General features: G+C 40.5%; 1 protein-coding gene across 6 annotated transcripts; it reads right to left on the bottom strand.

The window, feature by feature from the left end:
- Window positions 1–58,444: 58,444 nt before the first annotated feature.
- On the bottom strand, window positions 58,445–104,008 carry FCRL3 (Fc receptor like 3). 6 transcript variants are annotated; one of them, XM_025287582.2, is made up of 15 exons: window positions 103,939–104,008; window positions 102,427–102,560; window positions 92,586–92,606; window positions 91,263–91,505; window positions 90,546–90,785; window positions 90,023–90,307; window positions 88,908–89,195; window positions 88,099–88,374; window positions 76,857–77,135; window positions 76,077–76,196; window positions 66,465–66,528; window positions 63,911–64,008; window positions 63,654–63,722; window positions 59,760–59,791; window positions 58,445–59,669 (listed from the first exon to the last, which is right to left on the bottom strand). In XM_025287582.2, exons 2-15 carry the CDS (start codon window positions 102,521–102,523, stop codon window positions 59,526–59,528), a joined length of 2,256 nt encoding a protein of 751 aa, XP_025143367.2. In that variant the 5' UTR covers window positions 102,524–102,560; window positions 103,939–104,008; the 3' UTR covers window positions 58,445–59,525. The 6 variants fall into 6 exon arrangements, with proteins under 6 accessions (XP_025143367.2, XP_044800108.1, XP_044800110.1 ...); XM_044944173.1 differs by lacking the exon at window positions 103,939–104,008 and adding an exon at window positions 102,633–102,820; XM_044944175.1 differs by lacking the exon at window positions 103,939–104,008 and adding an exon at window positions 102,633–102,817 and having other exon boundaries at window positions 66,465–66,492.
- Window positions 104,009–110,688: the final 6,680 nt, after the last annotated feature.

Genomic DNA, 110,688 nt, shown 5'->3' with positions numbered 1-110,688 from the left:
AGGCAAGGGTACTAGAGTGGGGTGTCATTGCCTTCTCCACAATAAAGTATTATGTGATGTATATACACAAGGAAGTATTATGCATATGTATATATGTTCATATAGATAGATAGATAGATAGATACATAAAGGCACAAGGAAATACTACTCAGACATAAAGAAGAATCAAATCTTGCCATTTGTGACAATATGGGAGGATCCAGAGGGTATTATGCTTAGTGAAGTAAGTCAGACAGGGAAAGATGAATATTGTTTTATTCACTTATATGTGAAATCTAAAAAACAAATGAACAAATGTAACTAAACATAAATAGTCATAGATAGAGAGAACAAAAAGTGGTTCACAGAGGGAAGAGGGGTGAGGGGGTGGGGAAGAGAAATAGATGAGGAAGAGTAAGAAACAAACTTCCAGTTTCAAAATAAATGAGTCATGGGTATGAAATGAACAGTGTGGAGAATATAGTCAATAATTATGTAATATCTTTGTATGGTAACAGATGGTAACTAGATTTATCACGATGATCATTTTGAAATGTATGGAAACATCAAATCACTATGTTCTATGACAGGGACTAATTGTATTTTAGGTCAATTACACTTCAAAAACATACAAATGCATAGAAATGTGATCAAATTTGTAGTTACCTGAGATGGGGGGGGATTTGTGAGGGGGAATTGGATAAAGGTAGTCAAAAGATACAAACTCTCATCAAAAGGAAGCACATTTTTTTTCAACTAAGATCACAACACAGCATGTGGGATCTTAGTTCCCCAACCAGGAGTCAAACCCACATCCCCAGTGTTGAAAGCACAGAATCTTAACCACTAGACCACCACAGAAGTCCCTCTATTTCTTTAATTTTGCAGTTAAATCAGATAATAAATGTTTACTAACCTTATAATCATTATTTCATGATATATGTAAGTTAAATCATTATGCTGTACACCTTAAACTCATGATGTGTGCATGCATGCTCAGTCACTCAGTGAGGTCTGACTCTTTAGGTGACCCCATGGACTGTAGCCTACAGGCTCCTCTGTCTATGGGATTTCTCAGGCAAGAATATTGGAGTGGATTGTCATTTCTTCCTCCAGGGGATCATCCCAACCCAGGGGTCAAATCTGTGTATTTGCATTTCCTGCATTGGCAGGGAGATTCTTTACCACTGTGCCACCTGAGAAGCCCTAAACTTATACAGTGCTGCATGTCAGTTATATCTTCATAAAACTAGAAGAAAAAAAGGCAAATGGTCACAATATTTAGTTTTGTTGTTTTATAAGGATAAACAGCTATTTGCAAATGTAAGCATCTCTGATCACAGGTAAAAAGTTCACACAGTGGTTTTCATATTCAGGAGAATGACTTAGATGTTTGGAATTCTGGCATTCCTACATTGCCATATTTGTTTTTCACTGTTACATTGCCTTACTGTTTAGTTATTTCTATTTGAAACTCTTGAGCTCAACTATCATGTTCATTGGAAAAGGACAATTTAACCATGGTAGTTTATTTTCAGACATTTTTTTCTAAATTTACTTTTCAACTCCATAATTAGAGTTATATAGTTTGGGTCATCACTTTTATTTCTAGAAACTGATTTCAGTGAATGGGATCACAATTTTGGGTAATTATAATACTAATGGGGCTTCCCAGGTGGCTCAGTTGGTAAAGAATCTGCCTGCAATGCAGGAGACCCCAGTTCAATTCCTGGGTCAGGAAGTTCCCCTGGAGAAGAGATAGGCTACCCAGTCCAGTATTCTTGGACTTCCGTGGTGGCTCAGATGGGAGTGAATTTGCCTGCAATGCAGGAGACCCAAGTTCAATCCCTGGGTTTTGAAGATCCCCTAGAGGAAGGCCACTCCAGCATTCTTGCCTGGAGAATCCCTATGGACGAGGAGGCTGGCAGCTACATGGGGTCGCCAAGAGTCAGACATGACTGAGCGACTAAGCACAGCATATCACATAATACTAATGAATGTTTCCCTGAGAAATAGTGTTTAAATGTATTGAATCATCCACTAAAAAACCAAGTATTTGACCTAATCTTTGGTGGGGCGCCAAGGTCGATGACATGAATGAGTTTCTTTCAGTTCTCTATGGTATCATGTCACAAGTAAGTCACCTAAAATTCAGGTACGAATGACTATACTCTGCCTCTTATTCATCAAGTAACATGGCTAGTCTTTCTGTAATCCCAGGAATATAGCTGGCTTATGGTTTTAATTATTGAGTTTGAGATGTGTTCTGTTTCAGCATAGAGTGATTTCTTATGAATGGTGCAATGATCAAATTTAGTTCCTTTTCATTGCAAATCATAAGTTCAGTATTAGCACTGACCACTGTAAGAGCACATTTATGTTTTTCTTACTAATTTTGACCAGGCTATATTCAACTTTGGGTTTCCCAGGTGGCTCAGTGGTAAAGAATCCACCTGTAAATGCAGGAGACACAGGGTATGCAGGTTCCATTCCTGGGATGGGAAAAGCCTCTGGAGAAGATGAGGGCAACCCACTCCAGTATTCTTGCCTGGGAAATCCCACGGACAGAGAAACCTGGTGGACTACAGTCCACAGGGTGACAAAAGAGCCAGATACGACTGAGTGACTGAGCACATATTAACTTTTCAAGACTTGTGGTAGATGCAAAAATAGCCACAAACTCTTCCCCAACCTGCATCTGTGACCTTATAATGTGACTTGGTAGCTTCTCTCATAAAAGAAGGGAATCTGTTTCTTTATCTCTTGAATACAGTCTGGCCTAATGTCTTGCTTTGGCCAATAAAAAGTTGCAGAAGCAATGATATGAAAATCATGAATGTCTCAAGAGGTTTTGCATGCTTCTGCCTTCACTACTTAAACCAGATAGCCCAAACCCAATCATCAGGTGACAGCAGAAATGCATAAGAGAAACCAGCCAATAACTGTTGAGCACTGCCTAGGCCGAAACAGCTGTCAAGATAAACCCAAGCCAAGTAACTGTATTGCCAAATCATAAGATAAATAAATGTATGTTAATTTAAACCATTAGGTTTTAAGGTGATTTGTTACACAGATTTACTATCTGATGGCTTTCCCTGGTGGTTCAGTGGTAAAGAATCTGCCTACAATGCAGGAGACACAGGAGATGTGGGTTCGATCCCTGGGTTGGGAAGATCCCCTGGAAGAGGGCTTGGTAACATACTGCAATATTCTTGTCTGAGGAATCCCATGGACAGAGTAGCCTGGTGGGCTACAGTCCAGTGAGTCACAAAGAGTCAGACATGACTGAATCGACTGAGCATACGTGCACGCACTATCTGATGTGATTTATCTCAATACACTATTAGCATCAGGACCAAACCTTTTAGTTCCACCTTAATTCTTAAAGATATTGAAGTAAATAGTTATTCCAGGTGGTGGTAGTATTTATCTTTATACTTTTATAAACTGCTGTAAAAATGGCATGCATTGGTTAAAAATTTCACACACTTATCCTTTCAACTCTTAAATCATATCTTCAACTTCCTGAACATCAGCCAATGCTCAATAATCTTCAGGAAACACAATATTTTTGCCCTCAAGAAACATTCTTTTATAGATTTACCCTCTGTGAAAGTTATTGTACTTAGAAAACTTTTTGTTTCTTATTGAGCATGTAGCTGCATTTCATAGTGGTAATATTTAATTTATGAACACTAAAAAGAGGCCCTCTTTAAATTTCAGCCTTTTATTTTTTAGTTCATTAAGTTCTTCAATGTGCATCTTTCTCTAGCCTGTCATAATTCTTGCTATCGTCTGTTTTACAGTAGTAACTTTATTTGTATCTAATCAAAAAAGACACATTTTGGAAGTTCCCTGGTGGTCTAGTGGTTAGGATTTGGCACTTTCACTGCCAAGGCCTGGGTTCGATCCCTGATCAGAGAACTGAGATCCTGCAAGTCATAGGGCTTAGCCAAAAGAAAAAAAAAAGATACTTTATTTGCATGGATATATAGGACATATATATGGGTCAATTAGTCATATTTTAAGGTGACTGAGTTAGTGGTGCTAGCAGACTCTTGTCATTTGCTTTATTTGATGTCTTGAGTACAACACACCGTTCTTATCATCACTTTGATTTCTGTTTAGGTGGACTCACCTGATGCATGGTGGAATAGTGCAATGTATCCTTTTAAAAGCCTAATGAACAAGACTATTCCATCCCCCATTCCTGTGCTGTCAAGAGATAGATGTGCAACCCATGCTCAGCCTGTTAGTCCTCTACCCCAGGACTTTGCAGTTTGAGCTGGTGGTATTAGGGTATGGGGTTGCTACAGTGGACAGATCAGGGGTAGACCACATTTCTGTAGCATGACATTTGCTGTGGGCTCTACTGCTTGGGCTGCTTACTTTCTTGTTCCTATCCATTTCCTAAGCCTAGTCATTCCACTTTTGGAGTTGCTAATACACTTTCATTTAAATATCCCCATTTTGAAAAGTGAGCCAGAACTGATTTCTGTTCTAGAACAAAAAACCCTGACTAAAATATTATCTGAAGACTGGAGAAGAGAAATGGGCTTTCTGTAGTCTACTCCATTGATTAGACTATATGAGTGTATGTAGGGTTCTTTGCATTTGCCTGTGTTTGGAAAAAGGTGGTAGCAGTAACATGGGTAAAACTCACTAAAGACCTCTTGATAAATTGTATTTTGGAATGTCTGTAAGGAACAGTGCTTTCCATAACAATGATGATAATAGCAATCCAAATATTAAAATTACCACTTATTATATGCCTTCTTTACAATAAGCATTTATTTCTTAGAAGGTCTCAATCTTATAACAGCCCTATAAGAACAATTACTCCCACTTTATAGATAAGATAACTGAGGTTCAGAGAGGATAATAATTTCCCAAAGTTAGACAAGTGGTAAAAAATCAATCAGCATTTCCATCCAGTCCAAATCTTGTCTTTTTGTCCTGCCATGTCACTTCTCTTCCAAAAACACAGAGGATTCTAGCCCAGAATACCTTGTTAAGTCTCTGCAGTTACCTTTTAACCAGTAGAACATGCATAGATATAACCAAAGGGACTGACACATGATTGAGAAGACTAAGTCTCATGATGTGTTGTCTGCAAGTTGAAGGCTCAAGGCAGCCAGTAGTATTGTCCTAGTCCAAACCTGAAAGCCCGAGAGCCAGAGGAGCCAACGGTATAACACTCTGAGTCTGAAGGCCCAAGAACCAGGAGTGCTGATATCTGAAGTTAGGAGAAGATGGATGTCCTGGCTCAAGATTTTTCTTCACCTTTGTGTTTTAATCCGGTCCTCAACAGATTAGGTGATGCTCACCTGCATTGATGAGGCTAGGTCTTTACTCAGCCTATGATTCAAATGCAATTCTCTTCTACAAACACCTTCACAGATACACCCAGAAATAATGTTCTACTAGCAACATTGGCATCTCTGAGCCTAGTCCTGTTGACAATTTACCATTGTATGCCTCAACCTAAAGTTGTTTGTCAGATTTTTATTTTTTCTTTTCTTTTTTTCACCTTCCTTTTGTCTATGATATATTAGTTCTGCAGACACCAGGGACTGTTTTGACCCACCATTCCTCTTTTTAGAATTTATTTTCTTTCCTTTATTTTCCTGAAATATATGTCTTGCATACTTTGCCTAAAGTTTCTGGAAATGTTTCAAAGATTTAAATTTTTTCCTTCAATGAGCAAAGAGTCTGATGGTGGTATATGGCAGGAAGTGAAGGTGGAGACAAGGAGGACAGGACAAACTGTGGTTTTTGGGGGACCATGGACTCTGAAAATTTTGGTATAAAAGGAGAGAGGCAGGTTTGTGCTTCAGAGACCGTGTAATAAACTTTCTATAATGGTGGAGTTATATTGGCCTCAATTATTTTGTATTTCATGTTATGGAAACCTCATTTGATAACTCTTTAAAATACCTAGGACTAAGGATTAAATGGATTCTGGAAAGAATCAGATAAGATCAGTCACTCAGTCGTGTCCGACTCTTTGGGACCCCATGAATCACAGCACGCCAGGCCTCCCTGTCCATCACCAACTCCCAGAGTTCACTGAGACTCACGTCCATCGAGTCAGTGATGCCATCCAGCCATCTCATCCTCTGTCGTCCCCTTCTCCTCCTGCCCCCAATACCTCCCAGCATCAGAGTCTTTTCCAGTGAGTCAACTCTTTGCATGAGGTGGCCAAAGTACTGGAGTTTCAGCTTTAGCATCAGTCCTTCCAAAGAAATCCCAGGGCCGATCTCCTTCAGAATGGACTGGTTGGATCTCCTTGCAGTCCAAGGGACTCTCAAGAGTCTTCTCCAACACCACAGTTCAAAAGCATCAATTCTTCAGCGCTCAGCCTTCATCACAGTCCAACTCTCACATCCATACATGACCACAGGAAAAACCATAGCCTTGACTAGATGGACCTTAGTTGGCAAAGTAATGTCTCTGCTTTTCAATATGCTATCTAGGTTGGTCATAACTTTCCTTCCAAGGAGTAAGCGTCTCCTAATTTCATGGCTGCAGTCACCATCTGTAGTGATTTTGGAGCCCAGAAAAATAAAGTCTGACACTGTTTCCACTGTTTCCCCATCTATTTTCCATGAAGTGGTGGGATTGGATGCCATGATCTTCGTTTTCTGAATGTTGAGCTTTAAGCCAACTTTTTCACTCTCCTCTTTCATTTTCATCGAGAGGCTTTTGAGTTCCTCTTCACTTTCTGCCATAAGGGTGGTGTCATCTGCATATCTGAGGTTATTGAGATTTCTCCCGGCAATCTTGATTCCAGCTTGTGTTTCTTCCAGTCCAGCGTTTCTCATGATGTACTCTGCATTAAGTTAAATAAACAGGGTGACAATATACAGCCTTGACGTACTCCTTTTCCTATTTGGAACCAGTCTGTTGTTCCATGTCCAGTTCTCACTGTTGCTTCCTAACCTGCATACAAATTTCTCAAGAGGCAGGTCAGGTGGTCTGGTATTCCCATCTCTTTCAGAATTTTCCACAGATTCTTGTGATCCACACAGTCAAAGGCTTTGGCATAGTCAATAAAGCAGAAATAGATGTTTTTCTGGAACTCTCTTACTTTTTCCATGATCCAGCGGATGTTGGCAATTTGATCTCTGGTTCCTCTGCCTTTTCTAAAACGAGCTTGAACATCAGGAAGCTCACGGTTCACATATTGCTGAAGCCTGGCTTGGAGAATTTTGAGCATTACTTTACTAGCGTGTGAGATGAGTGCAATTGTGTGGTAGTTTGAGCATTCTTTGGCATTGCCTTTCTTTGGGATTGGAATGAAAACTGACCTTTTCCAGTCCTGTGGCCACTGCTGAGTTTTCCAAATTTGCTGGTATATTGAGTGCAGCACTTTCACAGCATCATCTTTCAGGATTTGGAATAGCTCAACTGGAATTCCATCACTTCCACTAGCTTTGTTCATAGTGATGCTTTCTAAGGCCCACTTGACTTCACATTCCAGGATGTCTGGCTCTAGGTCAGTGATCACACCATCGTGATTATCTGGGTCATGAAGATCTTTTTTGTACAGTTCTTCTGTGTATTCTTGCCATCTCTTCTTAATATCTTCTGCTTCTGTTAGGTCCATACCATTTCTGTCCTTTATCAAGCTCATCTTTGCATGAAATGTTCCTTTGGTATCTCTGATTTTCTTGAAGAGATCCCTAGTCTTTCCCATTCTGTTGTTTTCCTCTATTTCTTTGCATTGATTGCTAAAGAAGGCTTTCTTATCTCTTCTTGCTATTCTTTGGAACTCTGCATTCAGATGTTTATATCTTTCCTTTTCTCCTTTGCTTTTCACTTCTCTTCTTTTCACAGCTATTTGTAAGGCCTCCCCAGACAGCCATTTTGCTTTTTTACATTTCTTTTCCATGGGAACAGTCTTGATCCCTGTCTCCTGTACAGTGTCACGAACCTCCATCCCTAGTTCATCAGGCACTCTATCAGATCTAGGCCCTTAAATCTATTTCTCACTTCCACTGTATAATCATAAGGGATTTGATTTAGGTCATACCTGAATGGTCTAGTGGTTTTCCCCACTTTCTTCAATTTCAGTCTGAATTTGGCAATAAGGAGTTCATGGTCTGAGCCATAGTCAGCTCCTGGTCTTGTTCTTGCTGACTGTATAGAGCTTCTCCATCTTTGGCTGCAAAGAATATAATCCATCTGATTTCGGTGTTGACCGTCTGGTGATGTCCACGTACCGAGTCTTCTCTTGTATTGTTGGAAGAGGGTGTTTGCTATGACCAGTGCATTTTCTTGGCAAAACTCTATTAGTCTTTGCCCTGCTTCATTCCATATTCCAAGGCCAAATTTGCCTGTTACTCCAGGTGTTTCTTGACTTCCTACTTTTGCATTCCAGTCCCCTATAATGAAAAGGACGTCTTTTTTGGGTGTTTGTTCTAAAAGGTCTTGTAGGTCTTCATAGAACCGTTCAACTTCAGCTTCTTCAGCGTTACTGGTTGGGGCATAGACTTGGATTACTGTGATAGTGAATGGTTTGCCTTGGAAACGAACAGAGATATTCCCACTCAAATTGCCAAAGGAAGTCTTTTTTATTCTTTTTTTTTTTTCCAATTTTTAAGTTACTTTTTTTAAATTTTATTTTATTTTTTAACTTTACAATATTGTATTGGTTTTGCCATATATCAAAATGAATCCACCACAGGTATACATGTGTTCCCCATCCTGAGCCCTCCTCCCTCCTCCCTCCCCATACCATCCCTCTGGGTCATCCCATTGCACCAGCCCCAAGTATCCAGTATCGTGCATCGAACCTGGACTGGCGACTCATTTCATATATGATATTATACATATTTCAATGCCATTCTCCCAAATCATCCCACCCTCTCCCTGTCCCACAGAGTCCAAAAGAATGTTCTATACATTAGTGTCTCTTTTGCTGTCTTGTATACAGGGTTATTGTTACCATCTTTCTAAATTCCATATATATGCGTTAGTGTACTGTATTGGTGTTTTTCTTTCTGGCTTACTTCACTCTGTATAATAGGCTCCAGTTTCATCCACCTCATTAGAACTGATTCAAATGTATTCTTTTTAACGGCTGAATAATACTCCATTGTGTATATGTACCACAGCTTTCTTATCCATTCATCTGCTGATGGACATCTAGGTTGCTTCCATGTCCTGGCTATTATAAACAGTGCTGCGATGAACATTGGGGTACATGTGTCTCTTTCAATTCTGGTTTCCTCAGTGTGTATGCTCAGCAGTGGGATTGCTGGATCATATGGCAGTTCTATTTCCAGTTTTTTAAGGAATCTCCAGACTGTTCTCCATAGTGGCTGTACTAGTTTGCCTTCCCACCAACAGTGTAAGAGGGTTCCCTCTTCTCCACACCCTCTCCAGCATTTATTGCTTGTAGACTTTTGGATTGCAGCCATTCTGACTGGCGTGAAATGGTACCTCACTGTGGTTTTGATTTGCATTTCTCTGATAATGAGTGATGTTGAGCATCTTTTCATGTGTTTGTTAGCCATCTGTATGTCTTCTTTGAAGAAATGTCTATTTAGTTCTTTGGCCCATTTTTTGGGTCACTTATTTTTTTTAAATTTATGTAAAGTTGAAAGTTAATCCATTGACAGAAATAGTATCAAGAATTAATTGGGGTTTTGGTCAGGGAGAATGAAAAATAGAAGGTGCAGTGTGAGGAGGGAAACTCTTTATCTAGGAACTTAATGGTTTTAAGGTAGTTTTTCATATAATTAAGCTACATTAATGGAATACAATGTAGCCTGGCTACATAGTTGCAGTAGAGGCAGATGAATATAAAAATATACCATTGACATAGAGTCATTGTAACCATTTGTTTTTCACAACTAGTTTTCTTATGCCAATTAGAACTACTTACACCACATTATTATGTTTAATTTGTTGATTTATTCTAACCTCATGAAGTGGATGATGATATGATGATCATCAGTAATATGATGATCAAGGCTTGAATGCATGTCAAAAGACTAAAAGTGAAGAAATGGGGTAAACTAGTAAAACAAACCATGGGTGAACATGACATGCATGCCAGAAGGTTTGCCTGATGGTAAAAGTGCTTTAAAGGTTATCTCCTCCCACTGCTTGCCACATTGAGGGCCCTCTGTCACAGTTAAACCTAAGAATTGTGGTAAAGTTTCCCCCAGGGGGTCTGTGACTTGCAGCCAACGGCCTGGTGCAAGGCTACTGCTCACTCTGTGTGTGCAGGTGCTGACTGCATAGCCACCCTCAGGGGATTTGGGGGCAGCCCCTACTCACGAAGGTTCCCTCTCCCTCGTGTCCTCTCTGTGACCTGGTTCTTCCAGCTGAGGGCTGTAGACTATACTGGCTTCACTGTAGTATAGTATAGTCTAGGTGAGAGGGTGAAGAGAACTGGAAAGACGGCTCCAACTGCCAACCCTGGTCCCTGAAGGAACACAAGGTCTGGGTCATGAGCAGGTCATGAGGACGATGTTTCCATAACCTTCTCTAGTATCCTCAGAGGGTACTTCTTAGCCCTGACTTTCCTTGCTGTTGTTCAGTTTGTAAGTCGTGTCTGACTCTTTAAGATCCCAAGGACTGCAACATGTCAGTCTTCCAAGTCCTTCACTATGTCTTGGAGTTTGCTCAAATTCATATACACTGAGTTGGTGATGCTATGTAACCATCTTATCCCCTGCCACCCCCTTCTCCTTTTGCCTTCAATCTTTCCCAGCATTACGGTCTTTTCCAATGAGTTGGCTCTTCGCATCAGGTGGCCAAAGCATTGGAGCATCAGCTTCCTACTTCAGCATCAGTCCTTCCAATGAATATTCAGGGTTGATTTCCTTTAGGATTGACTGGTTTGCCCTCATTGCAGTCCAAAGGACTCTCAAGAACCTTCTCCAGCACCACATTTGAAAGCATCAATTCTTTGGCACTCAGCCTTGCTTATGGTCCAACTCTCATATTCATACAGAACTACTGGAAAAGCCATATGAACTATATGGACTTAGTCAGCAAAGTGATGTCTCTGCTTTTTTTTTTTTTTTTTTTTTAGGTTTGAGACAAGGTTTAATTGAAAAGGAAAATCCCACCACCTATTCACTTTTATTTTTTTTTTAATTTTATTTTATTTTTAAACTTTACATAACTGTATTAGATTTGCCAAATATCAAAATGAATCCGCCACAGGTATACATGTGTTCCCCATCCTGAACCCTCCTCCCTCCTCCCTCCCCATTCCATCCCTCTGGGTCGTCCCAGTGCACCAGCCCCAAGCATCCAGTATCGTGCATCGAACCTGGACTGGCATCTCATTTCATACATGATATTTTACATGTTTCAATGCCATTCTCCCAAATCTTCCCACCCTCTCCCTCTCCCACAGAGTCCATAAGACTGTTCTATACATCAGTGTCTCTTTTTGCTGTCTCGTACACAGGGTTATTGTTACCATCTTTCTAAATTCCATATATATGCGTTAGTATACTGTATTGGTGTTTTTCTTTCTGGCTTACTTCACTCTGTATAATAGGCTCCAGTTTCATCCACCTCATTAGAACTGATTCAAATGTATTCTTTTTAACGGCTGAATAATACTCCATTGTGTATATGTACCACAGCTTTCTTATCCATTCATCTGCTGATGGACATCTAGGTTGCTTCCATGTCCTGGCTATTATAAACAGTGCTGCGATGAACATTGGGGGTACTCGTGTCTCTTTCCCTTCTGGTTTTCTCAGTGTGTATGCCCAGCAGTGGGATTGCTGGATCATAAGGCATGTCTATTTCCAGTTTTTTAAGGAATCTCCACACTGTTCTCCATAGTGGCTGTACTAGTTTGCATTCCCACCAACAGTGTAAGAGGGTTCCCTTTTCTCCACACCCTCTCCAGCATTTATTACTTGTAGACTTTTGGATCGCAGCCATTCTGACTGGTGTGAAATGGTACCTCATAGTGGTTTTGATTTGCATTTCTCTGATAATGAGTGATGTTGAGCATCTTTTCATGTGTTTGTTAGCCATCTGGATGTCTTCTTTGGAGAAATGTCTATTTAGTTCTTTGGCCCATTTTTTGATTGGGTCATTTATTTTTCTGGAGTTGAGTTGCAGGAGTTGCTTGTATATTCTCGAGATTAGTTGTTTGTCAGTTGCTTCATTTGCTATTATCTTCTCCCATTCTGAAGGCTGTCTTTTCACCTTGCTAATAGTTTCCTTTGATGTGCAGAAGCTTTTAAGGTTAATTAGGTCCCATTTGTTTATTTTTGCTTTTATTTCCAATATTCTGGGAGGTGGGTCATAGAGGATCCTGCTGTGATGTATGTCGGAGAGTGTTTTGCCTATGTTCTCCTCTAGGAGTTTTATAGTTTCTGGTCTTACATTTAGATCTTTAATCCATTTTGAGTTTATTTTTGTGTATGGTGTTAGAAAGTGTTCTAGTTTCATTCATTTACAAGTGGTTGACCAGAGTTCCCAGCACCACTTGTTAAAGAGATTGTCTTTAATCCATTGTATATTCTTGCCTCCTTTGTCGAAGATAAGTTGTCCATATGTGCGTGGATTTATCTCTGGGCTTTCTATTTTGTTCCATTGATCTATATTTCTGTCTTTGTGCCAGTACCATACTGTCTTGATAACTGTGGCTTTGTAGTAGAGCCTGAAGTCAGGTAGGTTGATTCCTCCAGTTCCATTCTTCTTTCTCAAGATCGCTTTGGCTATTCGAGGTTTTTTGTTTTTCCATACAAATTGTGAAATTATTTGTTCTAGCTCTGTGAAGAATGCTGTTGGTAGCTTGATAGGGATTGCATTGAATCTATAGATTGCTTTGGGTAGTATACTCATTTTCACTATATTGATTCTTCCAATCCATGAACATGGTATATTTCTCCATCTGTTAGTGTCCTCTTTGATTTCTTTCACCAGTGTTTTATAGTTTTCTATATATAGGTCTTTAGATTCTTTAGGTAGATATATTCCTAAGTATTTTATTCTTTCTGTTGCAATGGTGAATGGAATTGGTTCTTAATTTCTCTTTCTGTTTTCTCATTATTAGTGTATAGGAATGCAAGGGATTTCTGTGTGTTGATTTTATATCCTGCAACTTTACTATAGTCATTGATTAGTTCTAGTAATTTTCTGGTGGAGTCTTTAGGGTTTTCTATGTAGAGGATCATGTCATCTGCAAACAGTGAGAGCTTTACTTCTTCTTTTCCAATTTGGATTCCTTTTATTTCTTTTTCTGCTCTGATTGCTGTGGCCAAAACTTCCAAAACTATGTTGAATAGTAATGGTGAAAGTGGGCACCCTTGTCTTGTTCCTGACTTTAGAGGAAATGCTTTCAATTTTTCACCATTGAGGGTAATGTTTGCTGTGGGTTTGTCATATATAGCTTTGATTATGTTGAGGTATGTTCCTTCTATTCCTGCTTTCTGGAGAGTTTTGATCATAAATGGATGTTGAATTTTGTCAAAGGCTTTCTCTGCATCTATTGAGATAATCATATGGTTTTTATTTTTCAATTTGTTAATGTGGTGTATTACATTGATTGATTTGCGGATATTGAAGAATCCTTGCATCCCTGGGATAAAGCCCACTTGGTCATGGTGTATGATCTTTTTAATGTGTTGTTGGATTCTGATTGCTAGAATTTTGTTAAGGATTTTTGCATCTATGTTCATCAGTGATATTGGCCTGTAGTTTTCTTTTTTTGTGGGATCTTTGTCAGGTTTTGGTATTAGGGTGATGGTGGCCTCATAGAATGAGTTTGGAAGTTTACCATCCTCTGCAATTTTCTGGAAGAGTTTGAGCAGGATAGGTGTTAGCTCTTCTCTAAATTTTTGGTAGAATTCAGGTGTGAAGCCGTCTGGACCTGGGCTTTTGTTTGCTGGAAGATTTTTGATTACAGTTTCAATTTCCGTGCTTGTGATGGGTCTGTTAAGATTTTCTATTTCTTCCTGATCAAGTTTTGGAAAGTTGTACTTTTCTAAGAATTTGTCCATTTCTTCCTCGTTGTCCATTTTATTGGCATATAATTGTTGATAGTAGTCTCTTATGATCCTTTGTATTTCTGTGTTGTCTGTTGTGATCTCTCCATTTTCATTTCTAATTTTATTGATTTGATTTTTCTCCCTTTGTTTCTTGATGAGTCTGGCTAATGGTTTGTCAATTTTATTTATCCTTTCAAAGAACCAGCTTTTGGTTTTGTTGATTTTTGCTATGGTCTCTTTTGTTTCTTTTGCATTTATTTCTGCTCTAATTTTTAAGATTTCTTTCCTTCTACTAACCCTGGGGTTCTTCATTTCTTCCTTTTCTAGTTGCTTTAGGTGTAGAGTTAAGTTATTTATTTGACTTTTTTCTTGTTTCTTGAGGTGTGCCTGTATTGCTATGAACTTTCCCCTTAGGACTGCTTTTACCGTGTCCCACAGGTTTTGGGTTGTTGTGTTTTCATTTTCATTCGTTTCTATGCAAATTTTGATTTCTTTTTTGATTTCTTCTGTGATTTGTTGGTTATTCAGCAGTGTGTTGTTCAGCCTCCATATGTTGGATTTTTTAATAGTTTTTCTCCTGTAATTGAGATCTAATCTTACTGCATTGTGGTCAGAAAAGATGCTTGGAATGATTTCTATTTTTTTGAATTTACCAAGGCTAGCTTTATGGCCCAGGATGTGATCTATCCTGGAGAAGGTTCCATGTGCACTTGAGAAGAAGGTGAAATTCATTGTTTTGGGATGAAATGTCCTATAGATATCAATTAGGTCTAACTGGTCTATTGTATCATTTAAAGTTTGTGTTTCCTTGTTAATTTTCTGTTTAGTTGATCTATCCATAGGTGTGAGTGGGGTATTAAAGTCTCCCACTATTATTGTGTTATTGTTAATTTCTTCTTTCATACTTGGTAGCATTTGTCTTACATACTGCGGTGCTCCCGTGTTGGGAGCATATATATTTATAATTGTTATATCTTCTTCTTGGATTGATCCTTTGATCATTATGTAGTGACCATCTTTGTCTCTTTTCACAGTCTTTGTTTTAAAGTCTATTTTATCTGATATGAGTATTGCTACTCCTGCTTTCTTTTGGTCCCTATTTGCATGGAAAATCTTTTTCCAGCCCTTCACTTTCAGTCTGTATGTGTCCCCTGTTTTGAGATGGGTCTCTTGTAGACAACATATGCAGGGGTCTTGTTTTTGTATCCATTCAGCCAGTCTTTGTCTTTTGGTTGGGGCATTCAACCCATTTACGTTTAAGGTAATTACTGATAAGTATGACCCCGTTGCCATTTACTTTATTGTTTTGGGTTCGAATTTATACACAATTTTTGTGTTTCCTGTCTAGAGAATATCCTTTAGTATTTGTTGGAGAGCTGGTTTGGTGGTGCAGAATTCTCTCAGCTTTTGCTTGTCTGAAAAGCTTTTGATTTCTCCTTCATACTTGAATGAGATCCTTGCTGGGTACAATAATCTGGGCTGTAGGTTATTTTCTTTCATCATTTTAAGTATGTCTTGCCATTCCCTCCTGGCTTGAAGAGTTTCTATTGAAAGATCAGCTGTTATCCTTATGGGAATTCCCTTGTGTGTTATTTGTTGTTTTTCCCTTGCTGCTTTTAATATTTGTTCTTTGTGTTTGATCTTTGTTAATTTGATTACTATGTGTCTTGGGGTGTTTCGCCTTGGGTTTATCCTGTTTGGGACTCTCTGGGTTTCTTGGACTTGGGTGATTATTTCCTTCCCCATTTTAGGGAAGTTTTCAACTATTATCTCCTCAAGTATTTTCTCATGGTCTTTCTTTTTGTCTTCTTCTTCTGGGATCCCTATGATTCGAATGTTGTAGCGTTTAATATTGTCCTGGAGGTCTCTGAGATTGTCCTCATTTCTTTTAATTCGTTTTTCTTTTATCCTCTCTGATTCATTTATTTCTACCATTCTATCTTCTAATTCACTAATCCTATCTTCTGCCTCTGTTATTCTACTATTTGTTGCCTCCAGAGTGTTTTTAATTTCACTTATTGCATTATTCATTATATATTGACTCTTTTTTATTTCTTCTAAGTCCTTGTTAAACCTTTCTTGCATCTTCTCAATCCTTGCCTCCAGGCTATTTATCTGTGATTCCATTTTAATTTCAAGATTTTGGATCAATTTCACTATCATTATTCGGAATTCTTTATCAGGTAGATTCCCTATCTCTTCCTCTTTTGTTTGGTTTGGTGGGCATTTATCCTATTCCTTTATCTGCTGGCTATTCCTCTGTCTCTTCATCTTGTTTAAATTGCTGAGTTTGGGGTGTCCTTTCTGTATTCTGGCAGTTTGTGGAGTTCTCTTTATTGTGGCGTTTCCTCGCTGTGTGTGGGTTTGTACAGGTGGCTTGTCAAGGTTTCCTGGTTAGGGAAGCTTGTGTCGATGTTCTGGTGGATGGAACTGTATTTCTTCTCTCTGGAGTGTAATGAAATGTCCAGTAATGAGTTATGAGATGTCTATGGTTTTGGGGTGACTTTGGGCAGCCTGTATCTTGAAGCTCAGGGCTGTGTTCCTTTGTTGCTGGAGAATTTGCTTGTTATGTCTTTCCCTGGAACTTGTTGGCCCTTGTGTGGTGCTTGGTTTCAGTGTCGGTATGGAGGCGTTTGATGAGCTCCTGTCAATTAATGTTCCTTGGAGTCAGGAGTTCCCTGGAGTCAGGGTTTGGACTTAAGCCTCCTACTTCCAGTTATCGGTCTTAATTTTACAGTAGTTTCAAAACTTCTCCTTCTATACAGCACCACTGATAAAACATCTACGTTAAAGATGAAAAGTTTCTCTACTGTGAGGGTCACTCAGAGAGGTTCACAGCGTTACATGGAGAAGAGAAGACGGAGGAGGGAGTTAGAGGTGACCCAAATGAGATGAGGTGGAATCAATAGTGGAGAGAGTGGGCTATCCAGTAGTCACTTCCTTATGTGCACTCCACAACTGGACCACTCAGAGATGTTCTCGGAGTTATACAGGGAAGAGAAGAAGGAGGCAGGAGACAGAGGTGGCCAGAAGGATAAAAGGGGGAAATGAAAAGGAGGGAGACAGATCCAGCCAGTAATCAGTTCCTTAAGTGTTCTCCACCGTCTGGAACACACAGAAATTCACAGAGTTGGGTAGAGTAGAGAGGGGTTAGGGAGGAGATACAGGTGACCTGGTGGAGAAAATGGAGAGTCCAAAGGGAGAGAGAGCAGTCAAGCCAGTAATCTCGTTCTCTAGTGAAAAATGGGTCCTGAAGATTGGGTTCTTAAAGGTACAAAATTGGTAACAAATACATAAAAACAAAAATTAGAAATCTAGCGTAGAGTTTGGAATTTCAAAAATGCAATGTTAATGAAAAGAAGAAGGAAACGAAAGAGAGAAAAAACGAACAAAGAAAAACAAACAAGGTCGTGAAAGTAATAAAGAAACTACAGGTACAAAATTGATAACTAATACCAAAAAGCAAAAATTAAAAATCTAGAGTAGAGTTTGGAATTTCAAAAATACAACGTTAAAAAAAAAAAAGAAGAAGAAGAAAAATAAAGAGAGAAAACAAACAAACCAACAAAAACAATGTCGCAAAAATTATAAAGAAAATACAGGTACAAAATTGATATCAAATACCAAAAAGCATAAATTAAAAATCTTGAGTAGAGTTTGGAATTGCAGATATATGATGTTATATAAAAGAAGAAGAGAAAGAAACAGAGGAAAAAAAAGTCACATAAATTATGAAAAAAACTATAGGTACAAAATTGATAGCATATATCAAAAGGCTAAAATTAAAAATCTAGAGTACAGTTTGGAATTTCAAAAATACAATGTTAAAGAAAAGAAGAAAAATAAAAAAGAAAAAAAAAAAAACCACAGTCAAAAAATTATAAAATATATATATGAAGTTTTCTGAAGAAGAAAAAAAAAAAAAATAGGGTCTTTTTTTTTTTTTTTTTTTTTTTTGCAAAGTAATAGTTATAAAAGTGAAAATTAAAGGACAATAGAGGACTTAAAATTTTTTTTTCTTTTTTAATTAAAAAAAAAAAGAAAGAAAGATTGATCGTAAAAATAGTAAAAATATATCTAGGTCTTTCTCTGGTTTTGTTGTGAGTATTGTGGGTTCAGTTCATTTTTGGCAGTTCCTTAGTCCGACTTATATTTCTCAAGATCTATAGGCCCCTTGCTATGTAATCCGTAGTAACCACAGGGTTTTAATCTATGGCCTGTAGCTTCCAAGGCGTTTCCCTCTGTTACAGCTTCTTCTGTTTGCTGGTCTCTTCAGTGTCTGGTTCCTGCCCTGACACAAAGGGGATGGTTGAGGACACTATTTTTTTTTTTTTTTTTTTAATTTAGGCTCACTTGTTCAGCCGCGCTGTGGGGAGGGAGGGAGGGATGCTGCAAACAGATAACACTGGCGTGCGCTCGCAGTGCCTCAGCCACACTGGGTCTGCCCCCGCTCACGGCGCGTGTAGCCTCCCTGCCCACACTGCTGGGGCTCTAGGTTGTTCCGCCGGGAACAATCAGAGGCCGGCCCTGGGCTGAGCTCCCAGGTCCAAGCCGCTCAGGTTCAGGCACTCGGGTAGTCCTCAGAGGCGCAGACTCGGTTGGGCCTGCGTTTTGTGTTCTTCCCAGGTCGAGCAGCTCAGGTGATGAGGTGTTTGGCGGGCGCCAGTGCTGCGACTTATCGCCTCCCCGCCACTCGGTTATCTGGGTGTAAAACCAGCGCACCTTCTCAGGCAGATGTTGACTGTCCAGACCCCCAAGAAGTTTTAGTTAGCAAAGAAGCCTGCTTACAGTTTTATAGATAGTGTCTCTCTGGGGCTGCGATTGCCCCCTTCCAGCTCTGGCTGCCTGTCACCGGAGGGGGAAGGTCTGCAGCCAGCTATCTCTGCTCAGTCCTTTGTTCCGTGCGTGGGCCTGGCGGTGTCTTAGGTTAGGGCTGGCTTTTCGCGTGGTAGATATCCCACAGTCTGGTTTGCTAGCCCAAATTATTTTGCTCAGATAGCGCTCAGGACATTCGGGCGGATTCTTACTCTAAGGGACACAGCCCGCGCCGCGCTTCCCTGCCCAGCCCCCGCTTTCTAATGCCGTGTGCTGGCGTCTGCGCTGCTTCTCCGCTGGGGGAGTAACCGTAGGGCTCACAATCCGCGATTTTTAATTGTTTATTTTTTTTCCCCTCCCTTTTATGTTGCCCTCTGTGCTTCCAAAGCTCGGCACAGATTCGGCAGTGAGAGGGTTTCCTGGTGTTTGGAAACTTCTCTCTTTTTAAGACTCCCTTCCCGGGACGGAACTCCGTCCCTCCCTCTTTTGTCTCTTTTTTTGTCTTTTATATTTTTTCCTACCTCCTTTCGAAGAGTTGGGCTGCTTTTCTGGGTGCCTGATGTCCTCTGCCGGCATTCAGAAGTTGTTTTGTGGAATTTACTCGACGTTTAAATGCTCTTTTGATGAATTTGTGGGGGAGAAAGTGTTCTCCCCGTCCTACTCCTCCGCCATCTTGGCTCCTCCCCCACCTATTCACTTTTAAAGCGTGAATTGCATTCAACACACAAATCCTTCATTATTCATACATGGAAATATGTGCTTAATGATTAAGTCTGCTTTTTAATACACTGTCTAGGATTGTCATAGTTTTCCTTCCCAAGGAGCAGGCATCTTTTAATTTCATGACTGCAGTCACCATTCACAGTGATTTTGGAGCCTAAGAAAAGAAAATTTGTCACTGCTTCCATTTTTCCCCCAGGTATTGGCCATGAAGTGATGGGACCAGATGCCATGATTTTAGTTTTTCTTCTGTTGAGTTTTCCTTGCTGAGTCCTGACAGATAATTATCCTTATCCTTGAAACAATGACTGAGGATTCCTAGGAGAGAAGCACATGGGTATCCTGGTGAGTACTTCAAGACACCAAGGATCTGAGTCAAGGTCAAGACATGCCTGTAGGACCTGTTCTGACTCACTGCAGGTTCCTCTCAGGCTCCTTTCATGCTCAGACCTGCTCAGTGGGGCTGCTGGGGACTGTCCTTTCTCCACTTCAGAAGAGACAACACAGGAATTTTGAGGAGGAAAAAACTCATAAAGAGAAATGAAGCTAATGCTTTGTTGAGGGACTACTGTGTCTCATACACTGAACTACATGTTTCATTGAGGGAGAATAAATACTGGGACAAGACAAGCCAGGAACATGGAACCACTTTGCTTTCCAGATGTGTTCCTAGGTGCTCTGCTGGAGAAGAAATTAGAAAATTAAAAAGAGGGTTTGTGGTGGAGGGCTCTTTTATCCAGTCCTTAAACTTCATCCCCCAGGATTTCTGTCTTGCTCCCAAGACAGGGAAGAGACACAGAGGCTCTGATAGATATGGCCATCGAGAGAGACCCACAGTCTCTTCCTATGTGCAGAGTGATGGCTGATATCAGTGTCAAGGGGCAGAAGTTACTGCTCTGGAAATCTCTGCTGTGTCCAGCAGCCCACTTAACCCCTGAGCTACAACAAAGACAGAAGCACTGCCCCAAAGCTCACCTTCACCCTTTGGTCCCTGCTGGGTGCTCTAGACCTGGGAATGAACCATGCACGGACACATTAGATTCACTGAAAAAAGGGGACAAGGTTAGAGAGGAGGTGGAGGTCAAGGGCTCACAGAGGCACCTTTTCCCAACCACATGCTTCATACTTCTCTTCACCACTCCAGTTGAGTCTCAGTGGAACCTGGTATGTTAAGGAGGTCCCTGCAAGCCTCACCTCATTGGTCCTTTCCCTATACCTTTCCTTACCTGGAGACCTTACCTAACAGCCCTTACTCATTCACCATTGATATACACAAGCTCCTGGTCCCTGGCTGGGGCAGATGAACTGGAATAGAGGCATTTCTTCAGACCTGAGCTGAAGGATTTCTGAAAGCACAGGAAGAAGTGTCAGTCCTGGGAACAGTCAATTAAGAGGGAAAGAAAGGCTGGCAAGGGGGCTAATATTTAGACAGAGTTTCAGAGGATTCAGTACCCAGAAAGGCGCAGGGTCTTGAAAGGTTGGTAGACTGCAGCCTGATACACCTGTGCATGGGCAATGTCACGGAGGCCCAGCAAGGGCAACCCCTGACGCCTGGTGGGACCAAAACAAGTCTAATCTGGGGACGTCCAGATCAAGTTCAGAGAAAAATAATCAGTTGTTTGGAAATTTTCATCAAAAGTATAGCTCATTATCATTTCCTTCAAAGATACAGATTGTGTAAATATCTTTCTATTATGTTGGGCTAATATCACAGAAAAGATACTTAACTTTCAATAACACATGATTTAATCAGGCGACAAAAATAATCTTGGACTTTAAACAAAGTGTCATTGTCTCTCATGTACCTCACAATGATATTGTCACATCTAAAACAGAGATTCCTGTGCATTGCTGTTGACCAAAGTGGTTCAGAAAAAGTTCAAACTCTGAATGTGATGAAGTCTTAGACAAAAAACGTAGTAATATCCAGGAAGAAAATGGGATGCCATATGTGAATATATATCAATTACCATCACCATGAGGTTTTAGTTTATATTTAAAGAGTGTTTCTTTTTTGTGTTCCAAAATGTGTCATAAAATATTGTCTTAAATCTATAGCATCTTTGTATAGAATTCTGGTGCCAGAATTCTAGTTTCAAAACTAGACTTTATCACTTTTTAGCTGTATGATCTTGACTAACTTACATACCCTCTCTGTGCCTAAGGTAAGGTAAGTCACTTCAGTCGTGTCCAACTCTATGTGACCCCATAGACAGCAGCCCATCAGGTTTCCCCATCCCTGGGATCTCCAGGCAAGAACATTGGAGTGGGCTGCCATTTCCTTCTCCAATGCATGAAAGTGAAAAGTGAAAGTGAAGTCACTCAGTCGTGTCCGACTCCCAGCGACCCCATGGATTGCAGCCTACCAGGCTCCTCCGTCCATGGGATTTTCCAGGCAAGAGTACTGGAGTGGGGTGCCATCGCCTTCTCCTCTCTGTGCCTAATTCCCTCATAAATAAACAATACTCTATATGATCAATTAACATATGTCAAGCATAAGAACAAAGTAAATGCTATAGTAAGAACTGGCTATTATTATCAGCAGGAGTTAGGGTATTTCATTATTATCTCTGAAAGCAGAGTTGGGAGGAGAGTTAGACTTGTCAGATACATTGACACATGAATTGAAATGTGAAGAAGTAGAAATCAGACAGGGATAGAAAGTGAGGGTAGAAGAAGGGCTTGTTCCTGAGGAAATAGCTTGAGCTTAGTCCCAGAAAGGGGGAGGGATGCAGAACATGGCATGTCCAAATTTCCATTTTTGAATCATTTCCCAAATCTTCCATTTTGAGCTTTGAATAAATCAGAAGGAGAATGCCAGCATCTTTAGCATATGGGACATACACACAAGATATTGAACAAATGAACCAACACACGAAGGTGTACTAGACGTAGAGGCCTCACCTGTGGGGACTGACACCAGAACCTGTTCCTGTGAGGCTGAGGAAAGCAAGTGTCCTCCAAGGAGAAGCTCTGTCTCAGATGGATGTGATGTAAGAGGAGTCTACTCATTTCACATATCCATAGATGATGGTCTGGAAGGCCCTGTGCTGGGAAGTTTACACTCAGGATAAGCACCCCACATTCCACATGACCGCTGTATGTGTATTCCTTGGCAATAAACTCCTGGCTCTGTCCCACTGTGTTTCTAGTTCCTGGCACAGTGCCTGGGGTCAAATTAGTGCTTAATATATGTTAGTGGAATGAATGAAAAATATGAAATGCCTGTCTTCCCAGGGGCAGATAATACATGCCTTACACCTGGAAAATTTAGTGATTTGCCTACTGGCTGTGTAACCTAAGTGAATCACTTTCTTCTGGAGACCTTGGTGTGCTCTTTATGAGCTTACTGTAGTGCATTGTGGTTGGGTCACTTTAGGTAAATTACTCACCATTCCTGTATCTCAGTTTCTGTATTTGTGAAATGAGGAAAACAGTAATAATAATAAAAAGTGAAGATTTAATTAGTCACTGCATGGTAAATGATTATAACAGTATTTGCCACATGGTAAGCACTCAATCTTTGTTTCTATTATTTTTATGATCATTTTTTTATTAAATAGCCCAAACTAACCCAACATCTCTATGCATTTGGGTTACTATACAAGAACTATTGCTTGATCCTCATTTCCAGAAATTAGAATCAGCAAGAGAGTTCCAGAAAAACATCTATTTCTGCTTTATTGACTATGCCAAAGCCTTTGATTGTGTGGATCACAAGAAACCGCGGAAAATTCTGAAAGAGATGGGAATACCAGACCACCTGACCTGCCTCTTGAGAAATCTATATGCAGGTCAGGAAGCAACAGTTAGAACTGGACATGGAACAACAAACTGGTTCCAAATAGGAAAAGGAGTACGTGAAGGCTATATATTGTCACCCTGCTTATTTAACTTCTATGCAGAGTACATCATGAGAAACGCTGGACTGGAAGAAGCACAAGCTGGAATCCAGATTGCTGGCAGAAATATCAATAACCTCAGATATGCAGATGACACCCACCCTTGTGGCAGAAAGTGAAGAGGAACTAAAAAGCCTCTTGGTGAAAGTGAAAGAGGAGAGTGAAAAAGTTGGCTTAAAGCTCAACATTCAGAAAACGAAGATCATGGCATCTGGTCCCATCACTTCATGGGAAATAGATGGGGAAACAGTGGAAAAAGTGTCAGATTTTATTTTGGGGGGCTCCAAAATCACTGCAGATGGTGACTGCAGCCATGAAATTAAAAGATGCTTGCTCCTTGGAAGAAAAGTTATGACCAACCTAGATAGCATATTCAAAAGCAGAGACATTCCTTTGCCAACAAAGGTCCATCTAGTCAAGGCTATGGTTTTTTCAGTGGTCATGTATGGATGTGAGAGTTGGACTGTAAAGAAGGCGGAGCGCCGAAGAATTGATGCTTTTGAAGTGTGGTGTTGGAGAAGACTCTTGAGAGTCCCTTGGACTGCAAGGAGATCCAACCAGTCCATTCTGAAGGAGATCGGCCCTGGGATTTCTTTGGAGGGAATGATGCTGAAGCTGAAACTCCAGTACTTTGGCCACCTCATGCGAAGAGTTGACTCATTGGAAAAGACTCTGATGCTGGGAGGGATTGGGGGCAGGAGGAGAAGGGGACGACAGAGGATGAGATGTCTGGATGGCATCACTGACTCAATGGACGTGAGTCTCAGTGAACTCCGGGAGTTGGTGATGGACAGGGAGGCCTGGCGTGCTGCGATTCATGGGGTCACAAAGAGTTGGACATGACTGAGCTACTGAACTGAACTGAACTGAAGTCTGGGTTGGGATGGGATGTTTGTTGATTTTATGGTTGACTCTGCTGTGCAGCCAGATTTATTGGCTCCAGAGCCATGCACAGTGCTATGGGATGCCGTCTCTATAGACTGCAAAGTGAATGACATCCCCACGTGAATACCATGTAGTGACTCTGACCTGGTTTCTTCCGGTCCTAGGTTGTGCTTCTGTTCTGTATCCCAAATAGGCACAGTTAAGAGTAACCCTATGACATAAATTCAGGATATATTTGATTTTGAAATTAAAGCAGCCACAATTTTGAATCCTTGAGGATTTTTAATTATTTGGTCATCACTGATTCGCTTATACAATCTTGCCTGGAAGGTTTAAAAAGTGAATACTTAAATTAAATCCATATGAACTTTAATAGGTACCCTCAGCAGGCACAGTAGTCTTCACCCTGCTGGAGTCTATATTCTCCTTTCCTTTGTCCTACAGGTAAGGCACTTTGAAATTTTCTAGACATCCTTTAGGGACATGAGATCTTCAGCCACTTGTTTGATGTATGCCAAGCTCTCCTTGTCCTTCTGGTTAATGTCTTCATGGAGGTCCTCTGCAGTTTCTTGGCACAGGGCATTTTAACAGGCTCCTTTCATGACTGGGGGACACTTAGTGAGGGCTGGGATCATTTTCCCTCCCTGTGTTAGTTAGGATTTTCCCTAAGTTTATTATTTGTCTTTATGTGAGCTTACTGGGTATCTGGAGGGCTCTTCAGGATGGAAGTGCATCCTTGGCACCAATATGCTGGGCATCCCCAATGCATCTAGTGAGTGCATTATGTCATAATATTACAAGAGCCTTTTTTTAGAAAGGTAAAAGAACTGGAAAGACTTCTCAAAGAGAAACATCAAAAGCCTCTCTTGGGATGAACAGCTCTTCTTATGCCCTAAGAATTGAAAAAAGTAATAGGAGGGACTTCCCTAGTGGCTCAGAGATTAAACCATCTGCCTGCAATGTGGGAGACCTGGGTTCAATCCCTGGGTTGGGAAGATCCCCTGGAGAAGGAAATGGCAACCTACTCCAGTACTCTTGCCTGGAAAATTTCATGGACAGAGGAGCCTTGTAGGCTACAGTCCATGGGGTCCAAAGAGTCGGACACGACTGAGCAACTTCACTCACTCAATGGGAGGGAGGTGAATTGGAAAATAAATGTGATTATTTTATTGTGGGTAAAGACCTAGCCTATAGTAATTTTGGAAAAGTGACTTCTTGGAGTCAAGGTAGTAATGGCTAATTGTCTGTTGTCAAGTTCTTAGCTGGCTTTGTGTGCCCAATGCAACCTTCTTTTGATGGGAGGCATGCATGCCTGCCAAGTTGCTCAGTCATGCCTGACTCTTTATATCCCTAGGGGCTGTAGGGATCCACCAGCCTCCTCTGTCCATGGAATCTCTGTCCAGCCAAGAATACTGGAGTGAGTTGCCATGCCCTCCTCTTGGGGATCTTCCTGACCCAGGGATCCAACTCAAGCCTCCTGCACTGCAGATGGATTCTTTACCACTAGCACCACCTGGGAAGCCCACAGGAGAGGCACCCCTCACCTATTATATGACAATTGTGCTTGGTTCATGAGGTTTTGGTGAACCTGACGACTCCTTCTTCACTCTGGTGAAGGGAAGGTTGTGTGCCATTCATGCCCTAGGCCGGCTCAGCCTAAGTTCTTAAGACTTCTGGAGGAGCAATCTGGAGCCTGAGTATTAAACAAGCAGCAGGCTTGGAGCAGCCAGAACTCTCCTGCTACCAAGAGAGCAGTCTAGGACTAGACTCTCTGTGATTACAAACTGAGGCAAGCAAGCTGTAGCTAACTTCCAACTATTTATGTTTTCCATGGGCTTGATTCTCTATTTGCACCTCATTCTCTGTTGATAGTTTTTTGTCACAAGCTTTCTCATGAAGTGAATTAGGAATATAACTAAATGAAAAAATGGAGTGAGACATTTTATATAAAATGACTCAGAATGCCTCTGTGAAGGCAAGGAGAGGATGCATGAATATCTCCATTTTCAGAGAAAGAAAATGAAACTCGGATCAAATCATTGTCTTAAAAAAAAAAAAATCATTGTCTTGGTAGGTTTTTGATATATCCCACTCAGCAAGTGGCAGAACTGTGGCTAGAACTCATCTCTTTTATTCAAGTCCAAAGCTCTTTCTATATTATATTACACATAGTATGGTATGTTATGTTTTAATTAAATATCAATGATACTATACTTAGTATATCAATTGTATTATAGTCTATTGTTGCTATTCAGTTGCTAAATCATGTCCAACTCTTTGGGACCCTATGGACTGTGCTGCACCAGGCTTCCCCATCCTTCACTATCTCCCGGAGTTTGCTCAAACTCATGTCCATTGAGTCAGTGATGCTATCCAACCATCTCATCCTCTGCTCCCCTCTTCTCCTCCTGCCCCATGAACTGTAGCCTAACAGGTTCCTCTGTCCATGAATTTTCAAAGCAAAAATACTGGAGTGTGCTGCCATTTCCTACCCCAGGGGTCAAACCCACATCTCTTGTGTCTCCTGCACTGGCAGGCAGATTCTTTACCAACTTGCCACCTGGGAAGCCCATTATAGTCTATAGTACTTAGACTACTCAGATTATTTCTTATAAAATATAGCTCCCTGTTGTTTTTCCCATTTATGCATCTTCATGGAAATTGTTTCTCACTGAGAGTTATTTTTTCAGAGTTCTATTGAAGAAACAAATGTAAATGTGCAATTAATACTTACTTGGAGGGCTAAATTGCTTTAATTGACAGTCTCACCCATTGGGTGGCAACTTCCAGGCTACCTGTGTGTCATCTACTCCACCAAAGCAGCATTTCTGAGAGAGCAATAAAGAATAAAAGCAGAAGTTACAAACCTGACTTCCTCTGGAACCTGAGGTTAAAAAAACAAAAAACGGAGCAGCAGTTGCCAGTAAACCAAGCAGAGATCCCCCCAGCCCCCACTGCCATCACTGCAGCCAGAAGGTGGCCCTTGTCCTCTGTAAACCCTGAGGATAGAGGCCTGGGACTCCGGCTGGAATCCTGCGGATATTGTGGGGGAGGGGTGTGAGGTGGGGATGGGGCAGAGGTCTCAGTGAGTTTCGCCTTAGCTAGAAGTGGTGAAGTGGATGTTCAGTTATTTGTCCAATGACCTGAAGTGTAGTCCACTCCTCTCAGGTTAGTGTGAGGCTGGCTGTTAACTTTCACAATCTCTAGTCTCTGCTTCCCGTACAAGTCACTGAGGAATTTCAAACATTTTTTTTTCTTTTTCAGCTGTGCCATGTGGTCTGTGGAATCTCAGTTCCCCAAATAGGGATTGAAAGTGAATCACAGCAGTGAAAACACAGAGCTGGGGCACGAGGGAATTCCCAAGGAACCCTAATCTTCTTCCCTTTTTTTTTTTTTTTTTTTGCACTTCCTTTTTAATTTATTTTTTAATTGGAGGAAAATTGCTTTACAACATTGTGTTGGTTTCTGCAGCATAACATGAATCAGTCACAATTATACTTCTATCCCCTCCCTCTTGAGCCTCCCTCCCTCACCTCCCACCATTCCAGCCCTCTACGTCATCAAAGACCACCAGGCTGCGCTTCCTGCATTATATAACAACTTTTCACTAGCTATGTGTTTTGTACAAGATAGCATATATACGTCAATGCTACTTTCTGAGGGATCCCGATCTTAACCAAATGCCCTTCAGTGGTAAAAAAAAAAAAAAAAAAAAAACAAAAAAAAAACCCGCCTGCCAATGCAGGAGATGTAAGAGATGCGAATGCAATCCCTGAGTCAGAAAGATCCTCTGGAGAAGGAAATGGCAACCCACTCCAGTATTCTTGCCTAGGGAATCCCATGGACAGAGGAGCCTGATGGGTTACAATCCATGGGGTTACAGAGTCGGACATAACTGAAATGACTTAGCACACATTGACTGGCACACTTGTCTTTCCTCTAGAAGGGAATCCCATAGCTCTGGCTCAAGTAACTCACAAATGATATTTAATAGCGGTGCCTCACTCCACTAGGCCCCCAGGCCATTGTCAGTCTCAAATAATAGTTTCCAGAATGTTCTGTGGTCAGAGAAGTTGAAGGACACTCCTCTTCCAAAGGGGCCTGAGCTGCTGCCCAGGGCAACATCCTCATGATAAAACTGATGTGGGATTTGGGGAGAGCCTCTCTGGGTCTCAGAGTGAAGCTCCACCATGTCCCCTCCCACAACACCACCTGGGTCCCTGGAGCTCTGAGGGCGAGGATAGGGCAAGACATTGGACCTGAAGGGGAAAATGGGCTGTCAGAGGGTGTCTCTTCTGCTTGACATCTCACCACCTACCCCTGCCTCTGTCCCCACATTCCAGATTTAATCCTTAGAGCAGGGCTGTCCAACAGAATTTCCTGTGATGGTGGAAATGTTTGACATCTGTGCTGCCCAGCAGAATACCTACATATGGCTGTTGTGAACTTGAAATGTGACTAGTGTGAATAAAAGAATATATTTTATTTTAATTAATTTAAATGCGGGGCTTCCCTGTTGGTTCAGACAGTAGAGAATCTGCCTGCAATGCAGGAGACCTGGGTTCATCTCTGGGTCAGGAAGATTCCCTGGAGGAGGAGATGGGAACCCACTCCAATATTCTTGCCTAGAGAATCCCATGGACAGAGGAGCCTGGAAGGCTACAGCTCAGGGGGTTGCAAAGAATCGGACACGACTGAGCAACTAATAACAATTTAAACGTAAATAGCCATATGTGACAAGCAGCCCCTGTATTGAACAGCACAGGTGTAGAGGCATTTACCCTAGAGCTGAGGATGAATTCTAGGAAGGCTTTCTCTGGCTTACTGACTGCAGCAGTGTTCTTTCACCTTACTATCTCTTCCACCTTAAAGTGAAAAGTGAAGTCCCTCAGTCGTGTCCAACTCTTTGTGACCCCCTGGACTATGGCCTATCAGGTTCCTCTGTCCATGGGATTTTCCAGGCAAGAATACTGGCGTGAGTTGCCGTTTCCTTCTCCAGGAGATTTTCCCAACCCAGGGATTGAACCCGGTTCTCCTGCATGGCAGGCGGATGCTTTACCGTCTGAGCCACCAGGGAAGTCTTCCACCTTACTATCTTCTTTTTCTACCAGATTTATAGCTCCCCTAAGGCAGCTGTTTATTTTGGAAGGTCTGTTTTTGTCAGAAAAGATTTAGCTCTTCATAGCTCTGGTTGCTGTGAGCACCTTAAAGTGTTCTCACGATCCTATAGGATCCCTGAGCCTTATCTGAGAACCTCTGTTTGAACTGTGGGATCTCATCTTTCACAGGGATATTTCCCGCCTCAGTTTGGATGAGGCCATAACTGTTGTCAGCTGTAGAGTAGTACCCTCCAGCCTATCTGCATCCCCCACAACCTGGTGATAACCAGTATTTCCAGCTCTGCTCCCTGGAAATGCCATGTTTTCATCCCCAAACTCTCCTACATGTCCCCTCTGTGCCAGGAAAAGGTGGTTTCCCCTGTGCCTTCAGACACAGAGCAGATAAGGACCAGTGTCTTCCCTTCAATCACCTGCCTTCTGAGGCAGAGTTTCCATGGAGACATAAGACACAGGATCCCTGTGCAAACAGGAGACAGCAGATATGACTTGACTCTGGGGAACATCAAAACTGAAGTAGTTGGTATCTCCCTAAACATGACAGCAGGGAGAATTGGCAATTTTGAGCAAGATTAGAAAACATAGATATTTGCAAACAATTGAGGATGATGATTGTCAATTCTGAGTATATTTCTATGGGAGGCACTTCCCAGCCTTCAGTCACATGAGGTTTCTCATCTCATAAGGTACTCACTTCAGGAGTCTGATTCCTCTAGGGGGCCAGAGTGGGCAGTTCCAGGGAAAAGCCCTTGGGTTTGTGTTTGGTGACAATGAGTTGAAGTCTTGTGTTGAGAACTAGGAAGGAAATGGAAAATATTAGCCTTCCTTTAAGATGACACCACACAAGATGATAAATTACTTTTCTCCCATCTCTTCAGACCTGCTTCAAGACCCCTGCTTCAGTACTGTCTTCTCTGCTGCTGCTGCTAAGTCGCTTCAGTCATGTCCGACTCTGTGTGACCCCATAGATGGCAGCCCACCAGGCTGCCCCATCCCTGAGATTCTCCAGCCAAGAGTACTGGAGTGGGGTGCCATTGCCTTCTCCGACTGTCTTCTCTAATTGCCCCAATATAAAATGAGTCTCTATGTTCTTTCAAATCCTATTGTGTTGGATTTGCTGCTAAGCTATTCTCTGGCTGTCAGCTCCTTTTACAGCCTCTGTAGCATAATTATAGGCACCTAGAATATATCTGCTCAGGAAGAGGAAATGGCAACCCACTCCAGTATTCATGCCTGGAGAATCCTATGAACAGAGGGGTCTAGAGGGCTACAGTCCATAGGGTCACAAAGACTTGGACACGACTAAATGACTGAGCACACACACAGTATCTGACTATTTTACAAGAGGAATATGGTATACCTGCCAAGGTTCTGGGTGGTTCTTGAAGTCTCTTGAGAACCGTTTCAGTTCTAAAGCACTATTATAAATGAGAGGGACACCAGATAGCATCAGTATCTCTCTACAGCAGACCCCCATTCCTACCTTATGGGAAAAGAAGGAACTAAGGTCTGAATTGCGCCCTGCTCTACCTCTCTTTTCCAGACCCAATGACCCTTTTCACCAAAACACTCCACATGTGAATTTGGGACCTCTGACTCTGTTTGCAGACCCAGGAAGCTACTGTCTGTGCCTCGTACCAGACGACCCTGAGTCTTCTCTTCACCTGGCAGTGATCTGGAGCTTTGGGGGCCTGCTCAGCCTGACACCAGGTCCTAGACTTCTCTGAAGAGATGAAATTGAAGTTGGGCGTCTGACTCTGAAAAGAGCAGAGTCTCAGATCAGCGTTATTGGACTCCCTTTGGTGAGCCAGAGGGTGTTGGCTATCAGCACAAGAGTTGGAAACAGTTCTAAAGAGAACAAAATCTCAGGGTAGCAGGGTCATAACACCTGGAGAGACTCATTTGTATCCTCAGCAATATCTAATAGATCCCCCAGAATCAAGTCAATAACATTACCACCCATCTCCCTGACACAACTGAATTATCATAACTTCTACCTCTGGCTTTCTAGAAAAATTTAATAAACATACCCTCTCCTTCCGTACTCTTTGACCAGCCTTGTTTGCACCCAACCCTGCTATACCTGGAGTATAGTCATTACCTTGAACTTTGATCCTTTGGGCTTCCCTGGTGGCTCAGATGGTAAAGGATCTCCCTGCAATGCAGGAGACCCAGGTTCCATCCCTGGGTTGGGAAGATCCCCTGGAGAAGGGAACGACTACCCATTCCAGTATTTTAACATGCAAAATTCCATGGACCAAGGAGCCTGGCGGGCTATCATCCCTGGAGTCACACAGAGTCAGACACAACTGAATGCCTTTCACTTTCACTGCTATACCTGGAGTGTAATCATTACCTTGGACTTTGATCTTTACAAGGTTTGAAATCCTTTCCCATAGAGATACATAACATTCTCCAGAAAACAGTGTAGTTACTAATATATAAGCCACTGTTTCTGGAGACTGGTTTTGGTACACTAAAAAGCTTGATTCCTTGCAAAAGCAGCAAGTTTTTTTCCCATCCTTGTAGTAAAACATTTCATTCAATTCCCCTCCCTCCCTTCCCTAGCATCTCAGAATCACTCTGTCTTCTTCAAAGATAGAGCAAGGGACCTGAAGAATCAGCCGGCCTGCAGCAGACAGCAGACACTCAATTCACTCCTTGATTTTCCATCATCTGTGTGCCTGGTGATACCTTGCACTCACTTTCCTCACAAAACCTATGCATTCACAGTCTATTCAATGACAGTTTTGCTTTTTCCTCATGAATTTGATCCTTTGCCCAGGAACAGGTGATTTCTGAAGTCTGAGCCTCTTCTCCCTCACTTGAAGAGACTCCTGGGTGCACAGGGACTGGGACTCAAGTTCAGGTTATAGCACTTCTAAAGGAAATCAACTCTGAATATTCATTGGAAGCACTGATGCTGAAGCTGAATCTCTAATACTTTGTCCACCCAATGCAAGAGCTGACTCATTGGAAAAGACTCTGATGTTGGGAAAAATTGAGGGCAGGAGGAGAAGGGTGGTGACAGAGAATGAGATGGTTGGATGGCATCATCGACTCAATGGACATGAATTTGAGCAAACTCTGGGAGATACTGAAGGACAGGGAAGCCTGGCACGCTGCAGTTCATGGGGTCACAGAGAGCTGGACATGACTTAGCAACTGAACAACAACTGGTACTTTCCAGCATGTGTCTCCTGAATAGTGTTTGAAAGGAAATTATGAGTCCATCTTTGTTCTTAAGCTCATCATGCTCTCTCTGTTTCAGGATAGACAGATGCTTTGCATGTCATTGTTAGCACTGCGATGGTCCACAGAGAATGGAAGATAGCACAGCTCATGATTGGGCGACTGATGGAAAGAACCTGACATGAATCAAGTTTCCACTACACCTGTTACACTCTTTATATGAAGTCGTTGGGGGGGGGGGGGCTCACAAATACCCATGGGGTCATTATCATCACATCTAATTTGTAAGCATGTAAATGAGTGGAGGTTCAGACCTTTTTGCCGTTGGTCACAGAATTAGAATGCAGGAAGTTCAGACCATTTTGCCCATGGTCACAGAACTAGAATGTAGCAAAGGTAGGATCTGAACTTCATTCATTAAATTTTAGGACCATAGTCTTTCTACTAAACCATGCTCTATGCTTGAGAAGTCTGCCGAAACCCTCATCCTCTGCTCGGTAGTTGCCAAGGAAGTGATGAGCCCACATTGCTCTGGGGTAGTTCTGGGACTTTCTTTCATGAATCTTTATCAGCATCTGAAATGAATCGGCAAATGAATAAGCAGTTTTTTCTGCCACACCCAAAACACTTCTGATTCTTGTTCAGACAAGAAAATAAGAAGTTGAAACAAGGTCAGTATGAAATACTGAGTTTGTAGGTAAAAATGATGGAAAAGACAGGAGTTTGTCCTGAGCCTGGATAAAAGATTTGAGTGAGATTGTGCCTGTGAATATTTCTTTCAGAGCTGCCTTCCTGCTCCTAATAGGGACTTCCAGTTGCGCCCCCTCCCCAGGAGCCTTAGTGCACCTGCAGACAGGTGAAGACGTTGTCTCCTTGCCTGCCTTTCCTTTATCAGGTTTGTCCTCCTCTTCCTGCAGAAGAGGTCAAAGAGCAAGCTTTTGAGCAGAGCAGAGCAGGAAGGTATCAGGAACAGAGAGGTAGAAGGACTAGAATGACTGGAGCTAGAGAAAAGGGGGACCCTTCCCTGCAGCTTTGGGGAGAAGGACTGCAACTTCGCCAGGCTCCTGTGTTGGCCATAACTTCAAGGCCACAAAGAAGAAACAGAGATGAACTTACAGGACTCTCATCAGCCAGAAACTGCGATGAAGAGAGAGAGAGACGTGAGAAATGAGCACAGCACAGGGATCCCTTCCTCACTGCACACTCATATTTCCTCTGCCTCTCTGTGCCTTTTCTATGTCACCCTGTCCCTACCCAAACAACTGATGGACACTTCTCAAGTTCATTATCAGAGCCTTTTGGCTACTCAGCAGTTCTGTTTTTTGTGTGTTGTTGTTGTTGTTGTTTTAGTCTCAGATACTGGTTTAGAATAGCACAGAGGCAGGAAGGACAGTGGAGAAAGACTTGTAGCCCTTCCCTTTCCTCAGCACTGATGTCCCCTACCTGCTTTCTGGTTTGACTTTGGTGTCCAGAGGAGGGTTTAGCAGAAGTCTGATCTCACCAAGTCCTCATATGAGGGATTGGACCTTTGTACTCAGTAGAGGCAACTTCCTTCTTCACTCACCCATTCATTCAACAAGCATTTGGTAAACACTTACTGTGCCAGGAGTGGGTCTAAATATCAGAGTTACCAAGAATAAAACACTGTCCCTACCTTCAAGATAATTACAGTCTAATGGAGGAGATGCTAAATTGATAAAGAATCACAATACAGTGTGATAGGGCCATGCCAGTGGGAAGAGAGAGAATTATTAAGGACACAGAAGTGAGTATAAAACTTCTCTCTTTTACTGAATAAGAAAAGATCATTTAGGTAGTTTTGCAAAATTACAGGAATACATCAGAGTAAAAATGCTAAGCCTATTATCAGAATTGAAACTCATCCTTTTTCAAACATTTAGATACTATTTATATTTAAAAAAATAAAACAGTCCACGTGTACTTTCACTTCCACAGCTCATTAGGTTTCACTATTTCCTTCCAGACATTTTTCTTGTCTGTATATTTGCTTAACCTAATTTTAGCGCTTGTTAAGATATATTTTAGAATTTTGCTCTCATTACTTCAATATTATCATATCATAATAAATACAGTGAAATCATCATTGTATATATTATCTTCTCCATGCTTACCCATTTATTTTAGAGTCCCAGACCTGGGATTACTAGGTCACCATGGATGTCATTTTTTAACTGGCTTTCCAAACATGCTTTACCACTTTTGTTACCAAGAGCAGTGTATGACTACACCTGCTTCACTCAGTCTTCCCACACTGGGAAATTAGCATTTAGCCTTCTGGGGTTGTTGTTGTTGTTGCAACTTTAATGACTATAAACTGTACTGCCATGTTTTAGGCTGTGTTTCCTGAATGGATTTATTCATTCATATAGGAAATATTAACTGAGTGCCAACTATGGGCTAGGGACTCAGCTAGGTTTTAGGGACAGACAGTGCTTTTTGTGATGCTGATGGTCAAGGAAGCAGTTGCTGGAGGAAGTAATTTTTAGCAGATCATCATGATCTTTATCCATTTACCCAAAACATTTTCAAGCTTTCTTTCCAACTTATATGAATACTTTGCATCCTATCTCAACTCCTTGCTTTATTTACTGCAAATATTTTCCAAAGGCTGTACTCACTTTTTTTTATAGTTATACTATTATCATAATACAGAAATATTAAAAGTTTATTTTATAAAATATTATCAGAATTTTCTACTACTTCAATATTTAGAAGAACATAATCTGTATAAAAATCCAATATAGCCTTATCTCATTTTCCATCATGTTTTTGAGAATTAAAAAAATACACTTATCTCAATTATCTGGTTTATTTTAAAATTTACAGTGGAATCTGTAAATATCTCTTGTGTGATGAAATCTCTTTATCATAAATTAAGCTAATGTATAACTAAATGTATTTCTAGATTTCTGTTATTTTCCAGTGACCTATACTTATATCCTATACCCACAATACCATCTTTCTATATTGTTCTACAATCTATTTTTAAAATATTATGAACTAGATTTCCAATGTTATTCTTTTAAAAAAAAAAACTATTCTTTGATATTCTCACCAATAAATTTTTTCAGATAAATTTTTGAATATTTTATTGAGTTATAAGGAAAAATTCTGCAGGTAGCTTGTTTGAAATTATATAGAATCTATAAATCAACTTGTGGAGGACTGACATCTTTATAACATTTCTACTTTAGTGTTCCTATCTAGACTAATGACATGTCTTCATTCATTGAAGTTTTCTTTGTACAGTAAAAAACATTTTTATCACTCCTATTCTTTCACTTTTATGGCTATTTTAGATGGAATTTCTTCACTATAATCTGAAAGTAGTTTTTGATAATTTTCAAGGATGTCACTGTTTTGAATGTTTATCTTGAATCCTCCTAATTAATTAATTCATATGCATGTACTTCTAACTATACCACATAGATGATATAATCAAGAATAGAAGCTGTATAGTTTGTAACACAAGCAAGTGCCAAATAAGTATGGTGGGAATGTATAAAGAATGAATAACATATTTTAAATCTTGCCTTCCAATGAGTACGCCTCTTACTTTTGCTACCAAAGTTAGTGTAGTGGCAGAATTTAAAAACTATAACAAATAACAATGATAGCAAGTATCTTGGTTTAACTCCAATTTGAATGGCAATTTTAGTGCTGTTCTGTTATGTATAATATTGACTTTCAGTCTAGAAAAAGCATTCTTTGTTATGTTAAATAAGTAGTCTTCTGAAATACTTATTTTAGGAATAGATATTGATTTTTTTATATGGGCTTCCATGGTGGCTCAGATAGTAAAGAATCTGCCTGCAAAGCAGGAGACTGAGGTGTGATCCCTGGGGGAGGATCTCCTGGAGTAGGAAATGGCAACCCACTCCAGTATGCTTGCGTAGAGAATTCCATGGACAGAGGAGCCTGGTGGGTTTTGCAAAGAGTTGGACATGCCTGAGCAACTATCACTTTCACTTCATTGATTTTTAATACCTATTCTAATACCCTTGGCACCTGTTGTCACCATTTATTTTTATTTGGCATTTTGGTGTGGATTATTATATAATGACAATAGCTTTACAAATTCTTCAATTCTGACACAAATTCTATTTGGTAGTAGTTAGTGTAAGATGAAAGTACTTAATACAAGCAAATTGCTAGTGAGGAGCCCAGGTGGCACAGTGGTAAAGACGCCACATGCTAATACAGGAGATACAAGAGATGCAATTTCAGTCCCTGTGTTGGGAAGATATCCTGGAGTAGAAAATGTCAATTTGCTCCAGTATTCTTGCCTGGAAAATTCCATGGACAGAGGATCCTGGCAGGCTAGTCTCTAGGGTCACAAAGAGTTGGACATGACTGAGCGAGTGAGCATACACAAGGAGTACACGAATTACTAGTGAACACTCAATAAACATTAGCATTTCTATTGTCATCATTTTTATTTTGACATGCTGCTAAATTCTCATTTAAGAAGATAAGGGCCCACATTCCAAGTAAAGCTCGCCCAGTCCCTTCTAACTCTAGAGAATGTCTGAGTGCAAAGCCCAAGAAAAGTTCTTATGGGCATCTGAGCTGAGAGCTCTGAGGAGGCTGAGCAATCCATCCCATCCAGGTTCTGCTCTGTGGTGCCCACTCACCTAGAACCCACAGCAAGAACCATAGCAGCATGGAGTCCTGTTCCAATAGACTCCAAGGAAGTTTCTCTTGGAAATTGACAGTTGTACTTGGATCTGAGGACAGAGACTGTCCACAGTGGCACCAATAAGCATGGCCCAGAAGATTTTAAAAAGGGGAACCCAAGGACACTGATACTTGCTAATTGCCATTTCCTCTGGGGTGGGTTCTAAGGAAGTGAAATTGTTCTCTTGTTTATAGATTTGCTTAAATATAGATCAACAATGTAGCTAAAGTAGTCGAAAGTCATCCAGAAACGTGAGACTTGGTATCTCATTCACTTCAGTTCAGTTGCTCAGTCATGTCGTACTCTTTGTGACCCCATGAATTGCAGCACGCCAGGCCTCCCTGTCCATCACCAACTCCCGGAGTTCACGCAAACTCACGTCCATCAAGTCAGTGATGCCATCCAGCCATCTTATACTCTGTCATCCCCTTCTCCTCCTGCCCTCAATCTTTCCCAGCATCAGGGTCTTTTCCAATGAGTCAACTCTTTGCATAAAGTGACCAAAGTATTGGAGTTTCAGCTTTAGCATCAGTCCTTCCAATGAACACCCAGGACTGATCTCCTTTAGAATGGACTGGTTGGATCTCCTTGCAGTCCAAGGGACTCTCAAGAGTCTTCTCCAACACCACAATACAAAAGCATCAATTCTTCGGCACTCAGCTTTCTTCACAGTCCAACTCTCACATCCATACATGACCACTGGAAAAACTATAGCCTTGACTAGATGGACCTTTGTTGATAAAGTAATGTCTCTGCTTTTTAATATGCTATCTAGGTTGGTCATAACTTTCCTTCCAAGGAGTAAGCATCTTTTAATATCATGGCTGCAGTCACCATCTGCAGTGACTTTGGAGCCCAAAAAAAAATAAAGTCTGCCACTGTTTCCACTGTTTCCCCATCTATTTCCCATGAAATGATGGGACCAGATGCCATGATCTTTGTTTTCTGAATGTTGAGCTTTAAGCCAACTTTTTCACTATCCTCTTTCATTTTCATCAAGAGGCTTTTTAGTTCCTCTTCACTTTCTGCCATAAGGGTGGTGTCATCTGCATATCTGAGGTTATTGAGATTTCTCTTGGCAATCTTGATTCTAGCTTGTGCTTCTTCCAGCCCAATGTTCCTCATGATGTACTAAGCATATAAGTTAAATAAGCAGGGTGACAATACACAGCCTTGATGCCCTCCTTTTCCTATTTGGAACCAGTCTGTTGTTCCATGTCCAGTTCTAACTGTTGCTTCCTGACCTGCATATAGGTTTCTCAAGAGGCAAGTCAGGTGGTCTGGTATTCCCATCTCTTTCAGAATTTTCCACAGTTTCCTGTGATCCACACAGTCAAAAGCTTTGGCATAGTCAATAAAGCAGAAATAAATGTTTTTCTGGAACTCTCTTGCTTTTTCGATTATAATAATGTTATATAATATTATAATCTCCCTAGTTTCTGCCTTTGGGGGGGGTATCATTTAACTACTGCTTATTTGGGTTTGCCAGGTGGTGCTAGTGGTAAAGAATCCACCTGCCAATGCAGGAGACATAAGACGTGTGGGTTCAGTCCTTGGGTTGGGAAGATCCCTTGGAGGAGGACATGGCAGCCCACTCCAGTACTCATGCCTGGAGAATCTCTGTGGACAGAGGAGCCTGGTGGGCCACAGTCCACAGTGTCTCAAAGAACTGAACGTGATTGAAACGACTTGGCATGCATTGCTTAGGTACAGTGTCATGGACTGTGTTATATAGGTGAGTCATATCTTCCTGGCTGTGTTGTGTGGAATGAAGCTGACGTAAAGAATGACATATCTTCTATTTTCCTGGTAAGATCAAAAACTTACTTGATGTCTCTCAACAGCATGCTTCTCATCTATCACTTGTTTATGCTCCATGTGGTTCCTTATAGGTAGTGTCTACTCTGCCCACAGCCTGCAAACACAGTCATATGCTCTAAGTCTCATTGTCTCTCACCTTGAGCAGAAATCTCAACTTCTCCATTAAATGTTGCTATGTAAAAACACTTAAATTCGTACCCGACACATGTATGAAATAAATGATTGAGAAGGGAATATCTGTCTGTCTGTCCCATACTCAGTGTGTACCAAATTGTTTCCATTCACCTCCAGAGTGTATGCATTACCAAATTAGGTCTGGTTGCTCACTGCCCAAAAAATAAAACCTCAAGAAAGAAAGATGTTGGTAAAAAGGGAAGTTGCTTTTAATCAAAATGCCAGCAATCTGGGAAGATAGGGGACTCAGTGTCCTCCGAAAACCATCTCCAAAGACTCTGTTGGACCATGAAAGTTTTAAAGGAAAAAAGGGAAGTGATCTCAGTTAATCACTGAGATAGGGGATCAGAGTCATCACCATCCCCCACTGCGTACAGGCCCATTGACGTCTTGTGATCTTCCTCTAGATGCTAGTTTGGTCACATAGTTTGCAAGATTACTGAAGAGGAAGCTAGGGAAGAGATCTGGTTTTCTATTAATTACTTAGTCTTCATTTCTACTTTTTGATCTAGGAAAGAACCAACAAAGTATTGTGTGATCAAATGATTTGAAAGGTGTGCTAAGCCTGGAGATGAGTAGAGCCCAGGAAAATCCCATGGACGGAGGAGCCTGGTAGGCTGTAGTCCATGGGGTCGCTAAGAGTCGGATACGACTGAGCGACTTCCCTTTCACTTTTCACTTTCATGCATTGGAGAAGGAAATGGCAACCCACTCCAGTGTTCTTGCCTGGAGAATCCCAGGGACAGAGGAGCCTGGTGGGCTTCTGTCTAAGGGGTCGCACAGAGTCGGACACGACTGAAGCAACTTAGCAGCAGCAGCAGCAGGGCAGGGGGTAGGGTGGGAGGTGGGGCCTTGGCTTAAAAGTTAGTTACAATGTAGCTTTGATAAAAATAACAAGAAAAAGGGTTTCTTGCTGAGGCAGTTTTCTGCAAAGACTTGCTTTCACATGCACTCCAGCTCCTCCACCCCCAAGTTTTCTAGTGATTCCACAGGGCTTGCAAGTTTCCTGGGATATGTCCTGTTCAAGTTCCACAGGTAAGTGGTGTTCAGTGCACTGAAGCCTGTGGGTGACGATGATATCACTCATGTGGCAGGAGTGCTTCCTTGCAAAGAGTACTGCTAGGGTGGGTCCTCTGTTTTAGGATCTGTCCATCACTGCTAGTGTCCATCATTGTCCGTTTAGCAGTGTCTGTCACTGCTGGACACTTTCAAGATGCCCCTCCCGGTAGTGGAGCCTATGGCTGATTAATCTTGGGATGTCCTGGGACACAGACCCTGGAAGCAGTGTGAGAGAGATACTCAGGAGAGCCATCTGTTCAGGGCAGGTGACCACCTCTCTCCTTGACCCAAAGCCTCTATTTCTTTTCCTCCCCCTATTTTCATTCCAGGTCAGCCACTGCCTCTGCCTTGTCAACTAAAAAAATATAGTCACAACCTAAAAGTAGAGAGTTGTTTTCTTTGGTAGGAATGTTTAGTTAGGACTCTGAGCCATCATCTCAGTAGCTCTGAGAAAACTGCTCCAAGGAGGAGGGAGTGGGAATCAGGTTATATACAAGTTTGCAACAAAGGGAGCAGTCTGAACATCCAAGATCAGCTATTAAGTTAAGGAATTCAACATTCTATGTATGGGAAGATGCAAGCCTCTGGGCTCACTGGATTCATTCCTTTCATATGCACTGTATGGGCTGCTGCTGCTAAGTCGCTTCAGTCGTGTCCAACTCTGTAACTATATGGGCTGCTGCTGCTGCTGTCGCTTCAGTCGTGTCTGACTCTGTGCGACCCCATAGACGGCAGCCCACAAGGCTCCCCCATCCCTGGGATTCTCCAGGCAAGAACACTGGAGTGGGTTGCCATTTCCTTCTCCAATGCATGAAAGTGAAAAGTGAAAGTGAAGTCGCTCAGTCATGTCCGACTCTTAGCGACCCCATGGACTGCAGCCCACCAGGCTCCTCTGACCATGGGATTCTACAGGCAACAGTACTGGAGTGGGTTGCCATTGCCTTCTCCAAACTATAAGGGCTATCTGAGGGGGTTGGGCAGGCTGGAAGCAGCCCATCTGCCACAACTGCCACTCTTTAAGGTGAATAAGGAAACAGGATTTGGCCCCAGATACTATCTGGGGCCAAATGATTGGCCAAATGCTTCTACATATGGAAAGGAAGCTGAGAGGGCTAAACAGAGTCCAGGACTTCATTAGCTGCTAAGTCTTGCCAGAACAAAGACTTCCTCCTTCTCTTCCTGGTCAGGCTCCACTACCATCACAGGGTGTGAGAGGCCCCCCTGCTTGTCTCCTGGCTCTAATTGCAATTCCTGTTCATTAACTTTACAGCAGAGATCTAAGCAGGCTTCTTGAACTTAATAGCTGCTCTTTATGAGATACGAATACAATTGTGACTACCTCAGATGTGGTCTCTATTCCTTTCTGTGGTCTCTATTCTTTTCCCCAGATGCTATCTGGGGCCAAATCCTGTTTCCTTATTCACCTTAAAGAGTGGCAGGTATGGCAGATGGGCTGCTTCCGGCCATGCCGAACCCCCCACTCCTCAGCAATCACCACTGGGGATGAGGGTACAGTTTTTGAGCCTTCATTCACTTTTGGAGGCCATAAATCACTTGTTGTGACATTTCTTGTTTCTTGCTTGTTGATATGGCAAGAGATATTTCCATTTCATGGCAAATAGATTCCATTTCATGGCAAATAGATGGAGAAACAATGGAAACAATGAGAGACTTATTTGGGGGGTTTCAAAATCACTTCAGATGGTGACTGCATCCATAACATTAAAAGACGCTTGCTCCTTGGAAGGAAAGCTGTGACCAAACTAGACAGCATGTTAAAAAGCAGAGTCATTACTTTGCCAACAAAGGATCATCTAGTCAAAGCTATGGTTTTTCCAGTGGTCATGTATGGATGTGAGAGTTGGACTATAAAGAAAGGTGAACACCAAAGAATTGATGCTTTTGAACTGTGCTGTTGTAGAAGACTCTTGAGAGTCCCTTGGACTGCAAGGAGATCCAACCAGTCCATCCTTAAGCAAATCAGTCCTGAATATTCATTGGAAGGACTGAAGCTGAAGCTGAAGCTCCGATGCTTTGGCCACCTGATGCAAAGAACTGACTCATTGGAAAAGACCCTGATGCTGGGAAAGATTAAAGGCGGGAGGAGAAGGGGATGGCAGAGGATGAGATGATTGGATGGCATTACCGACTCGATGGACATGAGTTTGAGTAAGCTCTGGGACTTGGTGATGGGCAGGGAACCCTGGTGTGCTGTGGTCCATGGTGTCACAGTGAGTCAGACACGACTGAGAGACTGAATTGAACTAAACTGATTTCCATTTCATACCTTCTAAACTGAAAGTATTCATTCCTTTTTTGAAAGTAACAAATTGAATTGTCTATTAGGAAGGCCTTAGCCCACAGAAACACATAAAGTTGTGTTTATTCTTCCTAGAATTACAGAGGGTTTGGTATTTAGGAACCCAAAGGCCTTTGTCCCCCTGGGGGTGGAGGTGGCAGTTCCCCTGACCGTCCCCACACCCCTGCCCTGCATACACATTCACCCAAATATACTCAGCAAGTATGGACCAAGGACAAACTTCACTTCTTGTCACTTTCTTGCTAAAAAAGAATAGTCTAGGACTCCACTAGAATATAATACATATGAAATGATTTGAACATATAACGGCAGTTTGTACTGTTGACCTGGTACAAATAGGCCACCAGATACTTCTCCAGCAAAGATGGGTTAATTCGGAATCAGGAAAGAATTACAGTTCTTCAGGGTCTGCAACCATGGTGAGTCACATGTAAGTCCCCATACAGCAAGGGAAGGAGAATACTTCTACATATGGAAAGGAAGCTGAGAGGGCTAGAGTAAACAGAGTCCAGGACTTCATTAGCTGCTGAGTCTTGCCAGAACAAAGACTTCTCCTTCTCTTCTTGGTCAGGCTCCACTATCGTCACAGGATGTGAGAGCTCCCCCTGCTGGTCTTCTGGTTCTAATTGCAATTCCTGTTTGTTAACTTCACAGCAGAGATCTAAGAGGGCTTCTTGAATTTGATAGCTGCTCTATATGAGATATGAATACAATTGTGACTACCTCAGATGTGGTCTCTATTCCTTACTGACTCTGTTTATTGTATTGTGCAGTGGTGAGGACACGAATGAGCGACTTCACTTTCACTTTTCACTTTCATGCATTGGAGAAGGCAATGGCAACCCACTCCAGTGTTCTTGCCTGGAGAATCCCAGGGATGGGGGAGCCTTGTGGGCTGCCGTCTATGGGGTCGCACAGAGTTGGACATGACTAAAGTGACTTAGCAGCAGCAGAGGAGTGGGAATAAAGAAAGATTTTAAAGGTCTGAAAAGGCCTTCACTATGCAGTCTTGCTGAAATTTCAAATATAGTAACAATAATAAACAGAATCATCATCACCCCCATCATCATAAGAGCTAATAATTATTAAGCCCCTATTCAATGCCACTCATTGTGCCAAGTAGCTCATGTTCTCCTCCCAGACCTATAAGTTAGATGATATTATCACACCCATTTCAGGACATCACCAGAGTTAAAGCCAAATTATTCCAACTTGCACCTCCCCCCTTATCACCAAAGAAGAGGAAAAATGTTTGGTACATTTTTGTTTTTATTTTTGAGGCACTGTCTTTCACATTTAAGTATGCTCCTCTGACCCAGTCACTGAGTAGCCCAAACGACTGTCAGTTCTGAGGGAGGCCCAGGGCAAGAGGCCACTCTGCAACGAGTCCAAGTTGCCATAGAAGCTGCTCAACTGTGTGAGGGGTATGATCCAGAAGATCTGATGTTGCCTGAAGTGACTGTGGCAAATAAGAATGTTGCATGGGGCATCAGAGGAGCCAGGAAAGGAGAATTACAACACAGGATCCTAAGAGTTTAGAGCAACACTATATACCCTCTTCTGGAGATAGCTCTTCAGGTAACTTTTCTTTTGAGAAGTAGCATCAAAGTTGTTACATGGTCTTACTGGAAATCAAATGCTTAACTTTGGGACATCAAGTGACCACACAATCTGAACTTCTCCTCATGAACTGAAAGTGAAACTGTTAGTCATTCGGTCGTGTCGGACTCTTTGTGACCCCATGGACTGTAGCCCACCAGGCTCCTCTGCCCATGGAGTTTTCCAGGGAACAATGCTAGAGTGAGTTGCCATTTCCTACTCCAGAGGATCTTCCCGACCCAGGGATCAAACCTGCATCTCTGGCATTGCAGGCAGTTTATTTACCATCTGAGCCACCTGATGTTGTATAATCATATTGTGTATCCTTAAGAGGAAAAAAAAAAAAAAAGACTGGATTCAAGCAGACATAAGTAGGATGTATGAGCAGGTAGCTCAGGTTTCTATGGCAGCAACTTTTGCCTCATTTTCTCCTCTCTCTGTCTATACCTACAGCTTCATGTTGAGTTCCTTATAACTAGTTAACTAAAGAAGAAAAACTAGTGCGTGTTTCATGATGACATTGCACAAAATGCTGAAATTAATTGGAAGTGAACCACTATAGTGTTACAACCCCAATTAGGATTGTTCTTGAAAGAAAATGATGAAGGGAATCCTTCCAAGGGGCAGAACTTCAAGCATTATACATGGTCATCTTCTCAGTCAGTCTGACTTTAAACCAAATGAATTCTGATTGATTTATCCTTACAGTTGAGGCTCAAGGAGCTCCCCTCCATGGGGCAGGAAGTGCAGCTTTTAGCTAGGAAGATAGAACCAGCCCTGGAGATGAGACACAGTCAGTTTCCAGAATACAAGTCTGGGTAAGAAGCAAGCTGAGAGTTCTCTGCACCAGCAAACAGGGCACACAGAAAGACTCCCATTGTCCTTGAGGTTGTAAAGAAACTTACATACTATAAGAGAAGGCAGATTCTATACAAATAAATGATATGTAAATAAGATAATTTCAGACTGCGGGGCTTTCTATGAAAGAAACAAAATAGAAATCAAAATATGTGGGCAAATAGACTGAAATCAAAAGCAACAAAAATAGCTGCTATTTGAATGTTTAGTAAATTTCAGACATAGTTCCAAGCCCTTTGAATATGTTAACTCATTTAGTCATCCCAAAATCTTATGAGAAAATAAATTAATCTCATTGTAATATGAGGAAACTGAAGAATAAGAAACTGGAGTGTCTTGTCCAAGGACACAGGTCACTGGTGGAGGCACCTGCCTGGTTTCAGAGGCAGATTAGTGTCGAGGTTCCCACAGCATCCCGATTTCTGATGCCAGTTTGTTTTCTAAAAGTAATTGTTTTTTTAAATTATAATTCCCCATTTCTATTTAAGGTCACATAACTTGGTCCATGCTTCCTGATATCAAAAGAGTGCTGTCAATATTTTATGAATAAAAGAGCAATTTCTACTTTCAGTAGATTGAAACCTGTGTGGAGAACAAGGCTCTTCTCTTTACCATATTACTGTTAGTGTTTGGGGACTTTCTTTCGATCACGGGTTGAAGGACAAAAAATTGTAGGTAGAAATACTTAAGGCACCTGCTTAATCTGAAGCTGAAACTAAATGACAGGGTTGGATATTGAAAGCAGAGGTTGATCACAAGAATACTACTTTATTCTGGACATGATCATGGATTTATCTGTAAGATTCTCTTTGCTTTCAAGACCCATCTCAATTGCCAAACCCCTGGGAGACTAATGGCATAGATGATGTTCCATCAATAGCCCCCTGTATAACCTACCCTTCCCTTTGAAGAGCTCTTACTCCACCCTTATTAGCATTTCTCAGCAGGTAGGGTTACCTTTTAAGGCAGACAGACAGACCCTGGTCGCACAGAATGACAGGCAGGAGATTAGAGTACAGATGGGTATAACCACAGAACTCCCTTGGCCTCAAGTGATGGGAGCCACACTCTTGTAGCATTAGAGAGAAGGGGCTTGGATATCTTGGATAGATATTTATGACTCTTCTTGTTTACTGACAAAGAGAGCTAACTTTGCCTGGAAATCATAAAGCAAGAACAGAAGTTGTAGATTTTTTTTCTTCTTCTTTTTCTTCCTGGAACTGTCAAAGAAAAGAACCAGACACTTGCACAGAATTGCTCATTTTCCAATCTTTTCAATTTGCAAACTTCTGAGAACTTTCTCAGTAACCTACTAACCACTACTTCTTCCTTTTGTGCTTACTTCCCTCTGTTCCTTTTTTTACCCCTCACACCATATGTAAAGCAGTCCTGTCCTAGTTGAAGGGCTGAACAAATAATAGTTGTTAAACATTAATTATTCATCAGTAGAGAAGAGGGAACTTCCTCAGTCTAAGGGAGAGAGAGAGAAGAATTTACAATTGTCAGGGAGGGTAATTTGCAAATATGATTTCATCTATTAAAAGGACAGTACAGGGAGGAAATTAAAATGCCAAAGGGATCTGTGAAAGGCTATTGCATTGTAAGTTATAATCCTTGATATGAATGTGTTTTTATTCATGAACAAGTCACTGCTTTTGGTTTGCGTATTAAGAGTATGTCCCCCTGTAAGTGCATAGCACAGGCTAAAGTGGATGCTTTAATATATATTCCACCATACTTGCTTTTGGAAAAAGGAAGCTGTTCTCTAGATGGAATAACCCAAAGATTATGGTTCTTTTAGGGCTTCCCAGGGGGTGTTAGTGGTAAAAAAAAAAAAAAACAAAAAAAAAAAAAAAAAAAAAAAAACACCTGCCAATGCAGGAGATGTAAGAACTGCGAGTTTGATCCCTCAGTCACAAAGATCTCCTGGAGGAAGGCATGGCAACCCACTCCAGTATTTTTGCCTGGAGAATCCCATGGACAGAGGAACCTGGCAGGCTACAGTCCATCGGTTCCTAAAGAGTCGGATATGACTGAAGCAACTTAGCATGCGTATGGTTCTTTTAAAGAGTAACCTTAGTCCATGATTCTGAAATTGTCCCTTGCTGTTAGGTTGTTTGCAGTTAGGAATCCCTGGCTTTAATTATTTCTGTCTGGAATCTAATTTTCAGATTTTTGAGCATCATGACACTACTCTGCTTAAAGAATGCAACTCAAGAAGTGGCTTGTCCTCTGTATTACACATGGGTATTTCTTCTCCTCAGGCCAGGTTTTGGTTTCATGTTTAGAGAATTTAGAGAAGTTTCAGCAGATGTCCTGTCTCTTTACACATGGCTAGAAGAGACATTTTCATAAATGAATATATCTTTATATTCTACTAGATAACTTTGGCATATTAAAATACCATGGGCAAAAGTATAAGGCAAAAGACACACGATGAATATCTACATCATACATAATAAAGGATTACTATCTATCATTAGTTCATGGGGCCTCCCAGGGGGCTCTAGCGGTAAAGAATCCACATGAAAGTAATCACATGGTTCACTAGAAAAAGAAGATTTCAATTTCTAGAAAGAAATATAAAAATATTATCACAAACTCACTATTGGTTTAAAAAAATAGAATACCCCAAACACATGAAATGATATTCAACTATGTTAATGACTAAATAAACTGTAAGCAATCAAATATAACTTCTACTTTCATATATGTTAAAAAAAAATACACTATCCAAAGTTGGAACTCATGTACATTTCTGGTAAATAAAATATAAATTTGTATTGAATTAAGAACTTTAATATTATTTATACTCTTTTTCTTAATAAGAATGTATTGTGAAAAAATAATCAGAGATGCAGACAGAAGTCATTACATTTGAAAATTTTTATAAGAGTAGAAAAAAAAATCAAATATCCAAAATGGAAGAGTGGTCATTAGAGTATACCTATATGGTGCAATACTATATAACTATTAAACTCATGTTTTAGAAGAGCATAAAAAAATGTTGAAATATGTTAAGTACTGAAGGAAAATGATATCAGAGAGAAACTTGGATCTTCAGGAAAAGTTAATAATATTGAAGTGGCAAATATCTGTATAAAAATAGAAGATTACAATTTTCTACCTATTTAGAATATGTGTGGCTTCTTAAAACATAAATTACAACCATCACTTATGTGATTTTTTACATGTATGTAAATACAGTACCTGTAACGAATATACCACAAAGAATTCAAGAGCCAGAGATATAAAGATATCTATATGGTTTCAAACTTTCTACATTTTATATGGAGAAGTTGAAAACTAATTTCAAGTAGATCAGGAAAGATTAAGAATGTGTATTGTAATCTCTAGATCAGCCTCCAAAAATAATGCAGACATATAGTTAAAAAGATGATAAAATTACCATATTTAACATACTAAAATAAGATACTAAAAATATACAAATAATTCAAAAGAGGGAAAGGGGGAAATAAAGGAACAAAAAACAGTAGAGAAAAATTAGAAACAAAAATAAAATTAATAAATCCAACTATAACAATAATTGTATGAAATATTAGTGGTCTAAACACTAATTAAAGGAAAGAGATTATCTGAATAATTTAAAAAATAAGGCCCAACTATACATTGCTTACAAGAAACACACTTGGAATATAAAGATACAAATAGATCAAAACTATACGGATAGAAAAACATATATTATTCAAACAATCATCATAAGAGAATTGGAGCGGTTACACTAATATTGGATAAAATAGACCTCAAGACAGATTATTATTAGAGATAAAATAGAATTTCATAATGATAAAAGAGATAATTTCAGGAAGCTATAATTATTAATGTGTATAGAGGCTGAAACTCCAATTCTTTGGCCACCTCATGCGAAGAGTTGACTCATTGGAAAAGACCCTGATGCTGGGAGGGATTGGGGGCAGGAGGAAAAGGGGACGACAGAGGATGAGATGGCTGGATGGCATCACTGACTCGATGGACATAAGTCTGGGTGAACCCTGGGAGTTGGTGATGGACAGGGAGGCCTGGCGTGCTGCGATTCATGGGGTTGCAAAGAGTCGGACACGACTGAGCGACTGAACTGAACTGAACTGATACATCTAGTATGAGAGCCTCAAAATACGTGACGCAAAAATTCATGGTAAAAATAGAAAAATTGGTAAATCCACAATGGTAGTAGGAAATTTTAGCACTCTTTTCTCAACTCTTGAAAGAACATTAGACAAAAACTCAATAAAGATGCAGAAAATTTGAATACCACTCTGAACTTCCTCAACTTAATTGATATTTATAGGAGACTTCAAAGTTGCAGAATATATATTATTTTCAAGTGTACCGGGTATATTCACCTAGATAGACTATCTACTGGGTCATAAAACAAGTCCCAGTAGGTCTGAAATGATTGAAATACTAGAATGTTCTCCAATAACAGTGCAATTAAATTAGAAATCAGTATCGAAACCGTGTACAAACCGCTGTGTCCTTGTCTTTTTAAAGTAAAAGGCTGACACAAGAGTTAATGACCAGGGAAAGGGAAACTGGTAAAAATTAGACTATAAATCCACCAAATAGCAGAATCGTGAACTCCCAGTTCCCTGAAAAATAAAGATAAAGGCCTGACAAGCATTCTTAAGTTGTTTTTACAGGAAGCAGATACCCTTCAGATGAAAACTGCTGACCACAAGAACATAGACTGATTGAAACCAGAGGGTTGATGATGCTTGAAACTTCACCTTGATGCCAACCAATCCAAGAATGGTCCATGAACTGATCATGCCCTGCTCCTTGAGCACTAACTCCCCCTCACTATAGGGTGGCTCACACAACCTTGAGGGCATTAGCCCACTGTGGCCCCTTTTGCCTCTCAAAGCAATAAAAGCTACCCTTTTCTACTTCACCCAAAACTCGGTCTCTGTATTTCTGTTTGGCACCAGTGAACAGGGGCCAAGTTTCAGCAACACTAGGACTAGTCAGGCGTGAAGAAAGAAACAAGATAATTGGCCAAAGGTAAACAAAGGCCCGGAAGAACTGTCCTATATAAAGTGATTTAAATCACCTCTTTACTGCACTCTTCATTTCAGGATGCCCACACTCCTCTCCAAGTGTGTGTTTCTGCCTAGCTTCTGACTTAAATCAAGTGCTTCTCTGAGTGCTCTCCCATGCATTCTGCTGTGTCTAATGATAAACTTTGTGCCTGTTTTTACAGTTCTCACCTCCTTGAAACAGTGTTGCTTTCAAGCCAGGCAAAGAATCAGAATCACTTTGTTTCTAGCCTCAAGTCCATGGAGGTCTAGTGGTTAGGTTAGTGGTTTTCATCCAGACTCAGTTCAGTTCAGTTCAGTCACTCAGTCATGTCTGACTCTTTGCGACCCCATGAATCACAGCACGCCAGGCCTCCTTGTCCATCACCAACTCCCGGAGTTCACCCAAACTCATGTCCATTGAGTCAGTGATGCCATCCAGCCATCTCATCCTCTGTCGTCCCCTTCTCCTCCTGCCCCTAATCCCTCCCAGAATCAGAGTCTTTTCCAATGAGTCAACTCTTCGCATGAGGTGGCCAAAGTACTGGAGTTTCAGCTTTAGCATCAGTCCTTCCAATGAACACCCAGATGATCACCTTTAGAATGGACTGGTTGGATCTCCTTGCAGTCCCAGGGACTCTCAAGAGTCTTCTCCAACACCACAGTTCAAAGGCATTAATTCTTTGGCACTCAGCTTTCTTTATAGTCCAACTCTCACATCCATACATTACTACTGGAAAAACCACAGCCTTGACTAGACGGACCTTTGTTGACAAAGTAATGTCTCTGCTTTTTAATATGCTGTCTAGGTTGGTCATAGCTTTTCTTCTAAGAAGTAAGCATCTTTAAATGTCATGGCTACAGTCACCATCTACAGTGATTTTGGAGCCCAAGAAAATAAACTCTGCCACTGTTTCTACTCTTTCCCCATCTATTTGCCATGAAGTGATGGGACCAGATGCCTTGATCTTAGTTTTCTGAATGTTGAGCTTTAAGCCAACTTTTTAACTCTCTTCTTTCACTTTCATCAAGAGGCTCTTCAGTTCTTCTTCCCTTTCTGCCATAAGGGTGGTGCCATCTGTATATCTGAGTTTGTTGATATTTCTCCCAGCAACCTTGATTCCAGCTTGTGCTTCATCCAGCCCAGCATTTCTAATGATGTACTCTGCATGTATGTTAAATAAGCAGGGTGACAATATACAGCCTTGACATACTCCTTCTCCTATTTGGAACCTGTCTGTTGTTCCATGTCTGGTTCTAACTGTTGCTTCCTCACCTGCATACAGATTTCTCAAGAGGCAGGTCAGGTGGTCTGGTATTCCCATCTCTTGAAGAATTTTCCACTGTTTATTGTGATCTACACAGTCAAAAGCTTTGGTGTAGTCAATAAAGCAGAAATAGATGTTTTCTGGAACTCTCTTGCTTTTTCCATGATCCAATGGATGTTGGCAATTTGATCTCTGGTTCCTCTACCTTTTCTAAAACCAGCTTGAGTATCTGGAAGTCCATGGTTCACATATTGTTGAAGTTTGGCTTGGAAAATTTTGAGCATTACTTTACAAGCGTGTGAGATGAGTGCAATTGTGTGGTAGTTTGACCATTCTTTAGCATTGCCTTTCTTTGGGATTGGAATGAAAACTGATCTTTTCCAGTGCTGTGGCCACTGCTAAGTTTTCCAAATTTGCTGGCATATTGAGTGCAGCACTTTCACAGCATCATTTTTAGGATTTGAAATAGCTCAGCTGGAATTCCATCACCTCCACTACCTTTGTTCAAAGTGATACTTCCTGAGGCCCACTTGACTTCACATTCCAGGATGTCTGGCTCTAGGTGAGTGATCACACCATTGTGATTATCAGGGTCATGAAGATCTTTTTTGTACAGTTCTTCTGTGTATTCTTGCCACCTCTTCTTAGTATCTTTTGCTTCTGTTAGGTCCATACCATTTCTGTCCTTTATTGTGCCCATCTTTGCATGAAATGTTCCCTTGCTATCTCTAATTTTCTTGAAGAGATCTCTAGTCTTTCCCATTCTATTGTTTCCCCTATTTCTTTGCACTGATCACTGAGGAAGGCTTTCTTCTCTCCTTTCTATTCTTTGGAACTCTGCATTCAAATGGGTGTATCTTTCCTTTTCTCCTTTGCTTCTCTTCTTTCCACAGCTATTTTTAAGGCCTCCTCTGACTTTTCTGCATTTTTTGCATTTCTTTTTCTTAGGGATGGTCTTGATCCCTGTTTCCTGTTAATGTCACGTACTCTGTCCATAATTCATCAGGCACTCTATCTATCAGATCTAGTCCCTTAAATCTATTTCTCACTTCCACTGTATAATTGTAAGGGATTTGATTTAGGTGATACCTGAATGGTCTAGTGGTTTTCCCTACTTTCTTCAATTTCAGTCTGAATTTGGCAATTTGGCAATGATCTGAGCCACAGTCAGCTCCTGGTCTTGTTTTTGCTGACTGTTTAGAGCTTCTCCATTTTTGGCTGCAAAGAATATAATCAATCTGATTTCAGTGTTGACCGTCTGGTGATCTCCATGTGTAGAGTCTTCTCTTGTGTTGTTGGAAGATGGTATCTGCTATGACCAGTTTGTTCTCTTGGCAAAACCCTATTAGCCTTTGCCCTGCTTCATTCTTGTTCCAAGGCCAAATTTGCCAGTTATTCCAGGTGTTTCTTGACTTCCTACTTTTGCATTCCAGCCCGCTATAATGAAGAGGACATCTTTTTTGGGTGTTAGTTCTAGAAGGTCTTGTAGGTCTTCATTGAACCGTTCAGCTTCTTCAGCATTACTGGTGGGGGCATAGACTTGGATTACCATGATATTGAATGGTTTGCCTTGGAAATGAACAGAGATCATTCTGTTGCTTTTGAGATTGCATCCAAGTACTGCATTTTGGACTGTTCTGTTGACTATGATGGCTACTCCATTTCTTCTAAGGGATTCCTGCCCGAAGTAGTAGATATAATGGTCGTCTGAGTTAAATTCACCCATTCCAGTCCATTTTAGTTCACTGATTCCTAAAATGTCGATGTTCACTCTTGCCATCTCCTGTTTGACCACTTCTAATTTACTTTGATTCATGGACCTAGCATTCCAGGTTCCTATGCAGTATTGTTCTTTATAGCATTGGACTTTACTTCCATCACCAGTCACATCCACAACTGGGTGTTGCTTTTGCTTTGACTGTCTCTTCATTCTTTCTGGAGTTATTTCTCCACTGATCTCCAGTAGCATATTGGGCACCTACAGACCTGGGGAGTTCCTCTTTCAGTGTCCTATCCTTTTGTCTTTTCATATTGTTCATGGGGTTCTCAAGGCAAGAATACTGAGGTGGTTTGCCATTCCCTTCTCCAGTGGACCACATTTTGTCAAAACTCTCCACCATGACCTGTCTGTCTAGGGTGGCCTTACACGGCATGGCTCATAGTTTCATGGAGTTAGACAAGGTGTGGTCCATGTGATTAGATTGGTTAGTTTTCTGTGATTGTGGTTTTCAGTCTGTCTGCCCTTTGATGAAGAAGGATAAAAGGCTTATGGAAGCTTCTTGATGGGAGAGACTGACTGAGGGGAAAATGGGTCTTATTTTGATGGATGGGGCCATGCTCAGTAAATCTTTAATTCAATTTTCTATTTATGGGTGGAGCTGTGTTCCCTCCCTGTTATTTACCTGGGGCCAAACTATGGTGGAGGTAATGAAGATGATGGTGACCTCCTTCAAGAGATCCCATGCATGTACTTCTACACTCAGTGTCCCAACCCTGCAGCAGGCCACCACTGACTCATGCCTCCACTGGAGACTCCCGGACAGTCACAGACAAGTCTAGGTCAGTCTCTTGTGGGGTCATTGCTCCTTTATCCTGGGTACTGGTGCACACAAGGTTCTGTTTGTGCTCTCCAAGAGTCTATTTCCCAGTCCTGTGTAAGTTCTGGCAGCTCTACGGTGGGGTTAATGGTGACCTCCTCCAAGAGGGCTTATGCCATACCCAAGTATGCTGCACCGAGAGCCCCCATCCCTGTGGCAGTCCACTGATGACCTGTACCTCCACATGAGATGTTCAGACACAGTTCTGTCTCAGTCTCTGTGGGGTCCTTAGAGCACACTCCTTAGAGCAACCAAAATTAAAGATGGAAAATGCCAAGTATTGGCAAGGATGTCAAGCAACTGTAACTATCAAGCACTGCTTATGGGGGGTTAAAATGGTACAGCCATTTTGGAAAAGAGTGTTGCACCCTCCTAAAATGTTAAGCATCAATCTACTATGTGATCCTGCAATTACACTCCAAAGTGTTTACAAAGAAGCAGTGGAAACATATGTCCATACAAAGAACTGTACATGAATTTTCATAACAAAGGAAACAATCCAAACGTCCATTAAGAGGTCAATAGATAATCAAAAGTGGTATATCTTGATAATGGAATATTTACTCAGCAATAAAATATATACACTATGAATACATGAAACAATGTGAATGAATCTCAAATTCTTTCTGCTTGGTAAAGGAAGCCAGGCACAAAAGAGTGTGTACTCTCTGATTCTATCTGTAAAAACCTTAGAGAGTACACTGCAATCTACAGTGACAGAAAGCATATCAGTAATTATATAACATAAAGGTGGAGGGAAAGAACTATTGCTTAGGAAATAAGGAAACTCTGGAGGTGATGGAGATATTTGGGATCTTGATTGTGGTAGTGGTTTCACCAATGCATATATTTATCAAAATTCATCAAATTCTACTCTTTAAATAGGTGCAACTTATTGTGCATAAATTATTCAATTATTTACAAACAAATAAAATTAATGTAAAGAAAGAAATTATAATAACGTCTTTAATCCTAATGCCTCAACTGTTACCTTTTGACCAGAAGTGAAAGTGTTAGTTACTCAGTGGTGTCCTACTCTTTATAACCCCATAGACTGTAGCCCGCTAGGCCCCTCTGTCCATGGGATTCTTAGGCAAGAATACTGAAGTGTATAGCCATTCCCTTCTCCAGAAGACCTTCCCAGCCCAAGGTTTGAAATTGGGTCACCTGCATTGCAGGCAGATTCTTTACCAACTAGTTGGAAACAAAATTTCCTCATGAATCTTCTCCCAAATATTCCTTAGACTCTCCCTGACTACTTACAGATACTCTATCTGCCTTCCACTTGAAGACTTGTATAAGGGGAGGAAGGTCTTCCATATACTTGGAACTATTCTATGGGCTTAGATCTCCTCTGGTGTCCCTCTTTCTGGTTGGCATTTCCTGATTCTCTTCATCTTAGATATTGCTGTCCCTGGTGCTGCTTGCACTTCTGGCTTGCATTCCCGGAGAATGACTCTTTACTATCCACGGGAAGCTACTTCAACCATGTCTTTCTCCCTCAGGAATTCTTTTCCCTATTAAGTCAATAGAGAAAACCTGGCTTTTGCCACCACTCTTAACTTAGATGGGCTTCCACATCTGGATCTAGTGGCATGTTCCCTTTTCCCTGTATACTTTTATTCATTCTGGAACTCAGAGTGGGGATACACTTGGAGCAAAATTTAGGCTCAGACACAGACCTGGATTCCCTGCTCTCGCTAAAGGCCAGACATACATTATTATGGATTGCATATTGTACCTATTAACACAGAACAAGACATGTTAAGTCCCTCTTTCATAATAAAAATATTTATTTCCTCTTTAAGAAGGTGATCATTTTTTCTCTCAGCAAATGACTTTGAAGTCAGTCAGTTTAGTTGCTCAGCTGTGTCCGACTCTTTGAGACCCCATGGACTACAGCATGCCAGGCTTCCCTATCCATCACCTACTCCTGGAGCTTACTCAGACTCATGTCCATCAAATCGGTGATGCCATCCAACCATCTTATCCTCTGTCGTCCCCTTCTCCTCTCGCTCTCAATCTTTCCCAGCATCAGGGTCTTTTCAAATGAGTCAGTTCTTCACATCAGGTGGCCCAAGTATTGGAGTTTCAGCTTCAGCATCAGTCCTTCCAATGAGTATTCAGAACTGATTTCCTTTAGGATGGACTTGTTGGATCTCCTTGAAGTCCAAGGGACTCTCAAGAGTCTTCTCCAACACCACAGTTAAAAAGCACCAATTCTTCAGTGCTCAGCTTTCCTTATAGTCCAACTCTCACATCCATACATGACTACTGGAAAAACCATAGCTTTGACTAGACAGACCTTTGTCAGCAAAGTAATGTCTCTGCTTTTTAACATGCTGTCTAGCTGGTCATAGCTTTTCTTCCAAGGAACAAGTGTCTTCTAATTTCATGGCTACAGTCACCATATGCAGTGATTTTGGAGCCCCAAATGAAGTCTCTCACTGTTTCCATTGTTTCCCCATCTATTTGCCCTTAAGTGATAGAACTGGATGCCATGATCTTAGTTTTCTGAACGTTGAGCTTTAAGCCAGGTTTTTATTCTACTCTTTCACTTTCATCAAGAGGCTCTTTAGTTCCTCTTCAGTTTCTGCCATAAAGTTGGAGTCATCTGCATATCTTAGGTTATTGATATTTCTCCCAGCAATCTTGATTCCAGCTTGTGCTTCATCCAGCCTGGCATTTCACATGATGCACTCTGCATGTGTTAATTAAACAGGGTGACAATATACAGCCTTGACATACACCTTTCCCAATTTGGAACCAGTCTGTTGTCCCATGTCCAGTTCTAACTGTTGCTTCTTGACCTTCATACAGATTTCTCAGGAGGCAGGTCAGGTGGTATGGTATTCCCATCTCTTTAAGAATTTTCCACAGTTTGTTGTGATCCACACAGTCAAAGGCTTTGGAATAGTCAATAAAGCAGAAAAAGATGTTTTTCTGGAACTCTCTTGCTTTTTTAATGCACCAGCAGATGTTGGCAATTTGATCTCTGGCTCCTCTGCCTTGTCTAAATCCAGCTTGAACATCTGGAAGTTCACAGCTCATGTACTGTTGAAACCTGGCTTGGAGAATTTTGAGCTTTACTTTACTAGTGTGTGAGATGAGTGCAATTGTGTGGTAGTTTGATCATTCTTTGGCATTGCCTTTCTTTGGGACTGGAATGAAAACTGATCTTTTTCCAGTCCTGTGGCCACTGCTGAGTTTTCCAAATTTGCTGGCATATTGAGTGCAGCACTTTAGCAGCACCATCTTTTAGGATTTGAAATACCTCAGCTGGAATTCCATCACCTCCACTACCTTTGTTCATAGTGATACTTCCTAAGACCCGCTTCACTTTGCATCCTGGATGAATACGAAGATCCCTTTCTCCAGGGGCTCTTCCCAACCCAGGGATCAAACCCAGGTCTCCCAAATTGCAGGTGGATTGTTTACCAGCTGAGTCACAAGGGAAGCCCAATGGTTCTGCTAGTTGAATTCATTAGTTGAGGATAAATCCTCAAGTCAGATTGTATTTTGATATATCTTATACTTTCTGATGTCTAAGCTTCTGACACCGGTGGCGGGTGGGGTGGGTAAATATAAAACTTGAAACACACAATACTTTTATGCTTGAGTTGTTTTCAAGTTTACAAAGTGCAGTTGCATTATTTATTTACAGTTATCAACAATGGCTGGTGTTAAATCAACAATGCCCATAAATTGTATCAGTTGAGGTACATGAGTCCTTAATGACCTTTTAGCTTCTTAAGTTCTAATTTTTTGTTTTCAGAGATAAAAAAAATTCAGTATAACACTAGGTAATAGAGGCTAACAATTTGATTTATTCCTTTTCTGCCTCAGCAGAACTCATGAATAAAAGTGCTTCTGTCATTTTTTTTGACATACTTAAAAAGATGTTTTATTCTTCACTGGTAGACACCCAAAGCCTGTCAGTCAATTGAGGAACTGATTAGGAGTCACAGAGCAATGCAAAGGCTGTCCTCCCTTGAACCTGCTAATTACCTTCCATGTCTACATACACTGCCAGCTCAGCTCAAGGGGGCTCCTGATTGACACTAAGCTTTTTCATCTGAGTCTTGTGAATCACTGGCTCTAATGACTTTCCAAGACTGGTGTTGATGCTTCTATAGACATCAAATAGTGGATGTTGAATAATTAAACAGTAAAATTGAGCTGCTACTGGTAGGAGGAATATTTGGTCTTATGTGAGAAGAAGTATCTTGAAGACTACAAATTCTATGTGGGCTGGGATGTACAAACACTGTCACACACCAGCAACTATCTTATCTATGTATCTAACTAACTATTATCTATCTGTCGATCATGATTATCACCCTCAATCATTTATCATCTATCTATGTATAAATCTGTGCTAGCCTGCTCTGGCTGTCACAACAAAATACCACAGACTTGGTGGCTTAAACATCAAAAATTTATTTGATCATAGTTCTAGAAGCCCAAGATCAAGGTGCTGGCAAACTTGGCTTCTGCTGAGATCCGTCTTCCTGCCACCTCTGGCTTTATAGATGCCTGCCTTCCTGTTTGTCTCCACATGGCCTTTCCTCTGTGTGCATGAAGAACGACAGAGAGGGCTCTGTTGTCTCCTCTTCTTCTTGCAAAGACACCTGTCCACTTCAGTTAGGGGCCACCCTTAAAATCTCATTTAACTGTAATTACCTCCTAAAAGGTCCTATCTCCAAGAATGGTCACATTGAACTTTGAGAGAATAGAATTGGTCCATAATACTGTTTAGTCAGACAGTTCGGAAGTTCTTGCCCATTAAACTGGAGAAGGAAATGGCAACCCACTCCAGTATTCCTGCCTGGAGAATCCCAGGACAGAGGAGCCTGGTGAGCTGCTGTCTATGGGGTTGCACAGAGTTGGACAGGACTAAAGTGACTTAGCAGCAGCAGCCCATTAAACAGAATGGGTTGTTTTTGAAAAATCTTAACACTGATGTATATTTCATGAAGAAATAGTATATTGGTGGACAGAATAAAGCTTTTTGGTCATTTGCAGTGGGTAGCTGGAACAAAGCATGTGCACCAGAACATCATCAATGACACTATCAACAAAATTGGAAAGGGAAACAAGATGTTTAGAACAAGCAAACTGTTTATGTGAGACAGTACCCTAGAAGCTTTTGATCCCTCTCAGATCAACTTTCGATGATTGCATCCTTGTGATCCTGGCTAGACTGCTCTTCCCTCCTCTTTAACAGGCCCAGGAGCTGAAGGCCTACCTGCCTTGCCTTCACAAGTATCCCTACTGTGAAAAGATTGCAGAATTTACTCAAATTCTGCTCACTGTGTTCCTAGAGAACACACAGACTTGGGCACAGAGGAAGTTGGCAGAACTTTCACACAGTCTCACATCCCCCATTGTCCAGTCTTTTGGGATGCTGAGCACTGGAGGGAAAGAAGAAGTATGGCTGGAGATAACCGAGAGAATGACACAGGCTGCTTCACAGAGTCTCTGTGAGCCACTATGGGTACAGAGCTAGCGGTCTAAGGCTGATAATGTGCATGGAACATTCTCATAGTTTTCTGCAGCATCTTCAAGGTCACTATCTCCAATGCTGGCTTGCCCTGTGGAGTCATCTGGATATGCCTTCTTCAAATCTGAATAGATGACTGTGGGTTCCTAGTGGGAAGGGAGAAAGCACAAACAGTTAGTACCAAAATATAAGTAAGGAAGAGCAGAGGGGAAAGAAAGCCAGGAAATGTGACTCACCTTATCTTCCCAATGTTTCCTTGGTGAATTTGCTGTTGAATTGGAAGAGGAAAGAAAACTATTAAACTGTGGGTAATATATTGTAACTTACAAAATACTCACAACGCATTCTAAACCAATTTTTCCTCTGCTGACTCATTTCCTAACTGTCTCCTCTGATGAATTCTTTCAAGCCCTCACAGACCAAGTATCCTGTCCTCACACACACACACAATAAAGCCTTTCCTCTGCCCTTAAAATGTCCAGAATGACTTTCCTGAAAATATCTTTCTTTCTCCACTGCTCATCACAACTATAGCAGTGAAGCCCTGCTATTTCCACCTCCCCACCTCTATTCAGCACCTCTATGGCTTCCAACAACACAAGAGATGACTCTACACATGGACATCACCAGATGATTACTATGGAAATCAGATTGATTATATTCTTTGCAGCTGAAGATGGAGACACACTATACAGTTTTCAAAAATAAGACCTGGAGCTGACTATGGCTCATATCATCAGCTGCTTATTGCAAAATTCAGGCTCAAATTGAAGAAAGTAGGGAAAACCACTCGGAGAAGGCAATGGCACCCCACTCCAGTACTCTTGCCTGATAAACTATGGATGGAGGTTCATAACACTGTACAGGAGACAGTAACCAAAACCACACCCAATAAAAAGAAATGCAAGAGGCAAGGTGGTTGTCTGAGGAGGCCTTAGAAATAGCTAAGAAAAAAAGAGAAATGAAAGCAAAGGAGAAAGGGACAGATATACTCAACTGAATGCAGAGTTTCAGAGAATAGCAAGGAGATAAGAAAGCTGTCTAAAGTGAACAATGTAAAGAAATAGAGGGAAACAAGAGAATGGGGAAGACTAGCAATCTCTTTAAGAAAATTGAAGATACCAAGGGAATATTTCATGCCAAGACAGGCGCGATAAAGGACAAAAATGGCAAGGACTTAACAGAAGCAGAAGAGATTAAGAAGAGGAGGCACTACACAGAATACACAGAACTGTACGAAAAAGCTCTTAATACCCCCAGATAACCAAGATGGTATGATCACTCACCTAGAGCCAGACATTCTGGAGTGCAAAGTCAAGTGAGCCTTAGAAAAAATTGCTACAAACAAGCCTAGTTCAGGTGATGGAATTCCAGTTGAGCTATTTCAAATCCTAAAAGATGATGCTGTTAAAGCACTGCACTCAATATACCAGCAAATTTGGAAAACTTAGTAGTGGCCACAGGCCTGGAAAAGGTGAGTTTTTGTTCCAATGTCAAAGAAAGGCAATGCCAAAGAATGTTCAAATTACTATACTATTGCACTCATTTCACATGCTAGCAAGATTTTGCTCAAAATCCTTCAATCCAGACTTCAGCAGTAAGTGAACCAAGAACTTCCAGATGTACAAGCTGGATTTAGAAAAGGCAGAGGAACCAGACATCAAATTGCCAACATACGCTGGATCATATAAAAAGCAATGTAATTCCAACAAAACATCTACTTCTGTTTCATAGACTATGCTTAAGCCTTTGACTGTGTGCATCACAATAAACTGTGGAATATTCTTAAAAAGATGGGAATACCAGACCACATTACCTGCCTCCTGAGAGACCTGTATGCAGGACAAGAAGCAACAGTTAGAACTGTACATGGAACAGTGGACTGGTTCAAAATTGGAAAAGGAGTACATGAAGTTTGTATATTGTCAGTCTGCTTATTTAACTTACATGCAGAGTACATCATACAAAATGCTGGGCTGGATGACTCACAAGCTGGAATCAAGATTGCTGGGAGAAATATCAACAACCTCAGACATGCAGGTCATACCATTTAGTGGCAGAAAGTGAAGAGGAACTAAAAGCCTCTTAATGATGGTGAAAGAGGAAAGTGAAAAAGCTGGCTTAAAACTCAACATTCAAAAATTGAAGATCATGGCATCTGGTCCCATCACTTCATGGCAAATAGAAAGAGGAAAAGTGGAAGCAGGGACAAATTTCATTTTCTTGGGCTCCAAAATCACTGGGGATGGTGACTGCAGCTATGAAATTAAAAGATGCTTGCTCCCTGGAAGAAAATCTGTGACAAACCTAGATAAGTGTATTAAAAAGCAAAGACTTCACTTTGCCAACAAAGGTCCATTTAGTCAAAGCTATGGTTTTTTTCAGTAGTCATGCATAGATGTGAGAGTTGGACCATAAAGCAATTCTTCTCTGGACACTGAAGAATAGATGCTTTTGAACTGTGGTATTGGAAAAGACTCTTGAGAGTCCTTGGACAGCGAAGAGATCAAATCAGTCAATCCTAAAGGAAATCAGTCCTGAATATTCATTGGAAGGACTGATGCTGAAGATGAAGCTGCAAAACTTTGGCCACCTGATGAGAAGAGCTGACTCATTGGAAAAGACCCCAATGCTGGGAAAAATTGAGGACAAGAGGAGAAGGGGGCAACTGAGGATGAGATGGTTGGATGGCATCACCAACTCAATGGACATGAGTTTGAGCAAACTCAGGGAGATAGTGAAGGGCAGGGAAATCTTGTCTGCCTCAGTCCATGGGGTCGCAAAGAGTTGGACACAACTTAGCAACTAAGCAACAACAACAGTGTCTATATTGGTCATTTGGGAGAAGGAAGTAAGTATGATTCACTTCACTTTGCACAGAGAAATTGGAGGAGGCTTCTCCAATGGCAGCTTGGGATTCTAAGATCACAAAGAAAATTCCCAGTAAGCCAAAGATTTGCAACGTTAACACTAGAAAATTCAGTGTGTGTATTTCTCTTATCCTTCCAAGAGACTATTTGGATTTCTTTTATTTACTTAACCACCCAGTAAGTATTTAGTAAATAAACTATAAGGAGGCAAAAATGACACAAACTCAGTGCATATGATCAGGAATCTTACCATTAAGGAGAAAAATAGAGATGAAGACAAATCAACAAGTATTATAAGCACCAAGATAAAAATGTATATTAAACTATGCTGCTGCCCCAAAGAGTAATCAGTTCCTCTCAGGTTTGGAGATAGGGAGGGCTGGTGGGAATCATTGTGAGTTTGGTAGTGATAACTGAATTATGCCTGGAAATGTGACTAAGGGTTATAGGCCAACTAGAGGCAAGAACATTACAAGACAGATAAGAAACACAAAATAGCTCAGTTTGATCAAGGAAATGCTGACAGTTTAACATGGCTAAAGCAAGGACATAAGGCAGAGCTTAGAGGAAGGACAAAAGCATGGAGGAGGCAAAGGTCGTGCTTTAAAATGAAGAATCATTGAGGACAGTTAATCTAGACAATGATGTGATCAATTGTGCATCTCAGAGGGATCATGCTGGAAACAGATTGTTAGAAGGTTGGAAAGTTAAAGTCACTCAGTCATGTCTGACTCTTTGCAAGCCCATGAACTATACATTCCATGAAATTCTCCAGGCCAGAATACTGTAGTGGGTAGCCTTTCCCTTCTCCAGGGAATCTTCCCAATCCAGGAACTCAGGGATCAAACCCAAGGTTGGAAGGAGAACAATATTGGAAATAAAGAGACCAGTTAAAAGAATTACAATTCTTTACTCATTAGATAATAAAAGGCTTAATTTAGTAATTATGTTCATTCATTTACTAAAAAAAAACTATTTGAGGGGGCCTACAGTTTTCTAAGCATAACACCAGATGCTATTGACATATTAGCAAAGAAATACAGTGTCTGTATTTAATGAATTTAATGAATTTTGGGGGTAATGATGGCAGTGTACACAAGTAAGAAGGAATAGATATGATTATAGGATTTGTAATATAAGAGAATAGTTAATGCCTTTCATGTTGGATTCATATTTGAGATGACTCTTTGATCAAAACCCCCTTGCTGGATCTGATAAAACACTGCCACATTACCTCTACTTATTTCAAATTTGTCTTACCTGAATTTTCGTTTGTATGTTGGGTGCTCCAGATCTCGGAATAAACCAGGTCGCTATCTCCAGGATTCCCTGTGAAAGAACAGATTACAGTTGGCTGTAGTCAAGAAGTCACCAAGTTTATAACCACCTACTATCCCTGACATAGGGCCAGAAATGTCATTTTAAAATTGAATACGACTGAACCATGGACCATTGCTCAATCTCTCTTCCCTCCCTGATTCATTCCTGGAGCTCTCTGTCCCTTAGGAAATCCTTACCATTGTTGTACACTGGCTGCGGTTCCACTGGGTCCGGTGGCTCTTGGGGATTTGTGTTGGAGGTTCTGGAAGGTTCCTTAAACTCCCTGGGACTGTAACTATGACAAGGGGATGAGAGAAAAAAAGAGAAATGTATTTGTGGATTATATCAAATTTCAGGAAAATCAATATGCAGGAAGAGCCCAGCATGGTTATGTAAAATATCATGGCTGCTTACTTTAAGAGTCTGCATGGCTCTTTTGAGAAAATGTCAGAAGTATGGTGCAAGATATAGCCAGGGCAACATTAAAGAGAAGACCAGCTGAGACAAGGTCAGAGGGCAAAGACTACACAGTTCAAGATCCCTTTGATAGAATAAACACTTGTATTTACATATTTTTTAAATTATTTTCAAAAGTTGAAATGCTTCAGCATCAATTAACAGAGGCTTCTACATTCCCTCAGAAATTGGCCTTTGTCTTTTTTTAAGGTCCCTTTCAGTTTTCGACCTCATATTATAATGATCTACCTTTCCTGTAAAATACTATGAAAGCTCTTCAGGAAAAGTATTTTTTTCCAGTTTTCATTTCGTTCCACAGTTAACATTGTGAGTTGAACACTGCCAGCATTCAATCATAGTCTGCTGAACAAGTGTATGAGTGGGAAAATGAACAATAAGGGAATAAATAAATAAAGCCTTAAGAAAGATGATGTCATTAAGTGGTCAGTTCTCTGCGGGAGCACACATAAGGAAGAAGATAAATTAAGATGGGTGGATAGTAAATAACATTAACTCCATGTATAAGTAAGTATTTTTCTTATTTTCTTATTGTTCAGTCGCTCAGTCATGTCTGACTCTTTGCAACCCCATGGACTGCAGCCTGCCAGGCTTCCCTGCCCTTCACCATCTACTGGAATTTGCTCAAACTCATATATATTGAGTCGGTGATGCTGTCCAACCATTTCATCCTCTGTCATTCCTTTCTCCTCCTGCCTTCAGTCTTTCCCAGCATCAGGTATTTTCTAATGAGTCAGCTCTTCACATCAGGTAGCCAAAGTATTGGAGCTTCAGCTTCAGCTTCAGCACCAGTCCTCCGAATGGATACTTAGGGTTGATTTCCTTTAGGATTTACTGGTTTGATCTCCTTGTAGTCCAAGGGACTCTCAAGAGTCTTCTCCAGTACCACAGTTCAAAAGCATCAATTCTTTGGCACTTAGTCTTCTTTATAGTCCAAGTATCAGTATGCTCATTCATAACTATGATTGAAAGTAGTCTTCCTAACCACATTTCAGTTCAGTTCAGTTCAGTTGCTCAGTCATGTCTGACTCCTTTCAACCTCATGGACTGCAGCACACCAGGCTTCCCTGTCCATCACCAACTCCTGGAGTTTACCCAAACTCATGTTCATTGAGCCGGTGATGCCATCCAACCATCTCGTTCTCTGTTGTCCCCTTCTCCTCCTTCCCTCAATCTTTCCCAGCATCAGGGTCATTTCAAATGAGTCAGCTCTTTGCATCAGGTGGCCAAAGTATTGGCATTTCAGCTTCAACATCAGTCCTTCCAATGAACACCCAGGACTGATCTCCTTTAGGATGGACTGGTTGGATCTCCTTGCAGTCCAAGGGACTCTCAAGAGTCTTCTCCAACACCACAGTTCAAAATCATCAATTCTTCAGTGCTCAGCTTTCTTTATAGTCCAACTCTCGCATTCATACATGACTACTGGAAAAACCATAGCCTTGACTAGACGGACATTTGTTGGCAAAGTAATGTTTCTGCTTTTGAATATGCTATCTAGGTTGGTCATAACTTTCCTTCCAAGGAGTAAGCGTCTTTTAATTTCATGGCTGCAGTCACCATCTGGAGTACCACATTTATGTCATGAGAATTTGAAACTAAAAAAAAAAAATTATTGGGGTATAATCTACAGTGTTGTGTTAGTTTCAGATGTACAGCAAAGTGAATCTGTTATTTTATATATATATATACACACACACCATTTTTTTTTTTTTTTTCGGAGAAGGCAATGGCAACCCACTCCAGTACTTTTGCCTGGAAGTACTCTTGTCCCATGGACAGAGGGGCCTGGTGGGCTGCAGTCCATGGGGTTGATAGGAGTCAGACACGACTGAGCGACTTCACTTTCACTTTTCACTTTCATGCCTTGGAGAAGGAAATGGCAACCCACTCCAGTGTTCTTGCCTGGAGAATCCCAGGGACAGGGGAGCCTGGTGGGCTGCCGTCTATGGGGTCGCACAGAGTTGGACACGACTGAAGCGACTTAGCAGCAGCAGCAGCATACCCTTTTTAGCTTCTTTATCCATGTAGGCCATTACAAAATATTGAGTAGAGTTCCCTGTGCTATACAGTAGGTCCTTATTAGTTATCTATCTTATTGATATACATTGTAATGTGTGTGTGTCAATCCAGTTCTAATTTATCCCTCCCCACCAAGCATTTGAAAATTTAATAGGAAATCCAGTAAAATACTTTTAAATGCACATAGTTTCATGTTCTATCCTGGAAACATAAATAAAATGAAAAGGCTCGCAGCACCAGAAGCAGAAACCTTACCTAGGTGTTCCGGTGGTGGAAAATCTTTCTGAAAAACAACAAAGGAACACTGATGATAAGTGATCTGTGTGGACAATGTGCTATATGTTAGAATGTCCTTTCCCAGAAATCAAATCCATCCTAGATTTCAGCTATGGCAAATCTTTGAGAACATCTGGCTCCACCCCGTAGGTCATGTTATAGAGAAGGAAGGTGGGATCTGAAGAGATATTTGCACAGAATCACAATTATTCTCATTCAGTCAATAGAATGAACTCTATGTAGTTTGTAACTGAGTAGCAGAAGACAGACAACTTACTGTTTACCTCTAGGCCAAGTGCTACCCATACTCCCACTTCTCTATTCTGACTGCAGCCCCATGAGGTGGAGAAAAGGAGACTGTGGCCTAGAGAGGGGTTAAAATTAATACTGAATTGTTACACAAGTGTGATTCAATGGGACTACAAGACTCTTGTAAGTCCATTTCAACAGCATTTGGTGCTTATTGTTTTCTCCATATCCCTTCTTTCCTTCCCTTTCACCTAATTCAATTTATCCTTCCTCCTCCAGAGCTTCCCCTGATGCACATAGAACCCTGCTATATTAAAATTACCATATTGCATTGTAATTATCAATTTCTGTGTTTGCCTCAAACACTGCTTCATGAAAGGGTATGTTACTTGAAGGTACAAAACTCATCTTAATTATTTTTGTATTTCCTGTGCTTAGAAGTTTGAAAATATTTAATAAAGATTTGTTAAACAACTGAACTATGTACTAATTAACTATGTACTACATAGTTTGTACATGTACAAATTAAACTATGTACTACAAGGACTAAAAGACAAGTTGACAATTATCTGAAGTGAAGTAAAGTGAACTGAAGTCGCTCAGTTGTGTCCAACTCTTTGCGACCCCATGGACTGTAGCCTGCCAGGCTCCTCCATCCATGGGATTTTCCAGGAAAGAATACTGGAGTGGGTTGCTATGTCCTTCTCCAGGAGATCTTGCCAACCCAGGGATTGAACCTGGGTCTCCTGTATTGTAGGCAGACGCGTTACCATTTGAGCCACCAGGGAAGACAATTACCCAATCGGTGATTAAATGTAAACATAATCCGGAAGCCTATTCCATCAGCCTTAAAAATACACAATATTTCCATCAACACTGAAATATTGAAGTCTTTCTGGCCTGTCCAATACAACCCTCCTCCTAAGCTTCCCATCTCTGTCCTTTGCCTTTTACCTATGACTCTGTATCTGTCTAGAGAAGGCAATGGCAACCCACTCCAGTACTCTTGCCTGGAAAATCCCATGGATGGAGGAGCCTGGTAGGCTGCAGTCCATGGGGTCACGAAGAGTTGCACACGACTGAGTGACTTCACTTTCACTCTTCACTTTCGTGAATTGGAGAAGGAAATGGCAACCCACTCCAGTATTCTTGCCTGGAGAATCCCAGGGACGGGGGAGCCTGGTGGGCTCCCGTCTATGGGGTTGCACAGAGTTGGACACGACTGAAGCGACTTAGCAGCAGCAGAAGCTATATCTGTCTTGGGTTACCCTGTTGGATCAGTGGGTAAAGAATCTGCCTACAAGGCAGTAAACTTGGGTTTGATTCCTGAATCAGAAAGCTCCTCTGGAGGAGGAGATGGCAACCCACTCCAGTATTCTTGCCTGAAACATCCCATGTACAAAGGAACCTGCCCGTGAGGCTCCATAACAGTCACATAGTCAATCCATAAAGGTCGTAGAGTTAGACACGACTGGGCAATTAAGCATGCATGCACACTGTATCCATCTCACTGGGCTTAGAGAACACAGGTTATTGCCCAAAGTAGACATATTCAGGCTTGTGTGTGTGATCAGTCACTCAGTCATGTCCAACTCTTTGAGACTCCATGGACTGTAGCCCACCAGGCTCCTCTGTCCATGGGATTTCCCAGGCAAGAATACTGGAGTGGGTTGCCACTTCCTTCTCCAGGGGATCTTCCCGACCCAGGGACCAAAGCCATGTTTCCTGTGTCTCCTGCATTGGCAGGTGGATTCTTTACTGCTGAGCCACCTTTACATGCCACAAAAAATGACTGATCAATGTCTTCAGACCCTGTCTTTGGGAACCAGGTGTCCTGAGTTAAACTAAAGGCATGCAAGCAGAATCCTAGCCTGTATCTCTCTCCTCTGGAATTGTAACATCATCAATCAACAACCAACATTCTTACTTGTAGACAGGTTAACTAAGTTTAGGGTGCATCTGAGAGTCAGACTATCTCTTCATTTGCCTGAAGGAAAACAGACCCAAAACGTGGCTATTTATAATATAAGCTAATATTCACTGAAGATATTTTGGCCAGGCACTGTGCTCAGCAGTTTATATAGACTGTCTCATAGTGCCTATAATGTAGATACTATTATCATGACCATCACAGAGCTAAGGAGACTGGGGTTTGGGGGCATTACATTACCAGAATGCTAATCCAAGCAGTTATAGAACTAATAAATATACCATTCCTTTTGGTAACTTGGAGGAAACAATCAGGCTTAAGGAGCAGAATTCTTCATTTTTAGAGGAATTTGGAAGGCCTGAGCTCTTCCCTGAGAAGACTGGTCAATAATGAGAAGGAAGACTTTGCTTGGAGGGAAGTACAATAGGCAAGATTTTGAGTTGTGATAGGCAGAAGCCCTTTGATTGGTAGCCTGTCAGAATTTCTTAGTCATGTTTGTCATTTAAAACAACAATTTCCCCTAAATCTGGAGGACAGAACCTCCTGGGCCTCTGCCCTCATGGACCACATAAAATAATGATTGGTAATCTTTCCTTCTCTTGTGTTATTTGGTGTTGTACTGACAGCAATCTGTTTTTGTTTTTTACTATTATCAACTGCAATACTGAAGTTCCCATGCCTGCATGCCTAGTATATTATTGATTAATAAATGAAATCCAGACAGGCAATGATATAGAAAAGTAACTTTTTAAAGTAGGAGGTGCAACCAGCATTTTACAAGTCACCAAGACCTAATGGGGTCTTCCCTCATAGCTCAGTTGGTAAAGAATCCTCCTGTAATGCAGGAGACCCCAGTTGGATTCCTGGGTTGGAAAGATCCCCTGGAGAAGGGATAGGCTACCCACTCCAGTATTCTTGGGCTTCCCTTGTGGCTCAGTTGGTAAAGAGTCTGTTTACAATGCAGGAGACCTGGGTTCAATCCCTGGGTTGGGAAGATCCCTTGGAGAAGAGAAAGGCTACCCACTCCAGTGTTCTGGTCTGGAGAATTCCATGGACTGTATAGTCCATGGGGTCTCAAAGAGTCAGACACAACTGAGTGACTTTAAAAAAAAAATGTAATGGAGAGAATATGGACTTAAGGGCTAGGGAGACCCCAGTTATGCCCTAACTCTGACTCTTACTAGGTATACATGAATCTGGAAAGGTTGCTTCCTGAATTCTTCATTTCTTCATCTTCAATATAGTTATAGCAATAGTGGTTGAACTGAAGTCAAATGTACATAAAAGTGGACACATTAAAAAATCACATATAATAGATTCCAATTGAATGATAGATTTTATGATGAGTACTATCAAAGTTAGACTCCTTGCATTGGTCATAGTAAATGTTCTCTTCCAACAACCCAGAGAAGTTTCTACACATGGACATCACCAAATGGCCAATACTGAAATCAGATTGATTATATTCTTTGCAGCTGAAGATGGAGAAGCTCTATACAGTCAGCAAAAACAAGACTGGGAGTTGACAGTGGCTCAGATAAACAACTCCTTATTGCAAAATTCAGACTGAAATTGAAGAAAGTAGGGAAAACCACTAGACCATTCAGGTATGACCTAAACAAATCCCTTATAATTATACAGTGGAAATGACAAATAGATTCCAGGGATTAGATCTGATAGACAGGGTGCCTGAAGAACTATGGACACAGAGGTTTGTAATATGGTACAGGAGGCAGGTGGCTCAGACGGTAAAGGTGTCTGTCTACAATGTGGGAGACCTGGGTTCAAGCCCTGGGTTGGGAAGATCCCCTGGAGAAGGAAATGGCAATCCACTCCAGTACTATTGCCTGGAAAATCCCATGGACAGAGGAGCCTGGTAGGCTGCAGTCTATGGGGTCGCAAAGAGTCAGATGACTGAGCAAATTCACTTCACTTCACTTCACAGGAGGCAGTGATCAAGACCATCCCCAAGAAAAAGAAATGCAAAAAGGCAAAATGGTTGTCTGAGGAGGCCTTACAAATAGCTGAGAAAAGAAGAGAAGTGAAAGGTAAAGACAAAAGGAAAGATATATCCATCTGAATGCAGAGTTCCAAAGAATAGCAAGGAGAGATAAGAAAGCCTTCCTCAGCGATCAATGCAAAGAAATAGAGGAAAACAATAGAATGGGAAAGACTAGGGATCTCTTCAAGAAAATTAGAGATACCAAGGGAACATTTCATGCAAAGATGGGCACAATAAAGGACAGGAATTGTATGGACCTAATAGAAGCAGAAGATATTAAGAAGAGCTGGCAAGAACACAGAAGAACTATACAAAAAAAAAAAAAAAAAAAAAAAGATTTTAATGACCCAGATAACTACGATGTTGTGATCACTGGACTAGATCCAGACATCCTGGAATGCGAAGTCAAGTGGGCCTTAGGAAGCATCACTATAAACAAAGCTAGTGGAGGTGATGGAATTCCAGTTGAGCTATTTCAAATCCTAAAAGATGATGGTCTACAAGTGCTGCATTCAACATGCCAGCAAATTTGGAAAACTCAGCAGTGGACACGGGACTGGAAAAGGTGAGTTTTCATTCCAATCCAAAAGAAAGGCAATGCCAAAGGATGTTCAAACTACCACACAATTGCACTCATCACATGCTAGCAAAGTAATGCTCAAAATTCTCCAAGCCAAGCTTCAACAGTATGTGAACTGTGAACTTCCAGATATTCAAGCTGGATTTAGAAAAGGCAGGGGAACCAGAGATCAAATTGCCAACATCCACTGGATCATCAAAAAAGCAAGAGAGTTCCAGAAAAACATCTATTTCTGCTTTATTGACTATGCCAAAGCCTTTGACTGAGTGGATCATAACAAACTGTGGAAAATTCTTAAAGAGATGGGAATACCAGACCACCTTACCGGTCTCCTGAGAAATCTGTATGCAGGTCAGGAAGCAACAGTTAGAACTGGACATGGAACAACAGACTGGTTCCAAATTGGGAAAGGAGTACATCGAGGCTATATATTGTCACCCTGCTTATTTAACTTATATGCAAAGTATATCATGTGAAATGCCAAGCTGGATGAAGCACAAGCTGGAATCAAGATTGCTGGGAGAAATATCAATAACCTCACATATGCAGATGACACCACCCTTATGGCAGAAAGCAAAGGAGAACTAAAAAGCCTCTTGATGAAAGTGAAAGAGGAGAGTGAAAAAATTGGCTTAAAGCTCAACATTCAGAAAACTAAGATCATGGCATCTGGTCCCATCACTTCATGGTAAATAGATGGGGAAACAGTGGAAACAGTGAGAGGCTTTATTTTGAGGGGGGCGGGGGGGGGGGCTCCAAAATCACTGTAGATGGTGACTGCAGCCATGAAATTAAAAGACACTTGCTCCTTGGAAGAAAAGCTATGATGTAGGCATCATATTAAAAAGCAGACATTATGTTGCCAGCAAAGGTCCATCTAGTCAAAACTATAGTTTTTCCAGTAGTCATGTATGGATGTGAGAGATGGACTGTAAAGAAATCTGAACATCGAAGAATTGATGCTTTTGAATTGTGGTGTTGGAAAAGACTCTTGAGAGGCCCTTTGGACTACAAGGAGATCAAACAAGTCCATCCTAAAGGAAATCAGTTCTGAATATTCACTGGAAGGACTGATGGTGAAGCTGAAACTCCAATACTTTGGCCACCTGATGCGGAGAACTGACTCATTTGAAAAGACCCTGATGCTGGGAAAGATTGAGGGCAGGAGGAGAAGGGGATGACAGAGGATGAGATGGTTGGATGGCATCACCGACTCAATGGACATGAGTTTGAGTAAGCTCTGGAGTTGGTGATGGGCAGGGAAGCCTGGCATGCTGCAGTCCATGGGATCACAGAGTCAGACATGACTGAGCGACTGAACAGAACTGAACTGATCAGGGTTAGTGCTACATAAAAATTGTATACGTAATATTATTTGAAAAAATATTAGGTAGCTGTAAATATCAGTCACAAAATGATGTGAAATGATGCCATTTTTATCAAAGAAGAAGGATAAAGGACCATTGATTGACCTGAAAGTAGAAGTAAGAAGACATGCTTAACCACCATCATTAAGATGGTTTTCATTAAACTGAGATCCAATTATTTGTTTATTTGCTTGATTTTCAGTATGAGCCCTAAAACAAAAAAGGAAAGCAGAATCACTTGGTCTAATAGAAAAGGAGAGTTCGTGTTATACCACAGAGAAAGACAGAAAGTAAAGGATTAGTAGTTCCAAATATAAAGTCTTGAAACCTTATAAGCACCCAAAGCACTGAATAAAACAGTCCATACATCCCAAGATTTCTGATCCACAAAAAGCATTCAGAGAGAAAAATTAAAGCAGTCACATAAGAAAAAAGTCAAGAATGATGGCAGATTTCTTGTCAGAAGCCATGCACACAGGAAGACAGTACAGCAACATCTTTTAAATATTGAAAGAAAAAAATTTTTTTTCAACTTAGGATTCTATGCCAGTAAAAATATTTCACAAATGAATGCAAAACAAAGACTTTTATAGTCATACAGAAGTGGAGATAATTAATCACTAGAAGACCCATCCTACAAGAAATCTTTTTGCAGAAAAAAAAATGATATCAGATGAAAATATGGATACACATAAAGGAATGAAGAACATTGAAGTGTTAGCTGTATGAGTAAATGTATAATATTTTTAAATTATATGTAAGCTTCTTTTAAAAATAACTGTTTAAAAAGTAATAACAATGTACCAGGGAAAGGAGAAATGGAGTACACAATGATAATATTCTTATGCTATACATGCAGTGATACAATGTCACTTGTAAGTAGACTGAGAAGTTAGATATGTACACCATGTACCTTAAAGTAACCACTAAAATAACAAAACAAAGAGTTATATAGCTAATAAACCAACAAAGGAAATAAAATGGAATCACAAAAATACCCAAGAGGGTAGACAGAAAAAGGAAATAGAAAACAAAGAACAAATGAGACAAGCAGATAGCAAATAGGGAAATAATAGACATAGGAACCTAATTGTATCAACAATCATATTAATGTAAATGGTCAAAGTTTTTAAAGTTAGAAAGTAGAAAGAGACTGCCATATTAGATAAAAAACAGAATTAACCATATGCTATCTATAAAAATATGCTTTAAATATAGAAGCACAAATAGGTTAAAATTTTAAAGAGTGGAAAAAAGAAATGTCAAGCTAACATTAATTATATGCATATGTGTTCAGTTGTGTCCAGCTCTTTGTAACCTCATGGACTGTAGCCCTCCAGGCTCCTCTGTTCATGGGCTTCTCCAGGCAACAATACTGGAGCAAGTTGCCATTTCCTCCTCCAGGGGACCTTTCCAACCCAGGGATCAAACCCATGTCTCTTGTGTCTCCTGCTTTGGCAGGCAGATTCTTTACCACTGAGCCACCTGGGAAGCCCAACATTAATTATATAGCTTTTTATTCCTGGTAGTATAATTTACCTTGAAATATTATTTGATATCAATATATTAATATAGGCTCCTCTTTCCATGGGATTCTCTAGGCCAGAATACTGGAGTGGGTAGCCATTCCTTTCTCCAGGGGGGTCTCCTGCATTACAGGCATATTCTTTACTATCTGAGCCACCAGGGAAGCCCTATAGTTAATACAACATTAATTAATTTTTATTAATATCAAATAGTGTTTCAGGGTTAAATGATACCACCAGGAATAAAAAGGTCATAAAGTCATAAAGGATAACGTGGTAATTTCATCAAAAACACATAATAGTGATAAACATTTGTGCACCAAATAATAGAGTTTCAAGATACATGAAGCAAATCTGATAAAATTGCAAGAAAAAATGAAAAAATCCACAATTATTGTTGAAAATTTTAATATCCTCTCAATAATCAATAAAGTAGGAGAAAAAATAGTTCAGATATCGAAGACTTCAACACTATCAATCAAATTCACCAACAAACTCATACTACAAGAAATGTTAAAAATAAATCCTTTAAGCAGAGAGAAAATGATACCATGTGGATGTATATATGTAGAAAGAGGAATGAAGGATTCTGGAGGTCGTAACTAAATGGATATTACCTTGACATCCAGCCAGAAAAAGAAATGATAAGAAATAAAGCTACCAAACCAATATCCCTTATGAACATAGGTGCAAACATTCTTAACAAAATTTTAGCAAATCAAATTCAAAAATTATAACCAAGTGAGGTTAACCCCAGAAATGCAAAGCTGTTTCAACATTCAAAATCCAAAATCTGTATCAGTAGACTAGAAAATAAAATCGTATGATTTTCTCAATGTAGAAAAAGCATTTGTCATTGTTCTGTAAAAACTGTCAGTAAATTACAATTAGTAGGGACTTTTTCAGCCTAACAAACAGTAGCTACAAGAAATCCATAGCTAGGATTATCAAATATAAATGGTGAAAGTTCAAGTACTTTCCCTTCCCTAAGCTCAAGAACAAAACAAAGACATCTGTTCTCTTAACACTTCTGTTGAACATTGTGTACAGGAGGTTCTAGCCAGTACACTAAGGAAAAAGAAATAAAAGGAATTGAGATTGGAAAGGAAGGCATAGAATTATCTTTATTCATAGATGACTTGATCATCTATGTAGAAAATCTGATGAAATCGACAAAACTAATACTAGAACTAATAAGTGTGTTTAGCAAAGCTGTAGGATATGAGACCAACATAGAAAAATCAATTGAATTTCTATATACTAGCAACAAGGGGCTTCCTTGATGGCTCAGATGTTAAAGAATCTGCCTGCAATGTGGCAGACCCATTCAATCCCTGGGTTGGGAAGATACCCTGGAAAAGGAACTGGTAATCCATTCCAGTATTCTTGCCTGGAGAATCCCATGGACAGAGGAGCCTGGCAGGCTAGAATCCATAGGGTCACAAAGAGTTGGACATGGCTGAGGGACTAACACACACATAATAGCAACAAACAAGCAGAAACTGAAATTTTAATTTCATTCTCAGAATATCTTAATTTTATCTAAATATCACTATATTTAAATGGTATTTAAATATATATGAGTTTATGGATTGTACCTATGGCTATTGTTTATTTCTGTTGTTGTTACAGATGAAGGACTTTCTCTTTCATTCTTTTTATTTTCACTAAGCTTTGGACTGAGGTTGGAACAATAAATACTTAACTTTCTAATTTTTGAGTGGAAACAAGACTCTACTCTCTGATTTAAAACTCAAATGAAACACATGGAATAACAACTTCATTAAGAAATTTGTTCTGCCTTTTAATCTCTGCCAATCTGTGTGATCAGTACTGGGAAAAGAATAATCAACCTTTGTAGGATACACTACACAAGTAGAAATAATAATAGCAATGGCAAAAGTCACAATATTAAAGAGTGAGATATAGCCACTTACCTGAATCCCTCTGGGTCCTGAAGTGACGCACCAGAGCAGCAGTAGCAGCAAGGCCAAGGATGCTCAGTAGCCCTGCGGTGACTCCCTCAGTGATAAGGGTTGTTTTGTTACTGGGTGGTCCTAAGTGAAGAGACCTGTACTTGAGTTCAGTGCCAAATATATTTCATCCAGACAAAAACTATGTAGGTGCAGGACTAGCTATATATTAGGACAGGTTTTTGCCAGGTTCTGATTTCTCAATTGGAATCATTTCCAGTATAGTTTGTAATTTTCAAAATAATATTACTGCTGCTGCTGCTGCTAAGTTGCTTCAGTCGTGTCCGACTCTGTGAGACCCCATAGACAGAAGCCCACCAGGCTCCCCCGTCCCTGGGATTCTCCACGCAAGAACACTGGAGTGGGTTGTCATTTCCTTCTCCAATGCATGAAAGTGAAAAGTGAAAGTGAAGTCGCTCAGCCGTGTCCGACTCTTAGCAACCCCACGGACTGTACCCCACCAGGCTCCTCCATCCATGGGATTTTCCAAGCAAGAGTACTGGAGTGGGTTGCCATTGCCTTCTCCTAAAATAATAGCACAGGGAGAGTGATTACCAGAATCTAACATTAAAATTTATTTCTTTTCCTTCCCCTGTCCCCATGAAATCAGTACCAATCTCCAGAAGCCCCAAGCCTTGGTTTCATGTTAATAACTCTTTGACATTGGGAGGATTTGTACAGTCTATTGGAGAAATATTTTATTGACTATAAATGTAACCTGTAGCCCAGGTACCACAAACCTACCTATGATGCTGAGTATCACCATCTCACTGTGCTGCACCCCTAGGCCATTGTCAGCCCCACAAGAAAAGTTTCTGGAATGCTCTGCCATCAGAGTGAAGTTGAAGGATGCTCCTCCTCCAAAGGGGGCCTCTCTGCTCCCCAGCGTGACATTCTTGTAATAAAACCAGTACAGGATTGGGGGAGAGCCTCTTTGGGCCTCACAGCGAAGCTCTAACACATCTCCCGCCACAGCCTGGGGCACAGCAGGACTGAAGGTGAAGAGAGGATGAGACACTGGAACTGAAAGAGGCAACATAGCTTATGAGCCGTCTTGGTTAAGTATGTACAAAATAATTTAATAAAGGAAATATTCAGCATAGTTCAGTAGTAGGAGCATGGGCTTGTAATTCAGGAAAACCTGAATTTAAATCCCATCTCTGCTCTTTATTAATGGCAGAGACAGGATTTAAACTCAAGTTCCTTGGTGGCTCTGATGGTAAAGAATCTGCCAGCAGTGCAGGAGACCCAGGTTCAATCCCTGGGTCTGGAGAAGGGAATGGTTACCTACTCCAGTATTCTTACCTGGAGAATTCCATGGACAGAGGAACCTGGCAGGCTACAGTCCATGGGGTCACAAAGGGTCGGACTCAGCTGAGTGAATAACACTTTCACTGCCATTTATTAGCCCTGTGATCTTGATGTTTTAAAACATTTAACTTTCTCCAAGTCTCAGTTTATTCCTTTTTAAAGTGGAGGTAATAGTAAGAATCACGTATGTAAAGCATTCAATAAACTAAATTACTAAAAGCAAGAGGAATAATTACTAAACGCAAGGTTTGTTGCTCCATATTATTAATTCCTGAGACTTAACTTTAAACCTAGATATCTACACCTATTTGAAGTATCCTCTACTCAGTTACCTTGCTTTATTTTTCTACTTAGCATTAGCACTAACATCTATCAATCTGTTATTTATGTATCTATCCATTTATCATTGTTATCATTGTTATATATCTGATTCCAACAGAATGTAAGTTTCATAAGAACAAGGACTTAACTCTTTGTTCATTTTTGTATTTCCAACTGCTAGAATTTTGCCTTGGCATGTAATAGATTATCAATAATTGGTGAATAAGTGGATAAATAAATTAATTTATATTTGGCCCCAAAATATCCAGATACAGCAATAGCAAGAAAGATTTCTGTTTTAATTTGTGATTATAGAGATAGGGAAGCCAGGAAAAACAGAAAATCATTATGTTTTAAATTAATATATGGAATTATTCATCAATAATAAATTAATGTGAAATGTGAACTGTAAGATTGCTGATTCTGTTGTGAGGAAACCCAGGTAAACCAGTCTGTGTGCAAGGACTTTAGATATAAACTGTGTGCTTCATCGGCAAGAGAAGTTTGGCAAGGATCTAGAGCTTAGCTTTGCATCTGAGATTGGGTAAAGGAGAGAGGTAATGGAGACAATCAGTTAAATGGGGATAATTCAACTCAAAAATGTACCATCTGCTGGCTGTAAGGCAGATGGCACCAGCGGTCTCATCTGGGTGGAAATGCCAAGTCGTGCTTTTGTAAAATTCAAACAGATGGCTTGGGTTTTGGCCTTCTGTATATCCTTTACAATATACAATGACTTAGGCCAGATGCTAAGGTTCTCAGGGGTAAGTCTTTATATGTTTGTGCATCTCAGTGTGCCTTTTCACCCATGTCACCACTTCTTATAGGTTTATTCAATTTGTATTGCTGTAAAATATACATACATACCTTAAAATATTCCACCATAAACCTTTTAAGTGTAGAGTGAAGTGGTATAAACACTTTCATAACACTGTGAAACCAACACCATCATCAATTTCCATAACTTTTTTCTTGTAAAACTGAAATTACATACCCATTAAACAATAAGTCCCTATGCTCTTTCTCCCCAGCCCCTGACAAACATCAGCCTACTTTCTGTTTCTATGATTTTGATTACTCTGAATATATTATATAAGTGGGATCATATAGTATTTGTCTACTTTTGACTGGTTTATCTCACTTACCATAATGACCTCAAGATTCATCCATGTTGTTACATGTATCTGAATTTTCTTTCTTTATAAGTCTGAACAAATTCCATGTCATGTGTATACCACATTTTGATTACCCATTTATATTTTAATGGACACGGGTTGTTTCCATGTTTTAGCTATAATGAATAATGTTCTGTACATGAGTATACAAATGTCTTTGTGAGAATATATTTTCAATTTTTTCTCTTTTTTGGGGGGCGGGGGGAGGGAGTATCCAGAACAATAGAATGGGGAAGACTAGAGATCTCTTTAAGAAAACTGGAGATACCAAGGGAATAGTTCCTACAAAGATAGGCACAATAAAGGACGAAAATGGCAAGGACTTAACAAAAGCAGAAGAGATTGAGAAAATGTAGCAAGAATACACAAAAGAATTATACAAAAAAGGTCTTAATGACCCAGATAACCATGATGGTGTGATCACTCACGTAGAGCCAGACATCCTGATGTGTGAAGTCAAGAGGGTATTAGGAAGCATCACTACAAACAAAGCTAGTGGAGGTGATGGAATTCTGGCTGAGCTATTTCAAATCTTAAAAGAAGATGCTGTTAACACACTGCATTCATTATGCCAGCAAATTTGGAAAACTCCGCAGTGGCCACAGGACTGGAAAAGGTCAGTTTTCATTCCAATCCCAAAGAAAGGCAAGGCCAAAGAATGTTCAAATTACTGTACAATTGCCCTCATTTCACATGCTAGCAAGATTTTGCTCAAAATCCTTCAAGCCAGGCTTCAGCAGTATGTGAACCAAGAACTTCTTTAGAAAAGGCAGAGAAACCAGAGATTAAACTCCCAGCATACACTGGATCATAGAAAAAGAAAGGGAATTTAAAAAAAAATCTCCTTCTGTTTCATTGACTATGCTAAAGCCTTTGACTGTGTGAATCACAGCAAATTGTGAAATATTCTTAATGAGATGAAATACAAGTCCACATTACCTGCCTCCTGAGAAATCTGTATGTAAGACAAGAAGCCACAGTTAGAACTGAACATGGAATAATGGACTGGTTCAAAATTGGGAAAGGAGTACATTGAGGCTGTATATTATCACACTACTTATTTAACTCATATGCAGAGGACATCATGTGAAGTGCTGGGCTAGATAAATCTCAAGCTGCAATCAAGATTGCTGGAAGAGATATCAACAACTTCAGATATGCAAATGATACCACTTTAATGGCAGAAAGTGAAGAGGAACTAAAGAGCCTCTCGATGAAGGTGAAAGAGGAGAGTGAAAAAGTTGGCTTAAAACTCAACATTCAAAAAACTAAGATCATGGCATCCAGTGCCATCACTTTATGGCAAATAGATAGGGAAAATGAGGAAACAGTGTCAGATTTCACTTTCTTGGGCTCTGAAATCACTTCAGACAGTGCTTGCATCTACGAAATTAAAAGATGCTTTCTCCTTGGAAGAATAACAATGACAAGCCTAGACAATGTATTAAAAAGCAGAGACATCATTTTGCCAACAAAGGTCCATATAGTCAAAGCTATGGTTTTTCCAGTAGTGGTGTACAGATGTGAGAGTTGGACCATAAAAAAGGCTGAGTGTCTAAGAACTGATTCTTTCTTTTTTTTTTTTAATTTTATTTTACTTTTAGACTTTACGTAACTGTATTAGTTTTGCCAAATATCAAAATGAATCCGCCACAGGTATACATGTGTTCCCCATCCCGAACCCCCCTCCCTCCTCCCTCCCCATTCCATCCCTCTGGGTCGTCCCAGTGCACCAGCCCCAAGCATCCAGTATCGTGCATCGAACCTGGACTGGCAACTCGTTTCATACATGATATTTTACATGTTTCAATGCCATTCTCCCAAATCTTCCCACCCTCTCCCTCTCTCACAGAGTCCATAAGACTGTTCTATACATCAGTGTCTCTTTTGCTGTCTCGTACACAGGGTTATTGTTACCATCTTTCTAAATTCCATATATATGCGTTAGTATACTGTATTGCTGTTTTTCTTTCTGGCTTACTTCACTCTGTATAATAGGCTCCAGTTTCATCCACCTCATTAGAACTGATTCAAATGTATTCTTTTTAATGGCTGAATAATACTCCATTATGTATATGTACCATAGCTTTCTTCTTTCAAACTGTGGTGCTGGAGAAGACTTTTGGACAGCAAGGAGATCAAACCAGTTAATCCTAAAGGAAATCAGTCCTGAATATTCATTGGAAGGACTGATGCTGAAGATGAAGCTCCAATACTTTGGCCACCTGATGAGAAGAGCTGACTCATTGGAAAAGACCATGATGCTGGGGAAGACTAAGGGCAAGAGGAGAAGGGGGTGACAGAGGATGAGATGGTTGCATGGCATCACTGCCACAATGGACATGGGTTTGAGCAAACTCAGGGAGATAGTGAAGGTCAGAGAAGGCTGATGTGATGCAGTCTATGGGGTCATAAAGAGTCAGACACGACTTAGAGACTGAGCAACAATTCACAAGTGGAATTTATGTGTCGTATGGTAGCTCTATTTTTAATTTTCTTAGGAACTTCCATAGTGGTATCAATAATGATTTTATTATTTTACATTCCCACCAAAATTACGTAACATTTAGAATCAAACTCCATACCCGCCAGAGATGCTCAGAAGGCTCAAACAGAATCTTGTGTGCACCAGGACCCAGAAACCTCACAGAGACTGAGCCAGAGCTGCCTTTGAGTGTTTGAGTATCTCCTGTGGAGGCATGGGTCAGCAGTTGTCTGCTGCGGGGACAGGGACTCTGGCTGGCTGCAGCAGACTTGGGTCACGCAGCATGTGGCATAAGTCCTCTTGAAGGAGGTCGCCATTAGCCCCACCACAGAGCTGCTGAGCAGATGACCCACAAACTGCAGAACAATTATACCAAAGAAATTCTTCACTGTTAAGAAAGTTCTAGGACCCGAAACAGATTTCCCAACCTGGATATCCTGCAAAGGGACTGAGAACCCTCAGGGAATTTGACTTTGGAGGGCAGTGGGATTTGATTACAGAACTTCCACAGACTGGAGAAACAGGACCTTGGAGGGCACAAACAAAACCTTGTGCAAGCAAGCCAGGAGCCAGGAGAAAGGAGCAGTGTCCCCACAAGAGACTGAGCCAGGCTTGCCTGTGAGTGTCCAGGAGTCTGTTGTGGAGGTGTGGGTCGACAGTTTGGCCTCAGGCCAAACAACAGGAAGGGAACACAGCCCTGCCCATCAACAGAAAGTAGGATTGAAGATTTACTGATCATGGCCCCACCCATCAGAATAAGACCAGTTTCCCCCACAGTCAGTCTCTTCCATCAAGAAGCTCCCATAAGCCTCTTTTCCTCATTCATTAGAGGGCAGACAGAATGAAAACCACAATCATACAAAACTAGCCAATCTGATCACATGGAACACAGCCTGTCTAACTCAACGAAACTATGAGCCATGCTGTGTAAAGCCAAGACAGACAAGGTCATGGTAGAGAGTTCTGACAAAATGTGGTCCACTGGAGAAAGGAATGTCAAATCACGTCAGTATTCTGGCCTTGAGAACCCCATGAACAGTATGAAAAGGCAAAAAGATATGACACTGAAAGATGAACTCCCTAGGTCTGTAGGTGCCCAAAATACTACGGAAGAAGAGTGGAGAAATAACTCCAGAAAGAATGAAGAGATGAAGCCAAAGCAAAAACAACACCCAGTTGTGGATGTGACTGGTGATGGAAATAAAGTCCTATGCTGTAAAGAACAATATTGCATAGGAACCTGGAATGTTAGGTCCATGAATCAAGGTAAATTGGAAGTGGTCAAACAGGAGATGGCAAGAGTGAACATCGACAGTTTAGGAATCAGTGAACTAAAATGGACCAGCATGGTTGAATTTAATTCAGATGACCATTATATCTACTACTTTGGGCTAGAATCCCTTAGAAGAAATGGAGTAGCCTTCATAGTCAACAAGAGTCTGAAATGAAGTACTTGGATACAATCTCAAAAATGACAGAATGATCTCTGTTCATTTCCAAGACAAGTTAAAGTCACTCAGTCATGTCCGACTCCTTGCGACCCCATAGACTATACAGTCCAAGGAATTCTCCAGACCAGAATACTTGAGTGGATAGCCTTTCCCTTCTCCAGGGGATCTTCCCAATCCAGGAATCCAACTGGTGTCTCCTGCATTGCAGGTGGATTCTTTACCAACTGAGCTATCAGGGAAGCCCAACCATTAAATATCACAGAAATCCAAGTCTATGCTCAATCACTAATGCCGAAGAAGCTGAAGTTGAATGGTTCTATGAAGACCTACAAGACATTCTAGAACTAACAGCCAAAAAAGATGTCTTTTTCATCATAGGGGACTGGAATGCAAAATTAGGAAGTCAAGAGGTACCTGGAGTAACAGGCAAGTTTGGCCTTGGAGTACAAAATTAAGCAGGGCAAAGGCTAACTGAGTTTTTTCAAGAGAACGAACTTGTCATAGCAAACACCCTCTTCCAGCAACACAAGAGACAACTCTACTCATGGACATCACCAGATGGTCAAAACCAAAATCAGATTGATTATATTCTTTGCAGCCAAAGATGGAGAAGCTTTATACAGTCAGCAAAAACAAGACTGGGAACTGACTGTGGCTCAGATCATGAACTCCTCATTGCCAAATTCAGACTTAAATTGAAGAAAGTAGGGAAAACCACTAGACCATTCAGATATGACCTAAATCAAACCCCTTATGATTATACAGTAGAAGTGAGAAATAGATTCAAGGGATTAGATCTGATAGGCAGGGTGCCTGAAGAACTATGGATGGAGGTTTGTGACATTGTACAGGAGGCAGGGATCTACACCATCCCCAAGAAAAAGAAATGCAGAAGGCAAAATGATTGTCTGAGGAGGCCTTACAAATAGCTGAGAAAAGAAGAGAAGCTTTCACAAAAGAGAAAAGGAAAGATATACCCATCTGAATGTACACTTCCAAAGAACAGCAAGGAGAGATAAGAAAGCCGTTTTTAGTGATCAATGCAAAGAAATAGAGGAAAACAATAGAATGGGAAAGAGTAGAGATCTCTTCAAGAAAATTAGAGATACCAAGATAACATTTCAAGCAAAGACAGGCACAGTAAAGGACAGAAATGGTATGGACCTAACAGAAGCAGAAGATATTAAGAAGAGGTGGCAAGAATACACCGAAGAACTGTACAAAAAAGATCTTCACTACCCAAATAACCATGATGGTGTGATCACTCACAACGATCACACAAGGATTCCAATTTCTCCACATCCTGGCCAATACTTGTTATTTTCTGTTATTTTTTATAGTATCCATCCTAATGAGTATGAGGCGGTATTTCATTGTAGCTTTTTTTGGTCTGAATTTCCCTAATAATGAGTAATGTTGAGCTTTGTGTGTGTGTACTTAATAGACATTTATATATCTTTTTTTGGAGAGATGCCTATTCAAGTCCTTTACTCATTTTTTAATGGGTTCCCCCTGGCCCCAGTTCTGGCCCCTACCCCTTAACCCGTAGCAGCAGAGTCCACAAACTTTCCAGCATGAGACAAGGCAGAGGTGCCAGTCTCACCCTGGCTCCCATCCTGCCCTTTCTTTCTCCCTGCGTTGGTAAAACTATGACTCAGGGGATCCCAGACATGAGGGAAGAGCCCGCCATCCTGGGGCACCGGGTGACAATAATAGCCTCACTTCCGGGGCAAAGCAGCAGTAACCCCGGAGACACAAGAAGCGATAATAGAGCCACACCTTTTGCAGAGACGGGGAAGGATGGAAAGTGACTACTCCCAAATATAACCGGAGTAAGCCTAGGTGTGAGAAAACAGAAACTTATGCCATAGCACCACCTACTGGAAGACAAAAGAAAGGCCTCTAACACTACATCAAACGCACCAGCAGAGGGAAAACTCAAGTACCATGAAGAATCACAGTAGCACTGTACCACGAAAAGAAAATGGCAATTCTCCAGAAACCAAACTTACTGTCATAAAATATTATGATCTAACTGAGAAAGAATTAAAAATTGCTGTCATGAAGAAACTCAGCAAGCTGCAATAAAAATCAGAAAGCCAGACTAAAGAGCTCAGAAATAAAACTAGTAAACAGAAAAAATACCAGAGACATTAAAACTCTTAAAAAGAGCCAAACAAAAATTTTGGAATTGAAGAACTCAGTAAATGTTAAGAATAATGTCTTGGAAAGCTTTGGAAATAGATTAGACTCTATGAAAGAGAGAATTAGCAGGCTTGATAATAGAAATTTAGAAATGCTACAAGTATATGAGGAGAAAAAAGTAAGATAATTTAAAAATGAGGGAATTCTCCAGAAGCTATATGACTCTTTTAGGAAAGGCAACATTAGATAAAGGGGTATCCCAGGAGAAGACAGGGAAAGGGGAAGTCTCTCAGTTATATTCAAACAAATAATAACTGAGAGAGTATATTTAAACAAATAATAGCTGAGAACTTCCCAAATCTGGGAAAGAAACTGGATATATAAATTCATGAAACTAACACCTAATTACCTCAATGCAAAAATACCTTGCACAAGACATATTATATTAAAATTGTCAAAAGTCAATGACAAAGAAAGGATTTTTAAGGCAGCCAGGAGGAAAAAAGTATTGTACCTACATGAGAATCCCCATGAGCCTATGATCAGGTGTCTCAACAGAAACTCTACAGGACAAGAAGGAATCGAGTGACATTCTCAAAATACTAAAAAATAAAAAGTGTCACTCAAGACTATTTTTTCTAGCAAAGTTATTATTCAGATGTGAAGGAAAAACAAAGATCTTCCCAAACAAATGAAAGCTGAGGAAATTCATCAACACTGGTTCTGCTTACAATAAATGTTTAAAGAAGCTCTCTACTAAAAACAAAAAGGCAAAAATACACAATACTTTGAGGAAAGTTATATATAGAATCAGAAAATTGCAACTCAGAATAGGCTTTAAATACTTTATTATAGCATAAAGGTAAAAGGAGGAAGCAAAAAAAAAAAAAAAAACTATTGCTACTTCAATTTGGTAGCAATCTCACAGCATAAAAAGAGATAACTTGAGACAACAAAAGCATAAGAGGGGAAGAGGGAAAGAATAAAACTCACATCATTAAATGAAAATTAAATGCTCTCAGCAGTGTGTGCTTCAGTTGTGTCCAACTTTTGTGACCCTATGGGCTGTAGCTCACCAAGGCTCCTCTGTCCACGGGATTCTCCAGGCCAGAATACAGAAAATGGACTACTTTATCTATGAGAGGTTTTATGTAGACCTCAAGGTAACCATATAACATAAATCTAAAGCAGAGATACAAAAAAAAAGAGGAAATTGATAAAAATTTCATAGAAAGCCACAAAACCAAGATGACATGCAAAACTTAAGAGGAAAAAAAAGGAGATAGAGAGCAACCAGAAAATAAAAAGGACAGCACTACAAAATAAAATGGACAGCACTAAAGTTTTCCTTTATCAATAACCACCTTAAATGTAAATGGATTGAATTCACCAATCAAAAGACCTAGAGTGGCGGGACAGAGTAATAGAAGATGATACTCCATGCATATGGCAACCAAAATAAAGTGTGTGTAGCCACACTCATATTAAGTGAAATAAGCCTCAAACCAGGAAAGGTAACAAAGGACAAAAATGGATATTATGTAATGGTAAAAGGGACAATTCACCAAGAAGATAGAACAGTGATAAATGCATATGTAGCTAACATAGCAGCACCCAAATATACAAAGCAATTATTAACAGACCTAAAGGGAGAAACGGAGAGCAACACAATAACAGTAGGGAACTACAACACCCCACCTACATTAATGAATAGAGCATACAGGTAAAAAGTCAACAAGGAAATAGCAGCCTTAAAAGAAACATTAGACCAGGCAGTCTTGATAAATTTATATAGAACATTCCATTCAAATGTGGTACAATACACGTACTTAGCTGCTCATGAAACTTTCTCAAAGATTGACCATGTATTGGAACACAAAACAAGTCTCAATGACTTTAAGATTGAAATCATATCAACCATCTTTCTTGATTACAATGGTATGAAATTGGAGATCAACCACAAAAAGAAATCTGGAAAATCACATATATGTGAAGACTAAACAATTTGCTGAGAAACAACTATTGGGTCAAACGAGAGAGCAAAGGAGAAATGAAACAATGAAGACAAATGACAATGAAAATATGACATAAAAAAATCTAACTTTGCACATAAAGGAACTAGGAAAAGAACAAATGAAGCCCAGAGTCAGTATGAGGAAAGAAATGATAAAGATTAGAAGATAAATGAAATATACGCTAAAAGCAAAATACAAAAGATTGACAAAAACTAAGACCTACTTCTTTTAAAAGCTAGATAAAAATTTACAAACCTTTTGCTACATTCACTAAGAAAAATGAGACAAAGCTTTGATAAATAAAATCAGAAGCAAAAGAGGAGCTATAACAATGGATGCCCCAAAATACGGAGGATTATATAAGAATATTATGAACAGTTATGTGCCAACAAATCGGGCAACCTAGAATAAATGGACAAATTCTTAGAATCATACAACTGTCCAAGACTGAATCATAAAAAGTGAAATTTGAATGACTAATCACTAGTAAAGAGAAAAACAAGAATCAAAAACTCCCAAGAATAAAAAAGCACAGGATCAGATGACTTTACAGGTCAAATTCTAGCAAATAGTCAAAGGTGATTTAAATCCTATTCTTCTCAAAATAGTTTTTTTAAAAACTGAAGAGAAAAGAATACTTCCTGACATTTTACAAAGCCAGCATTCTGATACCAAAATCAGACAAAGAAAATTATAGACCATTATCTCAGATAACATAGACACAAAAAATCAACAAACTATTAGTAAACCAAACACAACAATACTTTAAAAGGATCGTACACTATGATCAAGTGGGACTTATTCTATGTATGCAAGGATGGTTCAACATTTTCAAATCAGTCAACATGATATGCCATATTAATAAAGTGAAGAATACAAATCATATGATCATCTCAATAAATGTAGGAAAAACATTAGGAATGGCCTAAGTTCCTGAATGTATAGTCAGAAGAAGGAATCCCAGGACTCTCAGGTAGAGGCAGAAGAACAAGGAGTCTGATGGAATGTCGCGCCAGCAGGTAGCCTAAAGGAGAGGACATACTCTGTTCTTGTCTGTAATTGCTGTGGGCATATCCTACTCACCTGTGACACTGAGAATCACCCTGTCACTGCGCTGGACCCCCAGGCTATTGTCAGCCTCACAGGAGTAGTTGCCAGAATGTTCTGCAGTCAGAGAAAATTTGAAGACTGCTCTTCCAGAGGGAACTGAGCTGCTTCCAAGGATGACATTCTCATGATAGAATCGGTACAAGATAGGGGGAGAGCCCCTTTGGGACTCACAGTGAAGCTCCACCACATCCCCCACCATAGCCTGCATCCTAGGAGATGTGAGGGTGAAGACAGGGCGAGATACTGGAACTGAAAGATACAAAAGAGTTGTCAGAGGACTCTGATGCTGTGCCAGACTCATAACCACACTCAAGAAGCCTGGTGGTGGTTTAGTCACTAAGTTGTGTCTAACTCTTATGACCCCATGGACTGTAGCCTGACAGGCTCCTTTATCTGTGGGATTTTTTAAGGCAATAATACTGGAGAGCATTGCCAGTTCCTTCTCCAGGGGATCTTCCCAACCCAGGGATCAAACCCTGGTCTCCTGCATTGCAGGCAGATTCTTTACCAACTGAGCTACCAGGGAAGCCTAAATATGGACATATCACTTGAACCATGAAGAGTAATCTTAGATGATTTTGCTTTCATCACTACTACTGTTTTCAGTTTGCTCCATAAGACATAAGATGTCTTCAACTTTTGTCATCTTGGCCATTCATTAGTTAGCTTCTAAATCTTTACACCTCTATTCCTTTGCCTCCTTCCAAAGAGCTTCATGGCTAATTGACAAGCTAAACACTGGCTTGTGAACTGAGGCTGAATAGAAAGAATCGAGAACTTACTTCTCAGAGTGACTCTGATCACTTTACTGAGGATGGGACCGTGAATGTTGTCAGCTGCACAGTAGTATCTCCCAGCATCGCTCTCCTTCACAGTGAGTATCTGCAGCACCGCCGACAAGGAACGCTGGGTCTTTCTTCCCAAACTTCTTACTGTGCCCTCTCTGTGCCAGGAGAATGTGACAGTCCCTGTACCCTTGGCTACTGAGCAGATAAGGAGCAGATTTTCTCCTTCAGTAAGCTGCCCCTCAGGGGGCTGGATCTCTAGAGTTACATCAGACACAGGGATTCCTGGGAGGACACAAGATGATACATGAAGATTCTCATGGCAGAAACTTCAGGATCAAGGAGAAGGCTGGTTCTGCCATGAATAAGTCAATAGCAGCAGACACAATAAGCAGGGGGCCAAAGTAAGCAACAGGGAATTAAGTGTGTGTGTTATTATAAAGGTAGCAAATACCCCTCCCACCACGCACAGCAGTTCCCATCCTTGGAGAATGCAGTGACGGGTTCTTGATCTTAAACCTAATATTGATAGCAGTCACATTTTATGGACACCTATACTTAAGGAATCTTTGGTGCACCAATGACCACAAAATGAGTGGTCTTACTTCTGTTCAAAAGAAACAGAACCCTGAGAATATTACTTCTATCCTAAAATTCAAACCCCTCTCCTATCCTTCAAGACTCTTCTCCATTCTCACTCCCATCTTCCCATGTATTTTTCTGATTACACCAGTTCATGTTTAATTTCCTCTTTTATTTTAGAATATGTTTAGGTCAACAAATGGAAGAAGCATAGGGACCTCTAAAGACTGCATGTGGTCATCTGTGCTTCTAATTATCTGTGGCTCTTGAGAGAACATATGCTGTATGGCTCTGTCACCTCCAAAGGGCTGGGGACCCAGCAATTGATCAACAATTGCTATTAACTGAGTTAGATGGAAGAGAATGTTCTAGGGACATTAGGCCAGTGTTGAACCTGAAGTGAGAAGGATATCAGGATAGCAGAAAGCTCCTCTTGGTTATGTTCACTGTCCCAGGGAGCAGGAAATGTCATTGCTCTGCTTTCATCTCCCCAGCTCTGACTCTGGAAGAGCAACTCCATAAATACTCACTCTGCACATATAACTGTGATCTCAAGCTTCTTTTTCTGATAGGTGGAGTCACTGACTCTGCCTGGCACCAGTAAGACTCTGCATCTTCACTCCACACAGTGGGTAATTTGAACTCTGGAGAGCTGCTCCAGCATTTCCCCAAAGCCTTGTCTTCTCTGAAGAAGCAGAATTGAAGCTGAATGTGTGACCTCTGTGGAGGGAGCCTCGTCTCACATTTCAGGGTCACCGGGCTCCCCTCTGTGGGTGCAGAGGGGCTGGCTATCAGCATAGGAGGGGAAAACAGCTCTAGAGAGAAGAACAAACACAGTTCTCAGGATAGCGCAGCTCAGGGATCCTGGAAAGACGCATATGAGCACTCAGCATCAGCCAGTAGAACACAAGGACCCAAGCAGGTGGAATCACCTCCCATCTCCCTCCTAGGACAGGAGGCATTTCATGAAATCCCCGTTGATGAGCCACTCCCTAAATTGTCACACACTGTTTCCCTGCTGAGTCCTATTACCCACAGGAGGGCAGCCGTTACCTTGAACTTGAATTGTTAGATGTTTTGAAATTTCTTTATTCCATGTCCAAAAGCCTCTCACAAGAGCAGTACAATGATATTTGTCATTGTTCATGGAGACTGACTGTAGAGTGAAGTTTGGTTGAATTTGTGTTTCATTTCTGTAAAATCTTTTTTCTTTTGCTTCTTCTCTTGCCTGGCATCTGAGAACAACCTCATCTCCTTCAAAGACAGAGTGTGGAGCCTGAAGGATCAGCTTGTCTGCAAAGAGTAGAGGAATACACTCAGTTTATTCCCTGATGCTTCTTTCTTCAAACTCTCATTTCTGCACATGAAGAAAGAGCTACGATCCTGTACACCTGAAAATACCCTCCATCAACATTTCTACATGGTCCCCAAGCACAGTTCTCCCTTATCCTAGGATAATGAAGTCATTTCCAGAAAATGTCCTTAGGCAATCCCCATGCATATGGTTAAAAGAGGAATTTTATACCTCATCTTTCTTCAGACTTGAATCCCTTTTACCTGGTGATTTCTGACTTATACTTCTCTGGATGGAAAAGATGGACAAGACAGCATTCTGTTGCTGCCCTATCTCCTTATTTCCCCCGCTGGGGTCAGTACATCAAATATCCTCATGCCTATTTACAATCTTATCTCAGCTCCCATCAGTTCCCCAGCCCTTAGACATACTGCCCAGGGGTTTAGTTTCAGAGACCACCCCCTTTCCTTTCTCACCAGATGAAAAATCCACATGTACGGGGTCACTGAGAGAAGATCTTTGGGTCTTGCATTTGTAATATCCAGTCTTGTGTATTTGGATCTCTTCAGACTTTTTATTCAACAAATTCTCATTATAATACCAATATATGTCTCCTTGGGCTGGAGAAAGGGAATCCCTGCACGTGAGAGTCACTTTGTCTTTGTGGAAGTTTGTGGACCATGGAGGGTTGAGGAGAAGGAAAGCTTTTGGAGTTACTCCTAAAGGCGAAATAGGGAAGACAAAGGCAGGTGAAGGTGAATAGGAGGTGGGTGGAACATAGGGAAAGGCCCAGCTGCAACTAGGAGTTTTTCTGGGCTAATTCCTATTAGGGACAGGATTGGAAATGGAGTAATACCTCCATTTGGAGGTATTAACTTGGAGAAATACCTCATACAGAATCTGTTCTTTTTTTTTTTTTTTTTTGCCTAGTTGTGGTGGGGGTGTAGGTTCCTGGAATGGGCTCAGAAAACTTCAGGAGATATGATTTATAGATGGGTGAAGACTGAGCTATATTTGAGGGCCTGTAAGTGGGCTGATTCTGAAAGCTCTTGTCCTACACATTCTTGTCAAGGGAAAAGTGAACCTGGGATGTATATACCTCAGAAGCAGTTTCTAGACTGAAAAACCAGTTCCTTCTTGGTTGTTAATATTTAATGAGCAAGATTTTTTTCACTTACAATTCTTTTAAACCTCGCTTAATTTTAGATTCTATGGGGAGGGCAATGTTTTTCAACTCTCCACCTAAGGTGAACATAATCAGCAATGGATACACAACACATGAAAAAAGATTAAACAAAGGGGCATGGACTGCTTGCATAATCATATTTGTGTATATAATTGCAAATGACCAACGGGACCAGAAATTGAAACAGTTCTGTGACATGAGTTTCTTTTAGAGATATATAAAGATTTGGCCATAGCATTTCCCTCTGTGAATAGGAGCTGTTTCTGTGCTCTTTGATAGTGGCACCGGCTTGGACATACAGAGGGCGGGGTCTTAGGGAATACAGGAGCTTAAATCCGAGGATCTTTAAACATCAGTTTCCTGCCTCTGTCGTTCCTTCTGCAAACATTTTCTTCCCTTATACACTATGGCATTCAATAATAGGGAAAGAACTGAAGACAGGAGAGATCAGAAGAGGGTTTGCTCACCCACTGTCGCAACAGGTGTGACCTCAGAGTAGCAACACCACTGATGTTGGTGCGTTACCACAGGCCTCATTTACGGGGACAGGTGGTGCTGGCTGGGAGGACCAATGCCCAGAGACCGGGAGGAACAGAGAAAAGGGAAAACTGACCTGATTGATTTCTTCCAGGAGCTGTGAGGAAGCCAAGATTTAAGGATTAGCACAGAGCACAATTTTTCAAACATTTTCACTTAGACAATCTGAGAAATGTTCCAATAACACAGCCACCACCACTCTTTTAGTTTTTCCTTCCCATTTCTTTGCCCCCATTCTATGATTCCTGTAGTCCTCAAACAAACAGAAAAAGAATAGCCTGTAATTTGCTTTATAAATATGAACGACTTGTATCCACAACCCTGGCTCATCTCTTAGCAGCTTCATAGTTCATTCCTTCCCTCTCTTCTCTAGCCTGAACTCAGCAATGTAGAGAAGGGCTTGTAGAAATGGTTTATTCTCCTCTCATTTCTTGGACATTGTTCCTCCTCCTTTTTCGATCTCTGGTTAAATTATGGCATCAAGTCTCAAGAAGGGAACCATATTTCTTAGTAGATCTTCCCTTACTCACCTAAATTTTGAAAATAATTATTTATGTGAGGGATACAGAGAGGGTTTGACAGAAAGAAACATCTAAACTTCCTACAAAATGAAAAAAAAAAATTGGTTGAGGAACCAAGGGTAATATAATTGATTTGCCATGCTGGTTGTATGCAGAGTCTTTTAGTTCTCCTGCGACCCAACTCTGCTCATTTTCCATCTCTTGTGTAAAGAAAAAAATGTTGCCTGCCATTGCAGTTTGTACAAGGATCAAGCTATTAGCCACCACAATTGCCCACAGTGTACTCTGCAGGAAGTTCAGGATAAAGAAAGACAGGAGACATTCTGTGCTTTGGGTATATTGGCTCCTTAGATAAGATGCATATCTAAGGGAAATTTTCAAGTGACCCCAGATTCTTAAGTCTTCCCATACAGAGAAAAGCACTAAAATCATTGAGATTTCTCTTCCATGTGATTAGCAGTAACCTTTTGATGCTTGACTACATGTTTTTCCCACCGAAAAAGTTCATGTGTATGTCCTGGCTCCTGCCTTACTTCTTCAGACCAGTTACTTGGAGCTCAGAGGCTGTCTTTTGGACTATAGTACTCAGTAAGGTCGCACATAAAACTTGACTCAAATTTTACATTGAGAGCTTCTCTTTCATTCAATGGTATTGGTGATCACAAAGGAATCCAGAGCAGACTTCATTCCTTTGCCTTAACTCTACAAAGATCCGGAGCCCTGATACCAGCAGGGACTCTTGTGCCCATTCTTCTCTTCTGCGAACTTAGACAAACTTGGATGAGTCCCTCCTGGCTTTCGGATCTCCCAATTATTGGTTGATGATCTTGAGTTTTATTCTTTGATATACGACAGAGATCTAGCCTCTGCCTCCCCCAACCCCAGTTTAAAGGTACTGGGGGAGCCTGGTTGAAAGACACTGAGCATTCTAGACTGGGTGAAATGAGGGGCGTCAGAAAGTCAGCCCCCAACTAACACTCCAGCCTTGTTTAGGTCCCTATGGAATTTATTCTTATAGGTACTTGCTTAATTGGAAATCAAAGGAAATCTTGTCCTCAAGTGGCCAAGATAGGCTTCTTTTGACATTTCAAGACTGATTAGAAGAAAGTCAGCCTGATAAAGCATGTTTTCAAAATTCTGACCTTAAAGGTTGTAACAAAGCCCTTCCAGGAGGAACTTGAATTTCTCTCCTTGTGCCTTTGAGAAGTAAATGTTATATCTGGACTTCTTAGGCATTTTATCCTGTGTTTTGAGAGCTAAGTCTCTGCCATGGGAAGGTACACATATGGTGTACATTTGGCAGGCAATTGAATCAACTGGGATTTCAAGCAGTCATTTTGTCTGGCTATGCCAGCTCTTGGGAAAATTTGTTATAAAGAATCCTAGCCTACATGAAAAGATGCTCAATATCACCCATTATCAGAGAAATGCAAATCAAAACCACAGTGAGGTACCATTTCATACCAGTCAGAACAGCTGCTATCCAAAAGTCTACAAACAATAAATGCTGGAAAGGGTGCGGAGAAAAGGGAACCCTCTTACACTGTTGGTGGGAATGCAAACTAGTACAGCCACTATGGAGAACAGCGTGGAGATTCCTTTAAAAACTGGAAATAGAACTGCCATACAACCGAGCAATCTCACTGCTGGGCATACACACCAAGAAAACCAGAATTGAAAGAGACACATGTACCCCAATGTTCATTGCAGCACTGTTTACAATAGCCAGGACATGGAAGCAACCTAGATGTCCATCAGCAGATGAATGGATAAGAAAGCTGTGGTACATATACATGATGGAATATTACTCAGCTAGTTAAAATAATGCATTTGAATCAGTTCTAATGAGGTGGATGAAACTGGAGCCTATTATACAGAGCGAGGTAAGTCAGAAAGAAAAACACCAATACAGTATATTAACGCATATATATGGAATTTAGAAAGATGGTAACGATTACCCCATATGCAAGACAGCAAAAGAGACACAGATGTAAAGAACAGACTTTTGGACTCTGGGAGAAGGCAAGGGTGGGGTGATTTGAGAGAATAGAATTGAAATATATATAGCATGTATATTATCATATGTAAAATAGACTGCCAGTCCAGGTTTGATGCATGAGACAGGGTGCTCAGGGCTGGTGCACTGGGATGACCCTGAGGGATGGGATGGGGAGAGAGGTGGGAGGGAGGGTCAGGATGGGGAACACATGTACACCCGTGGCTGATTTATCTGAATGTATGGCAAAAACCACCGCAATATTGTAAAGTAATTAGCCTCCAATTGAAAGAAACAAAAAATAGAATCCTAGCCCATAAAGGGCCTTTGTCATTTCAGTCTTTGCTGTGTCTACCTGTGCAACAAAGGCATTAATTTCTTAGGCTGTTTGGGGGAATAAACTTTCTGTATCTTATGAAAGCTGCATCCTTTGTATTCTCTTCTGAGAATGCCTCTTATGTCTTATGGGTTTGAGTCAGTATTTAGATACTATTCAGGGCTTCTCCGGTGGCTGTAGTGGTAAAGAACCAACCTACCAATGCAGGAGATGTAAGAGGTGAGGATTCAATCTCTAGGTCGAGAAGATTCCCCTGGAGGAGGGCATGGCAACCCACTCCAGTATTCTTGCCTGAAAAATCCCATGGACAGAGAAGCCTGGTGGGCTACAGTCCAGAGGGTCACAAACAGTCAGACACAACTGAAGCAACTTAGCATGCTCACAAGATACTATTCATCAATGGCCAGACAATGGATTCTTTAAATAGGAGAAACTTCTAAACTGGTAAATTTTTAGAGAGCTCTGAAATTAAAGAGCTGTTCTATTGTTGCCTATGAAAAATACTACACATATGTAACAGCTAATCTTAAAAACTCCCTTAGTTTAAAGGAACAAACAAAAACTGTTTGGGGAAGCTTTATTTGTGGTCTCAGCTTCCCTTCAATGAGCCTTAAAGATGCTAACAAAAAATTAGCTTAATTAATGTAAGTTAGGTAGATTAACAGAGAAATAAGAAACTGAGAGGCAAGTCAAGAGACTTCTTTCTAACAAGGTGAAAATTTTAAAAGGGCTTATCTCAACAGGATGGAAATCTTTAGATGGTTATTAGGAAATGAGATAAATAAAATAGATGCTGATGGGATTAAAACAAAGGTTTTGAGTTAACACTACCTGAGGTTGGATAGACCAAAGGGACCCCCCAGTTGGTCCCTGCAACAGTGTAGTTCACTCTACTTATCCCTGTTTTGAAACAAAATTTAAAGGCTGGAAGAAAATTACGCTGAGATACCTGACTAGCATTTACTTGGGACAACAGTGAGATCAATTAATCAAGTTAAGACTGACAAAAGGGCCTGTGTCCCTGGGCTTGACCCCTCACTGGGGACCCAAAAACCTTTTACACACAAATGGATTAAATGGCCAGGGTGATAAAAAGGAAAGTTTCAGGACTCCTTTTAAGACCAAAACTTGTTGATGGGGTCCTGATGGAGGGAGGGTAGAGTTAAAGGTATAAGAGTTATACAACTAAAATGAAATCTTATAAAAACTGGACTATTTGAATGAGCTTTCAATAAGATGGTTACATCTCTTTCACCTAATTGTACTGTGGTATAGACATTACATCTCTGAGCAATGCTTCCCTTGCCTTGTATTATAAGATGGAGCATATACATCTGCCCCTTGGGCAGTATTAGTTAAACATACTAAAAGAAACCAATAGAGTTACCTAAGCCCACACAGTATAAAGTAAAAACTGGGGCTAATATTCAGGGACTAATAAAAGCAATAATTTTTTTTTTCTCTAGGATAGATTGCTATGTTTAACTTGTCAACTCACAAAGAGTGTCCTTATTGAATATCTTGTATACACTTTTGAAGACATAGTAAATTGAATCTAAAAGTTCTAGAATATAGAACTCTTGTCTTCCAGTTTAGCTGAATATCATCTTGTTGATATATAAAAAAAGTAAATTAAAGAAAATATAGCTGGATATAGCTGGGCAAATCAACTTTTTAAAATCATTTAGGCAAAAAAAATAAAAATAAAATCATTTAGGCAGCAGACCAGTTCTTTGGGGAATTAAAAGCAACTGTCTTTGTCCCTCAAATGGCTACAAATCAGAAAATACAACTCACAGTGACCTGAGACTAAGCCTAATTAAATCAATCAGGTTGAATCTGAAGATGAAGAGGGAAAAAAAGGAAAAAAGAGACCTTTTAAAACTCAAACTGCTGGCACTCTTGCCTCCTGAGATGGCCCACACTCTGTAGAGTGTCTTTCTTTCAGGACTGCCTTCCTTGCTTTTTCAGATGGACTGTGTTCTGTCTGTGGAATGTGTGTCTCTCTAAATAAATCCACTTTTTACCTATCTAAAACAAAAGCAAACAAAATAACTCAAGCTGCTGGAAAGTTTCTCTCACCCAAAATCTAATTAATGGCTTTCTTAAGGATTTATCAAGGACAGATACAAATCTCAAAGGCTTTTCCACAAATAGTAAAAAGCCTTCATCATCTAAGCAAATAATTTTTACAATAATTGTTATTTATAAATTGGTACATTTATATTGTAATACCTCGTGACAAAGTTTTAAAATGAAGCTATGCAATCTCAGTTATGTCTACTACACATCTGTGAGCATGTCCGGTTAGAACTGGACATGGAACTACAGACTGGTTCCAAATCGGGTGTACATCAAGGCTGTATATCGTAACCCTGCTTATTTAACTTGTATGCAGAACGCATCATGTGAAATACCAGGTTGGATGAAGCACAGGATGGAATCAAGATTGCTGGGAGAAATATCAATAACCTCAGATACTCAGATGACACCACCTTTACAGCAGAAAATGAAGAATTAAAGAGCCTCTTGAGGAAAGTGAAAGAGAAGAGTGAAAAAGTTGGCTTAAAACTCAACATTCAGAAAACTAAGATCATGGCATCTGGTCCCATCATTTCATGGCAAATAGATGGGAAACAATAGAAACAGTGAGAGACTTTATTTTGGGGGGCTCCAAAATTACTGTAGATGGTAACTGCAGCCATGAAATTAAAAAACTCTTGCTCCCTGGAAGTAAAGCTATGGTCAACCTAGACAGAGTATTAGAAAGCAGAGACATTTCTTTACCAACAAAGGTCACTCTAGTCAAAGTTATGGTTTTTCCAGTAGTTGTGTATGGGTGTGAGAGTTGGAGTATAAAGAAAGCTGAGCACTGAAGAACTGATGCTTTTGAACTATAGTGTTGGAGAAGATGCTTGAGAGTCCCTTGGACTGCAAGGAGATCCAACCAGTCCATCCTAAAGGGAATCAGTCCTGAATATTCATTGGAAGGACTGATGTTGAAGCTGAAGCTCCAATATTTTGGCTACCTGATATGAAGAACTGACTTATTTGAAAAGACCCTGATGCTGCAAAAGATTGAAGGCCAGAGGAGAAGGGGACAACAGAGGATGAGACGATTGGATGGCATCACTGACTTGATGGACATGAGTTTGAGAAAGCTCCGGGAGTTGGTGATGGTCAGCGGAGCCTGGCGTGCAGCAGTCCATGGGGTTGCAAAGAGTCAGACACAACTGAGTGACTGAACTGAATTAAGTATGTTATACAGATGATATACCTTTACCTTCAGATAATATTATCAAAATTAAATTTATAACAAATCTCTATCTAATAGACTTAAAAGTAGATACTTACAAATTAAATATTTTTAAATGTTTTAGAAACTTACCCAAGTGAATTTAAAATTCACACAATCTGGGAAATATTTGATATTAAATTAATATTTGGTATTATATTCAAGTTTGTTTAATTAATACAGATATGTCTTACTTTTATTACACTTAGGTTTACTAAAATTCAAATAAGATCATATTATCTCTGTTATAAAATTTATCAGCAAGAAAAATAGCTTGGGATGATGGGTGACTTGGTCTCATGTCTCATAAAGTTTTCATGGGTAAGCTAAATAGAACTGTTGAAAACAAATTAATTTAATATTTACAAATGGGGTAAGAACTTTGAGGTAAACACTTAAGAAATAATTGTGTTTTATGGTACATCTACTTGAAAATATTTTTTCCAGATTTTTGATTTCTTAAAACTTTAGAATTTTTCTAAGTGAATTCAAATGAGGAAAATTTATTAAATATCAGATCATTTGCAAATAAAATAATGAAATATTAATTACTAAATATAGGCTTCATTTTACAGAGAAACTAAAGATACTTGGAACTATTAATAAAAATTTTGGTGCCACACTAAAAAATATCCTATAAAAAACACAAATTTTTAGGAATCATAAATAATATTTATATTTTCCAATCTACAGAATGCTAATGTAAAAGACAGTTCATCATTTCTTACTTCTTAGTGTCTACTAGAAATTAAGGTACTTAAAAGTTAAGAATTCTAATTTATATATAATCTAAAGTACTAAAATTATTAAAGGCAATATCTTTGTGTAAAAGGAAAAGGATTAAAGAATGGACATTCATTTTGTTATGGGAAAAAACAGTCATTTTATTCCAGAGAGAAAGAAAGAAAGAAAAATCCCTGGGCAAAATCTGAAAGCAAAAAAGAAAGTTATAGAAGGTTTGTGGGAAACGAGCTTCAAAGAGTTTTGTGCATGGTCAGGACTGGCTAAGATTAAAATAAAACTTGAGTAAATAAATTTATATATTAAAAGTAAGCTGGTACAAGCTAGAATTTTTTTTTTTATGTTCAGAGAACAGTTTTTTTTAGAATATTGATCTGCTTTTATTAATGGATTGTAAAGTTTCTTTACCTTTTAAGTAATTTGTTGTAACTTTCTGTCTGTATATGCCTTTAAAATCTTTTATTATCACTTTAGTTGGGTGAATAAGAATTGTTTCACAGTAACCTATGGTCCTACTTAACCAAATATTTTAAAAACCTTTTAATATCTTTGATGAACTTCTCAAGTCAAATTCCACATGAAGTTCTTTAGACTTCTAGCTAACTTTGAGATACTTCAAAGTAAAGAGAGGTATTAAACTAATTAGGTTTGTTGGGTATGTTAAATTATTAATACATGGGAAATATTGTCAAATCAGTTCAGTTCAGTTCAGTCGCTCAGTCGTGTCCGACTCTTTTAGACCCCATGAATCGCAGCGCCAGGCCTCCCTGTCCATCACCAAGTCCCAGAGTTTATGCAAACTCATGTCCATTGAGTCAGTGATGCAACCAGCCGTCTCATCCTCTGTCGTCCCCTTCTCCTCCTGCCCCCAATCCCTCCCAGCATCAGGGTCTTTTCCAAATAAGTGGTGATAAAACTTCTTAGGTTTTATTATATGGATATATGTCATTAACATAGAGATTCCAAAAATTCTATGAAATTTCTAAAAATTTGATATATCCTGGTATAATGTTATTAGTCATCATTCTAACTATTATCTCAAAATATTGTATGTCGCAAAATATTGTATATTTTTTGTCAGTTAAAAGCAATCCGATATTTAACCATGCCATTTAAAATCTGTTGCCTTTTATAGACAGTCATTGTTTTACTCTGATGGTTTTACAAAATGAAGATCTTTAAGAAGATTCACAAAAAGGACTTTTTAACAAACAAGTTTTCTGAGACTTTTAGATCATACCACTGAACTGGGTAAGAAATTACAAAACAAACAAAAAAAAATGATAATTTCATCCAGATCAATAAGAATCAATTTATGGGACTGAAATAGCTAATATGCTGCTGCTGCTGCTAAGTCGCTTCAGTCGTGTCCGACTCTGTGCGACCCCAGAGACGGCAACCCACCAGGCTCCCCCGTCCCTGGGATTCTCCAGGCAAGAACACTGGAGTGGGTTGCCATTTCCTTCTCCAATGCATGAAAGTGAAAAGTGAAAGTGAAGTTGCTCAGTCGTGTTCGACTCTTAGCGACCCCATGGACTGCAGCCCACCAGGCTCCTCCGTCCATGGGATTTTCCAGGCAAGAGCACCAGAGTGGGGTGCCATTGCCTTGTCTAGCTAATATATATATATATATATATATTTTTTTTTTTTTTAATTTAACTGCTATGTACCATGTGGGATCTTAGTTCCCTAACCAGGGATCGAACCTGCACCCCTTGCATTAGAAGTGTTGACTTCTAACCACTGGACTGCCAGGTAAGTCCCTATAATTTATATTTTTTTCTGAAGTATTGCTGACTTTTAATCCTTAGTTTTCCAGAAAACCTTTCCTTTAACACTATGACTTACAACCAATTGATAATGTATACCTTTGTAAACAAATACGAAACATTTATCTTTTTCTCTCTACCTGATCCTCCAGAATTTGGCTTTTTGTGATTCAGGTTATACCTAGTTATACAAATCATTTTAATCTGTTCTCTCTTTGTTGTTTTCAAACTACAAAGAGATGCTTTGTATCTCTTTCTGCTCTAGTCTGACCCTGTTAATGTTCCTAGCTCTATTACTTATATTCTGTCTATTTTGTAAAATTGTTGTCTCTTGAATTATCTAATGTGTGTAATGAAGCCTCCAACAAAATTAATGATGGCTAAAAGTCTTGAAGCAATGATTACACATATAACTCTGTACAGAATAATTGTAATCGTGTAACTCTAGACATGGGAAAAAGTAACAAGGGAAAAACATTTCCTGGATCATAATAGATTAGTAAGATAGATGATCCAGAGAACTATAAGTTACTAGCAGGGCCTAATCCAGATATAGTACATGAATGCCCTATCATGGAGATCTTTGCCTTAATTAGGAATAAACGTTCTTAGCACCATAGGATAAATCTATCATGAAATGCCTCCCAAACCTTGGTCAAATTTATGACCAACAAAGAGCACTGTAAGGAAAAAACTGTTGCTTGCTATTCCAGTTCTACAAGGATCAAGCCATTAGCTGCTGCGGTTGCCCACTGGCAGTAGGCTCCGAGGACAATTCAGGATGAAAAAAAAAACAAACAAACAGAAAACATTCTGTGCTTTGGATTTACTCATCCTTAGATAGTTAAGATGCATACTAAGAAAAAAAAAATTCAAATGACTCGGCTTTTTCATCTTCCCATACATCGAAAAGCATTTAAATTGCTAACTTGAGATTCCCATTCTTTGTGATTAGCAGTGATCTTTTGATGCTTGACTACATGTTTTTCCCAGAAAAAAGTTGATAATATCCTGGCTTCTGTCTTAGTTCTTCAGAGCAGTTCCTCAGATCTATCTGAGAGGCTGTCTCCTGGTTGATGGTCCTCAGTAAGGTTCCCGAATAAACCTTAATTCACATTTACATTGTACATTTTTCTTTTGCTTGACACTTGCTATATGTCTCTAAACCCTGAGTGGGAGCAGAGGCAGAAGCTTCTTGGTTTTTCCCTGGCTGGTTTTAGGAACAGAGGCCACTGTCCAGTCCAACCCATCTACTCACCCAGGATCAGCAGCAGCAGCAGCCACAGAAGCATGGGGAACTGGCGTGGCTGAGAGCAGGGCAAATCTGTTTCACCAAAGCTGGGCTTATTTCCCATCCACAAAGAAGACAGAAGGGAGGTACTCAGAGGAGATCTGCAAGAATCAGAAAAGGGGAAGTGAAAGAATCCTATTTCACCTTGGGTTCTGAAAAATTAACACAGCTACCTTTAAAAATGTTGTTTGTATTTCAACCCCGGCAGCTGTGCATTTTCAGATGTTGACAGTCATCTTTCAACAGCTCAGCTCTTAGGAGAATTGTCTCCAAGGTTGTGCTGGGTTCTTTGGTCATGCTATGGATTTGCTAGCATTTAAATAACTTTTTTTTTTCCATTTTTTAAAATGGAAAATCCTTCATTACCTTGAATTCATACAACTTTTGGTTCTGCATGAGGCTCCTAATATAGATTGTGATGTCCCACTATGATTTGTAGTGTGAGTCACAAAGAATCAAAGTGTCAAAGCAAACACAAAAACCTTTTGACCTAATACACATTGGCATGAAGTTTTTGAAGAGGACTTTTTTTTTAATTCACAGACTAGCTAAAGGGTCTGTCTGTAAATTCCTCCTAGATCTAGGCAAATTAGGAGGTAAATGAACAAGCATTAAATAAGAAACGGTTTTGTGCCCACCTCAGTTTATAACTGGGCTTCCCAGGTGGCAATGGTGGTAAAAAGCACACCTGCCAATGCAAGAGACATAAGAGACACAGGTTCAGTCCCTCTGTCAGGAAGATCTCCTGGAGGAGGGCATGATAACCCACTCCATGGAGTGGTGAATCCCATGGACAGAGGAGCCTGATGGCTGCAGTCCATAGGGTCTCAAAGGGTCAGACACAACTGAAGGGACTTAGCACATGCACACCCAGCCTATATAACCAGTGGTGTGGCTGCGCAGAACCTTGTGGTTCTGATTATGATCTCCAGACACCCTGTCGACTTAAAAAGAAAAAAGCACAGTGTGAAAATTGAATTAAGCTTTATTGGGGGGCAAAATAAGGACTGCAGCCCAGGAGTCAGCATGTCAGATAGCTCTGAGAAACTTCTCCAAAGAGGCAGTGGGGAAAGGTCAGTATATCTGTGATTTTGGTGAAGGGGGGATATCTACAATCAAGCATATATTTTCACAGAAGGTTTCTACTAGTCACGTGAAGCTTTCTGCTGGTCATAAGGAATAGTCATCGCCATGTGCTTTTCTAGATATGAGCAGATACAAGAATTAGGCTCATAAAATCGGCTCTTGAAAATATCTAACTATCTGAAGACCTGTCCGGCCAGCCCCACTCCCATTGAGCACAGAGTGCCTCATTTCTGATCTCCACCCTGAACTCCTTTCAGAGGGTGTTGAAAATTGGCAGCTGCAGCAGCACACGATTTGATCCTCGTAGAGGTAGACGGCAAGTGCCAGTTTGTAGTTGACAACCCTCAGCAATAAGCACAAAGAAAGTTTGAAAAAGAAAAGTTTATTACTCACAGAATCCGGGAAAGCACATGGCTCGCCTGAGGCTACACTATGAGGTCAAAGGCCTGAGGTTCTGCTTTTATTGACCTTGAAGGGGGGTGGGGCACAAGAAGGGGGGGGGGGCGGGGGAACCGCCAAGCCCAGATTGTCAGTTATGAAAATCAATCAATGTCTCTAAAACTAGAAAGTCTGGAATTGGGGGATGGGCCTTCATGCTGCCTTCTTATCCAGTGGCTGGAAACATGTTTATTCAAAGTAGTTCTTTGAAGTGGATGCCTCAGCAAACAAAGCTTAAGTTAGGCTTCTGCCTTACAAAGGAAAGACCAGGTGTTAGGCCTCATTCTGCAAAACTTCTGTTTTTAAAGCCAGAGCCCTAACCTTTCAGTCGAAGAGGTCTCAGCTGCTTATTTTCTATCTCAGGCCTTTGTACCCTTTTTCCACAGCATTTATCATAATTTGTAATTGTTTCCTCTGTTTTCTTGCTTGCTTTTATGTCTTTTCTTCAGCTAACATTTAAGGGCCCGTGCTTATCTTACCCAACATTGTATCCCCTGTGCCTCTACCAAATCTCTCTTGCAGGGAGGCATTTAATAATTATTTTTTAAAGAAACTATCAAAAACTCTAGACCAGGATTTCTCGACATTTATTTCATTAGCACATCCCAAAGGGCCTATTTAGATTTTTTTTTTTTCCCTAACCACCTCCCTACTGTATGAAGCAATAGCACAGATAAGCTGTATATCTTTATGTATTCATTATATATGTTTTATACATAAAAAATAAGATTTTTTTTTTCACCTCTACAAGGACCAATTTTTGCTGCCTTGAGGTTGATATCACCTCTGCTGGGAAAGCATGCTCTACACATAGACAGGCCATTCTCAGTAGGATAGAAAGTTATGACCATTCAAAGACATTTTTATCTTAGAGAAATCTCTGATCAGGTTTCCCTTCTTTGAGGAGGCCATCCTGAGGCTACAAGGGAAAGAAGTCCTCTTTAAACAAATGTCTTTCTATTCTTTCCCCCCATGACAGTTATGAAATTTTGTTTTTCTGTATGCATTTATGTGATTGCATTGTTGAGGCAGTCCAAGCGCAGGATGGAAAATAATTTCCAGGCACAGAATACTGCAGAAAGGACTCAGTTTATTAAGAATAAAGAGCAGAGATAAAGTGGGCACTGTGAGCACAGTGGGCCGACTTCCTGACAGACCACGGAGAGCAGACAGTTTTTATGGGTTAATAGCTAATTCTTATGGCCTCAAGACAAAGAAAATTCCTGCTGGAAGGCAATGGCACCCCACTCCAGTACTCTTGCCTAGAGAATCCCATGGATGGAGGAGCCTGGTAGGCTGCAGTCCATGGGGTCGGTCGCTGGGAGTCGGACATGACTGAGCGACTTCACTTTCACTTTTCACTTTCATGCACTGGAGAAGGAAATGGCAACCCACTTCAGTGTTCTTGCCTGGAGAATCCCAGGGACGGGGGAGCCTGGTGGGCTGCCGTCTATGGGGTCGTACAGAGTCGGGCACGACTGAAGCGACTTAGCAGCAGGGAGACTATAGGGTGTTTCTTGGAGTGGACATCTTTGCCTAACTAGGAGTCAGGAAGTTTGCTGCTGATAATCAAGAGCTTTTGGGAATGGTTACAGTGGGTCTCAGTCAGCTTCAGAGATGACCTTGGGTTCTCCTTCTGTGGCCTTTGCAAGGCTTCTCACCTGTGGCCTGGGGCAGGACTCAACATGTATGATGTTCCTTTCTCTCCTTAAACTATAGTATCACAGGAGCTGAAAAGAGTCTGGTGTGTTCTCCATCATGCTTGCTTTATTTTCTTCTTCCCTTCTCTTCTTTCCTCCTTCCTTTCTTCCTCCCTTCCTTTCTTTTTCTATTATAGAAGGAACACTTTACATGATGTCTATCTTCTTAATGAATTTTTAATTATATGACACATTGTTTTTGACAATAGATGCAACAGTTATGCAGCAGGGCTCTAGAGCTTGGTCACTGGTAATAATTTTTGGCTAGTAGAGTGTTAGTGAGGATCAGTATGGTATATCATTGGAAGAAATTCTTTAGATTCTTGGACTTACAACTAATATACTACAAAGAGATATACTTATGCTGAAAATGCTAAAAACACAACACCTTTATGAAAGTGTTGGTTAATAAAATGTGCCTGCTTTTATACTTCTAGTAAGCAGGTCAAGAAGCAACAGTTAGAACCTGGAATACTGGACTGGTTTCAAACAAAGAAAGGAGTATGTCAAGGCTGTATATTGTCATCCTGCTTATTTAACTTATATACAGAGTACATCATCTGAAATGCTGGGCTTGGTGAATTACAAGCTGGAATCAAGATTGCTGAGAGAAATATCAATAACCTCAGATATGCAGATGACACCACCCTTATGGTAGAAAGCAAAGAGGAACTAAAGAGCCTCTTGATGAGTGTGAAAGAGGAGAGTAAAAAAGCTGGCTTAAAACTCAACATTCAAAAAATGAAGATCATGCCATCTGGCCCCATCACTTCATGGCAAGTAGATGGGGAAACGATGGAAACAGTGACAGACTTTATTTTCTTGGGCTCCAAAATCACTACAAATGGTGACTGCAGCCATGAAATTAAAAGATGCTTGATCCTTGAGAGAAAAGCTATGACCAACCTAGACAGCATGTGAAAAAGCAAAGACATTACTTTGCCGACAAAGGTCCGTCTAGTCAAAGCTATGGTTTTTCCAGTAGTCATGTATGGATGTGAGAGTTGGATCACAAAGAAAGCCGAGTGCTGAAGAATTGATGTTTTTGAACTGGGGTGTTGCAAAAGAGTCTCAAGAGTCCCTTGGATTGCAAGGAAATCAAACCAGTACATCCTAAAGGAAATCAGTCCTGAATATTCATTGGAAGGACTGATACTGAAGCTGAAACTCCAATACTTTGGCCACCTGATGCGGAGAACTGACTCATTAGAAAAGACCCTGATGGCTGGGAAAGATTGAAGGCAAGAGGAGTAGGGGATGACAGAGGATGAGATGATTGGATGGCATTACCAACTCAATGGACATGAGTTTGAGCAAGCTGCAGGAGTTGGTGATGGATAGGGAAGCCTGGCATGCTGCAGTCCTTGGGGTCACAAAGAGTCAGACACAACTGCATGACTCAGCTGTGAGGTTGGGAGGCATGGATTGGAATTCATGTTGGTGAGTGTGTGGAGATGTTTAAAATATGGGTGTAATATAAAAAAGAATAAAATACTGCCATTTGCAGTGACATGGATGGATCTGGAGAATACTTCACTTAGTGAATTGTCTGACCAAGACAAATTATATCACTTATACATCTAATCTAAAAAATAATACAAAGTAATCTATACCAAACAAGAAAGAGTGGGAGGGAGGGATAAATTAGGAGTATGGGATTAACATATACAAACTATTATATATGAAATAGTTAAGCAATAAGAATTTACTGTATAATATGGAAATTATATTCAATATCTGGTAATAATTTATAATGGAATATAATCTGCAAAACAAAGACAAATCACTGTGTTGTACACCTGAAATTAATGCAATATTGTAAACCAACTATACTTCAATTTTAAAAATACATATGGTTCTAAAATTTTTGACAGTTCCTTTATTTAGAAGTGGAGTCTATACTCCCTCTCTTTGCATCCAGACAAGTTTGTTGGACACTGTTGTTGTTATTGTTTAATCAGTAAGTTGTGTCCGATTCTTTCACCCCATGGACTGTAGCCCACCAGGCTCCTCTGTCCATGGTATTTTCCAGGCAAGAAGACTGTAGTGGGTTGCCATTTCGTTCTCCAGGGGATATTCCTGACCCAGGGATTGAACCCATGTCTCCTGCATTGGCAGGCAGATTTTTTACCACTGAGCCACCTGGGAAGCCCTTGTTGGGCACTGTGCTCAACTGCCCAGTCATATCTGACTCTTTTTGACCCCATAGACCGTGGTCTGCCAGGCTCCTCTGTCCATGGGATTTTTCAGGCAAGAATACTGGTGTGGGTTTCCATGTACTCCTCTAAGAGATCCTCCCCACCCAGAGATCAAATTGGCATCTCCTGCATTTCCAGTGAAATTGTGGTGGAAGTGATACTGGTAGTTTTTTAATTAGTTGATGAGATGTTGTAGATTCACTATCACACTTTTTTTTTTTTTTTGGAAGCCTAAGCCAACACGCAAAAAGGCCTACCCTGAGGCCACCACACTACCCGAGAATCCAGACCACATTTACATTCACTCTCTAATTGACTGTTCTGGTCTAGGTCCCAACCCATACCCAGTATCAACCACCAGACATGTACATGTAGATGGCCACTTATGATCTGTAAAATAAATTCATGAATTCGTAAAGGAGTCTCTATTCTTGTAATGAGGAGGGTAACTGAAAAGAAATTGATAAGTAAAAGGGAAAATATTGTACTAAGTTGTTTTAATTTATTTAAATATAACTCCTTATTATATCCTACTCCATTGAGTATAAACTAATTTTGTCTATTGAGATTGTTAAATTATATTTAATAATTGGACTTTTTATTTAAAAGTCAAGCATGGAGGAATGTGTTAATGATTTTAGTCTCAAGTGACTACATGCAGGGGAAAATGACATATTGCAAAATTAGTAATATAGCAACATTGCCCACTGAATGGAACCTTAGAAAATTGTGAAGCATAAAAATAATTGAGCAAATTTTGGAAGGTTTTGTTTTTTCTTTCTCTCTTTTTTTTTTCAAATCCAATCTATATCAGTAATGAGCCCTGGAATCCTTGCTGGTACTATGCAGGAACGGTAAATATAAATTCATGTAATTTTATCTAAATATAGTGTGTACTTCTCAGGTTAGTGCAGAGAGAACAAAAGCAGTCAAACTTGGAATAAGCTCATTTTCTCCAACTCCTCCCACTAAGCCAACATCACCTAGATATTTCCACCTCTTTTCTTAAATTCCCATGTGTTACCAATAAAAAGTCATTGATTATAATACTATCCCTGTATCCGGGGGTTCCCTGATAGCTCAGTTGGTAAAGAATCCACCTACAATGTAGGAGACCCTGGTTCAATTCCTGGGTTGGGAGGATCCACTGGAGAAGAGTAGGCTATCCACTCCAGTATTCTTGGGCTTCCCTTGTGGCTCAGCTGATAAAGAATCTGCCTGCAATGTGGGAGACCTGAGTTCCATCCCTGGTTGGGAAGGTCCCCTGGAGAAGGGAAAAGCTACCTACTCCAATATTCTGGCCTGGAGAATTCCATTGACTGTATAGTCCATGGGGTCGCAAAGAGTCGGACACGACTGAGAAACTTTCAGTTTCGCTTTCCATATCCAGGGACCATCAACCCACCTGAGACAAAGAGTGGCACCAGTTCACTGAGCTGGACCCCCAGGCCTCTGTCAGCCTTATAGTAGTTTCCAGAACGTTTGGTGGTCAGGGAGAGGTTGAGAAATGCTCCTCCTCCAGAGGGTGCTAAGTTGTTCCCCAGATTGGTGTCCTCATGATAAAGCCAGTACAGGACTGGGAGGATGTGGGAGCAGCTTCAAATCTTACAGCAAAGTTCCACCACATCCCCCAGGACAGTCTGGGTCCTGGGAACCCCAAGGGTGAGGACAGGACAAGATGATGGAATTAACAGACCCAAAGTGGGGCTATCAGAGAGGATTGGTGATGCCCATTAGACTCACAAATTCCCATACCAGGATCTCAGCAAAGAGCCTGGCTCTCAGTCATTATGTATTCCTTCCATTTCCTCATTCCCACTAGCATTATCAGAAGTTGTTTCTGCAACAGTATCATTAGAAGTTTGGGGAAATATAATTCTGGATATTGTCTGGAGACATGATCATTTGTCCTTCTCATCTTATTTGTTTCTAATGCCAAGCCAGTCCCCTTTGTGTTTTCTTCCATAAAAAGAAAGAAAGATGTCAGCAGTTTAACTTGTAAAAGAAACCCATCCTCAAATTGTTGTTGGTTCTACACAGCACTGATTGCTGGGATCTCCTGGGATTTCATCATGACTCCTGGCTCTTGGTTTGGGGATTTCTGTCTGAGATGAAACAGCGTGAAACTTCCTTCCTACAGGGATATTCATCACCTTGCTCTGGGTGGGATTGTGGCCATTGTCAGCTCCACAGTCATACTGGCCAGCATGGTGGCCCTTCACAGCTGGGATCTCCAGATCTGCTGATGGAGAATGCTGGACTTCTGTCCCAAACGGGTTCCTGTGGCCTCTCTGTGCTAGGAAAATGTAATGTTTCCTATATCTTCAGCCCCTGAGCAGAACAGAACAAGATCTCCTCCTTTAATCTCTTGTCCTTTAGGGACCTGAGTATCTTAGCTTACATCACAGATTGGGACTTTTATCTGAATAGAAAATGACATGTGAAAACCTTGACTATGAAAAACTCTGGGACCAGAAGGTAGACTTATTTCACTCTCTAATGCAAGGAGGCATAATACGGGTATTGCCTATGTAACATATAATAAGCACACAATGGTATGGAATCCATGGTAATTATCCTTGAAGTATGTGGATACTGATGCTTGCATGACCTGACCCAGATCTTAGCTAATTTCTCGGGGGGCAATCATTAAATAACTGTGATGAATCCACTCCATGAGAGAAGAAACATTTTTTTTAGATGAGTCACTGTGCAGACACACTTTTCACATAGAATGAAGAGGGTCACTGATAGCCTCAATTCTACCTTGAAAAAGACACTGTTCCTAATAATAATAGTAACACTTC

Source organism: Bubalus bubalis, chromosome 6 (genome assembly GCF_019923935.1).
Source record: "Bubalus bubalis isolate 160015118507 breed Murrah chromosome 6, NDDB_SH_1, whole genome shotgun sequence".
Classification (NCBI taxonomy): Eukaryota; Metazoa; Chordata; class Mammalia; order Artiodactyla; family Bovidae; genus Bubalus; species Bubalus bubalis.
Note: the sequence above shows the minus strand (reverse complement) of the source record. Positions and strands in the feature narration are given on the sequence as shown.

Excerpts from the sequence above, each read along its gene's own strand:
- FCRL3 (XM_025287582.2), bottom strand. The coding sequence starts at position 102,523 with ATGGGAAATAAGCCCAGCTTTGGTGAAACAGATTTGCCCTGCTCTCAG. Across the intron at positions 89,196-90,022 it reads ATCACAGTTATATGTGCAGA|GAATCCCTGTGTCTGATGTA; the intron begins GTGAGTATTTAT and ends GTGTCCTCCCAG. Across the intron at positions 63,723-63,910 it reads GCAGCCAGTGTACAACAATG|GGAATCCTGGAGATAGCGAC; the intron begins GTAAGGATTTCC and ends GTTCTTTCACAG.